At 42.2% G+C, this 144,179-nt stretch overlaps 5 protein-coding genes across 8 annotated transcripts in view; 2 read left to right on the top strand and 3 right to left on the bottom strand.

The window, feature by feature from the left end:
• Positions 1 to 46,031, bottom strand: part of LOC142829922 (rho guanine nucleotide exchange factor 28-like) — an 82,291-nt gene extending 36,260 nt beyond the window's left edge. Inside the window, exons 1-4 of the mRNA XM_075932260.1 lie at positions 45,868 to 46,031; positions 32,236 to 32,279; positions 8,578 to 8,725; positions 2,959 to 3,252 (exon numbers count right to left, since the gene is read on the bottom strand). Of these exons, the coding sequence (XP_075788375.1) occupies positions 2,959 to 3,252; positions 8,578 to 8,725; positions 32,236 to 32,268 (475 nt within the window). The 5' untranslated portion in view covers positions 32,269 to 32,279; positions 45,868 to 46,031. The remainder of the gene's footprint in view (positions 1 to 2,958; positions 3,253 to 8,577; positions 8,726 to 32,235; positions 32,280 to 45,867) is intronic.
• A 13,122-nt stretch (positions 46,032 to 59,153) lies between these two features.
• On the bottom strand, positions 59,154 to 76,596 carry UTP15 (UTP15 small subunit processome component). Its single transcript, XM_075932254.1, has 13 exons — positions 76,418 to 76,596; positions 74,399 to 74,596; positions 72,735 to 72,827; positions 72,465 to 72,649; positions 70,392 to 70,570; positions 69,095 to 69,220; positions 66,015 to 66,150; positions 64,199 to 64,283; positions 62,317 to 62,466; positions 61,878 to 61,979; positions 61,594 to 61,721; positions 60,341 to 60,399; positions 59,154 to 59,839 (listed from the first exon to the last, which is right to left on the bottom strand). The coding sequence occupies exons 2-13, from the start codon at positions 74,486 to 74,488 to the stop codon at positions 59,616 to 59,618; spliced, it is 1,557 nt and encodes a 518-aa protein (XP_075788369.1). The 5' UTR covers positions 74,489 to 74,596; positions 76,418 to 76,596; the 3' UTR covers positions 59,154 to 59,615.
• Positions 76,597 to 76,664: 68 nt separating this feature from the next.
• On the top strand, positions 76,665 to 96,843 carry ANKRA2 (ankyrin repeat family A member 2). Of its 4 annotated transcripts, none has more exons than XM_006124287.4 (9): positions 76,667 to 76,818; positions 79,416 to 79,820; positions 81,858 to 82,016; positions 84,455 to 84,520; positions 88,389 to 88,486; positions 89,869 to 89,994; positions 91,555 to 91,621; positions 91,734 to 91,814; positions 94,237 to 96,843. In XM_006124287.4, exons 2-9 carry the CDS (start codon positions 79,532 to 79,534, stop codon positions 94,290 to 94,292), a joined length of 942 nt encoding a protein of 313 aa, XP_006124349.1. In that variant the 5' UTR covers positions 76,667 to 76,818; positions 79,416 to 79,531; the 3' UTR covers positions 94,293 to 96,843. The 4 variants fall into 4 exon arrangements, with proteins under 4 accessions (XP_025041053.1, XP_006124349.1, XP_075788372.1 ...); XM_075932257.1 differs by lacking the exon at positions 76,667 to 76,818 and adding an exon at positions 76,982 to 77,003; XM_075932256.1 differs by lacking the exon at positions 76,667 to 76,818 and adding an exon at positions 77,038 to 77,059.
• Positions 96,844 to 111,884: 15,041 nt separating this feature from the next.
• Positions 111,885 to 121,439, bottom strand: BTF3 (basic transcription factor 3). Its single transcript, XM_075932253.1, has 6 exons — positions 121,060 to 121,439; positions 120,537 to 120,605; positions 116,402 to 116,515; positions 115,996 to 116,197; positions 113,000 to 113,056; positions 111,885 to 112,281 (listed from the first exon to the last, which is right to left on the bottom strand). The coding sequence occupies exons 2-6, from the start codon at positions 120,603 to 120,605 to the stop codon at positions 112,235 to 112,237; spliced, it is 489 nt and encodes a 162-aa protein (XP_075788368.1). The 5' UTR covers positions 121,060 to 121,439; the 3' UTR covers positions 111,885 to 112,234.
• Positions 121,440 to 139,564: 18,125 nt separating this feature from the next.
• Positions 139,565 to 142,600, top strand: FOXD1 (forkhead box D1). The gene has a single exon (XM_075932252.1). It carries the CDS (start codon positions 140,195 to 140,197, stop codon positions 141,377 to 141,379), a length of 1,185 nt encoding a protein of 394 aa, XP_075788367.1. The 5' UTR covers positions 139,565 to 140,194; the 3' UTR covers positions 141,380 to 142,600.
• Positions 142,601 to 144,179: the final 1,579 nt, after the last annotated feature.

The raw sequence follows: 144,179 nt of genomic DNA, 5'->3' as shown, positions 1-144,179 counted from the left end.
GAATCACTGATGATTTTAACTACCATGACACAGGCATGAGGAGAGAGGTGGTTTCATGGGTAGGTAAGTAGCACATTAAGGCTGTGTCTACATTGGCGCTTTTGTGCAAAAACTTGCTGCCTGTCTACACTGGCCATGAGTTCTTGTGCAAATACACTGACGTTCTAATGTATGAAATCAGTGCTTCTTGCGCAAGAACTATGATGCTCCCACTCAGGAAGAAGCCCTCTTGTGCAGCTGTTCTTGCGCAAGAGGCCAGTGTAGACAGGCAACATGAATTTCTTGCGCAAGAAAGCCCTATGGTTAAAATGGCCATCAGAGCTTTCTTGCGCAAGAGAGCATCTACACTGGCAAGGATGCTCTTGCGCAAAAGCACATCTCTTGCACAAAAGCACACGTCAGTGTAGACGCTCTCTTCTGGAAGAGTTTTTGCACAAGAACTCTTCCGCAAAAGCGTTCTTGCGCAAGATCATGCCAATGTAGACGTAGCCTAGTAGTGGTTTCATGGGTAGGTAAGTAGCACTGTCCCCACTGCCTTGAAATGCACCCAGAAGCAAACAGTAAATCAGTACAGAACTTTTAAATATGGCTGTTATGTGCTTAGAGAACAGTTCACCTTGCACAGGTAAGAAGTATCCTGCAACATGCAGAAGCTTCCATGTGGTCTTCAAGGGAGAAGGGCTAACTATTGACCATTAGTTCCTGCCTCAGACAGAATCACAAGTTACAGGAAGAATATCTAAAACAGTCAACGCAGCCCTGTTCTACAACAGGATATTACAGTGTCTACTAGTACTTTAGACAAGAGCCTCCTTAGGACTCCAAAGTGGAATGCACTGAAGTAATGAGAAGACGACTCCCATTGACTTCTGCAGCCTGGGATAAAGCCATTGATTAGAAACTGTACTCAACCACAATGTAGTCTAGTGATGTGAAGCAATGTTTACTACACATGAGAAGGAAACAAAAGAACATAGTTCTTATTGCCTAAGCCAGCAACTCCTCCTACACATGTGCACTAATTCAGTGCACCACATAAGCCACTACTTTTATGGGGGTATTAAAAAAAACAAAAAAACAAAAAAAATCAACTCTTTGGTTATATACCTAACATCTCATTCTCTAGGGGAAAATAATCCTATGAATGAAACTCATTTTTTGAAACAGACTTCCAATTTCTGAAAAAAATCTTTTTAAAAAAAAAGCAACACAAGCACCCTAGAGCAGTATGAAATACACTAGTATCTACAGACATAGTAGAATTAGAAAAATCTTGAAACTATTCTCACCCAAAGAGTACAACAAACAGAACCAGGTAAAACTCTCATGATCTTTTCCCAAATGTCTTTTTCAGCTTAAGGTCACATAGGGTTGCTTGTTCTCAAATTTTGAACAAATTTCAAGTACTCAAAACTTAGCTAAGTTTCAAATAGTTCACAAGCAAAGCTATAAATTGACTGGGTCTGAAGTAGAGATGTAAAGGAGTAGACAATTAGTCAACTACCTGATAAGCCTAGGCTTATTGGGTAATCAAGTAGACTACTCACACACACACACCCTTACTGCCTCTGTATCAGAGGCAGCAAGAGGGGTTGGGGAAGCAGGAGCCAGTGCTGGGGGGAGCCGGCTTGAAAGCTGGCTCCCTCCAGCACAGTACCTCCCATCTCGGGGTACTGCTGCCTCAATCAGAGACAGCAATGTGTGGGGTGGGAGAGGGGAACAGGAGGCTGCTCCAGCAGCAGCCCGTCTGTGGGAGATTCCAGCAGGGAGTTGGGACTACAGATTGTATTGATTACATGATTACCCAATTACCTGCCTCTTAACATCCTTAGTCTGAAGAAAAAGTTCACACTGCAGAAAACTGAAACCTAATTGTGTGTGAAACCTGAAGCCAACATTTCACCTGATTTCAATACAAAAGATTTAGTACTACTGCTCAAATACAGTACCATGGCTATTTTTCATTCTGCATCCTCTCAGCGCACAACCAGTTAGTAAAATATCCCACTCATGCTTCCCTAGCAGAACATATTGATACATTAATGACGAGCCCGTCTTGTACAGCTGAGGCGGGGAAACTCCAGCCTGGATGCCACACATAATTTAGCAGGGCTAGCTGCTGATGGGCCATCACACACTTTGTTTATCTGAGTATCCGCAGGCACAGAGCCCTACAGCTCCCAGTGACTGCAGTTCGTCGTTCCTGGCCAATGGGAGATGCGGGAAGCAGTGGCCAGGCCTGCACCACTTCTCGTGGCTTTCCTTGGCCAGGAATGGCAAACAGTGGCCACTGGGAGCTGCAGGGCTCCATACTTGTGGACACTCAGCTAAACAAACAGTCTGGCTAACCTCGATGAGCTGAGTGTGGCCCGCAAGCTGGAGGTTCCCCACCCGTGTTGTACAGGGTGGCTTGAAAGTTATGGAATACATATTTTTCAAGGGGTTAACGCAATCCTAAATGAGGCCTCACCGTTGATGGTACTGGGGTTAATAATAATCAGTCACTAGTTAGAATTCCTGTAATGCAACATTCTTGTGTCCCTTTCATGACAATTTTTTTCATATCTTCTTTTGTTCGTGTAAAACTTTTTAAAAAGTTTTCATCAGTTTGGAATCAAGATGGAGACACTTTGTTATTATAATCTTTGAGGTTTTGTGAGGCGCCAAATTTGTCATCAATTGTAGACAGGCATTATTCATCAAAAGGACTAAATTCACAGTGAGAGTCAAGGTACAAAAGGTTCTTTGAGAGACTGAATTACAACAATTATTAATGATTTGTGATGCTACAGGAACAAACTGAAGCCTTGATTTCCCTTCTCTGAAACAAGTTTCCCATCACAGCAGTAAAATAAGCCACAGAGATGTAGAAATTGCTATGAAAGTTCCCACTCTCTAGTTTGAATTGTACAGGTATAGGCAAATTACAGTTAAAAGCATTTCAATGAAAAATCCTACCATCTTCAGAACAACTTCCAAGGATGTTCCATGTAGGTGGCAGTTCTTCATGAGCTATGGCCAGCATCACATCATGATCCAGTGATTGCAAATCTTCTACAGTTAGCCCAAACTTACTAAGCAGTGTCTGGTGACTAGTAGAAGTGACACAGTCAAAGTGGCTAATCAGAAAATGAGATAACTTGCAAGCCAGATTCTGCCTGTAAGTGACAGAAGAGCAGCCTAGGGTCACAGGTGAACATCCCTTCATGTACATGAACACAGAGACTGAAACTGTTTCTTGGCATCCATGGCCTGAAATATAAAGTAGATAAATCATTAACATGTTAACTTCTTCCAGAATATATATTGCTCTTTCTTCATCTCTTTATAAACTTAAAAAATACCTAGTTGCTTTATTTTACTTCCCTCCATTTAAATCCAGTTGTTAAAGGGAAACCTATCAATCACTTTTGATCTTAAATTTAAACCTGACTATACAGTTAATAAATATCCTCCCAGTTATTCTCATGTATTTGGGCGGGGGAGATGGGGTTAAATTATCTACCTCTCATAACCGTTGTTCTTCACATGATTGCTCATGTCCATTCCAATAGGTGTGTGTATCCACTGCATGCACAACTGCTGGAGAATTTTTCTTTAGCGGTACCCATCAGGTTGGCTGTACATTCCCCAAGCATGGCACCTAATGTGTCGACTATCCAATAAGCTTTTGCTTGTTGACTAGCCAATTAGTCGCTTACATCCCTAGTTTAAAAGGGCTTCTTCTGAGGTGCAGGGGTGTAGATCCTAGGGATTTTAGGGTTGCCCCAAAGTCCTTCAGGCTGTGCAGATGGGAGTTCATACTCTCTGCAAACACTCCTGAGCAGTTGTAGTAGTCGGGTCCTCTGGAGAAATGCCTGAGACCTGCAACCATGAGATGCACCTCAAGGTGGGGGACCAGCCTCTCCCAGTTTTCTTTTGTAATGAGATATCAGGAAAGCGAGAATAGAGTGGCATGCTCACCCCTGCCTGGTCCTGCAGGGAATGGTGCCAGTGTTCTTTTGTGGTATCTCTCCTCAGCAGCAACGGATCCCATACCAGATACCGAGGTCAGTGCACTGCTCACCACTGGAGCTGGTGCAAACTTTGGGGGCGGAGGTCTGCCTTCATTAGCAAGCACTTCCGGAGATGATCATGTTATTTCCTTGTCCTAGGCAAGAAGTTCTTACAAACAGGGCACTTTTCAATTTGATGGCCCTCTCTAAGGCACTTGAGGCATGAAAAGTGCTGATTGCCCTTGGGCATAGGCTTCCCATAGCTCTTGCAGGATTTTAAATCTCTGATACTACAGCATGCCCCCGTGTGGATCTGTAAATAGGGGGGGGGTACCCAAAGTAACTAACTACTACATTGATTAACTGAATGACGTGCAACTAACAATGGATACCAGTAACAGTGCTTACCAAGCCAGAGTTTAAGGAAGCTCCAACAGTAAGAAGGAACTGAGAGGGCAGCAAGTCAGCAATGTCTTATCCACTGCACCATGAAAGTGCCGCGCTGGAGTCGGGGGTCTGACAACCTCTATGGGCCCCAGGGTGAGGTGGGAAGGTCAGCTCCACTCTCCCAGAAGGGGCAGGGCCTCCAGAAAAAGGGCCAGAGCCAGGGCATCCAGCCCTCCATGCTGCTGTGAGCGCATCACGTCACCAGCCCTTAGAGCCAACCAGAGAGTGCAGCACTCTGGCAGTGATTTAAAGGGCTCGGGACTTTGGCTGCTACTGCTGCTACTGTGGCAGTCACCATGCCCCAGGCCCCTTTGAATCACTGGGTTCCAAGGTAACTCACCCCTTGCTCCTCCTGTCAATGGACCTACTGTGGGCTCCACAGCCAATCTGAAGGGTACCACTAAGGGAAAATTCTGCAATGACTGTGCACAAGGCGTGCACACACACCTATTGGAATGCACATGGGCAATCACTCGAAGAAGAACCAGACATACCAGTACTGAATACTTTAAAATGGTCTGTTTAAAACCACATCAGATTGCAGTAAGTGTTAAATGCTCCTATACAAAAGCATGAGGCAGGATAGGACATTTCAGCACCTACATAATTTAAATAAGTGAGAGATGTGAACAGCTAATTTAAATGATCTTTGTCCTAGAACTCCCCGGACTGTCTTGGTTCTACTCTGCAGAGTTCTCAACAATCAACAGCAGGACTGAGGATGGGGAGAAGGGCAGGTGGTCATTGGCTAGCTGCATCTAAGCCTGGTTGCAGTTTGAATAGATCCCAGCATGCAGATTTTGGGGGCATGCACAGCCAGATACCACCAACCCCATATCCAGAGCACATCTGTTAGGTCACAGAATGTGTGTGTTTGGGGGTTGGAGAGAGACAGAATTAGGAGCAGTGAATGGACAGGGCATCAGATGTCATCAGCAGTATAGCAGCTGTTCAAATGTAAATTAAAGATGCAACAATCATCTGGACTTGACCATTACAACCTTCAGCATAGGACCAATATAGATCACAGACACAACTCTTTCCATACTTTCCTTCTGCCCCCTAACAAGGTAAGCCCATTTGTGACTGTTGCCACCAATCACAGAAGCAGTTTCTTAAGTAGAAAGCACGAAAAATGAGGACAGCAAAGAAAGGGATTCCTGAGGGACATGGAGTGGGAGCACTGGACATTTTTAACATGAATTTTATATCCACTGACCTCCCTGGAAGCTTTCCACAAATGTACATTGCTATTTATAAAACCACAGTTTTGACAAAATTGCAATTTCACATTTTTATTTATGGCTGGAATTTTCACAGGTTATCAATCACACTGTTAAGAGCCCACTCTCCTAGGCACATAACTCCCTCAGGCTCCTTTGAAAACCCCCAGGGTTAGTTTCCATGGTAGTCATTTATGTGAGCTGGCAAACTGATAGAAATACCTCTACAAGACTTGCACACTGCTCTTCTACATCTCACATGAGTGAATGCTGAAACCTACTGATAGTATTTTAAAGGATAGATAATGTAGGTATACACCTAATTTCTGCATACTAGTACCACAGTTGTTCATACAGATCAGATAAATACACAAAAATGGGCAAGCACATGGGGAACAGAGATAGCAATGGCCTTTAAACAAAAATGATACAAAGTACTTTTATTTGGCAATTTGCTAAGTAAAATTTTGTTACAATATATAGACTATTCTACTTTCAATCTTTGTTTTAATCTCCCATTGTTGACTGTAGTCTATGACCTTATGTTTTTATTTGCTACTAGAGCTGTCAGTTGACATGCATTAATGTCTGAGATCAATGCAGTCCAGGATTAACGCATTACATTTGTTAACGCATTAATCGCAGGCGTTAATGCTGCATTGCCCCTTTGAAGTGCTGCTGAGGCAGTGCAACACGGAGCCTGGGATCAGCTGGAGACTCCCCAGCTGACCTGGGGCTCCACTGCTCCTTTGAAATACACGTTTCAAAGAAGTAGCTGCCTTACAGCTGAGCTGCAGAACAACTGTGCTAAGGCTGCCCCTTTAAAATACCACTTCTTCACACATTTCAAAGGGGCAGCCCTGGAGCCCCCAGGTTTTCCCTGGTTACTCCCCAACCCCTCCCTGACCCTTTTTTCTTTTTTTGCTTGACAAATTTGTGTGTGTGTGTGTGTGTGTGTGTGTGTGTGTGTGTGTGTGTGTGTGTGTGTGTGTGTGTGTGTGTGTGTGTGGTTGGTTGGTTGGTTGGTTGGTTGGCGTTTTTGAGAAACCTTCTGGCAACCCTACGGGCGAGCCGAACAGTTACCCGCGGCCACCAATTGCTTAGGACCAGCTCTGTTCATGGGTGACATAATATAATTCCAGAAGTCAAATGAACATGGGTGCAGTGTGAACAGCTGTTTTAGGGAAACTAATCACCAGACCCTCACCCCTTCCGTGCTCACTGGACTCCAGCCCCCATTGTGACCACTGGTTCCTGCCCTAAGCTAGTGCCCCCCCTTGTTTTCCTTTAGAATACCAGGTGGCCAGACAGTGTAACCCCAGAGCACTGGTATAATGGCAAAAACAGCAGCCAGCAAGTTTTCCTACAACCAGAACTCCAGGGCTGGAGCACCCGGGGCTGGAAAATTAGTCAGCTGCAGTTTTTACCATTATGCTGGGCAGTGCAGCCTTGGGATGTGAGTGTAACCGTTTACATGGAGAACTGATGAGCCTGGGCTCATTGGTTAATGTGCACAGTTATATGCAGTCCCTCCCTTCCCCTCCTGCACTACTGCCTCTGTATCAGCAGAACTGGGGTGGGAGGCAAGAGCTGGTACATGGTAAGCCGCTTCCTCACCCCACACTGCTGCATAGTTTTTAAGCCAACTGCTCCCCATGCATACTGGCTCCAGCCTGCTCCCCAGTACAGGAGGCAGCAGCAGGAACGGAGGCGGGGACTGCATGTAAGCGTGCACATTAATCAATGAGCGCAGGCACATTGGTTAACTATGTAAACGGTGACACTTTCACATCCCTAGTCTGCACCGCCCCATGTATCAGAAGTAGTGGATGGGGGGAGAACAGGCAGCAGCCGACTGCCCCCCTCCTCTTGTAAATGTGTAACCACTGAACTTTTCAGTGGTTACACGTTTACTTTAATAAACGTATTTTAACATCCCTAGTGCAGCCCCAGCCTTCTGGTGACACTTTCACATCCCTAGTGCAGCCCGGAGTACTAGGCTGTCAGCAAACAGAGCCCCAGCCCTCCCGTGAAGCACCAGGAGGCTGGCAGCCATGGAAGAGCCAACCACCTGCAGAGGGAGAAGCAGGAAGGAGAATGGGGGCAGAATGTGAGTGGGCCTCCCCTTGCCTCCACTAGCCGCTGCCCATGCAAATAAGTATGGGGATTTCTCACCACACCAGGAACAAAAGATTTATTTGCTCCCTAACAAGGGTGTTTCCCATTCCTTTTTATTTCTTCCCCCTACAATCCAAAGGAACAACACAGAAAGGTCAAGGCCATAAAAAGAAGCATTTAAAATGCAGAGGCAGGTCTAGACCCTTAACCTGAACCCTGCCTCCTTGGATCTACCTCTCGCAGTACAATATCTTCACATCATTTGTCAAACAATAGAGTGCAGGCTAGAATTGTCCACAAAATCCCACAGAACAGCACACATATAACCCAGACCTGGACAAATCGGGAAAATCCCCAGAGCAAGCCAAGACTGAATAATTGGAAGCTCTTAACCACACTACATCCTGGGATGGTTCACAGATTGACACAGTGGGATTCTGCAGGCTTCCCAAGTCCAGGATGTCCAGGTGCAAAAGACCAGGGCTAAGATTTGGCTTGTTTTGTAGAAGTCACAAAGGCTTAATCATCAAGCCACATCTGAAGACCACATGCATTGCCCTGCTCCCCCACTGCAAACAATATACTGTATAACATTGCAAAAGGCACAAGAGGTGGCAAAAGGCACAAATTAACCACTCAAACTCATCCCCAAAGTCCACCCCACTGCACCATGTGTCCCATTAGAAAAACTTAATAAGACAACACAACTATTTTGAAAAATCAGGTTTCCATTCACATCAAAAAAGGAAAGTGGGAGTAGAAAGAGAAAAAATTGAAACAACCACCATGCTCACCTGGAATGATGGACTGCAGAGCATTATTATTAATTCGCTCAGCAAATGTTATATGTCTCTGAGTTGATCCATCGTAAACAAAGTAAAATTCAGCATCTTCTGGGAGGTAAATATCTTTGTCAAACTTTGCTTGTATAGTCATCTGTCCCTGAAAAAGGAATATAACTTTGTACATATACATACCCAGCAGTATTCTAACAGCCAATAAACCCAGTAATATATATTTCAGATTGTAAAAGTTTACTGGTTATTTTTCAATTCTGCAATAGTAGTACAAATAAAAATCTGCTTTTATCCATCCTTGTTCAGATGGCAATACTATATTAATTAAACTGTAATGGATAGGATTAATTTTTACAACTATTTAAAAAACTCCTGTAGTCTCAATTCATAACTTTAGAAGAATATCAAACTTTTAACCAAGCACAAATAGGTGTGTCAAAATAAGTAGGCCAATCAACCAGTGTATTTTAACATATGAGAACATCTATTAAAATATTAAATCTCTGCATTCTGAAATACATTTTATGCTAACTTACATCAAAAATTTCTTCAAATGAAATAACGTTATTGCTGACACTTGATTGATGACAAAAGTATATATATATATATGCGCAACAATAGTACAATATAAAAAAATAATAGGTCCCAGAGATAGCTGCCCTTTTATTTTATTTTTTAAATAATCAATAGAAAACAACATGCCAAGAAAAATCCACCATACAATAGCTTAAAAAAAACACAGGAAAAGGATCTAAAAGGAGCAAACAATAACAAAATGTCTGAAATGTCTGAGAGGAAATTTAGATGAAGTTGCATTTCCTAAAAGAGAAGAACAGCTTGCTTTGCAAGGACTGCTGGTTGCTATGGTTACTTTTAATAAGCCACTGACAGAAATGTCCTAACATGACGCTAAATGCATGTTTTATGGAAAACAGATTGAATTAAAACATCAAAATCTTTCATACTTCAAAAGGATATCCAATCTGTATCTACTGAAATCAGGTTCCCGAGTGAGTGAACTAGAAGAGAACTTTCATGAGAGTTCGATTATGACCATTTACACTGACATACAATATAAATGTAATATTTTTATTGTTTCCCTTAACTCAGATTTCCTCTGGTGGTTTGTAATCATCACTGAAGCACAGTATTAGAAGTGCCTACATAAACATCGGTCCCCCTGCGCTGACCACTTCTCTTGGTTTTCACTTTAATTTATTTCTGTGCCTCAGTTCCAAAGCAGAATCCAAGTGGTGCCTCTTACATAAGGGCTCCCACCGTACCACACCTCTGACCAAGTCATTGGTGTGGGCTGTCACCAACTCCTCACTCAGACTCGCCTGAATCCTGAGTTTTGTTTCCTTTCTCTCTGGAAATGGCTTATGATGGTTATGAGTTCACAAGTGTCTTAAATAAACCCAGGTGTATGGAATTTAAATAAAACTAAAGCACATAGTGTCAGACTAAATGTGAGCAAAATTTGAAGTCTAGCACACTAAGGCCTGCTCTACACTATAAAGCTAGATTAGGTGAAGGCACCTTGCATCAGCTTGGCTATGACGGGTCTACACTTACATTTAATGTTTTGAAATGCCTTTTCCTGACTGTCCAGCCAGGGGAGCACACTCTTCCTTTGCTGTGTACAAGTGCTCAGGCCTAACTGACCACACCATTGCACAGTCCATGCATGCTCGAGCCTGGAGCAGACAGAGAGATTGTCTCTCATGGGCCTGAGCCAGTGCAGGCAAAGCTAAGGATCAGCTGTCGAAACATGGACACCCATAAGCAGATTGCATGGGGGATGCAGGAAAAAGGTTATGGCAGGAGTCAGCAGCAGAACCAAGTGAAAGCCAAGGAACTGCAGCAGGCACATCAGAAGGCCAGGGAGGCCAACAGTCGAGGCCACAGCTCCATTCCCTGCTAAGATGCAAACCTGCTGCTTTTACAAAATGCTCCATGCCACACGTGGGGGAGACCCACAACCACCTTCAATGCCGCTCTGAATACTTCTGAGTAGCCTGAGTCTCAGGTCCCTGGCATGAATAGCAAGGATCAGGAGGAGGTAGACGAGGAAGAGGTGAGGATGAGGGATTGGTGCCAGAGGGGGTCCAGCTGCAAAACAAGCCAGTAAACATTTAAGATTCTGCCTCAGTCCAGTTGGTTATGCACAGATGAGCCCAATACAGGGGAAGGAATCTGGAGTAAGTGTGCCAATTTACTTATTTTAGTGATGGTGTCCTCAACAGGACACGGCCATCAACTTTTCATTAATGTACTCCTCCTAAAAGAGGTAGCAATACAACAAAGAGAACTAGTGTTATCTGCTTTTCATTCCCATATACTGTTAGGCAAAGGGAATTATGCAAAACACAGGGATGTCCCTGGAGTCCTCCTGAGAGACCATTATGAAACTTTCACAGAGGTGCTCTGCAATCCTCTTCCAAAGGTTTCAAGGGATGACAGCCTTATTTCTGCCTCCGCAGCAGGACACTTTCCTGTGCCAGCCAGCGACAGCTTTGGAAGTATTCAGTGACACTGCCCTATATTTATAGTTTCATGCAACCAAGCAATGTTCTCCTCATTTCTCTCATATCGGCAAGCCCTATTCAACATGGCAGGTGCTGTCAGTTGGTGCCCTGCTTGAGACCTACAGATTCAATTAGAGGCAATGCATGGAGGGAAACAGAGGGGGGTCATGTCCCCAGAAACACTGTGGGTGGGAGGAACAAGGGGCCAGAGCCTCTGGGTGGCCCAGGAGATTAGCAGGGTGACCTGGCACCTACAGCAAGATTTACCACCACCACCACCACCCTCCCAGTCACTAGTAGTGATGGGGAAAGCAGCTCCACTCCCCTGGCTCCCTGCCACGTTGCTTGGGGAGGGGACGGAATCATCCCCTTCTCCTTCCCTCCGCACTCACTGGTAGGAAGCGGAGCAACATGCCTGGGAGCAGGTTGAGCAGAGGATCACATCACTCCACTTCCCCCCACTGATGCCGGTGAGTGCAGGTGGACCCTTGCTGTCGGCACCAGGCCACCACTAGTCCACCAGGGCCACATCACTCGGGGGAGGCAGCTTGGGAGAAGAGGCAGGGCAGGAGTGGAGCAGAGGTGGGGAAGAGGTGCAGAGTAGGGGCAGGGTCTGCAGTGTTGTTCCAGCCCTCTCCCCAGGCTAGAAGTGGCACAGGGAGGAGCGGCCCCCATGTTCTTCCTCACCAGTCGTCCCTGGATTCAATCTCAGACTTACTCCCTTTGCAGCCCATGGAGAACTGCAGTATAGCATCTCTCTACATGTCCCCCTCCAATATTCTACAGGACACCCCGGCCTCTACCACACTCCAGGTCATTAAGGACAACCACAGCTTCTCATACACTGACTTGTGAGAGCTATGGTTGATGCATGTGTAGCTAAAATGGACCTAAAGATTCCTGCCCCTTCTCTAACCTCTGTGATAAATGTATTAGGATTTTAATATCTGTGTTTTTAACTTTCACAGAAGTGGGTTTGTTTTGTTTTGAAGTATTGTCATTACTCAATCATCATAGAATACTAGGACTGGAAGGGTCCTCGAGAGGTCATTGAGTCCAGTCCCCTGCCCCCATGGCAGGACCAAATACTGTCTAGACCATCCCTGATAGACATTTATCTAACCTACTTTTAAATATCTCCAGAGATGGGGATTCCACAACCTCCCTGGGCAATTTATTCCAGTGTTTAACTACCCTGACAGTTAGGAACTTTTTCCTAACGTCCAACCTAAACCTTCCTTGCTGCAGTTTAAGCCCATTGCTTCTTGTTCTATCCTCAGAGGCCAACATGAACAAGTTTTCTCCCTCCTCCTTATGACACCCTTTTAGATACCTGAAAACGGCTATCAAGTCCCCCCTCAGTCTTCTCTTTGCTAAATTAAACAAACACAATTCTTTCAGCCTTCCTTCATAGGTCATGTTCTCTAGACCTTTAATCATTTTTGTTGCTCTTCTCTGGACCCTCTCCAATTTTCTCTTTAAAAAAATAACTTCATTAGTTCCCAGCATATGCTGCAGAATGCCTGCTGGCAGTGAAAGCCTACTGACAACTCATAGGATAAGAGATGCATGCTATGATATAATCATAAATGAACAGCAAACACCATAAAATTAATAGATGCTTTGAGAGTGTTATATTCGTAGACGTGCATCAAGCACCATATAATTTCTAGCAGGCCTCCAAATGAGAGGAGCCAGATAGAGCATAGTACACCACAATGCATTACTGTGGCTCACTGTTAAAGTGCTCTTTCAAAGCCCCCTATCTGTGATGGGTCATTGTACAGCTGTTTAAACTCAGCAGACAGCTGCTCAACCTTGCCCTCTACCCCATGGCAACTTCATCCGCTTTACATCACAGATATTATGCAGGACACGGCAGGCAACTGTAATCATTGGACTACTTTTCTCACGGAGATATAATGTTGTTAGTAAACATCAGCATCTCTTCAATCTACTAGAAGCCAATTCAGATGCCATTCTGCACCTGCTAAGCCTATATACAAATCTTCCCTTGATGTTGTCAAAGGGATGTTGTCTGGCTTTGTGAGCCACAGTACTAGAGATAGGCTGGGTTCCCATAGGATAACTATTGACATTTTAGGATCACCAATGGTAATTCACCAATCAGGACAGAAAGGCCCTGGCTGTCTTTCTGAACAGTCTTGAGTTCTTAAAAATTCAGGCGGCATGCACTTTTATAAAGCAATCAATACTGATATCAGTGAAGCATCCCCGATGACCGCTTGCAACTGCATAACCATATAAAAACAGCCCTTTCTATTGGTGTACTCTATGGCAAAGTTGTCTGGTGGCAAAATAGGGTTGCACATCATGTCCAGGGATCGATAAATACACTCGCCCACATAGATTTTACCAGCTGGTGAGTGCAGGGGCAGACTGGCCCAGTGGGCCATTGTGACAGGCTGGCCGAAGCCCGCACTATGGGCAGCACAGTCCCATCCAATCCACCAGCCAGTGGAGGAGCAGAGCGCCGCTGGAAAGGGGGAAGTGAGGCAATTCTCAGCGCCTGGCTGCCTGCGTGCAGCTCTGGCACAAGGAAGTGGGGCACAAGGCAGAGGGCAGGATGCCAGCAGACACCAGGATGCTGGCGTGATGTGGCATCCTGACATCATGGCAAGTGACCACTGGATTCAAAAAGGCTCCAGCAACCCTGCAAAGTGGAAGGCAGAAGCCACGTAGGGCAGGGGCAGAGGCTTGGGCTGTGCGGAAGGGAAGGGAAGGGAAGGGAAGGGAAGGGAAGGGAAGGGAAGAAGATATGGGGAAGGAGCTTGTGTTGAGGGGAGGAGGTCAGGAGGGCTACGTCTACACTGGCCCCAAATTCCGGAAAAGGGATGCAAATCAGGTAAGCCAGGATAGGGAAATCCGCAGGGGATTTAAATATCCCCCGCGGATTTAAATAAACATGTCCGCCGCTTTTTTTCCCGGCTTGGGGAAAAGCCGGAAAAAAAGCGTCTAGACTGGCGCGATCCTCCGGAATAAAGCCCTTTTCCGGAGGATCTCTTATTCCTACCAATAATTTTGAATTGGTTCTTGCAATCCCAGAGCAGTCTGCTCCCTAGGAAATAATCGTATCCCGGATATTCCCTATTACGATCTGAAAAATTAGCATGCCCCTTCCGGAAAAGGGGCCAATGTAGACGAGCCCACTCAGTCTGAAGACCCAAAAAGCTTTTGGTTCAATTCAGGATTGAGTCTGAAATTCAGTTTTCCTTACTTTATGAGAAGTTGGGGGAATTTAAGACAAAGTGAGGCTCAGACCTTTTAACATTCTAGTGATCTCTTGTCAATCCCGACATAGTTGCTCTTCTCCAGCTCTAGCAGGTTTCGCTTATTCTCCCTTCCCTTTGCTCATGGGCAGTGCCCTTTTGAGCAGGAGAAGGCCCAGCTGTTCCCGTACAGTGCTGAGTCTTTCTGCTGACTGCTTTGATCAGTGTGTAGAGCAGGGGTAGGCAATAATTTTTGCCTAGGGGCTACTTCAAAATGTTTTTGAAGTAGCTCTGGGCCACCTCGGAAAGGGCAGGGCCTAAACGGGAAGGGACAGGGCTACCCCACCCCCAGACTATGATTGGTCTGGGGGTGGGGAAACCCCTTTGCCCCCCTTCCAACTAGGCACCCATGCCCTGGAAGAGGCTTGGCACACTCCCCCATCCCCAGGCCAATCAAGGCTTTGGGGCGGGTGAGTGTGGGAAGCCTCCTCCTGCCCTACGAGGAACATGTGGGATCTGATTGGCCTGGGGGCAGGGGAGTGCGCAAAGCCTCCTCCGCTCTCTCTCGCCCTCTGAGCAGCGCACTGTGCTTCAAAGCGCCATGTGCTCCTGGAGGGCAGGAGGAGGGTGGTGCTTTGAAGTGCCACACGCTCCTCAAAGGGCAGGGGTAGAGTGGAGAAGACTTTGGGCGCTTCCCTGCCCCCAGGTCCTAATTGGCCTGGGGGCAGAGGAACAGCAGGGCCTCCCTGGGCCAGATTCACCTGCTTGGATGTGGCCAGATGTGGCCCGTGTAGGCCCTTTTGCCCACCCCTGTGTAGAGGGAGCTGACGAATGAACAGCTCATTAAGCACCCTGAGGGATGAACGGCTGCTCTTACGTTGTTGGTGGCAGATGTTTGGAGTTCCCTGGTTTGAAAATTCAGAAGCTTTCACCAAACCAGAGGCTCAGAACTTGGTGTTCTAGGGAACCTGCCTTAATCCACTGCTGGCAAGAACCAGTTTGCCCATCCCTGCGGTAAATCACCATCCAGTTCCTCACAGAGACTAAATAAATCTATATGTGTGAAAAACCTGTTTTTCTATTAGATTAAAAGAAAGAAAATGCCTGGCTCTATAAATCCTGTTAGACGCATAAACCCTTCTAATCTCTTCTTTGGCTCCAGTGCCACGGCAGCATTTTCACTAATATGAGGTGTGCTCTGTTTAAGCCCCAGATTCAGGAAATGTGTGTCACAATTGCTTAGTCATGGATTTAATATGTTTAGAATTTGGCACATATCTGCATAAATGCTCAGAATTTTAACCCCGCTCACACTCTGTCCATTCCTTTTGGTGTCCTAAAACTCTTTGGGCGTTTATGTACTTGGATGCACAAATTATGAAGCTCTTTCTTTGGTGCTGTGTGAAAATCTCTTTGCCTCTGTATTTTCTGCCATGCGTTTGTCTGGAGGCAAGCTCTGTTTTCAATTACAAGGAAGGGAAGTCAATAGAATTGCTCCTGATTTATATTAGTACTATTAGTGCATTATAATCAGAATTCTGTCAATTATGTACATATATTTAAAACTGTAACTCTTGCTTCTCAGGTGGAGAAACTATATTAATAGTTTGCAGTAATATTTTAATTGGATTTAAACAATGCAGTCCTGTTTAACTCTTGGTGATGCTCTTTGTTATTTTAGAGAGACCATGCTTAAAATCATAGAGTGAAATCTTGGTACCTTAAGTCGAGGGCAAATCTCCCATTCACTTTGAAGAAGGCCAGGATTTCACCCATCTTCTCTAAATGTTATGGCTTCTTTTATTAAGCATATTTGAATGACAGCAGGTGATCTGTGTCTTAATCTGTATCTGTTCGAGCTGATGCAAAGGGGCTTAGAAAAGTTCTAAAGGAGATGGCCTTGTTGATTCCTGCCTGTGCTACTGTGGGAATTTGCCTCCATCTACTGTGTATCCAAATGGTTTGTAAGCTAAGAGTCTGCTTGAATTCCAGGTGACACTGGTGGTCAACACAGCCTTTTCTTATTTGCATCTTGTTAGGCATTTGCAAAGCTTTCTATAAATCCAAACAGTATCACTGTGATCAGTGACTCTGTGGCTTCTATATTGGATTACTGCAACATTGTACTCTGTATGGAGACTAGCTTGAGGACTGTCTAGAAGTTGCTATAGCTTGTGCAGAATGTGACAGCGCTTGGGCTTGCTTGCAGGAAACCTGTCTAAAACTGCCGTCTGAAAGCTCCCTGACTTCTGTGTTTCTAGTTCTGATTTTGTTGTATGAAATTCCATATGCTTGGAGCCCTGCCAGTCTGAGAGACCTCCTCTCTCACCATGTGGTCCCAGGGCAGCTGAAGCGCTCAGGTTAAAGTCCCTGGATGGAGACATATGAAGGATGATGGCAAGATATTTTCTGTGGGTGCGTCAGGAGTTTGTTTCCCTCTTAGGTCTGCCAGGCCTAACTTTGCAGTATTAAGGTATGATGCAAGCCCCTTTTCCGAGGCATTTGGCTAATAGACTGAGGAACAGGAGGGCAGAGGCCTGAGTTTATTTGATGGATGCTGGGGGTGGAATAGGTATGTTAGATATGTTGATTAAATGTGTTTATATATATGAACACATGAATAGTGAAGATCTACTGGTACCATTTAATCAGGAAACAACGTAGATGTGCTTGGCAGGGTAAAAGGAAAGAGAGAGAATTTGAATCAAGAGACAAATGGACTTGTGAAAGTAGTGTGAAGAGGGTATGTGATCAATTTACTAAGCACCATGCAAGTTCTTTGGAATCTGGCCAAGAGAAGTTCTGTGCTGTCCACAATATCAAAGCTGCTTTGTATTCAGGCTACTTGGCTAGTTTTTCAGTAGAAGAGAGTTCTGTGTGGCTTTTTTAAATTTAAGGTTTTGGTACTTAGCAAGAACATTAGTAGTTTTAGATCACTTCTGTATCTTAAAAATGTACCCCTGGGGAAGAATAAATATCTCCATAAGAAAAACTGTTCAGCTATAGTGTTTAAAACAGACCTTAAAATATTCTTGGTTTTCAAGATAGACATCTGCCTACAAGTTTAAGGTTCACAGCATGGGATCTTTCCTCTCAGCTTTCCTCTCTATCAGAATAGAGAGAAGTGGAAGTTCTGAAACCATTGAAAACTTGGTGCAGCCTCAAAGGAGTATTGGTTCAACAGAAGTAAAAGAGGCTATAATAATTGTGCAAAATAATTTTCAAAATAATAATTGTAATGCACAATGACAAATATAGAACATATCTTGAGAGTGAAAATATCAGATAAAATATTTTATACTCTTTTAATTACAGTTTTAATTAAGTGAAGATTAACTTTTTAAACTTCTTTTCTTTAGGTCTCCAAACCCTACATGCACATTACCCCCCATAAGCAATAACAACTTGTTTTACAGATTGTATTTTAAAATAAGTCAGTCATTTGAAGTATCAGTTTCATGTACTGTATGTGCAATATAACTTTTCTGTTCTTTTCACTGTTGTGTAGTGATTTGTTAGGACTGAATTGCATCCTTTAAATATTAAAAAACCTGGCTTCACTCACTTTGAACTGTAAAGCTCATAGGTTGAGGCATGATATGCTGTAGTTCAACCAGGAGTAATGGACTAGATGCAGAAATCACTAGTGAAGTGCCTTCATAAGGCTCAAGAAGGGGGTTACGAATGGCAGCTTATAAATAGTGTGGTGGCAACTGTTCTCAAATCGTTTTCTTTCCAGATTCTAACAGATAAGAAGCACCGGCAGTATTCAAAACATCCCCTGCAAACAGTTGGAAAGGAAATTTTGGGGTGTGAATTTGTTGTGTAATTTTCACCTTTGTAGTTTTGCCACATGTTTGCCTGGATGATTGGGTAAGTGGGGAAATGGTGCCAAGAGATAAGTACTTCAGCGCTCATAAGCATAACTATAATCCAGCCATGGCAGAAGAAAGATGGTAGGCAATGGAAGTGTTTAATTAGTCTGCAAATGTATTCACTTAAAGTAAATGTGAGTACATATTAGGGATGTAAAAGATTAAACTGTTAACTGGTTACCTGGTAAGGAAACAGCTGAACCAGGTTAAGGAGGGGGACAGCCCAACCAGCAACCAGATGGAATGGTATTTATACCCTATAGTCCCAAGAAACTCTTTCATTTGCTTTGGGATGGCAGCATCTGCCTTCTGACCTTTTAAATTAGCATGCTTACCAAGGAACTGGAGGCCCCAGCCAGCAAGAACAGCCTGTCCGCCCATGGTGGCTCAGCCAGCAGGACCCTGGCCATGGCAGGGCAAAACAGCCCCTGTCACCTGGAGTGGGGATGGTCTGGAGCAGCCCCTACTGGCTAGGATGGGGCAGGATCAGAGCAGCCACCACCAGCTGGGGCAGGGCGGGGCTGGGCTGGGCTGAACTCCTGCTGTATTATGACTAATGTTTAACCAGCTAAATGATTTGTTTAACTATTTTAGTGGGTTTTTACATCCTTAGTACCTGGCTATAAATTGAATGGTGTGAGTCATCATCATTTCCTTAAGCATTTCCATGTAATCCCCAGCCTGGTCCCAGCTATGCCATTGCTGTGACTCCAAATCATAGAATCATAGAACACTAGAATTGGAAGGGACCTCGAGAGGTAATTGAGTCCAGTCTCCTGCCCTCACAGCAGGACCCATTAGACCATCCCTGACAGATGTCTAACCTGCTTTTAAATATCTCCAGGGATGGAAATTCAACAACCTCCCTAGGCAGTTAGGAAGTTTTTCCTCATGTCCAACCTAAACCTCCCTTGCTGCAATTTAAGCCCATTGCTTCTTGTCCTGTCCTCAGAGGCCAAGGGGAACAGTTTTTCTCCCTCCTCCTTATACCACCCTTTTAGATACGTGAAAACTGCTATCATGTCCCCTCTCAGTCTTCTCTTTTCTAAACTAAACAAGCCCAGTTATTTCAGTCTTCCCTCATAGGTTATGTTTACTAGACCTTTAATCATTCTTGTTGCTCTTCTCTGGACCTTCTCCACATCTTTCTTGAAATGTGGTCAGCACAGAGTAGAGCGGAAGAATGACTTCTCGTGTCTTGCTCACAGCCCTCTTATTAACGCATCCCAGAATCATGTTTGCTTTTTTTTTTTTTTTTTGCAACATCACACTGTTGATTCATGTTTAACTTGTTGTCCACTATGAGTCCTAAATCCCTTTCAGCAGTACTCCTTCCTAGACAATCACTTCCTATTCTGTATGTTTGAAACTGATTGTTCCTTCCGAAGTGGAGTACTTTGCATTTGTCCTTCTTAAACTTCATCCTGTTTACCTCAGACAATTTCTCTAGTTTATCCAGATCATTTTGAATTTTGATCCTATCCTCCAAAGCACTTGCAACCCCTCCCAGCTTGGTATCATCTGTAAACTTAATAATCGTACTCTCTATGCCTTCATCTAAATCAGCTGTTCTCAAACTTTTTGGGCTCCGGAGTCCTTACATGCGTAAAAATTTATGCGGAGCCCCAGCGGTCCACTGATTGTATGTGTTGTACCTATCGATGCTTCCAGTTTGTCAACCTCGCAGAGCCATGGGGATGTCTCTTGGAGCCCTGGGGCTCTGCGGAGCATAGCTTGAGAAACACTGATCTAAATCATTGATGAAGATATTGAACAGAACTGGCCCCAAAACAGATCCTTGCGGAACCCCACTTGTTATGCCCTTCCAGCAGGATTGTGAACCATTAATAAGTACTCTCTGAGAACAGTTATCCAGCCAGTTATGCACCCACCTTATAATAGTCCCTTTCAGGTTATATTTCCCTAGTTTATTGATGATAAGGTCATGCAAGACCATGTCAAATGCCTTACTAAAGTCTAGGTCAGGGCTATACAACACATGGCCTGTGGGCTGCATGTGGCCCGCGGCGCAGTTTGCTTTTATGCGGGGCTCAACACGCAGCCTGCGGGTGGGGTTCTTTGAACATGGCCTCCACTGGGATCTTGTTCCACAATGGCGAGTCAATATATAATGGCCTTCTGTTGATATGCATTTTAGTAGTTAAATTCCTGGACTTTCATTCCAAAATGAGGTTTACCAACATCGGAAAAAGCCCTCCGTTATTTTTATTTTCTTTTGAAATAACTCAATTGCTGTGTGGATGCTAATATTGCTTTTCCAGAATAATGGCCGTTATTCAAGAATAACAGTGCAGTGTAGATGCACCCAAAGTGTAACTAACATAGCTTTAACTTTACTACAAAATCATCAAAGCTAAGATGGAAAAATTAAGCATGTCTATAGCACAGAAAATGCACCTTATAAAATATAGACTACAGTAAGGCCCGTAGATCACATAGGCTAATGCAGGACAGCAGTCCAGATAAAAGAAGGTTTATTCAGTCCTTGATGAGACCAAGGAGTTGTCTTGTAGACAAGAAGTGTGAAAGTGTGCTGTGCAAAAGAGAAGCATGACAAAAGGTACAATAGCAAGAGTAGATGTGACCAGAGGAGCAGGTTGAGAGCAGCACGGAGAGACATGGTGAATAGAAGGAAATGAACTGAAATGTAGAAGGGACATAATTATGTAACTTTGAAGAGGAGTAAAAGGTGCTTGTATGAAGCAGTAAGAGAAAAAACAAGGGAAGGGATTCAAGGTGGTGAGTAGTGATAACATGGCTGGAGCAGTGGGAGATTCAAATTATATTAGCATTATTTTGATTAGACTCAGGTGGGAAGAGGACAGGGATGGTGTGACTGGAAAAATAAATATTTACTGTAATCAAGAGACAAAACTGGTAAGATAGACATTGATTTTTACCAAAAGGAATAAAGAATAAAAATAGATTTTTGTGTTATTTAAGCAGGAAAATAGAATCTGGATGTAAAGGGAGGAAAGAGATGTTTGAGACTTGTATGTGAAGTATCTGGATCCAATACACACCAAAAAAATCACCAGAAAATCTGAGGCTCCAGTTCCTCCTCTAAAATCTCACTTTCCCTACCATCAAGCATTTTCTGTAGAATCACATAGTGAAGTCATCATACAGGCAATCCCCAAATTACATGGATCCGACTTACAACAGATCCCTACTTACAAACGGGGTGAGGCAACCCCGCACTAGCTGCTTCCCCCCAGCAGACCAGGGAGACGCGAAGCTAGCGCCCCCCCCCCCCCCCCCAGCAGACCAGGAAGACGCAGAGCGGCTTTTCTCAGCAGACACCTCAGCTTGAGAATAAAGGACTGAGGGAAGTGAGGTGTGGGAGAATAAAACTGAGCCCTGGAGAAATGTTTGGCTAGAGTTTCCCCTACAATATGTACCAGTTCCGACTTACATACAAATTCAACTTAAGAACAAACCTACAGTCCCTATCTTGTACGTAACCCGGGGACTGCCTGTATTACAGGATTTTCCAAATGAACAATGTAGCTAATAAGATGAATGCTTATGAAATCTTTTCTTAGAATGTTAAGCAGATTCTTCCTCTTTAAGATATAAGCCAGGAACGATCAGTATCTTATTATACATCCTTCAGCTGTCCACTGCTCTCTCTGTCTTTTTCCCCCTTCCTTTTTTTGTTTGGCTTAGTTGTCATTAAAATTCTGAGTATCAATCCTGTGAATCAAATAATGCTGCTTAATATTCCCTATATCTTCCTTTTATCTTTATGAATCTAAGGCTATGTCTACAGTGGTGGCTTCTTGCGCAAGAAAATCTTGCGCAAGTGTTCTTGTGCAAGAACTCTTGCACAAGAAAACGTCCACACTGCCATGTGGATGATGTGCTTTGCGCAAGAGCATCCATGGCAGTGTGGACGCTCTCTTGCGCAAGAAAGCTATGATGGCCATTTTAGCCATAGGGCTTTCTTGCACAAGAAATCCCTGCCGAGCGTCCACACTGTCCTCTTGCGCAAGAGCTCTTGCACAAGAGGGCTTACACCTGTTAAAAAAGAGAATAGTTCTTGCGCAAGAAGCCCTCTTACCACGCCGTACTGTAAATTTCCTTGCTCAAGGGCAGGCAGGCAGTGTGGACACTCTGTGGATTCTTGCGCAAGAATGGCCATTCTTGCGCAAGAAGCTGCGAGTGTAGATATAGCCTAAGTGTTTTAAAAGAAAAGAACTACGTTGAGCACGGGATGCAATAAAAAGTGCATTTTAAAATTAGAGTAGAGAGATGGGAAGTGGTGTTATGCAGTCTCCCTTGTTCCAGTCTGCTGCTGCAAAGTGAGTAGAACTGGTCTGCTGGCCGCACCTAAGAGTAATCCCCTGGTGTGCATAGAATTTACCCAGGGAAAAGAGGACAGGTGAACGGGACACAGCTGAAGCTTCCCTGTATTCCTGTGATTCCCCTAGATCAGCCCTTAGAAGACACAGGAATTCAGGTGTAACTTAGAGCACACTGTGGGATGCTTTGCATTATGCCAGGGACTAGTTTGGTCTCTATCCCCCCATCCAGAGAAGTGAGTCAGAGATTTGGGGCTCATGACTAAAACAGGAATGTTCACACTAAACATCAGCAGTTTGCTGAATATAAACAAAGGAGTAGAAGCCAAAGGAAAGTAGGAGCCCTGATAAGTGAACAGATTGAGGTATCTGTTAGCATGAGAAATAGACATGTCTGTTTATAAGGCATGTGTACACAACAAACTTTTGCTGACACAGGTTACTTTGGTATAAGCTGCTGTAGTTAGTAGATGGCTTGTCTGCTCCTTGCATTGGCACTTCACGTATTCACTAGGAGAGCTTGTTTTAGTGCACGGTGTGGTGCCTCATGGGTAAGTTTGAAAAGTTCTGGGGCAGAAATGAATCATGCAGGGGTTACTGGGATTGCAGACTCAAGTTTCAATCATGCTACTTTCTCCATCCAGTACTGTCAACCTATCTCATGTTTTTCATTCTGGTTTTGAAAATCTCACAAACCTGAGTGGGTCTTGTTGCTGTCCACTGTCTCTGACAGAGGCATGGAGTCTGCACAGCTCTGCACTATTGCCATGAATACTTCAAGAACATGACATGTGATCCTCAGTTATTTGCAGAACCACAGGGATATGATTCATACTTTGAAGTAGGAATAAGAGATCCTCCGGAAAAGGGCTTTTTTCTGGAGGATCGGGCCGGATCGGGGCCAGTGTAGACGCTCTTTTCCGGCTTTTCTAAAAGCCGGAAAAAAGCGGCGGACATTTTTATTTAAATGCCGCGGGGATATTTAAATCCCCCGCGGATTTCCCTATTACGACCTGTCAAATTAGCATGCCCCTTCCGGAAAAGGGGCCAATGTAGACGTAGCCAGTGGGTTATACTGTAATCTTCCTTTCCTCCTTCCTTTCTCTTTGCTTCACCCTCCTTTGGTTGAAAGAAATGGAATGCAAAAGTGATGGTCACTTTGTTGTTCTTGAGTAGGGTTGCTATCTGTCCAGGTGTTCCCAGAATTGCCCCTTTCTGAGATAGGTGTCCCAAGAAAGCTGTAAAATGCTCAGTATATATTGCCAACTGTCTAGCTCTATGGGATCATCCTGGATGTCCTTTTTGGGGAGGAGGGGGGAGTGGACTACAGATGTAACAACCCTTGAGTGTGCAATGCAAGTTGACTGCCAAAGGGTTGCTACCGCTGGACTTAGTCCCGATCAACTTCACGTGCGAACACTTCTATTCAAAAACAAGAATACCTTGTTCCTATCTATCATAACCTAATGCCATACATATGGAAGAAGAGTCACCACAAACAGAGTTAATCAGGAATGGTTCCACATATACACAGATCCTTACTCTGAAAATTAAACATTTGGTTCCCATTCATATTTGCTGGAATATTTGCCCACTGCCTGGACAAATCTAGCCTTCACTGTCTAAGAAGACAATTACACTTCTATTGATATGTCCCAAGTATGAGACCTAAAACTACCCAAAAAAGTCTTTACTAAACCACATAAAGGAGGACTGTTCTTTTAGGTATAGCTTGAGGCATTATATAGAAGCTTCGAAGATTTTAAGAAAAGTATCCTCTCAACCTTACATGAACCTCTAATGGTGATAAGACACCCTGTAAACTCACTGTGGTAGGCTGTAAGGAAGATATAGCTCTATACATGGGAGTAGAACATACTCATTGTGCCAGATACACAGATCACAACAACCTGAGGAGAATCCCTAAAAGCTTAATTCAAGGGAAACTTTCACCCTTCCTGTAAGCTGCAATCAGCCTTAGAATTCATCATAGTCACCCACACACTAACCACCTCATTCCATGACTGATTTGTATGAAGACTCACTGAAATATTTATTATTAATGAATATGTATTTTACATATTTAAAGCCAACAACGAAAGCATCTTTGTAGCTTCAACTGCTAAAATAAACCTGGTTTACTGACTGCATTAAGCTTACTTTATTATTTAATCAGGAACACCTCGTTTTATTACTAATATTAATTTGCGTGTGTTACAATAGCTTACAAAGGCCCTAGCCAAGATTAGAACCCCACTGTGCTTGCCACTGTGTACATATGCATAGAAATCAAGGCCAGTACTCACCATTAGTACAGTCCCACCTGATTTCCTGCCTAATACAGGTCACATGATTTCTCCAAATAATTCCTTCATAAACATAGTATGGGACTGTCCCTGCTGAAATCTCTGACTTTTAAGTTGAGCATTACAATACTTTCCCCGCATTTTAATGAATCATTTAGGTAAATATTTTAAAGCAAATCTCTTAAAATATTATTTACCTCAATAATTGTTTTTGGTCAGATGAGAATGGGTTAAAATGTTAAAATATTTTCTCTGAGTCATCACAAAGACCTTTGTAATGAAACTTAGCTGTTACCATCAACAATACTGTACTGAACAAAACATAAGCCATCAGAAGGAGACAAATAACTTGGACAAGGAGTGGCAGTAAGTAACAAAGGTCGGTTAACATAAACCAGCCTTATTGTCTGCTCAATAACTAATAATTAAAAACAAGAACAAAAATAGAAACATGGCATACATCTTCAGGATCATTTATAATGGTTAGCATGATCTCCTTTTCTGCTAGAGTCTAGTAAACAACTGCTGGTGATTTGTTCCAAAAGCATGTGACTACCTCTTTGAATGGAATGTAACTGGATACAATGCTAAGCAGGTACTAAAACAACAACTACATATGAAAAGGAAGAGTATTAAATTAAACACAGATCAGCAAGCCAGAAAGTAAAAGACAAAAGCTCAACACTTTGTATAGTCATTGATTTAGGAGCAAAGTATGACTAGTAATACCTTAAATAAAATTTAAGAGGCTTTTTTTCCCATTTCTATTGCTTTAAAGAGGAAATAAACACAACTGTCAATTTGTTAATGCATGTGATTAATGCAAAACAAATTAACTAGATTAAAAATAGTGATGATTAAGCACGGTTTTAATTGCACTGATTATAATAAAATACCAATTTGAATGTATTATAAATATTTTATTTGTTTCTACATTTTTAGATATATTGATTTCAATTACACCAGAGAATACAAAGTATATGGTGTTGACTTTATATTACTTTTAAGTGAGCACTATATATTTTGTAGTCTGTGTTGTAATAGAAATCAATACATTTGAAAATATAGAAAAAAATCCAGAAATATTTATAATAAATTCAGATTGGTATTATATTATAAAGAGTGCAATTAAACCTACAATTAAGCATTACTATTTTTAAATCTCATAGTTGTGATTATTTCTTTAATCAGTTGACAGACCTAATAACTAAATTTCTCCACAACCAAATTACATTTATAAGCATTATTGTCTACATATACAAATACCCTGGAAACAGAGGATGCACTTTGGTATACTAGGGTTAAAAAAAAAAAAATAGTACAAATTTACTCATATGCAATTATAGAAATTCAAATAATAATATACAAATGGACATTTGAGTGTTGGAAGGCTAGTCTAAACTGGTAACGCTCAACTGAAGTCAATAGAATTACACTTATCTAACAATAAAATTCTGGGAGTTTATGTTGTGAACATGTGCACAAGACACTAAGAAGCCTGCTTCAGATCTGCAGAAAAAATCCCCAGAGCAAGAGTGTTGTTTTCAACCGTAAGGCTTAAAACATTTAAAACAACACATGAGCTGTACACAGCAAGCACTGGATTGAATAAATGCTTTTTCAAAACAAAGAAGCTTTGCATGAAATGTACATGAAGAATTTCCACATAAACTGTTTTTTTGCAAAAACACAAAACAAGTGAAAAATTTGATAACTGGCAGTTGAGGCTGCTTAGAGCTATTCTCACAGTTCATGTCAAAACAGTGAGAGAAAGGCGAGAGGAGGATCTTTGCAATTCACAGAACATAACGTATAGGGTTTCTCTACCTTGATATAAGAATTATCTTGCATTTGCTGCAGGAAGCTCATAAAATATCCTTTGATATGGAATCTCACCATGTTCATCAGTTTGGTTTTGATTTATTTACTTTAAAAAAAATGCTGCAATAGCTGTTGCTTCCTCTATGCCTTGTCAGTTGCTTAACACTATGTCCAGAGGCCTTTTGAATAATATATATTTGCACAAGTGAAGCATGCATTTATGTGCCCTGAGATAATGGAGATCCGCTCTTTAAGCGTGACATGACTCATCATACAAATAGTGAATGTAAGGAGTTATATGACTTTTATGTTTAATAAGCAAGATCAGATTGGCAGCAGTAGTGCACCTAGTTCTTATACAAGAAAACCACAAACCTTATTTATTCTCAAAATGTATTCTAAAATCATCTTCTTTGACAAAGTCCTTTCATTCACTGATTCTACAGATATGTGGAGAGAAACTATTATATTCCCACGGTAGGTATATTAGATCAAGCTGCACCTCTTGCTTGCTGAGCCCACCACCCAGTCTTGAGGTGCTGACACAGGCTCACATAAGTAGAGGGTAGCCATAAGCATGGGAAGTAGGGATGTGGGGAAAGCCGCAGTACTCCCAAGGTTGTATCCAACTTCCCCAGGCCTAGGGGCCAGCCCCACTGCTGACTCACCTCCAGTTTGGCCAGTCCTGGACCCTGGCCTCAAGGCAGCCTCCTGTAGGGACTCCTGGCCCCATCTGCTATGCCATAGTCTACCAGTCTCCACCAGCCCTTTGAGTCCCATCGCCTACCAGCCCCACCCGTACCCACCAGCCCTGGAGACTCCCCTGATGCCCAGGGTCCTGCTGCCAGTGCTCAGCAGTTGCCCCCAGCTGTGATTACAGCCTAGGGGTAGTGAGAGGCTAGGGTTGTTAACTCTCCCAGACTGGATGCGATTGCTGCAAATGGCATCTGAGTGGCCCAGTCTGGGAGAGTCTGCAACCAAAGGGGCACTAAACAGTCTTGGGCCAAAGGGTTCAGACTGGGGGAGGGGCTCCGGGCTTAGCCTAGGGTGGGGGATTAGGGTTCAGGAGGGGGTTCTGGGTGCAAGGTCGGGGAAGGAGTTTGAGTGCAGATGGACCCGTGTCTGAGGCAGGAGGTTGAGTGTCGGAGGAGGTTCAGGATGGGACAGGGGTTCAGGAAGCAGCTCTGGCTGGGAACCATTTAATGGAGATGGCTTCTGGGTGGTGGATTCTTCTTTTCTGACTAAATGTACTTTAAATAACGATGACACTGAATAATGTTAAATAGGCAGGCCAACACCGGAAGTCTGGGAGTTAAATATCAACAAAGTGCTTCTAATAATTTGAAAAGTTTAGACACTCTAACAAACATCCTCTCATAATGCATGAGACAGTAAGCTCAGGGGACTGATGGGAAAGGTCAGAATCCAAGAGAAACTTGAAACCAATGACCCAAACTTGTTCAATCCAGCACAATAAGAGATAGGGTCATATAAAGCAACAATACAGTATTTCAGAAAAGAATATTTTGAGGGCCCAAGGAATCTAGTGAGTAGGTGCAGTGGGAGTTGAGAAGGGAGGAAAACAGACAGAAGCTTTTCCTCCTGATGTATCTCAAAGATCTACTAGGTTTTAGGACATGCCTCGGTCTCCTCTATTGTCCTCCAAATACCATCCCCCTAAGTGCAGCATCTGTCAGGCTCTCAGTGCAGTGTACTTCACAGACTTCTGGGACCTCTAAACTTTGACTTTTACATAAAACCACTTGCTTCTTTATATGCTAGCAATTATTTTCAATTATGGATTACAATAGTAGAGTTCCCTTAATTTAAAAGCTTTTAACATCTCGCAAGTGTTTCATCAAATGCTCATTTTCTCCAAGTCATTTTACATTCTTTGAATTAAAAATTAATACATTTTAAGAGAATGAAACAAAAATGTTATAAGTTCAATTTATCTGAACTAAAACTACCTCGACTCACATGAGACAAAATTATTGGAGAAGTGGACTACACAGAATAACATTAATAAAACAACATAATCAGGTGATACTGGACTGAGTAATCCTGAACATTTGAGTGGTTTACAGATGAAAATTTTGTAATTGAACAATAATGCTTTACTCTTCAGATCCTATTAGCTGAAAATCATGTACTTTGAAGCCTTTAATTTTCTCTTTCATTATAATTTATTTATGAAACCATGACATTTATGGATGTAGTAATTATATTGTGTAACTCCTTTTTCTTCCCTGGGTTACTTGGGAGCAGGTCACACTCACATGTGTGCCTGAACATCTGATGGTTTTAACATAAAAGGAGATCCTGAGTACCCCAGTTTTCATTGTGAGATTCTCTAACAGACTGAGTGGAGAACACATTGAGCTAAATCATTTTACTTCTGCTGGAAACAATGTCTTACAATGTAATACTGAATTTTTCAAGTTGCATAAGCTCAGTATATATGCATCACCCTTTTCACTGTTATTCCACACTTCCTGAAAAAGAGACATGCTTAATTCCAATATTTTTCTTATTAACTAAAACTTGGACTCACATCATGATACATCATCTTTAGAGACCAAAATTCAGGCTATTTCAAACAAACTCAAAAAGCCACAATACTCCTTAATGAATATGGACAAAAGAACCACTTTCACATCTAATTCAAATACTGACTGGGTTGTGTTTTCCATGAAAGCCATGCAAATAAGGCAGGAGTTGTTCAAATAGAAGGACTTTTCAAGACACATGTGCACAATAATTGGACCTGGCAAAAAGAAAATGTACTTACTCAAAGGCTCCTTCACACAGGATAGAACAGACTCTTCAGTTGTTTTCCCAGTTAAATTGAGAATTACCCAAGCAAGGAAAATACCATGATTGGCAAGACCCTTAGAAGAGAAGCCTATGAAGGTGGGGGGGGGGGGGGAGGAAGAGGGAGGTTAGCACACAAATAGACTCCACCTGGATAGCTGCATCAACCTCCTAGTAAGCATCATTAGTTTTATGAGGGACTCCCCAGGAACCACAGTTTATAGGAACCATCTACTTCTCCCATGGGCCCAAGGGGGCTTGTAAGGCACCCCACGAGTCCCAGAATATTTGCATCCTCCATGTCAGTCTTAACAGCTATTCAGTCTTGAACACCAGCTTCTGAGACACATATAAAACTCATCAGGACACTAGCTGCTTCTGACTCTCTCTCCGCTGATCCTAGGAAGTTCAAAACCCACCATCTCCCAGATTTTGTGGGGATCAATAGTGCCCTCCCAAACCACCACCACCATCCTGATAAGCCTAAGAGGAATAGTTGGCAACTGTACAACTGCAAACCAAACTATGCCCATGAGACCTCCAATAAGAACATAAGAACAGCCACACTGGGTCAGATCAAAGGGCCATCTAGCCAAGTATCCTGTCTTCCAACAGTAACCCAAAGGCAATGAACGGAACAGGGAATCATCAAGTGATCCATGCCCAGCTGCCCATTCCCAGCTTCTAGGAAACAGGGGTTAGGGACATCATCACTGCCCAATAGTCAAAATAGACTTATCTGGGGCTAACAAATTTACTAAAGTTTTTTGGGGTTGAGGATGAGCTTCAGTGAGCTTCCCAAATCTCATATTCAGCAATGGGCTTTCACCGAGACTACAGCTTGGGGAGATTAACCCAGCAAGCATGGACAGTTGATGAAGGTAGGGCTGGTGGAGGCAAGTTCCCAGCCCCACCTCGAGTCCTGCCCCTTCTGCTGAGACCCTGCTCCCTCCCACAGGGAGGCAGGGCACCCCTCTGCGCATGCTCCCCCCCAAACACAATGAGGGAGGGGAGTGGGTGGGCACGAGCTTACTCCAGCACACTGAAGAGGGAGCGTGGTAAGGCTCCAGCCGTAGAACACCAGGGGAAGGAGAAGGGCATGTGACACAGCCCCAGCCCCATAACACCAGAGGAGGAAGGAAGCCGTGCCACGTGGCTCCAGACTTCCCAGCACAGAGGGAGGACGATGCACAGCTCTAACCTCCCCACCCGGAGCATGGGGAGGGAGGGTGGGCACTGGGTGCAGCAACATTCCGCCCCTAGATCGCAGAGAGCAGACATTCCGGGGCAGAGTTGGGTGAAACCATGCCAGGAGGTTTGGAAAGGCAAAGCTGCCTAGGCTACCGGATGCCCATGCCAGAAAGCCTATAAGGGCTTGCAGGGGGAATGATAAGGCCTCCCAAGACTCACTACAGGTTCTCCTCTCCTGTAAACCTCAGTAGCTCTCCAACAAAAGTGGGAAAATTAACCCTGCGGACTGGATGTGGCCTGCAGGCCTGAGTCACTGGAGGGCCCCCACCTCCATGTTTACCTGCGCCTCTGCAGGTATCAGAGGATCGCAGCTCTCATTGGCCGCAAATTGCCCTACGTGACCAATGCAAGTGGTGGGAAGTGACATCCCGGTTTCCGACGCTGCCTGCTGTTCGCATTGCCATGAATGGCGATTCGCAACCAACAAGAGCTGTGATCCTCCGATACCTGCAAAGGCGAAGGTAAACATAACAGTGGTGGCCTGCCTGTAGGCTGCCATTTTTGTTTTATTGCCCACCCCTGCTCTACAAGAAAGAGGAAGTACCCTTTACCTTCCCAAATCTTGCTCTCTACAGCCCCTTAGACTGAACAGGGAGCTTGGAAAAGGAACTGTTATATGAATGTTCTGAGGTCTGCAGAGAGGGAGAACTCCCAGAGAGTGTTAAAAAGCTCATTATTCTGTCTAGAAAGTCTTTTGTCAGATATCTTCTTTTTCTTCCATCAGGTTACAAATTTTTGAGGTCAACATTTGCAAGGAAAAGAAAAAGAAATGTTATTGCTGATCAACAGAACTCAGAACCTCCGCAGTTCTTTGACAAGCAAACCCCAAGCTTGTGATAGCAGAAGTTCTATAGCACCATTATAAATCTCAACATTATTAACTTTTTAAATTAAAAGGTTAATCCTCTAACTTTTCATCCTAAAATACCAGATTCCAGATGAGTCCAGTAAACTAAATTTTATTCACTGTATTATTTTGTTTCTAAGTCAGATGGCTTATGAACTCTGTTCAGTTCCTCTACTTTGAAGGTGTCATCGTACAAAAATTTCTTATCCAATCATTCCATATTGTGTTGAAGAAAACCACATATATAGACTACCAATTTTGAAGCTGAGTACATGTTTGTATCTGATGAGGAAGGAAAATGTGCAGGGGAAGGAAAATGGCAAGTATAGGTTTATAACAGAAACACAGTTCCAACTTTAAGCTATTTAGTAACTGATTTCCCTTCTTAAGTAGTATCTGCTTTTAAGTACTGAAATTAAGAAAATCTAAAATAATTATCATGAAGGAAAAATCATTTTGAACTAACTTCAGCCACATAAGCCATAATATTCAAAGAGCAGTATCCCCAGAAACTCCTCAATTAGACAGCAACATTCAATGTCCTAAAAGTCTCAGTCAACTAGGGAACAGCTTTCTGTTTAATTTATTCTGCCTTGAATAAGCTGTTATCCAAAAGAAAGAGCCTCTTAGGGCAAAAGCCTAATGTTGTAGAACTTACATAAAGAGGTACTTGAGTGCAGCTCAGCTCCATTGTTACAGCATCTACAAACAAAATAAACCAGAGTAATTATCACACACTCAATCACAGGGCACTGTTACAATTTGGGTTCTTATAGCAGGCCAATCACCATGGTGTCTGAGTATCTTCAAGAATGAGGACTTTACAAGACTAAATTTATCAAATGTGCATTCTTCTCCATTTTCTTACCTCAAGGTGAAAATAAATGTGTGTAATATTGGAGGAGGGATTGTTTCTTGTTCATATGCTGTGTGAGTTTTTTTTTTTTTTTCAAACACTGTACAGTAAACTAAACAAAACAGGTCAGTGAACATTTCTGAGTCCAGCCACCACGATGTGTACTGAAACTTATTGAGCATATCAAAAGAGGCAGAGCAGGGAATTTGATCCAGGGGTAAAGTTGAACCTATCCTTGTGTTTAACACCAAAAATAAAGTGTCTGGTTTGGGGCTTTGTTTAACTCCTTCATATAAGAATCCAACATGATCCAGTCTATCACTGACTGCCTAAAAAAGTACCTACAGCAACAAGTAACTGTTTAGAGTAATTAAATGCATGTTAAGATGATAAATTTCAATTATTACTATTTTAATGTCAACACTAATTTACAGTATTATAGTTCATTTCTTCCTCCAATGCATCCAGGGACCATTCCCTAAAAAAACCCACATTTTTTACAAAAATGAGGAAAAACAAACTGTAAACAACTCGATGCCTTTAGAAAGCCAAGGTGGATGAATGTACTACATACAAATTCTTTCCTTCAATTCACCTAAACTGAAAAAGAAAGCTTGGCCTAAAACAGGCTGTCTCAACTCAGATGTGTCTTTGCTGTTAAAACTGAACCCTTTCCAGTAATAATATGATTATGTATTGCACAGCCTGCTCACACACAAGTACAGCCTGCTATGAGTCAGATATAATTGGAATGTTTTCCCTTCTACATATTGCTGAATTTACTTGCAGAGTTTCCACCATGAACACAAAACTCCTTTAGCAAATGGTTTATTTATATACATTTATATATAGCCCATCTTTTCATATACACAGAAGCAAAACTAGGCACATGCTGCTATGTTTTGATTCTCTCTCAACTTTGACAAAAAGGCAATATCCTTGGCAAGAACACCAAGCACAAATGTCAAACCAAGGCCAATCTTTCACACTATATAAGCTTTGTAGATCCCTTCCTATATCATAACCATTCTGCAACCAAGGTCTAGAGCAGCAGGTCAGGCGTTGCCTGCTAAATCCTTCTAAACAGAAGTCAAATGAAGTCAGTATTTAGTCAATAGGTAGATTCAGATATAAGCTCTTGTTTTGTTTTGTTAGGGGGAGGGGAAAAGGAGGAAGTTGGTTTCAAGGTGCCTTGTTCTAACTGCCAAGAATAGATAAAGTTCTTAAGTTATTCTGCAACCAGCCCCCAATCTGACCCTAAATAAAACAACTATCTGAAGCACTATAAGATTGTTGCTTGAGAAATTATCAAAGTCAGAATTTCTAATGTCAGAAAGGATGAAGGACATTACTTCCTATCTTGGATATTTCATCAAGCCACAATTATTGCCATCAGCATATTGTACTTCTAAACAAGTCAGCAAGAATGGCATCATTTGGTTTCATGCATGAGAGTGAAATAAAAGGCATGTCACATCTGCTTTTGAGCTGCAACATGTTAGCTAGCAGAATCTTCATAGTGTTTCTCTTCTATTTTCTAATGAATCTATTAATCTCTAATTGTCTGTGCACATAAAGGAGTCCATAGACCATTAGACTTAAATCCACACAACCTCTTTTAAAACATGAATGCTGACCCTCACATAAATTGTAGTAAGATCTCAATAAAATAAAACTTGCTTCGAACTATGGTCACACAATAGCTATAATTCCAAAAGATATAGACCAACCCCCCTCTTGTTGTGCATGAGTGCACAGATAGATGGGAAAGGCAGGACTCCAAACAATGCCCCTCTCCCTTATGAAAGGGGAGGCATAAATTTAGTCCCTAAAATCTGATTGTGCAAATGGTCAAACTTGTACAACTCTTCATTTATTAGGAAATGAAGTTCATACCATGTATACAGCCCACACAATAAATAAAATTCATTAAAACCATGGACCTAGCACACACATTCCATCCTGCTTCATTTACATGGTATTTAGAGCATAGGCATGTCAGGATCAGGGTAGTCTTTTCATGTCCACGCGAAAAGTATCGAGCATAATGTTGAGGCCATAGAGACAACACACAATATAATAAATATGAAGGCAACTCGAATAGCAATTTCCTCTAAGAAATTATGTTTATTTAGCCAACCTTTCAATTATTAGGATTAAATGGGTAATGTTTCTTTGTATTGCATTTCAAAATGCAAATCACAATTAACATACTAGAAAACTATTACATTTCCAATTAGGCCTTGAATTGGTCTAAAATCTTGTTTACATGAGATGTACACCCACATGGAGATTAAACAAACACACAATTTTTTACTGAGTTTCCAGTGTGTCATTGAGTTCTAAGAACAGATTAGTGGAACTCAAGAACATCTACATTTTAAATTTATTTACAGTGAAGATATCTGTTTCTCAAGCAGGCAGTTCTATTAACGTTTTTATATTATTCTAATAAATAAATACCCATAACCGACAAACTGTCTAGCATTATGAAAACATTAAACATTGTGGAGAATGCTAGCTGTACTAGTTTAAATAGTAGTGACTGTCTATAAACAAATCTTCTGATAATTACCAATTTATAATGGTGTTTCTTGGAAACAAAGGGGCACTAAATTGATTCTCTTTTCACTTCCTGCTTAGGAACTTGTTAACGTCATCATATATAATAATAATATTCTGAGCCAACAGTTCTGCTTTGCTGGTTCTTTCACATTTGTTTTGATGTCAATTATAATTTAGAAGAAGTTCCACACAAATGACACAAGTCTTCCTCCAGTACTCAGTCTAAATCGTTCAGCTGCTGGGAATCACTGAAATTCACTCAAGACAAATGCAAATAACTATATTTAGGAAGGTGGGGAAAAAAAAATCAAATGAACGTCTACAAAATTGGAAATATCTAGCAAAGCAAGCAGTAATACCAAAAAGGATCTGGGGAATATAGTGGATCACAAATTAACTATAAGCCAATGATGTGATGCTGAAAAAAAAAAGTTATTCTGGGATGTACTAGCAGAAATGCCATTTGTAAGACATGGGAGGCAATTATTCCATTCCACTCATCACTGGCAAAGTCTCAGCTGAAGTTATGTCTCTAGTTTCGGTCACCTCATTGTAAGAAAGATATGAGCATATTAAATAGGGTTCAAAGGAAAGCAACAACAACAACAGATAAAAGTTTGGAAAAAATAACCTATGTGGAATGGTTGAAAGAATTACGCAAAGTACAGGCAGTCCCCGGGGTTACATGGATCCGACTTACATCAGATCCCTACTTACAAACGGGGTGAGGCAACCCCGCACTAGCTGCTTCCCCCCAGCAGACCAGGGAGACGCGAAGCTAGCGCCCCCCCCCCCCCCCCCCAGCAGACCAGGGAGATGCAGAGCGGCTTTTCTCAGCAGACACCTCAGCTTGAGAATAAAGGACTGAGGGTAGTGAGGTGTGGGAGAATAAAACTGAGCTCTGGAGAAATGTTTGGCTAGAGTTTCCCCTACAATATGTACCAGTTCTGACTTACAGACAAATTCAACTTAAGAACAAACCTACAGTCCCTATCTTGTACGTAACAAGGGAACTGCCTGTATACAGAAGAGAGAAGACTGAGAAGGAACATGATCTAAATTTCCTGTAAGCTATGCAGCTGCCTATTTAGCACCATGCAGGTCCTCAAGGAACCGGCCTAAGGAAGGGACCTGCCGCAGCTGAAAGAGGACTGCCTCAACCCCAATCTAACCCAGCCTCCAACCTGCCATGGCTGGGGAAGGGATGGCCTGACCTTGGTGCGTCTATCCCAAGCCTGAATCCAGCTGTGGCCAAGACAGCCTGAACTTGCTGGGTTGGCCCTAGGGTCGCCAGATGGTTTCAACAAAAATACCAGACACACTTGACAACACAATCTACATTACATCTTATTTAGAAAATGCTGAACATTTATATTTTCTCAATTTGTTTCCTGAACAGAAAGCTCAAATACTGGACTGTCTGGTTAAAAACCCGACACCTGGCAACCCTACCCCTAGCCTAGCTCAAATGCAACCATGGCTGCAGTGGCCCTGCCCCCGCTGCTGCAGGCTGGGCAGCCTGGTCCAACCTGGGCCCAGCCATAGTGTCAGGATCTGTATAGGTGGCCTACTCCCAGCTCCAAGCTGGAACCTGCTGGGGTGGGCAGTGAGCACTTATCTTGCAGCCTCATTCCCAAAGCTGCCACAGCAGGAAGAGGTGCCTTTCTCCCTTCCCTTCCCTTCCCTTCCCCCCCACCCATGCGCTGCTGTGAAGAGAGCAAGCTGGGACGGTCCTCTCTCCTCACAGTAGCCCCAGAGCACTCTCCTTTACCCCAGACCCCTCAACCTGGCTCCACACCTCCAGCCAGATCTCTCACATCTTTTCACCCCAAAACCTGTGTCCCAGGCTTGAGCCCCCTCCCACACTTAGAACCCCTTGGTCCTACCCTCACCACATGAACTTTGTTATGTGCAGCAATATAAAGGTGATGTGTCTCACATTGCCTCCCTATTGGTGTACATAACAAAATTCATTCCACTCAAACACCCCCAGAGCCAGGCCCTCCTAGTGCCCCCCCCATCCCAATGCACTCACTTCTGCCTCAGACCCAGACCCCCCTAGCAACTCCCATCCCAATGCACTCACCCCTTCCCGAGCCAAGCATCCCCAGCACCCCGCCCCAATCAAATCCTCCCCTTCTCCCCGCCCCCGCCGAGCCAGGCACCGGAGGAATGGGACAGCCAGGTAAGTTAATCTTAAATTCGCTGCCCTTGCCACCCAGCCCGACTGCCTCGGCTCACGTTGTGTAGAGTGACCAGCTCCCTGTTCTCTGCTGGTCACGTGAGCCAGAGCAGCATGCACTCCGCTCCCCCCCCCCCCCCAGCCCAGCACCCTCCCTAGCATGGCACCAGGCAACTGCCTGCTGCTGCCCCTCTTCTCTACAACTCTGCCGTGCTCCTCACTCTCCCACCAGATGCAGAAGAGGAATATTGTCCCCGCCAGGCTTCCATCCAAGGGAAACAGGAAATACCGGATATTTCACATGTCCAGTATTTTCTGGGGTTTTTTTAAACCGAACGAAGCCCGCAAGAATACTGGACTGTCCGGGTAAATACCAGACACCTGGCAACCCTATATATTGGGGATGGTACATCCCTCTTCTGGTTGCAGCAGGACCCTCGGTCTCTGGATAATTCAGGAAGCAGCAAACTCTTCAGTGCCACAAATTGCATTCAACTGCACTGAAAGGCACTAGGGCAGTGTTTCCCAAATGGTGTTCCGCACAACCCCAGGGTTCTGCGAAGTGAAAATAGGGGTTCCGTGAAAAAAATTACAACATTTTATGATTAAAAAAATAATTATGTAATGTGTTTTTCAATATGTGCAATTAAACTAAATATTGATCTTATGACCTTATTTAGCATTTGTTTATTATTATCTTTGCTTATTTGTGGTCTACTTTTTCAGCTCCATATATTAGACTTATTAGGGGTTCCGCAAAATTATTTCGAGTTTAAAAGGGTTCTGTGGCCAAACAAAATTGGGAAACATTACACTAGGGAGTAGCTGCACTGAGCACAAGGGCAAGCCATATGCACAGTTTCTCAGAATACACACATCCCTTCACCTAGCAGTTACATCAGATCCCTTATGTCAGGGGGTCAATCTGGGAGAAAGAAATGGGAAGGATCTGAACCTAAACCTGCCCCATAGACACAGTTTCCAGTGTCAGCCTTCTCCTACTGAAGTCAAAGTCCCATTAAACTTCAATAGTGGCAGGATCAGATCATTCTTCATTATATGCAAATTTGAGACAGTTCAGTAATGACAAAAGTTTTTACATGATTATGTACCATAACTGGGAGAAGTCAAAAGCACGTTTGTCTAGTCTAGTTGAATGTTTACACTTTATCCAAGAAAATTTGTACCAAGTACATCAATTTAAACTATCTTACCGCTGAAACAAATGGAAAATCTGTGAATCTCAGAATTGTTGTAGGTAAATTCTACCACAAGGTGCCATTTATCAGTGATTATCTCCAAAATTAAAATAGAATTTACTGAATAAGAGTTTTGAAAGTGTCTAGTTTGCCAATTTTCCCACTGGACATTGAATTTCTTATGTGCTTTAACCTACTTGAAATGGTTAAGAAGATGTATTACTTTTTATCATAAGTCTCTGAGGGGTAACTTGTTAGTCTGTAACTTTAAAAACAACAAACAGTCCTGTGGCACCTTAGAGACGAACAAACACATATAACTAATATATTTGTTCGTCTCTAAGGTGCCACAGCACTATCCATTACTTTTATCATAGTTAGGATATATTTTCACAATGTGTAACTATTTATTTTTACAAGACTCTTAAATTATATTCCAGTTTCTTTTAAAAACATACACCACTGCTTCTAGTTGTTAAATGTGGTTTTCCCAAGTACCAGAGGTACCTTTAATAAAAGTACATGAGAAGGAAATCTATCACTAGAAAATGTAAATGGAAGTGTGTCATGCTGGGAACATGTTAATGGAAAAGGTTTCTGTTATCAACCCCTTTTCAGTTTGTACATACTAGAGAAATTAGATAATGGAAAGTACACAAGAGAAATTCCAGTAATAAAGCCTTTATTGTGCTTGACAAGGTGATCAGACGGCCAATTTACTTTATTAATGATGTTTTTCAAGGAGGCTTTTCAGTGACTACTACTTTGATTGCAGCAGCACTTGCTCTGAGTTAAATGCTTTCTAAACAGAGAAGGGCATATATCAGAAGTTAAATAAATGAAGAAAATAAGCAGAGGAGTTAGGCGCCCATCCTGCACTGGAACCCAAAAGAAGCAAACTGCTGCACCATTAAAGTTGGGGTGCCGCACAATAAGCAGTCTGCCTGAATGAGATTGATAATGCAGAATTGTGGCAGACGTTTAGTGTTTTATACTATATTCTAAAAGGCCAAAAGAGATCAATTGAAGTCATATTTCTATTATATTTTAAACTGTATATAGAATACAGCAAGTTGTGTGTGAAAACACATTTGTATATTCCTTTCTGCATACTGGTCTGACACCTCCGTACCACATGGACTTATTGTCATCTCATAATTTGTAGTGTAAATTACTAAAATTAAAATTCTAACCTCTGAAAATAAACTTGCAGTTAAAAGTCATGAGTGGATTGGAATTTATATTTCATTTCCATGATTGTAGTGCCTCAGACTTTAAATTTCTGTTTGTAAAACACTTTGAGGAATACAAATCCTGTTATTAGTTTAGAGGCCAGCACCCCAAATTTTATTTTTGTTAGATTGAGAGCAGCATGAAACAAAAGGAGTCTTTATATTTTAACAATAGTGGCCCATGCGTAAAGGTCATTAGCAGGCAAGAAAATACTTCCACTGCACTACTGCAGTCACAATAAAACATGCTTTTGTCCTCTTAAAAGGTCTTGTATGTTGTAAAAGCACAATGGTATATGATTTTTCTATCACTCACTCAGTTATCAAGTTACACACTGATGCTGCTAACAGTTTTATAAAGACTGAAAATTATTTTGTAGCATAGTGTGTGTGTGTGTGTGTGTGTGTGTGTGTGTGTGTGAGTGAGTGAGAGTGAGAGATACACTTACTGATCTTTATACAAATTATGAAATTTCTACAGCCATGCTTATAAAAATGAGAGATTTCCAATAAAATACAGTTGTCCCAAGCTGCTTTATTGCAACATATGTGGCAACTCAAAATATACTATATACCAAAAGGCACTATTGTTGTTTCCTGACTGCAGGACACACTGCACAGAGATCAGATCTTATTCAGTACAGAATGTTCTTTTATGCACAGCTGCTTGCCCTGAACCAAAACTAAAGAACTTAAAATAATACAAGAACAGAAAAATTAGCCCGTTGAAGCAAGCATATGACAATTTAATTCCAAAATGCATGGATTTGTACTTCTAACACCAAGGTTTCTTAAATCAGTCTTAATTCTAATTCTGATGAAGATGCATATTAGGAAGTGGAGAGGGATGAGGGGAACATAGCTACCAGCCAGCCTCACAGTTTCCTTCATTTACTTCAGGGGTGGAGAACCTTTTTGGATCAGAGGCCACTAACACAGCGAGAAAAAAAAAATCGGACAGGGGCCACACACACAGTGAAAAACAAAAAAGAAAAACTAAACCCCATCGACGTGACCCCTGACTGAGAAAAAGAAAGACACTCCCCATATTCCCTTCCCACACAAGAGCCTAGTGGGGCGCAGGCTAGCAGATTTCATGTGCTCCATCCCGCCCCATAGTGGGATGGTGGAGCTGGAATACTAGCACAGGCTCCCCAATGCTGGGGGGGAGCCCTGAGTCCTGGGATCCAGGCAAGCCAGCATTAGGTTCCCCACCTCCAATTCACTTCATTCTAATATTATGCAAACTGAGAAATAAAACAATCCATTACCTATACATATAAAATGAAGCAGCTTGCATAGGTCTTGATCACTTCACTATGTACTAGTCAGCTCTTGAAAACAAGCAAGCTGGAGAAATTCAGCTAAAACTTGTTTTACAACACACTTCTCATCTTATTTTGGATTAAAATAAAAGATCACTTATCTTCCTGAAGATATATCATCCAATACACTATTCAGTTAACATGATAATGTTTTCATTAGTTAAAGCCACCACTATTTTGTGTTGCATTGCAGAGAAAAATGTTTAAAGACCCAAAATAAGTGTGTGTGTTTGAAAATTTAAAGCTAAAGTTAAACCAGACTTATTTTAAAGAAGTATACATGTATAGTTAAGGTCACAAATTAAATTTTGTTCCTGTAGCATTGCCAGACTCCAATTATACTGTTCTTACTCATTTAGTACTAATTTTGGAAGCTGTGTTACTTTTTTCTAACACGTTTAGAAGGCACCAGCTTATCATTATATTTTAAATAATTATAACCCATTGTATTGGGGTACTAGTTTTGTACCACTTAAAACCAATCTTTCTTTCTCTATCATTTTTCATAAAGCTCAGAGTCATAGCTAGAAGGCATCATAAAAACTCTTATCAAAACAAAAACAGGACTATGTAGCACTTTAAAGACTAACAAAGATGGTTTATTACGTGATGAGCTTTCATGGGCCAGACCCACTTCCTCAGATCAAATAGTGGAAGAAAATTGGCACAACCATATATACCAAAGAATACAATCCAAAAAATGAACACATATGAAAAGGACAAATCAAATTTCAGAACAGAAGGGGGATGAGGAGGGGAGGTAAATATCTGTGAGCTAATGATATTAGAGGTGATAATTGGGGAAGCTATCTTTGTAATGGGTAAGATAATTAATGTCTTTGTTTAGACCTAGGTGATTAGTGTCGAAGTGTTATTGGACCTAACCAATTGAATTATAAGATCAAGAACACATATTCCTGCTCATTCAGAAATATAATTTATGCTATCATGTGCCGAAAGTGTCTGTCTGCTATGTACATTGGACAAACGTCTCAGTCACTTCGCCAAAGAATCAATGCCTACAAAACAGATATTAGACAGGATCACAAAGAAAAAACAGTTTCTTGCCATTTCAACCAGAAAGGGCATTGTCTCAAGGACTTGATTACCTGCATCCTGCTTCAAAGGCCTTTTAAGACTACACTTGAAAGAGAATCCTCTGAACTGTCATTCATGCTTAAATACGACACTTTCACGTCTAAGTTTGACTAAAGACTCTAATTATCTTACCCATTACAAAGATAGCTTCCCCAATTATCACCTCTAATATCATTAGCTCACAGACATTTACCTCCCCTCCTCATCCCCCTTCTGTTCTGAAATTTGATTTGTCCTTTTCATGTGTTCATTTTTTGGATTGTATTCTTTGGTATATATGGTTGTGCCAATTTTCTTCCACTATTTGATCTGAGGAAGTGGGTCTGGCCCACAAAAGCTCATCACCTAATAAACCATCTTGTTAGTCTTTAAAGTGCTACATAGTCCTGTTTTTTGCTTCAGCTACACCAGACTAACATAGCTACATTTCTATCACTCTCTTATCAAAACAGACTTTGATAATATGACCTTTTTCCTTAATTTTGTCTCAGACACCTGCATCACCTAAGCAAGCAACAAGAATTGTGAGACCTTTTTGTTAATATAAAAGTGAGTCACGTTAGTTTATAGCTGGAATAAGAAATCATCTTTTATGGTGTGTAAAAATATTCAGGTTCTAGAAATGTGGTAAAGGTTCTCTCAACTACCTTGGCACAGCAAACGTTAATATAACTTTCACAGTGAGTACAAGTGTCTGAGGGATTCAAATTTAATCCTAGAGCCATACCTTGCTCTTGCTCCATAGAGGTGGTCTGAATGTCAAAAGGCCAAGGCTCTGAATGCCTGTGTGCAGAGTCCAAGCCCTTCAAGTTACTCTTCTGACTATTGGTGTTGGATCCACTTCTCCAGCTAAGTACTGCTCTACAACCTCTTTTGAGTCTTATACATGAAAATATCACAGTCCTCATCACATTTGACTACAACTACAAAGCATCTATACAGGTTGCAGTAGATCACACAGATAGCACTACAGAAGCAGTATGGCTTGTTGGAAAATGGAAATGTGTCAGAGAGTGAAGAGGTGTGGGGAAGCAAGTAGTTCAGAGATGACAATTTTATTCATTATATTATTATTATGAAGATTTAATATTTAGTGTGCCAGGCAGAAGAGAGATTCTGAGGATATATCAGAAGAGTCAATGGGGAAATTCCTGCATTTTTAAGGACTTCAGATGTACCACTGTATGTACACTGTGTACTGCATGGAGCTCTGCTCTGTACTGCTGCCTGCAAGATTTCCCACCACCCATCAAGCACAGCTATGTATGGGCCCCTGGAGGCTATTCAATGCATTGTTCTGGAGTGGCTCAACTACCTGAGGGAACAAGAATTCTTTCCTTGAGCCTTCAACCCTTATATCTGTGCAACGTATAGCTCAGATGTAAACTGGACATTTTGCAGAAGGCTTGTCTGATGTTACTTTTATATTTTACCTTGCACCAGGTGACACAGCAATTGTCTCCACAGTCTTGCTTGTGTGAGTAAAAGTAACAAAAGGATGGCTGTGATCTGGTGATTTAGGAAGCTCACATCTCTATAGTAAGAACAATAAATCTTTCTGGACCAATAAAATACTAGCCCCTTTGTACAAGGCATGTACAAGCATATAGTCAGTAAGAGAATATGCTTCAAAGAGTCAACAGTATCATTATCCCATTTTAGAGGTTGGAAATTGGGATACAGAGGTAGTAAGTGACTGACCCAAGACCATACAGAAAGTCTGTGGAAAAGTTGGGAATGGAAGACAGATCTCTGAATCACAGCCCAATGCCTTAGCCATAGACCATCCTTCATACTTTAAAAACTGTTCCTTGGATTAAAAGAAAGTTAAACCATTCTGTACAGCATAACTTTCTGAAATTTCACTTGCACCCAATGCTAAAGTCTCCACAGAAAAAGCTCCCAATGAAGATATAAGATTTTTGGCTAAATTATTAATGCATTTTTAAACTCAGTAGGAGAGCACGGTTGCATATAAACTAATTGAAGGCTTCAAAACCTTAGCAGAAATGTTTGAGTTAAAGACTGAGAAACCCAGCTGAATTTCCTAATCTCTTTTTTTTAAAAACATACCAAACCCTAGGATCTCCTCATCAATTTCATTATTTTTATCAAGTACACAAAAACTGCCCTGGAAGAAAATCAAAACAAACATTTTTAGTATAAACATTTAGGAAAATGTTTTTGGCTCGCTAATGTATGCGGTTTTGTGGAGACAAAAATAACTCTTTGTCTACGTGGGAAACTGACACATGGTACTTTAACATTTCTCCACTGGCAATCCCTTGTATACTACACCAAGCTGAATTAAGTGTCTCATGCTCACTTTAAGGCTTTGGCACAACTCCCCCATCCTACATGGCAGATGTCTCCTTCCACATTTTCCCTCTCTTTCCCTCCACTGGTAACACCAGATTTGATGCTCTGTTCCTACATGCATTTTCATCTATGATCCTATTCCACGCAGTCCTCTGTACCAGTCTTTATGGAAATTTCTCTTATTTATGCAAAGCATACCAGAAGAGAACTTATAATATTTATGAAAAAATACAGAAGGCTCTCAGTTATCCCTCCTCTCCACTCTAGATTTACTAGGACATCTTATCTTTCACATCTCTGCATATTAGAATGCAAATTAATTGGGGAATGGAGTGTCTTCACTTTTGTCATTGTAAGTGCTCAGTACATCATCAGCAATAAATCAATAAAATAAGTTCCTATTTTCTTTCATCTTTCCGGTTTGCTTTTGTTGCTGCTGCTGTTCAGCTGAAACCATGCTCTGCTCAAGTTCAAGAAGTGCCAATATAATCATCTCGAATTCAGCTGTAATGTAAGTGACTCAATGAAAGCCCTTCTTTTCTTTGGCATTCTGCTACACTGTTGTTAATTGAGATACTATCAAAACAAGCATGAGTGCTGGTGCTTATCTCAAACTTTCTGGAAAATTAGCTGGAACCTAACTCCTATTCCCTTCCTATCCTGGGTCAGTACAGATGGGATCATTCTGAGACTCTACTTGTTGGCTTTGAGCCAGCACTTGGTTCACCTCACTGAGGACAGCACCAATCAGACCAGCACACTTTCCTTAGACCACCCTGGGAGCGTAAAGTAATAAGTTTGCTAGATACTAGAAATTATGGTCTTAATAAAGACACTGGATTTATGGCAGTAATAATCAGAAACCTAGAAACCCACTAGCCCTCTTTTTTGTCCTGAGCGTACAGCATTGTTAATGCATCATCTTTTAACGGAGTACCGTGATAGACAACAGGGTGACCACCCACAGACCAAATCCAGACCACCAGCTACTTTTGAATATTTTTATTTACTTATTTTTAATTATTTTCTCTGGAGCCTGGACTTGACCAGTGGATCTGCACATAAATAACTGACCGCCCCTGGTTTAACAGAAGCTCTGTTTGCACATACACAACCTGTCTGGAGCTTGGAGGCTGGGACCCGTCGCGCCAGAGCTCGGCTCTCTCAGAAACAGAAGTTCGCCCCGTACAAGTTCTCACCACTTCCCCCACGCCGCCGCCGCCGCCTGTGCCTCTAATACTCTAGGACCCGTAAGGCTGCCATGCGCTATCTAGGGCACCGCCACCTGGCAGACGAGCAGCCCCGGCAGAAACCGCCCTCGGCAGGGAGGTGCCGGGCTCCTCAGCAGAGCTGGCCCGCCTCCAGGGGTGCGATTTTCTGACACGCATCCCAACTACACACACACTCCGCGCTGCTAGTGGCGGTCAGTTCTGCCTCTGCCGGGCTGCGGGCACTGCTTAGCCCCGAGCCACGCACCCGGCCCCGGCCCCGCGCCCGCCAGGCTGCACCTTTACCTGGGGAGCGCAGCTCAGCCTGCTCTGGCTGCACCTGCGAGAGCCAGGCTGCAGTCGGACTCGCTGGTGGAGAAGGCGCCGCCCCCCCTGCCGGCTGCGAGGGGAGGAGCCCGGCGCTGCACAGCCTCGCTGACCTGCAGCTGCGTGTGAGCGCCGCCGCCTTTTCCCCGCGCTCCTAGCGGGGGGGGGGGGGGGGGGGGGGGGGCGGCGGAGACATGTGCTCGGCCCTCCGCCGCAGCCCAGGCTCCTTGCCCTTGCCAGGCTCCGGGGAGATTTTGCCGCCGCCCAGCTGCAGGGGACGGAAGCACCGGGAAAGGGCTAGGCCGCCTCCCCAGCTTTCCTTTGCGGAGCATGGCTGGCCCCAGCCCTTCGAAACGGGCCCGGGTGTCTAGCATTGTTATTCAGCAGTCCGTTTCGTGGCACACACACACTTTGGAGGTTTTCGGGCATCACCAGTTTCCAGGAACTGACGCTTTCAAAGAACACCGAATAGCATGTAGGGTTGCCAGATGGTTTCAACAAAAATACCGGACACACTTGCCATTACATCACTATCTGCATTACATCTTATTTAGAAAATACCGGACATTTCTATTTTCTCAATTTGTTTCCCAAACAGAAAGCTCAAATACTGGTCTCAGGGCCGGCTGGAACCATTCTGGCACCCTGGGCCTGGGCACGCGGCGCCACCCCCGGGGCAAACAGCACATGCACTGCCCAGACCGGCCACTGCTGCTGGCGCGCAGCCCGGGCCTGGGCGTGCAGGGCCCCACGGCCATGGGGGAGAAGGGCGCTGTTGGCCAACGCCACAGGGATGGGGGGGCGGGCGCTGCAGGAGCCAGGCACACAGCACCTGATGGCAGCTATGAGGGTTGCCACACACCCCTTACAGCTGCCATCAGGCACCCCCCATCGGTTGGTGCCCTGGGCAGCTACCCAGCTCGCCCACCGCTTAGTCCGGCCCTGACTGGACTGTCCAATTCAAAACTGTATACCTGGCAACCCTAAGCATGACGCTAGCTATAAGGTTACAGGGGACAGCCCAATTCCACTTTCCCTTCTTGGGAGGCAGGAATTGTGTGTTAAGAAGGGTTAGTTCCAGCCCTACTGTGCTAGCATACAAAAGCTACATTGCTACAGACATCGTTGTAAACACATAGTCAGATGAACTCAGCTCCTGCAACAACGTTTAGGCACCTAAAATTGCACTGCTTTCAATAGAAGTCCACTCAAAATACTTCTGAAGTCTGGGACCACAGACTCAGTATCAGCCCTGAACTACTTACAACTTCAATTCCATCAACATCAAGAGAAAGCTCAATGGACTTCAGTGTCCCTAATATTCAGTGTTGTATCCGTATTGGCCCCGGGATATAAGAGAGACAAGAATGGTAAGGTAGTCTCTCATTTCAAAAGCTTCTCTCCGCCCGCCCCCAACAGACATTGGTCCAATAAAAAGGTATCGCTATGTTTGTAATTCATGCTCTAAAGTGGTAACATTGCCCTCTGCTGGATGAATTCACAAAGCCTGATGAACTGTAATCTGTATGAGCTGAGGTGGATACTAGCTACATGATTGATCTCGCTCTCAAAGTGCTGAATTTTATACTCCACCAGCATTGTTTGAATAGCTATAGTGTACAGCAGAGAGAAATGTTCATTCTTAGAATGCCATACATTTGCAACACTATTACTAATCATATAGTTTATTCTCTTAATACAGGTAGCACTACACAGACACTAATCCTTATTCCCCTACTTCCAGTGAGGTGTACAAATAATTCTTATCCCTACCTCACAGGCAAGGCAGTAGCAAAGACAGAAGCAGAATTCAGGAATTCTTGACTCAAGTTTATTCCTCCATGTGGTACTGAAAAAAATGCCTTCCGTGTATCTCACTCACACACACACACACACACACACACACACACACACACACACCTGGCATTTTCCTCATATGACAACAGGTCACACACACACACACACACACACACACACACACACACACACACCTGGCATTTTCCTCATATGACAACAGGTGCAATTCCGGTGAAACTTTTGTTAACAGTGACCTAGTAATCCTGGCCCTCCATCCTTATAGCCAATGAAATCTCAATCTCTAATGTACATTATGCATCTGCTTGTTAGAACTTCAAGGAAAATAATCCCTTGCATGTCCACCAATAACAGTTTTCTAGGGTTATTTTAGCCTCATCCCCAAATAAAACCGCCCGGTGCACTGTCATTGAATAGGCAGAATAATGAATTTCTTAGTTCAGTTATTGCTTTTACCCTTTTAATATATAATAAAATAATCCATTATCTTCTTGACTCAGGTTTGCCGATTTTTTTAGTTCTAGATTCTCCCTAAACATTTTTAAAATTAGCTGTTTTATTAAAATAATCAAATAGTTAGCACAAATATACATTTTACAGAATGCTTAAAGGGTTACTACAGATGTCCTGAGTTTTAGTCTTACTTCATAGATTCCTACTTGAATAGCCCATCCTGATGACTGCATAATCTCTTCCATCTGGGTGGAAGTCCTCCCTATAGACTTTCACAGACCCTGTTGTGTCTATCCATGATATTGCTTATTTCCCATTCAAACTGCTTGCATTATGTTTTGTGATTGCCTCTACCTATCTGACAAGGACAAAATCCTTGAAATGCTCTCCCAGCTCTCCTTCAGACTTGATTATTGGCTTTACCACAAATAGGATGACTTGGCAGTAGATCAAAGACCCCCTCTACACTAAAAAATTACTGTATTAGGGTGCCCACTGCTCACTTAATTCAGTTATTGCTGGGTTGTAGCATAGTTTGGTAAGAAAGTTAAACATGGCTTGCTCCCAGCTATATAGGCACAACCAAAATCACGTGTTAAATCTATGGCTACATCTAGACTACAGGCTTCTACTTTTTTCGGAAGAGATCTTCCGAAAAAACTTGTGAAAGAGTGTCCACACTGCAAAAGTGCATCAAAAAAAGCTATCTGCTTTTTCAGAAAAAAAGAGCATCCAGACTGCATGGACGCTCTCTCGCATGTAAGCTGTGATTGCTATGGACAGAATGGCCACCAGGGCACCTGTGCTTTTTCATCTTTCCTCTTCTTCCAACAGAACTCTCTTTTCCCCTTCCACACACACCTTTTTGCAAAAGAGGTCTTTCGCAAAAAGGCTTCTTCCTCATAGAATGAGGATTACCAATGCCGGAAAAAAACCTCTGTTCTTTTGATTTTTTTGTGGAAGAACACAATTGCAGTTTGGACGTTCCTCACGTTTTGTCGGAAAAATGACTTTTTTCCTACAAAACTCTGTAATGTAGACATACCCTATGAGGGCATTAGTCTGGGTATAATTTATATAGGTAGTGTAGATTGGACCAAAAGGTGTTTTGAACTGGGAAAGTGGTTCCTTATCAGGCAAATATTTACATTTTTATGTTGTTTTTAACAGTAAGCACAGATGGTAATGTGACAAGTTTACTTTACTAGAGATTTTATTACTGTGCACCGTGGCAGCCTCCCTTGAAAATTAAAAAAATATATATCTGGAAAGTTATTGTCTTCTTTGGCTCCTTGCCTAGGAGAATCACCTGTACCTAGACAACATTTCTTTCTCCCATGCCTGCAATGCTCCCCCATTCCTGTATACCAAGTGCCCCCTATCTTCATTCAAATCTTTCCTGAAACCCCACTTCTTCCACAAGTTTACAATTTTAATCCACTGCCTGAAAAGCAGTCTGTGTCCTACCAGGCTAAGAGGTTTCCAATCTATTGTGTCTGAGCTTCAAGTTCCTTTCAGACTGCCAGCCCCTTGCTGCAAGGATATGCAGCACCTGTCTGCATACATAAAACAAACAAAAACATTCTGCATAAGAAAGCAGCTACAGAATTAGGTTCAACATTATCAGTGTTAGAAACAAGACCCTGAGCCATACATTACTTTAATGATAGAAAAGCTGTGGCCAAGAATGTCAATACAATGGAGGAACACGGGGTCATTACCAGACACGTTAGATAATGGGAGACTCAAGCTTCTCATTTATGGTCTTCTCAATCGCTGTCCTCAGTGTAATTTTTGGCCTATAATTCACTTACCTGATCATCATTTTATTTTATTCAAAAATAAATAGTCTGCCATCCTATTTAAAGAAGCAGACCTATCACCCTGCTGCACAAAAGTACAGCTTAGGGAAGCAGCCCTGTCGCACATGGTTTGAATGGGATCATAAAAGAGATCAGAAGATGATGCAAGGCCAGGAAAATAAGGCCACAAGGAAAATAAACCTTCCTTCAGAATGTGTAGGTCATCATTTGTTCCTCTATTCTTTGTAGCTTAACACCAAGTTTGTCACCTCCTGTGTTCTCGGAGGCAAATGGCAAGAACACCCTATTGATGCCAGTGGGAGTAGGATATGATCTTTTAGATGTCAGAGCTGGAAAAAACAATAAATGATGGTGTAGATACAGAGCGAAAAGTGCACAAGAGTCAGAGCCAGGGAGACACACCACAATTAAATGGTTTTGCTGCAAGTCATTATTATAAAACAACTTATTTATATAGTACCTTTCATCCATACCAATCCTAACCAGACAGCATACAGAGGGATCGCTTCACCCACCATTTGCCAGCCACCTCTCATCTGCAAGTAATCCACCTGACACCTGCACACTTCATTAAAATTTATGAAGAAAGCGAAGAATTACTTATACAAATGAAGTTCTCTTTTTTTCCCCCATCCCCCACTTCGCAAAAAGTGCTACAGAAACTTTCTTGAAAATAAAGTATCAAAAACTTTCATTTACATCTCAACAGCACAGTTGTTTCTAGTATTAGGCTGGGACTTTGATTCATAAATGAAATACAGAAAGCATTACTTAAGCCCTGATCCTACAAACTCTTGAGTACTTGCAGAATTTATTCTTGTTAGCAGTGAAATCAACAGGCCTACAAATTGCCAGCCAAAGCATTGAACTCACAGTAGAAAAAAAGTCAGATTAATTTTAAAAATAGCACGGTTTAAAAATAATCTTTTACTTTGCCTTCAGTTTGAGCTCTCTCTCTCCACAACTATGAGAGCAAAAGTACTGTATCAGGTATAGCAAAAGGCCAAAGAAAACAATAGACGATCTGATAAGCTACAGTTTTAAGACTGGAATATCAGCTAAAATCACCTCTGCCTGTGGAAAATGGTGCTATTATTCAATACTAGCTCCTTATGCGCGTAGCTTTATGTAACTGAACAATTCCCTCCTCATTTCCCTCACCTCTGGCAGGCCATACTCACCATGGCTGGCACTATGAGTGACACCACACAAAAGTAGGATGTACATTCTGTTTAACCAGTTAACTGCTTAAACAGGAGCAGGTGGCAAGCTGCCCCAACCAGGCCAGAGCATCCCCTGCCCACTGTTCCAACTAGGAATGTAATAGTAAAACTGTTTAAACAGTTAACTGATAAGCATGAGCTTGTCGGTTATCGTAACAGTTACACACCAGCTCTTGGCCCCACTCCCCGGAATGCAACAGGAGGCAGGCTTAAAAGCAGGCTCTTAGCACACACTGGCTCCCGGAGAGCCAGCTGTTGCTCTGCACTGCGGGCTCTCCAGTATAAAGCTTATAATAGTGAGCCTGAAGTGGAGCTGCCTCCCTGGGAGTAGAGCTGGCAGCCAGTCCTGCTCCTGGGGAGTCGGCTACACAGTATAAGGTTTATACTGATGAGCCTGCAACATGTAACCACTAACATTTACAACGGTTACATGGTAACCTAATTAACTGCTTTTTATCCTCCCTAGCTCCAACCAGGCCAGGCCACCAGTATAATGTAACCAGTAAGCATCACCTGGCAAAGTTGATGCTTACGGGTTAACCAGTCACATTTCTATACAAAAGTGTTAAATTTGGGGGGAGCAAGAGAATGGAGCTCAATCTTAAGTTTAGGTTGTGGTTATACTAACAATGGTACCTCTGTGTTTTGTAGCAGCTGACAGTGCAACTTTGAAGGGTTCCCCCTCCATACTCATGGAAATCTTGAGCCAGATAAAAAGAAAGAAGACTCAGGAGGACATGTTCAGCACAATCCTGCAAGCCAGTGCTGCATCAGACTGAACAGAAGGCTTGGAGGATGAACAACAGATTCAGTGTGGAAGGAAAGAGCAGGCAGGAGAAAGATGTACAAGGACATTATGGGGATTCCTCGTACAGCAGAAACAGATGTTGAAGACTGTTGTGGACTTGCAAGTTAAACAGTTCTGGACTCATCTCCCTTTACAGCCCATGGAGAACTCTAGGAGAGCACCTCCCTCAACTTTCCAGGTGGCATCAGCACTGCACCCCTGCTTCTACCCCTCCATGCTGGGAGAACATTAAGAACAATCTCAGCTTCACATGCACTGACCTAAGAGGCCACAGTTGATGCATGCATAGGTAAAATAGATACAAATGTTCCTTCCCATTCTCTAAGTTTTGTTCCATAAATTAAGGGGGCTCAACCATGTAAAGCTGCACACTGGGATACCTAGTCAATAGCACACAAGCACTTCTTGTAAGTACATGGAGTGCCAAAGCAAGAAGCCAAATATCACTTGTGCACATGCATACATTAGCATAAAGCTGTTGCAGTCAGTGTATCTTGTATCAGAAAAAGTTAACATGTGTAGACATGCCAAGTATCTTGAAAAGGCTCCCAAACAAATGCTGATCAGATTTCTCTGTTTAGCACAGACTGCAGCTCAAGGGGATTTACTTAGAGCTTTTAGTATTATTGACTGAGTGATTTCCCCATTTTAAAATATATATTTATCACATGTAGACTCAAGATATTTGATAAATATACTGCTAACAACGTTCCTGGAATTAAGTTACTTCAGCTTTTCTTAAACTGTCTTCCATGGCACACTGGCAGTCAGAGGTGTGCTGCGGAGAGAACAGAAAAAATTATGCTTCCCCACCCCCTGCAGAGCCCGTAGACAGCTCCCACTGCAGCTGCCCCTCTCTCTCCTGCCACCCCTCCAGCCCACAGGATGGCCCTGTCTCAAGGGCCTTCTGTGCTGCACAGCCTCCTCCTCATCCACGTATGCAGGCGGCAACAGCTTTTACAGCAACTGCTGCTGCTGGGAGGAGGAGGGATGGCTGAGGAGCCGCTCCCGGACCTCGGTGTTTTAAAACTGCCACATGCGGGGAACCCAGCTCTCGGTCTGCTGACCCCCGCCTCGGGGTGCGCTTGGGCTCTGCTGCCCCTCATGTGCTGCTGCTCTCTCCCCTGTGCCCCTCTCCAGCCTGGTGTGGAAGTGGCAGAGTTTAATTTGGTGGGGACAGTCAGGTTTTCTGGGGGAAGAAACTGAGCTCCCCACCCCCGAGGAACGAGAGCATGCTCCCTGGAGGCTTTCCTTGCTGCAGCCGGGTAAGCATCCCCCCCTCATGCCCAGACCCCACATCCAAACCCCCCTCACTCCCCTCCCCCTGCCAAGACCCTGCACTCCCAGCTTGCTCTGACACCCTGCCCCAAGTCCCCTCCTGCACCCTACTTCCTGGTCCTGTGGGGGTTTTTTTATTTGTTTTGCTCAACAAATTTTCTCTGGGGGGCTAGTTTGTTTGGTTTTTTTGCTCGACAAAAAAATTCTTGGTGTTCCCCATAAAAAAAAAATTTGTTTGGTGTTCCTCAGTCTTAAAAAGTTTAAGAAACACTGAGTTACATTTAACTGCATGACAATTGAAGTAACTAAGGGTTACTTAATTTTTTCATGCTGTATGCATGTCTTTTTAGTGCATGTAGCAAAGATGAAAGCAAAGGTAATTCATATTGGTTACTTCTGTAATACAATACAGGCAGTGTGTGTCTCTAATTTAAAGAGCAATAGCCAAAGAAATTAAGGTGTCACATGGCAATATTTATGTGAATCAATGTAAGAGGTTTTTGACTCCATTTAACAGGCCAAGTTTAAAGGACAATGCTTTTTTTTCAGAATTTTCCATACGAAATATGCAGCTTCTCTGCTTTTTCATTGGTGCCTCTTATGAAATTTAGATTGAAACTTTTGATCTGCTGAGTGTTGATTCAATTCGCAAAAGTAAGTAAAGATAGTATGCAAAATGATTTTTTAAAGACTGTATAACAAAATATCACTGTGGTCCATTACTTCAAGTAACTTAATAGAGGATTGCTACAAAAGTAAGGAGGGTCTTCCCCCCCCCCCCCATGTGCATGAGATACAAGCCTCATTTGCTCCAAATGAGAACAACTTCCCACTAATCTTCACTTCAGAATTAAAAGACAACACAGAGTGCTCTGGAAACAACTTTCATTACAGGAAACCTATTAATTAAAAAGCACTGCCATTTTAGTCATCCTTGAACATTAAGACAATTGTTTGTACAACTTGTGATAGGTTTTTAAAATCCTACTCTTCTACAAAAATCCAGGAAATATTTTTTAATGGAAGTAGAAGAATATTTTTTACCTGCATTTCTAAAAAGCTCTTAAGGAAAGAGTTTTGAATAAGTTTCATTTTAAATTGATTTGTACCCACTTTTTAGGGACGGCACAATAAGAGAGTATCTTCACAAGAGACTGTCACCATATTTTAAATAGTCTTTTCATTATAAAAATGTATTACTATAGGGTTTAAAGTCTAGATGTCTTTTAGTAAGTGCATGTCTGGCTAATTTAATTATGTTGAAATATTGCATAAAAAGAGAATACAGCACAATACCCTGTCTGAATGATTGGAACACATAAATTCTCTCCTTATCCAATATCAGCAGGATGCGACTATAGGCCCAGGGATTCAGAGGCTCTGAACTTCCTGTCATTTATAGCAGAAGTTATTGTTGTAACTCCAGAAATAGTAGTTTACACAACACTGCAGAAAATAGTGAGTAGATACGCTATGGTATTATGACACACAGGTACGGTACTTACAACAAGGCGTAAGGCTACACTGTAGTTGGAGTTTGCTAGTGCAGCCAAATGTACATGTACTAGCTTTGATTAAGCTACTGCACTGAAACTAGCAGCATGGCTATGGCAATTCTAGACATCCAAGTACATACAATTCCTTTGAAGATTGTAGGTATGTATGTGTGTGGCAAGTACTACCTGGGACACTATGGTTACATATTGCTATTTTTAGGGTACTCACTCATGCGAAGCTATCTCTGTGCATCTATACAACCTGGAAATTAACCTCCAGTTGTAGTGTAGTTAATAGTTCTGATAATGTTTGTGAAACATTAAGAGCATTTTGATGCCCAGACAGCATTCTAGAGGTATGATCCCCAAATGATAATGGCCCCAAAGTAGGTATAACACGCCAAGATTCAGATTTGCCAGGCTGCCATTTGGTAAAGCTCAAAAGTCAGCAAACAAAACTGAGTGAGATTTTAAATCCACAGCATAAGTTTCATGGCATCATTAATAGCAGTATCATGTCCCCAGAAGAGCAGGAAGTAGAGGAAAGGCAGCCAGTGAAAAGGTTGGAATATGTAGCTCTCCACCATTAATGAGTGAAGAAGTAATATGGCTTCAGTGCTTCACTTCTCTGCTCTGCTCTGCCGCCCCACTGCTCTATTGATAGCAATTGACCTGCTTGATTTACCTCTGGGCTGATTTTGGGACTTCTCTCCGTCCACGCTGGCTTGCTACATAACACAAGATTAGAGTACATCAGAATGTGAATAACCTAATGAAGCTTCATGAAGTGGGGTCTCCCATTCACACACAGCCAATGGTGCCATTTGCTGGTCTAGAAATACAAACCTAGAGGCTAAGAGGCTCTAGTTTCTCATCTTTCAGCCACATCACTAAGCTTTCCCTGTGAATAAGCCTTTTGCCAGAGTGGAACCTCAGAATCTGTATCACACTTGTGAAAGCAAAGGATGCAAACTATTCTATCTTTTTTCTACTTGCTTGTACACTATACCCACAGTGGAGTGGGGGAGGATGGATAGCCCAGTGGTTTGAGAATTGGCCTGCTAAACCCAGGATTGTGAGCTCAAGCCTTGAGGGCAACATTTAGGGATCTATGGCAAAACCGGTCAGGGATGGTACTTGGTCCTGCTGTGAAGGCAGGGGACTGGAGTCGATGACCTTTCCCGGTCCCTTCCAGCTCTATGAGGTAGGTATACAGGCAGTCCCCGGGTTACATGGATCCGACTTACATCGGATCCCTACTTACAAACAGGGTGAGGCAACCCCGCACTAGCTGCTTCCCCCCAGCAGACCAGGGAGACGCGAAGCTAGCCCCCCAGCAGACCAGGGAGACGCAGAGCAGCTTTTCTCAGCAGACACCTCAGCTTGAGAATAAAGGACTGAGGGAAGTGAGGTGTGGGAGAATAAAACTGAGCTCTGGAGAAATGTTTGGCTAGAGTTTCCCCTACAATATGTACCAGTTCCGACTTACATACAGATTCAACTTAAGAACAAACCTACAGTCCCTATCTTGTACGTAACCCGGGGACTGCCTGTATCTCCATATATTTATTTGGAGAGCCCACAATCCGTTTGTGATTTCCAACCATTGGGATATTATCATTTTACTCCATTTCACTGGCAAAAGAAACAAGGGCTTAATACTTCTAATTATAAAAAGAATTCAATGTGAAGATTTCTCAAATTGTCTCCAGTGCTGCAATTGCACTCCTATAACATCCACATGGCAACATTAGAAATTGTTCACACGGAGAGGTAGCAGTAATGTATTTTTAGGTACTTTAATGAAGTTTAGCTCCCAAAAACAGGAGGAAACTCAACATAACAAGCTAGCTCTCTAGAACAGTGAATCCCAAGTCCCTGGACCGGCAGCAGGCCACGAACCCCTGGCTGATGGGCCATGACAGTGACCGAACCTGGGATAGGAAGCTGCACAGCAGGTTTCTTGCTAGGATGCAGTGGCAGAAATGATCACTGAGTCAGGCAGCAGGAAGTTTCCTTCGAGGCCCTGGAGCTCAGACTGCAGTCAGGAGAATGACCCTGTGGGAGATTCTCTCTCACTGCTCCCCGGGAGCCTTGTGGGGGGCGGGGCTAAGACACCTCCCACCTCTCCCCCCTAGAAGCGGTGCCTCACACTGCAGGGGAAAGGTTTGGCCCCAGGCTGCTCCCAGTGGAGCTAGTTGCGATCCCTGTCTGGGCCCAGGGAAATCGCAGCCAGCTCAGCATGGGGGAGAAAGGGGGGCTGGGAAGGGGCTAAAGAGAGGCTGTGGGGTAACAGGGATCTTTGAAGCTGGGGCAGTAGGGGGATGCAGGAAGCACTGAAGGGAGGTTGAGAGATTCAGGGGAGATTTTTGGGGCAGATGGGAGCAGGGGTGCAATAGAGGAAAATTCTGAGGCTGGGTCACAGGGAGGAAAGTGGGGTTTGGAAGGAGATGCTGGGGGGAGGGGGGGAGAGATTGGGAACAAGAGCAACCAGGCTGGGGAAGGGAGACACAGGGCAGGGCTTGTACAGAAGGTGAGGGGGAGATACAATGGCAGCTCCCCCCCCACCACATGGGGCAGAAAGGGGGGAGGGCAGAAGTGACTGGGTGGTAGCATTTAGGGGCACTAGTTCCTATGCTCCTGACAAAATTTCAGTTGCTAAATAGGGTGCCCCAAATGCCCCATCCACTGCGGGTGCCCCTCCCTGCACCCTTCCCTCTACAGGCACCAGTCGCCCCGGCGGAGGAGCTACCCTATTCAGCAGCCAGAGGGGAATTCTTTTTGTGAGTTTTTTTTCCCCGTGTTGTAGATATCTGCAAACTCTGATCTGTTACAGACGGGCAACGTGTTATTTGCCTATTCATTATTTGCATAATGAATATGCAAATATACAGATAAAATTATGCTGGTCTACCAAAAGTTTGTAAATGGGTTTGCCAGTCCACAGTATAAAAAAGGTTAGGAACTGCTATTCTAGAGGCCATCGGCAAGCGTTCCATGAACCAGCAGTAGTCCACAGATCAACCTTGGTTAAACTGCTCTAAATCAAGCAGCATGAGAAATCTAAGATTAAGATCTAGGTTAAAATAAAAACCATGAAGCTAATAGGGTAACATAACTTGAACTATACTTATAAAAATATTTGTTTTGGTTCTTTTGTTATGAGATTTAAAGTCTTTCAATTGTAGCCTTCCAAATAGCTGTCATATGGGAAAATACTAGTAGACTCTCATTTTAAGTAGCTTTAGTAATATAATTAAGGATAAGATAATCCGACACAATCAAAGGACAACAGTTGATATTCAGAGGTGCTGGTTCTGGAGAGTTTTAGAACACTTACTGGTAATAAAAGCTGTAATCATATTGTTTGATTAAAAAGTGTCCACTGAAGTGATGTCAGAATCCTCTTTGAGGAATGCTTGTCTCACTAAAGATCGGTGGGGGAAAAAAAAGAACAAACAAACAAGCCAATCCCATCATCTCCTTCCTCCTTCGCATCTCAAATGGCAAAGGAGAGGTAAGTTAGACGTTCACCACTTCCCCCACAAACACAGCACAATTTCTGGGTGGACAAAAAGGGACTCGGCAACCTCTCTTCGGGCATCCTTCCACATTATCCATGCTTGGGAGAACCAAAGATCTAAAATGAACAAGCTATTTGAAAGCAGCAACTAGAAGACACAACCCACCAAAAAGCCTTCCTAAATTAGATGGGTGCATATTTTGTTTAACAGCAGCATTGATGAAAGTGTATCAATTGTGCATTTCAAAGACATATCAACCTGGTAATATCAAAGTGACCTACCAAGGTCTATTTTTCTCCCCTCCTCCTCAAAATAAGAAAAGCACCATGCCTACGCCTTGAAATATAAATCTAAAAAGTCACACATAGGGTTATGGTTCTTATAGCAATTTAAGTTGCTCCACTGCATTCTAAAGTTTATGAATTACTAAATTGTTAGGCACAATACCAGTGAGCAGTACATGCACTTCAGGAGAACTAATAGTACTAGGAGAACTTTAGCTTCTTTTTAAATTTAATATTGATGCTGCAACCTTAACTGAGAATTTGCTCACTGATGAGTAACGTAATTTTTTAAATTAAGTTGCTTTAAGGAAAAAACAATTCAAAAATCATCTCTTTTTGCCTCGCATAGTTTTCTTATGAGCTGGCATTTACTTTTCAGAATTTAATACATTGAAAGGATTTCAGGAAAGATATTAAGCTCAAACTCTTCCAGGACCCCTAAAAATGCTTCACTATTATCCACTATTTTCTTGGGGGTGAGAACTGCTTTTCATTAAGATACCAAAGATTTGAACTGGTGAATGACAAGGGAAAGAAAAAAAGCCTACAATGTAGCCAACCTATGTTAATGTCATACTTTGTTTTATTCCTGTGGCCAAGTACCTGAGGTTCAAGAAATACCAGTTCTTACAGGACTGATGTATATTAAACAATCTTTTTTTTGAGGGGGGGAGGGCGAAAAGAGGAGCAATATAAAATAAAGTTCATAAGATATGTCTGGAGGAACAAAGTCTCACTTTGTATTGATCCACAAGATGTATTTTAGTAGTTAAATAGCTCTGGAATAAAACTTTAAAATCTTGGAACCAGAAAAGTTACATAGGAAGTTTGTCTTGAAAGGGTCCATTCTTTCTGTCATCAGCAGTCCAGTCTCTTCAAAATATACCCTGCAGGAGTTATTTCCATTTCCTGAAGCAAAGCAGTATTTTGAAAGCTACTACAGAAAAAAAAGTGTTCTGGGGAAAGCTTTGTAGATTGCAAATCCAAACAATCTTCCACAAATATAATTATGGAATTAGACAGTTAGTTACTCGTATCTTGTTCCAGGACCCTCAAAATACCATTAGTTTTGTTCTTCTCTAGCGAAGTGGCCTTCTTCATTGTCATGGTAGCAAACAGTGCATCCATCATTCCCAGAACTTCAAGTAGTTCCGTTTGGTAGTCAATCTCTTTTTCTATAATTTCTTGGAGTTTCAAGAACTGTTTATCAATAACTGCTGATTGTCCAACCACAGGGAGATAAATATCTGGAGAAAGCAAAGTTAAGTGAGTTTTATGTCACTTGGTTCTTATTTTATAAAAATTATATTTTAATTTCTAAATATACAGTTATTTATGATAAGTTTTGCTTTGTGGCAAAATGAAAACTTTCATGCGAGTAAGTCTGAAGAGAGATTCAATTTTGTTTAAATGTTTACTACTTGTGGTATTATTTACTGGGAGAAGCTGGGGATGCTAATCATAGCACACAACTACATTAAATAAAAGCACCAAGGGCATTTAAAGCCTTCAAATAGGAACTCTTGTATCGAGAGTTTAATTAAAGTGAAGCACATAGCCAGATGACTGATCTGGCTAGAAAAAAAAAATAGAGCTTGGAATTTTCTGATCTCTACATTCACTACTGGCTTTTTAATATATCAGTTTTAAATTCCTCATTTTGCCCATACACCCAATGTAGACCTTTACTCTTTAGAGGAGAGCATGCTTAGTTTGGAATACGAGTTTTCTTTTGGTACAGTACTTACCAATAATCATTTCTGCAACTTTTATCAACATAGGAGCAAATCTTGGCTCAACCACATATCTGCAAACAGAGCAATTCTTACAATTAAAATATTGGCCATTTACTCCCATATCACCAGTTTTCCTATACTTAAACTTGTGTGGTAAGTTGTACTTAACTAGACAACTTTTCATTCACATGAAGGGGTAAAAGCAGTCCTAGGGATTAGGGATGTTAAAGTTAGATTAATCAGTCAAATAGTCGATGGAATTTCCATTGACTATTCGATTAGTTGATAAGGGCGGTTCTGCTTTGAAATGTAGCAAGAGCCTACCCAGCTGCTGCTACATTTTAAAGGTGGAACTGCCATGCCGGGTTTCAATCTTTGAAATGTACAGGAGCTCCAGCAGGGGTTCTTTGTGCATTTCAAAGATTGAAACAACGCATGGAGCCTGGAGGTAGAAGGAGACTTTAAGTCCCCTGCTGACCCCAGCCTCCATGCAGCCACTTCTGCTTTGAAATGTACAAGAGTCCCCGCTGGTGCATTTCAAAGGTGGAACACTGCCGCTGCCCCCTCCCACACAGCTTGGGGGGAAACCAGCCTGTAAGCCGGCTCCCCCCAGCATCCCTTTTTCTCCCCTATCCCCACCCTGCTACCTCTTTCTGATAGAGGCAGCAAAGGGGAAGGGGGACAGCAAATAATTGACTAGTGTTTCGACTCTCCAATAATCTTTTGCTTATTGATTAGTTGCTTACATCCCTACTAGGGACAAGATAAACAAAAAGTTACATGTGGAAACCCATCAGTAGGGAAAGCACTGGGGCTTGGAAATGTGGCAATATTCTTTTTAAATAAAGAAAGCTAAAACAAGAGCTCCAGACAACAGGACTTATATTAAGGTGGAATGGGAAGATTAAAGGCAAATTAGTGAGATAATGCAGTTTCTTTAAACTTTCTCTCTTTAAAGAATGTATGAGACCTACCATAAAGGCAGAACACACCAAACCGGATCAACATGCATTTTATAAATGAAAATCACTGTCTAGTGACCATGTAGGCACACATCCATTAAGTAATTATGAACAACAGGGGTAAAATCTAGACTTGTGCCTGAACTGAGATCAGTGGCAAAATTTCTGTTGACTTCAATGGGGCCAGGGTTTCACTCCAACAGTCTTGACAGAGGTGTCTGCAGATAAGCATGGCAAGAGATGGCAACAACAAAAAAAATCTGTTTTATGAAATAGACTCATCAGCAGTATTTTAGGTGATACCTTATCAAGAAAGACATGAGAACACTCAATTGTGTTTCATCTCTTCCGGCAAGTGCATTTTTCAGTGTTCCTCTGCGATTTAGCTCCTGCATGACTGCAACTGTAATTTCAGGTGTCTTGTTCCGGGCCTAAGTGAATGTAAAGTGTTTAGTACCAGTGCTCATCTTAAATGAAATCTACCTAGGCATAAGCTATACCAAAAGTAGTAATATTTTCATCTCATGAAATACAAGTTTCAAATGAATGCACTGAGTATTGGTGCACAAAAGGAGTAATGGCCTTACCTGAAGTACTGTATCTAGAGCCTTGGAAACCTGGAAGCTTTTCAGTAGTTTGTCGTACTTTTTCAAATGACTTCTCACTGGTTTACTAACAAAGAAATCCTCCTAGAATTGAAAGGGTAGAACAAACATGTTTAATATTTTTTTTAAGTGTTTTGTTAGCATTAACACTACTTCTTCATTTCCTTCTATTGTTTTTCCAGATGATGCAATTTGCTATCCATGTGCCTTCTATTCTTATCAGAAATCTGGGCAAATTTTCAGGAAAAAAAGTGTATTTGGAAAAATCATATTTAAAATGCAGTTGTCAGTACAGCTAGTTATATTATTCCTTTAAAAACCTTCATACTTATTATATTAATGGAAAGATTTTTTTCTTAAAACTTATTTTGAAGAATTATACAGGATGCAGCTATCAAACTATCCCTCCTCTCCCCCATACCTGCTTTGGCATGTAGTTTCTTCCTTTTACAAAGGTTCTGTATGCTGGCCGTTTCTTTTTTGGAAGACGTTCTTTGCTCTCTTCATGTTTTCTGTGTCTAACATTTAGTACCCCGTTGGTCATACCTACAACTATAGTTTCATCTTCTGGCTAAAATGAATAAGAAATTGAATTAGTAACTAAAGTCTACAGATTATATAAACATTATTTATATATTTTGTATGAAACATCTGATAAAACCCCCAAAATACTATTGTTTACTGATACAACCAAAATGTTTTGATGCATTAGCTTTTAGTTCCATACTGGGCAACTGGCTGTTACAATTCTTTACAAAGTGAAAATGTCAGGGTGGATAAGGGTTTGGACAAACCATCCTGTAGCTCTTTCAGGGCCATTAAAATACCTAGACCTATTCATCTAAATATTAAGTTGTATTCAGAACAACACATTTGTAGCGAGCAGTATTCTGAATAATTTACATTCAGTTTTTAATATTGTTATACTAGTAATCCCTCATTGAAAGGCCACTGTTCACAACTCTTATTCATAATGCCTGCTTTATATTACAACTGTTTAATATATTTTAAGTTTAAACTCGTCCCAAGAATCTAAGTATATTATGTGTCCTATATTTTTAGTGTGTGTATACATATTCAGAGTAGTGTTCAAAAGCTAAAAGCCAAGTGCAGGCCAGGAGAGGGTGGCAGAGTGGAGCCAGAGTAGGAGGCAGCAAGGTTCACCCACTCCCCTCACTCACTGCAGCTGCAGACTACTGGGCCACTCCGGTTCCTGCCACCGCAGCGAGCGAGGGGTGTGGGTGAACCCTGCTGCCGCTCCACATCAGGCCCATCCATAGGACAGTTGAGGTGGCCAATGCAGGGCCCTGCAAAAGCACAGGGTCTAGGGGGCTGCCCCCAAACTTCCAATAGCTCCCAAGAGATGGCTAGAAGGGGCAAGACAAGCAAACCTCCTGAAGAGCCAGAGTGGGGGTAGGAAAGGGGGAAAGAGATAGTCAGCTGGTAGAAAGTCTGGCATTTTCACAGTGGCCCTCTGAACTACCACTGGGAGGCAAAGGGAGTGGTGTCTGACCAGCCTTCTCAACCCCACCAGACAGAGAATCTGGATCTGCCCTTGACTCTCAAGAAGAGAAGGTAAAAGACTGGCTTGCCAAGCAGCCCATTCCTTTCCTCCTCTGACAGGAGAGCAGCCACAATTAGCTTTGCCTGCAGTTAGAGGTGAGCTGTCAGGCAGCCAGAGAAACGCAAAGCCACATTCCCTGCCAAGAGGTTGTTTGTCCATAGCTCCTCACATAGAAACTAGTTTTCAGTTTCTCTGCCCTTAATCCTTTATCACAGGAGAAGGCTGTACAAACAGTGAGGAAAATATCAGTGAAATGTTTGACTTTGTCCATGTCCCTCAGACCAGACTGGTTCTAAAAGGCTCCTAGTTCAGGTGCCCTCATAGTCTAACACTTGCTGACTAGATGTCATGCTGGAGCTGTGCAAGGCTCCCCAGTCAAGGAAGAGTAGGACCATCTTTACAAATCAAAGCACAGCAACATTCCCTTCCCACTTATTCACTCCTTGGGGGAGCATGCTGCTCAAGACACTCCCAGCTCAGAGTACACAGCTAAGACCAGTGCTAACCCCAGCTGCATGACACCATGTTAAGCCAATGGATTTATGACAGTCTAATGTGTAATACGCAAAGCTTCTGGATAATAATTGTGTTATAGAATTCATTCAGTGATCCTCACACACATAGCATCCTTCTGAAATTTAGAGATTGCAATGAAAGCTAAAAAGTAAATTAGGAAATGGTGTATTTAAAAATGGTAAGTGGCTACATAAAGAATCTAAAAAAAAATTATTATACTTACAGCCAGAGCAAGACTAAGAATTGATGCCGCATAATTAAAGCTGTGGACTACTTTGTAGGAGGTTGTACTGTAAATCTTCACATGCCTACACAGAAGAGCAATTTATTTATAGACTTCATATTTCCATGTGTCAGCACAGATATTTTACAAGAATTTCACCTCTCTAACAAATGTTACAGACCCTTCTAAAGAGATGTCAACAAGTTTTACATAGTAATTTCTTCATTCCGCAATTGATTTTACTATTGCTAGTCTCTTCAGATAGCTAGCCTGCAGAAAGATTTAATATTCACAAATTCTCTCACTTGCTGTACCATAAGGTTGTGCAGGGGTTCTCAAACTGGGGGTTGACCTCTCCAGGGTCGCAGTATGGTTACACAGGGATCATGAGCTGTCAGCTATTTGGGACACTCAGTCCCAAACCCACATTTTTCATTTATAAGGGCAGGGAAATCACACTCAGACTTCTTGTGTGAAAGGGGTCACAAATACAAAAAGTTTGAACAATTATATCAATGTTTGCAAAAACCTCGTTCATTGCCCAGTCCTGGCCCCTCATTATATATTTATGTGGTCTATGTTATGCAGATTCTATAGAAACTAAACTTTTATTTAAAATAATATTTCAATGTCTAACTTTCAAATAACTTTTCAAACTTGAACTGAGTGTCAGGGTAATACTGCCTTCCCTACACAGCAAAGTAAAAAACAATGGCTAAATCATTTGAAACTCCTCTTTTTAACCTCTTTTTGCACTAGGTATCTCATTCTACCTGTTTGGCCCCCTCTTACTAGTGAGTTAAGAAGAGGAGAAAATGAAGAGAAAGTAGAGGAGATAGTTTCCTTTAGAGTTCTTCTACTGAATTGTTTCCCAATCCAAGGATCAAGAAGAGACAGGAAGGACCAGAGCAGCTACTTTTGGTGGCAGAGAACAAAGTGCTAATGTGAATGAAGAGTGAAGTGGAGGTTGCCATTTTTGGTGTAAGGTGCAAGGGATTATTTGCATTAGGACTCTGAACTAGACTGAAATTAGAGGCATCAGTAAACAAGTGTAGCAGTAAAGAGTTTTCATATTAAACTGGGCTAAGTTGGGGGTGGTAGTAGTGTGGGAATAGTTTAAGTTTGAAGTTTCAGGAAATGGAATAGCAATTTGGCAAAAAGTCACAAGTTAGCTCTCAGAATGCCTTAATTCCACTTAATTCAGGACTACTCAACTTTGGAAGCCCCGGGGGCCACAATGAGACTCACAGCACATGCTGAGGGCCGCAACGTATATGCAACTACACATACATGCAAATATATATGCAAACTTCTTCTTTCACACAATGCCCCAGTACCTCCTCCTTGGTGGCTAGAAATGCTGACACCCTGTACCTGTCTGTTCTAGCCAGTCTAGCCACTTGCATCTTTCAGTGCTCACCCCACCTGGGAGATGCCTCACCATTGTGGAGCATGTTCCCAGTGGAGGCCATGTTCAAAGGATCCCATTCTGAGGCCGCATGTTGAGCCCCACAAACTCAAACTGCACCGTGGGCTGCAAACAAATGGGTCTTGGGCCACATGTGGCCCACGGGCTGTGTGTTGAGTAGCCCTGACTTAATTCATAACTGCACTATTAAAAGTAGAACAAGACCCCAGAATGCATTTCAACTTTATTTACACCAGTAATTGAAGTATTCGTATGAAAAATATTGCCTTTATTTACTTTAGTCTGGTGTCTTGTAAGTCTCCTGCCTTGACCTATCACAGTCATGACTGCAATGTATTTAAAAACAACAAAAATCCCCAAGTTAGATGATAGGTGAAAGATACTAACCTGTCTAATGATCCTGAGAGCAGCCTTTGCCCAGAGCTACTGAGGCATAAACAAGTTACAGTTTTATGGTGATTTTTCAGAGAAACTAGTAATTGCCCTCCTCTTAGAATGTCCCAGACTTTAACATACCGACCTCCTATAAACAGAAAACACATGCAAAATAGTTTTGAGATGCACCATATTTAAGCTTCTTTGCATACATTTTTCAGTTAAGAACAGAGTCCTGGTTTCCTTTTAACACTAAGTTTGCTGCTTCCATTCTTGTCCATTTAAGATAATGGCATCTGCATTCCTATCAAACAAACTGAGTTTATAATTTATAGGACACATGGACTTCCTCTGGACCAACTGGAAGGGAAAATATTGCATCACTCAGATGATTGATGCCCACAACTGTTACAACCTGTGTTATGGAGGGAAGTTACAAGCTTTACTCTTTAAGAATATTATGGAGTAGTGGTCACTAGCCAGTAGACCAGGATCTATTAGTAGATCTTAAAAACCTCTAACAGCGATCTTGGCTGGTTTTGACAGGAAGCTATCGAGGACACTGGCACTTCAATTGCCTCTCCACTCACTGTCATGCTGCTCCTGCCCTCTGCCTTGGAGCTGCACCCCTGGGATCCTTCTGCTTGCTATGAAGGGGTGGGAGGGAGAAGGGGGTGGGGGATCACTGATGTCAAGGTATCCCTCCTCCCCCCACTTTTGTACCCTATTTCCATACAGAGAGAAGGGGAGGGAAGGAGCTTGGCAATGCAAAGATCTGTCACTCACATACTATGTGTCTCTGTCATTCTCACAAACACCAACTGTCCTTCATGCTCATCTCCCAAACCAACACATACATGGGTGAGGAGGGGGGGTTGTTACTTCTTTTACTGCTTGCAAAGTGGGTTATTTTTGGTTTTTGACTGGTCTGTGAATTTCATAGTTTTCATTTCTCTCACAGAATTAAATTTAAGCATGGGTATTGTTATAAAATGCCTAACCTGTCATGGAAGGAGTCATTATCCCTATGGTAACTGCTGCTCCTGGAAGTGGCTGGCAAGTCCCTGCAGCCCCTGAGCAACGCAGAGCAGGGGTTCTCCACATGCTGTCCTTGCATGCAGACACCACACCTGCAGGTCCCATTGATCAGTAATGGGGAACCGTGGCCAGAGCCAGTAGAAGCTGTGGGCTCAGTACCTGTAGATATGGGGCAGCACATGGCACCCTGGAGCCATTGCTGTACATGCCAGCTGCTTTCAGGAGTGGTAAAGGGCCAGAGCAGGAGTAAGCCTGCTTAAACCCCACTGATCCACACCCAGAAGCCGATGTCAGTTAAACAGTGTCCAGCCAGAGCCTGCTTCCTGAACCCTTGTCTCAGCCCTGAGCCTCCTCCTGCAACCAAACTCCGTCCCAGAGCTTGTACCCTGAAACTCCTCCTGGACCCCAATTCTCCACCCTGGGCTAAGCCTCAAGCCCCTCCCACACTCCAAACTCCTTGGCCCAAGACCAGAGCCTGCACCCCATCCCCTACCCCAGCCTGGTGAAAGGCAGTGAGGATGGGGGACGAAAGGGGATGGAGCAAGACTGATGAGGCTTCAGAGAAGAGGTGGGGCGGGGCAGGGCAAGGGAGTCTGGGTTTGAGGTAGATCTTACATTGCACTTAAATTGAAAAAGTGATCTTATGATTAAAAGGTCAGGGACAACTGTTATCGAGGCTCAATTTGGAGTTGGGGGATCCTCTCTGTGTTGCAGCAGTGGGAAGGTGGGTCAAGGAAGAGGAGAGACCCTGAAGAAGAGTGTCAGCCCTTCAGGTCAGGTGTGTGAAAGGAAGGTATTGAGGCCTACCCAGAATGTGTCAAATGAGCACCAGTTTAATTGTATGTGTAAAGGAAAGGCAGCATTGTGAGATACAGGAGATGTAAAATAAAAAAATTTGATTGGATGACCAACAATAACCCCGCTTTTAGGGAAGTAAGTAACTCAGACAGCAGTATGCAACAAAGTGCTGATTACCCCAAATGGAGCAGACGAAAGTTTTTGTAAGGGCAGAATGAGACAACAAAAAAAATCTAACTTCAGCAATTGTCAGGCGAGTGGAGGAGTACCAAAATACCAAAACAGGGTATATAAGGTTGGATGGAACAGACCAAGAGCGGACGGGTTACAAATCCAAAAAGCTAGGTCTGATCAACCAGAGCTCCCTCCCTGGCGCTGAATCTCGCTGCCGCACATAAGCTCCGAAAGGGGAACAACATCGGTCGTAAGTTGCAACGAAAAATCCAAAAAAGGAAAAAGAAAAGAATATCTTCTGAATCTAAGCAATGCTTCTGTCTCTCTGAACGTGAGTATTATATATTTGTTAACTCCATAAATTGTTTAAAGGTAAATCAGGAGGGTATTTCTTGTTTTGTTTTTTTTAATTGTACTGTTTTTCTACTTTTTCTTTGTATATTATATTGTTTTAAAAGAATAAAAAATAGTGAATTGATTTAAATGGAAAATTAATTATAAAGTAAATAGAAAAAATAAAAAAATCTTTGTTTGACCCTAAAAAGAAGTATTCCTCTGTCTGTGGTTTCAAATCCTTTAAAGAACCAAACCCGGTTACCGAAAAGGTGCAGAAAAGTCACATCTTTTAAGAATGTTTTATGGGACATAAGATTAATTCATCCAATTTGTTCAATCTTACTCAATAAGGCACTACAGCAATGGGAATCAGTTTCCAGTTTCTAAAGGCTTCCTTTTTTGAAGTTTTGATTAAAAACAAGTGGGAATAGATTAGAGGTGAAGAATCTCTTCTGAGAACTCCCAGCTACCTACTCTCTGAATTCAGCTCTAGGGACAAACAGCAAATTCATTTCAGACAAAGTACTACTACAAAGTACTATTACTACAGTGGGATCTCTGAGAGAGCTAGTGCCAAGCCACTCATGGCGACAGGAGAAGTGAGAGTTCACTGCGTGATTAATTAATAACCCAGATGAAGTGTACAGCCTAGGTGTTTCCTCTCAGTAGTGACACATGATAACCCATTCTGTGGCTGCCAGTAAAGGGGGAGAAGAAATAAAAGAAATTTCAGTTTGTTCAAATACCTGCCGATACTAGAAGACCCCCTGAAGGGAAGAGAAGAACACTCTCCACAGGCTGGCCATGCTCTACAGTCATAACACTTTTTTCTCTCCGTGCATCAAATACTTTCACAGTGTGATCATATGAACCTGAAAAATACCCCCAAGATCAGTTTTAAGGACCCAGAACAATTCAAGAACAAAAACAAAAAAACCACCACCATCACCCATACACTCAGATCTAAGAAGAAATAAATGTTCAGTCCCAAGCCAAAAATCCATAGGAAATACTGACCAACAGAAAAGCACTTCTCTTCACAGTGTAAGTAGTTGTGTCTATAATGCATTTCAGAGAGTGCATCATCTGTTGGTTCAAGAACTCCTCTGAAATGGTAAGGACTTAGACCACCAAATTTGGTATACAACTTCCTCTAATTCTAACTTAAAGCAATGTAAGGGTTTGGCTCTGCCAGGAAAATGGGATATGTCTGAATGGTATAAGGTTCTCACTTTTAGTCGTCCACATCACTCAGATTAGTTTTCTCTACCTAGCTTGGCGTTCACAAGATTCTTGCTGCTGAAGTCATAAAAGTCACTAGAGCTAGAACATTGGCTTCTATACCATGTTAAAACCTCGAACGTCAGCTTTAAGTGTAATGATGCACTTACTATAGTCCAAGCGGTAATCTAAGAACCATAACTTTATTTTAGTAGTGCTCTGTGTAAGCGTTATTATCAATTATATTGTGCTCTAAGTGGGCATGGTACTTAATCTTCAGTGTTTTGAAAATATCAGGAAATTCAGTAGTAACCGATTGTTATAATTGTTAAACACATTTGTTCCATTTCTGAAACAACTTTTCAACTACACAAGTCCTGTTCACTGGCACCATTTTTTCCTAAAGTATTAGCAAAAGCGTTCAATTCTTTTGATGTATTAGCGATGTAAAATCCTGTTTAACCAGTTAACTGGTTAACTGGTTAACTGCTTAAACGTGGATGGGAGAGGTACCACAGGGTGCTCTAGGCTGGGCCTGCCATGCCACACCACAGGATGGCTGGGGGGGATGTCACAAGCCAGTAGACCACTGACAACCCTAATGGAAGGAGTTCTTATAAATATGTAAGTAAAGAAGCAAGATACAGTCTAATTATTTTAGCAGAATCATTGACCTTAAAGGACCAGAGTCCTGTTCCACTCACTATGAAACAAGGTTAAAAAAAAAAAAAAATCAAAAATCAAGAAACTGGCATGAGGCAAGTCCACTGTCCTATTGTAATAATAGACAATTCAAGACAGACAAGATTTTACAGAACAAACCTGTTACAAAAAGATCTGCATTCAGTTTACTTATACAGCCACATCTCACATAATCTGTATGCTCGCTGTACGACACAACTGCTGTTGCACTTGGGATATCCCACACCTTCGAAGTATAATCGTCAGCACCAGAGACTACACGGTATTTATCAGACAGAAAGTCCACTACATGTACTGCTCTAGAAACCAAAATCAACAATGTTCAAGATTACTACAAGTACCTCAAACTTTGAATGCAGAGTTGTTATAGGAAAATGCATTGCTTTACCCTGAATTGGTATAGGATAAGGTAGGCTATGAAATATCTGCTAGTAGAAGGTATAGTGCCACAGCTTTCAAGTCAGGTACTTCTTCAGTGGTTCAAATGTACTATTAAAAAGCACAGGCCCCCAAAAGGTGGGCAATATGGACTTTTTTCAATATCCCACCCCCTCAAAAGGACAATTACATATTCTTTTGTATATAAACAGAATAGGAATCTAATAATTCTATACAAGGGTTGTAAGGGATGGTCATGCTGTACACATTTACTTGTACTTCTTTACAACAACTTTTTCCTTTTTGAATTTCTAAACCAGGAGGGTGTTTTTATTCATTTTGGTGCCTACCCCTTGCCAATTTTGGCAAACTTCAGGATTTTTTTTTTTTTAAGTTTGAGAATGTTCTTTTGTTGAAGACTATGTGTCTCTTTACTAGGGATGTAAAATACTATTTAATTGGCTAGCCAGTTAAACACTGTTAGTGGGGGGACCACACCTGCCAGGCTGGAGTGCCTCCCCCTGCAAGACTGGAACAGCATGCTGCCCATGGCAAGCAGGGAACTGCTCCAGCCCCACTGGTTAACCTTAACAAGAAAACCAGTAAAACTTTCACATCCCTACTCTTTACATAAGTAGCTGATTTTGTATATTAGCCTGGGTCGGGGGAGGGAGAAGGGGGGGGAAAGAGGGGGGCAAGCCTAGTAGATTTTGTGTGTTCCAGTCCTACAGGAGGGCAGTAGGGGGCTTCCTCCCAGGCCTGAGGCTCCCCTCCCACTGCATTATAGACACTCCTGCCTTTTATGTGGCATCTGATTACCTAGATTGCAGAGGTTATTTTCTACAATACTCAATATAGTAATTTTGAAATTAAGAATTACTGCCATGATAATTCTGAATTTCTTATTAGGGACATGTGAAAGCTTTAAATTTTCAACAGCACCAAAAAAAAAAAAAAGTGGAAGTGCAATGTTAAGACATAAGAACTGCCATACTGGATCAGACCAATGATCCATCTAATCCTGTATCCTGTCTTCCAAGATTGTTCATTCCCTCTGGGGTGCTTGGGATTGGCCAAAACAGGTAATTATTGAGTGATCCATCCCCTCTCACGTAATAGAGGCTAGGGATACCATCCCTGCCTGTCTTAGTTAATAGCTATTTATGGACCGATCCTCCATCTAGTTCCTTTTAGAATCTTGTTATAGTCTGGACCTTTACAACATGCTCTGGCAAGGAGTTACACAGACTGATTGTATGGTATGCAAAGTAGACTCTCTTTTGTTTTAAACCTTCTACCTGTTAATTTCATTTGATGCCCCCCCTGACTTTATATGTTATAGAGAATAAGTAACAAAACTTCCTTATTTACTTTTTCTGCACCAGTCATGTTTTTAATAGACCTCTAACATATCTCCCCACCCTCACCCATCTCTTTTCCAAGATGAGATATCCTAATCTCTTTATATGGAAGCTGTTCCATACCCCCTAATAATTTTTGTTGTCCCTTTTCTGTATCTTTTCCAATTCCACTTTTTTGAGATGGTGTGACCACATTTGTATATTGTCTTCAATATGTGGGTGTACCATGGATTTATACAGAGGTAGTGATATTTTCTTATCTAATAATTTCCTAATGATTCCTAACATTCTGACTGCTACTCTACATTGAGTTGATGTTTTAAGAAAACTATCCACAATGACTCCAAGACTAGTCCACAAAATATACTATGCAAAGTATTCCATGGTATTTCAATCATAAAAATTTACACGAGAAGGCTTATAATACACAACGAATAAAAACATGTTGCCCTACTTAGTGTGACCATCAAATTGTCTCAATGCTGCTCTTCCAGTAATATCAAATAGCCGAACGACACCTTCTTCACTACCAGCAACCAGCAGCTTGCCATCATCTCGATACGTAGCACAATAAGCAGCATCTTTGAAGCGAGAGAAAGTTTTGATTGGCTCCTGAGAGTACCGACCATAAATATGGATCTAATAAAAATTACAAATTTCAAATTAGTAAATTCTTATTCAATACCAACTGAAAAGTGAAACTGGGCTTATTATGAAAACTTACCCTTGAAGAGGCTGTGACAGCATAATTATATGGAGGAACTGGAGAGAAGTCAATCTTATTCACTGCACCAAATTCTTTTATCTGAACAGGAGTCTAAATGAATTGAAGTAATTAAAAGACAGGTCATTTTTACCATAACAGTAGGCTTACAAAGACATGAAAGTTTGACCTAGATAGTCTACAATTATTTTCTAAGCTGAATTTCAAAAACATTAAAAAATTAGATCATAAAAAAAGAATGTCCCCCTCCCAGTTTTTTTAAATTTTTCTTTTTGTTTCTAATTTTATGTTTTATGCGTGTTCTTTCATTACTAGGGAATTAGCCAAAATGCAAAACGCGTTCATACTATTATATACTTTTAAAATATCCATGTGTACATAACTAAACTGGTATACATTTTGAAGATGATGTACTAAAACTTATTGTGATAATTGCCATTAAGATAAATGGAGGTGACTATATTTTATTTGAGTAAACTGCATACACAGGAAGAAGCAATTAATAAATTCAAGTTAGTCTGGAGTCTTGAAGTTTTGACTTTACACTCAAAATGGATACATGAGTTTAAAATAGGTGTACAGTAAAACTCCAATGGTCCGCCATCTGATAGTCCGGCACTCCTGATGGTCCGGCACCATCAGGAACCCGGAAGTGCTTCGGGCAGCCGGACCATTGGAGCTGCTCTGCCCCCAGCTTCCCTGATTCAGCCGCTGCTAAAAGTGACTAGCGGCTGAATCGGGGAAGCCGGGGGCAGAGCAGCTGGAGTGCTGCTAGGTAGGTCCTGTAGCGCTGCCCCTCGGGGTTGCGGGACCAACCGAGCAGCCCCCCAGCTGTCCCCAATTCAGCCGTTGCTGATACTGATCAGCGGCTGACTCCAGGAAGCCCGAGGCAGAGCTGCTCTGCCCTGGCTTCCTGGAATCAGCCCCTGACCAGTTTCAGCAGCAGCTGAATCCGGACACCTGGGGCAGCGCAGCTGTGGGGCTGCCGGGTTGGTCCCACAGCACCGAGGAGCGGCACTACTGGACCAACCCCACAGCGCCCCAACTGCTCTGTCCCAGGTGTCCCCAAGAGTAGCTGGGGTGCTGCCGGGTGGGTCTCACCACGCCAAGGGTCAGCACTACCGGACCAACCAGGCAGCACTCCAGCTGCTCTGCTGCAGGCGTCCCCGATTCAGCCGCAGCAGCTGAATCAGGGACGCTTGAGGAAGAGCCGGACTATCGGAAGGGGGAGCTATGAGGGATCTGGGGTGGCATCCCCCCCCACTCCAGACCCCTCATAGCCCGCCCTTCCTGACAGTCTGGCATATCTGATAATCCGGCACCCCCTGGGTCCTAAAAGTGCCGGATTATTGGAAGTTTACTGTATTAAGAAACATGTAATTCAGTAATCATGTAGTCAACAAAAATTTTACTGACTACATGATTAATCAATAAGAGTTAGCACCATAAGTACTGAGTCCCAACTTGTGCCAGGTCCTGGGAACCACTCCTGCTACAGCTCTGGAAGTAGCCTGGCTCAGTCCCAAGAGCTACCCCCACAGTGGCTCTGCATTAAAAGTATTTTAATAGCAGGGTAGGTAAAAATCAAGACAAAACATTTCAGCAAGAACTACTACACAAACACATAAGTTATTTTTTCTATATAGTTAATTATGCACTCTCACCTTGTAATTCTTCCAATACAAAGTATCTTGCGTGATTTTCTCACCAAGCTTGGGAAATGACTGAACCACTACAGGTTTATAACTGGCCATTATTTCATATAGTTAGATTCCCAAAAGCAGCAACTGCAGCCCCTGCCGTTATGCTCTCAATAAAGCAAAACTGTGGTATGGGGGGGAGGGGGGGGTAGATAAGTGGGACTGAAAAACAAGAGTTTACAGTAAGTTTTGAATATGAACTATAAAAGCACAACAAAGATGAATGCATTTGAAAAATAATTCAAAGTACAAATAACGATTTTTCCATTAATGCCCTAAAATATCTTATCCAGCCTCCTGATTTTTAGTTTTGGGGGCAGGACTGAATGCAGGGAAGGTAAGGCCAAAGCATACAATGGGTTAATACATAATACAGGACTATGTAGCACTTTAAAGACTAACAAGATGGTTTATTAGATGATGAGCTTTCGTGGGCCAGACCCACTTCCTCAGATCAAATAGTGAAAGAAAATAGTCACAACCATATATACCAAAGGATACAATTAAAAAAAATGAATACATATGAAAAGGACAAATCACATTTCAGAACAGAAGGAGGATGTGGGAGGGAAGGTAAATGTCTGTGAGCGAATGGTATTAGAGGTGGGGAAAGGTAAATGTCTGGGAGCTATTAGAGGTGATAATTGGGGAAGCTATCTTTGTAATGGGTAAGACAGTTAGTGTCTTTGTTGAGACCGATGCATAGAGTGTCGAATTTTAGCATGAATGACAGTTCAAAGGATTCCCTTTCAAGTGCAGATTTAAAAGGCTTCCGAAGCAGGATGCAGGTAATTAAGTCGTTGAGACAGTGTCCTTTCTGGTTGAAATGGCAAGAAACTGTTTTTTTCTTTGTGATTCTGTCTAATATCTGTTTTGTGGGCATTGATCCTTTGGCGAAGTGTCTGAGACGTTTGTCCAATGTACAAAGCAGACGGACATTTTCGGCACATGATAGCATAAATTATATTTCTGGATGTGCAGGAATATGTATTCTTGATCTTATAACTCACTTGGTTAGGTCCAATAATGGTATCAGCAGAGTGAAAATGTGGACAAAGCTGGCAACGGGGTTTGTTGCAAGGGAAGGTACCAGGGTTGGTATTAGTGTGGTATGTCCTTTCCCCACCTCTAATACCATTAGCTCACAGACATTTACCTTCTCCGCCCTCCCCCACATCTCCCTTCTGTTCTGAAATATGATTTGTCCTTTGCATATGTGTTCATTTTTTAAATTGTATCCTGTGGTATATATGGTTGTGACTATTTTCTTCCTCTATTTGATCTGAGGAAGTGGGTCTGGCCCACGAACGCTCATCACCTAATAAACCATCTTGTTAGTCTTTAAAGTGCTACATAGTCCTGTATTTTGTTTCAGCTACACCAGACTAACACGGCTACATCTCTATTCTAATGGGTTAATACAGCAGCCTTACATCTGAGAGTTAAAGCTAGGTCAGATCACCCGTGACCCCACGTTAGCTTCCATCCACGCTCATCACAACACACGCGCCAGTATCACTGAGGTCTACTCAAGAGATAGCCTTGAGCTGAAAAACATAATCTAATTCACCAGTCGGCACCTGCACAACGCAGCCACTGTGACAGCCCCTCCCTGGCGATGGCGCCCAAGATCCGCCCCCCGCCCAACACCGAGACAGCCCCTCCCCTCCGCACAGCGGAGCCCCAGCTTGGCCAATAGTTGCGGAGTTGCCGGCGCTGAGCGGAGAAGACAGGAGGCTCCTAGGACAGCGGCAGCCCCATGGCTGGGCAGGAGGCCCCACCCAGCCACCCGGGCCCGACTCGCGCGCTGGCGCCGCGTTCTTCGGAGCGGGCTCTAAGCGGAGGGGCTCGTTACCCCGCGTGCGGGGCGGAACGAGCCAGCAGCTCCCGGCCTCAGGCGGCGGGCAGGAGAGACGGGGCCCGGCTGCTCTCCAGACCGAGCGGCTGGGGGCAGGCGCTGCTCTCTCCCGTCTCGGTCCCTACCTGTGAGCCCGAGCCTCTGTCCCGGCGGGATAACACAGGGGGCCGTTCCAGAGGAAGGAGCACGGTGCTGCCTCAGCAGGCAGAAGTCACGTTGCCGTAGGTCCCTCGCCGGCTGCCATAGAGCATCGCGTTGTTCCTGTCGCCCAAAAACTGCGTCACCGCATCACACCCACGTCTCTGACTCACGCGACCCTTTGAGAGACCCAATGAGAAAAGGCAAAAGGGCTCCCACCTGCCCAATCGTATTGAGCGTTATTGGCGCCGTACTTGGGAACGCCCTTCCGGGCGAGAAGTCGGGAGGAAAAAAACCTTCATTGTTTTCTGTGATCAGAGGGGGAAATGACGTCATTGAGTATAAGAACGTCGGCGATGAGAGCGATGCCCTAGGTCGGGAGCCACAGGTGAGAGGGTCCGACGCCGGAGACTTAGAGCAATTAGCGCTTCCGCCCCGCCCCTGCTCCGCCCCTTGAATAACGGCACCACCCGGCTCGCGGGCGGCTGTTACATTGAGCGTGTGACCGTGCGCACAGCTAACTGCTGCGTCTGGGCTCCTGGGATAACCGTCGCGGCTACTCGCAGGCTCCTGGTGCGCCTGGGCCCCTCACCCCCTTTGCTGCTGCCGCCGCCTCTGTATAGGGAACAGTACGTGTGGGGCGCCAATTTTAAAAACCCTCTTTCTTGCAAAGTGGCTCCGGCTGCCGCACCGCCTGTAACTGCTGAAATGTTCAGCATATGCATAATTACTTAAACGCATTGCACCCAGGGCGTTACCATGAATGTATGTCTGTGGGGCAGGGGGATACCTTATTTTATGCGAACGCTGGAAGGCTGTGACTTCTCCAAAATTACCCTGAACTGGGATTAAAATTTAGGACTCCTAACTGCAATTCCTGTCCATCTCCTTTAAACTATTCTTCCTCCTTATAGGATCCATATAAACTTGGGGTTTATAATTTAGATAGGGTGGAAGACAAAGATTGGAGTTCTGAGCTCTGGTGCTGTTTTATAGTGGTCTGGATTTTGTCCACACAGGATAGTGATCTGAATTAGCTCTGACTGAATTGCAATTTACACACATTTCTTTTGGAGCAAGTTAGCTGGAAAAGGTTTGCATAGTTACAATGACAGTCCTGGCTTGACAGAGTCCTGGCTGTGGTGATTTAGTTAGGATTGGTCCTGCTTTGGGCAGAGGGTTGGACTCTATTTCCTGAAATCTCTTCCAACCCTGTGATTCTGTAATGGGCAGCTTGTTTTACGTAAGCAATAGTAACCCTAAGATCTTAGAATCATAAAATCCTAGACTGGGAAGACCTCAGGAGGTCATGGAGTCCAGCCCCCTGCCCAAAGCAGGACCAGCTCCAACTAAATCATCCCAGCCAGGGATTTTGTCAAACTGAGACTTAAAAACCTCCAAGGATGGAGATTCTAGCACCTCCCTAAGTAACCCATTCCAGTACTTCACCACCCTCCAAGTGAAATAGTTTTTCCTAATATCCAACCTAGACCTTCCCCACTGTAACTTGAGACCATTGCCCCCTGTTCTGCCATCCAGTCACTACTGAGAACAGGCTCTCTCCTCTTTGGAGCCTCCCCTCAGGAAGTTGAAGGCTGCTATCAAATCCCCCCTCACTCTTCTCTTCTGCAGACTAAATAACCCTTGACACTGCAAAGTGGCATACAGTACTATAAAAAGACAAATGTTTCTTGCTAACTTACTAATTGGAGCCTGGCTATGGTAATTTAGGCTCTGATGTGGAAACAATCCTCTTAGATGGTAAAGTCACTTAATTCACATGGGGCGATGAATCAGCATGCTTATTGAAATCCAGAAGCTATATTTAACAAGACTGGTTCTGGTCCTGATATCGCATACAAAAATATTTTTATTTACAAGTCATTAAGAATTATAATGGTGTTAAAACAGTCATAAGTAGATCAGAATCTGGCCCAATAATTGTGTTGCAGTTTCACTATAAACCAGCAGGCTACACTCAGGGTCAGTTTTCTATCTGAGATACCCTTAGTTGTCTTATGGAAGGGAGAAAAGAACAATTTTTTTCTATCGAAGAAACAAATTATTTCCTTCTGTGTGTAGTCTTGGGCCCAAAGCCTACAATTCTTACTAAGGCAGAGCTCTACAATATATGGCCTTATGAAGAGATGCTTTTCTCTAGCAGCGGGGTGGCAGGGGATTCCCGAGAGTGGTGCCGGAGTGCATTGGCTGCCCGCCCTTCCCCCAGGGACATTCAAATAGTCGTATAACCCACAAAGGCTGCGTCTAGACTGGCATGATTTTGCGCAAATACTTTTAACGGAAAAGTTTTTCTATTAAAAGTATTTGTGCAAGAGAGCATCTATACTGGCATGTGCCTTTGCGCAAAAGATTTGCTTTTGTGCAAAAGCATCCGTGCCAGTGTAGACGTTCTCTTGCGCAAGAAAGCTCCGACGGCCATTTTAGCCATCGGGCTTTCTTGCGCAAGAAATTAACGTTGCTGTCTACACTGGCCCTCTTGCGCAAGAATACTTGCGCAAGAGGGCTTATCCCTGAGCGGGAGCATCAGAGTATTTGCGCAAGAACCACTGATTTTGTACATTACAATGTCAGTGTTCTTGCGCAAATACAGCCAGTGTAGACAGGCAGGAAGATTTTGCGCAAAATCATGCCAGTCTAGAAACAGCCAAAGATTTTATGTGGTAACTTGACTATTCAATTACCCGATATCTAACATCCCTAATTTATTTGCACCAAGCTGGCTGTAAGCATAGTAATTAAAAGGTCAAATCCTGAAATCCTTATTTAGGTACTACTATTGTTGGCTTCAATTTGAACAAAAACTAAATAAAATCTAATACTAATTTTATGATTTGGCCTGATATTCGTATTCATAGTAATATAAATGCAGCTAGTTTAAATGTAATAGTAATAATATGTTTTTTATTTCATTGTGAAGTTGTGACAGTGTATTCAAACTTTAAAACAATTTGTGTTCAATTGCAGATTATTCTGAAGTCCAGATCTCTTCAGAGACTGCTTGGCTGGTTGGAAATTATGCTAGCAAACCACTGCCAACTGGAAACCATGAAGCAACATTTTACATAGTTGAGATTGAAATCATGGCATCTTCAACAAATCTAGATGTTGGGGCACAGATAATCGTGGAAGAGTGCACCAGCAGTTACAGTCTGTCTCACATGCCAGACATTAAAGTAGAGCACCAGCTTGATTCCACCACAGAAGAAGGCCCTGCTCAAAGTGTTGCCATGGGAATGAAATTTATTTTGCCTAATAGATTTGATATGAATGTCTGTTCTCGATTTGTGAAGTCGTTGAATGAAGAAGATAGTAAAAATATTCAAGACCAGGTTAACTCTGACCTTGAGGTGGCGTCTGTCTTATTTAAAGGTTGAACTTTATGGTACAAATTGTGTGTGGAGTATCTTCCCCTTTCCCCTTCACGTTTCAATATTTTCTTCTTATCCTAACATTCTTAGAGTAGTTTTAAAACTACAAACCGAAGTTCAGGATGATTCCACTGTCTTCTATTTGCAAAAAAATCTATAGGCTAATATGATTAATTAGTGCCTGTCTCTGTATTTCTTCTGCACTTAAAACTCCCATTAAAGTGTGAAATTTTTGGGTGCAGGAGCATGCACAAAGCATGCAAGCTAACATGTAAAAATGAACGTGCTTAAACTCTTGATGTTTTAATCAATAATAATTTTCTATAATTTATTCCCTAAAATTTCTATTATACATCCAGTTCAAAAGTGGTTTAATTCAAAACTCATTTTCTGCCTTAGTGTACATACATATATATATCTTTTAGACTTTTTTTTTTAAAGCAACGGGACTAAAGAAAATTCATAAATGAATGTACTTAGACCATGAGTCTGCATTAAAATACATGTCTGTGTTGTCATGAGAATATAATCCTTTTTTGATGGCATAGTCCCCAATCCTACCGTATTGCACACAGAAGAATTCTTGTGCCTACACAGAGCCCCACTAAAAGAATTGCAGGATCGGTTGTTTGTATTAATACACTTCCAGGTTAAATTTAGAATTTTATCTCTTCCCTAATGTTAATAAAATAACAAGTTTGTCACTGACTGACAGTTGCTTCTTTTGATCTTGTTTTATCAGTATGATGTTGCTAGGCCTGCATCATTGCAATAATTGCCTTAGTGAGTCATATTCACTTATTTGTGAAGGTGGTTAGTGATTTTGGGTCCAGTTCTGTGAACTGTTCCATGTGGGCAGACCCTAACACTTATGTACAGCTTCATTGAAATTGAGGGGAGCTCTGTGCTAATATTCAGCTGCTCACACAGAACTACTTGCAGAACTAAGGCTTATGCCTCTTACTTTTTATGTATCTATGCTTTTAAACTAAAGTTTCACATTTCTGTACTATATGAAAACCATCAGTGATTAATCTTGTCATGGAGTTGAATCTAATCCATTTCCCATAATATATACAAGCTTTGACCCATACAGGTTTCCTTTTTTTTCTCCCTCTTGTCTATAGCTGCATTTCAACCATCAGCTTAGGACATTTACTTTTGTAACCACAGCTACAGCTATTTAATCTACAAATAAAATGTAATTTTGCTTGAATTATATTTACTCAAGGGTTTCACACCTTTTTTTAAGTGAGTTCTCTTCCTGAATTTGCACTCAGATATGTAAATGTGCAGTTCTTCACAGTATGACTCCAGAGTTACTGGACATGTTAATTAACCTCAAATCATTTAATTACTACTATATACTAGTGCCAAATCAATTCAGCCAGTAAAGGAACTTAATTCTAGCTATGACTTCCTACATTTCAAGTGTTAGGGTTTGTGTTTTGTGGCTTCTAATCTAAGTTCTCAGAAGTAATACCTCCACTCTTGAGAACAAGAATCCAAAGTAAAATGTATATATATTATTTCAAATTACTGTACCTGTACTCATCTAAGAAATCTAGGAAAATAAGCCTGTGCACAGTGCAGATAAAACACAGCATAGAATGACCTTTAAGACTAGCTTCCCCACTCTATCACAGCTAGACATCAATTAATTTGGGAGATCTCCATTTCTCTAGTTTAGTAATCGTAAGACATTGTTCACAATGCAATTCTAGTTTTGCTAAAGCAATTGTGAAACTATATCGAAAAGGAAACCTAGTACATGTGTAGACACATAGTAGAAAATTTGCATTATAGTTTTTGGATTCATCCGTAGAGCATCATTGATTTAGGGCTGCATTTGGTCCTTTCGCTTTATTCCTTGGTACATATAATGAATAGTGAAGATACATTCCATCACTTTTATTTCATGGAAGTTTTTAATCTTTCTATAACATCAACATATCTTAATTCGATTTAAAATCTGTAACTTTTCTTTCAGCATTCTTACAGTTAGTAAAACCGTTTCTCTTTTCCTTGTTGAATTTAGCTGAATGCAACATCCATACTTCCCCTTCTCCTGGAATTCAAGTAAGACATGTCTACACTCCATCAACAACTAAACATTTCTCACCAATAAAACAGTCAACTACTTTAACTAACAAACATAGGGGAAATGAGATCTCTACAACACCTCTCCTTGTAAATTGTAAGTAATCTTCCATGATATAGTAAATGTTGGGAATTGTAATTTAATAACTGCTTTCAGATGCTTAGATTTTTTTTTCATTAGGACCTTATAAATTGAGGACTGAAGAGACCATTAGATCATCTAGTGCTGCATGGCAGGGGCCAAGTTTTATTTATTCACTCTGTATTGAAGCCAATGGCTTGTGCCTAAGCCAAGCACATCTTTTAGAAAAGTATCCAAGTCTTCAGCTGAAGACCTTTCTGATTCTAGTCTTTTAAATGAAATTACTTGATATTTTAAAAACATTATTAATCTGTTATAGTGTAGGCACAGCAAGTAGAATTTACTAATTAACTGATAAGTGCCAACAATGTTCTGGGCATTATACAATAAATATTAACACAGTCCCTGCTCTGCAGCAATGATAATCAAAGACCCAGCAAGAAGACATACTGACAGGAAGTTGTAAAATTAATTAAAAAAAACTTAAACTGATAACCTGTAGTAAGATGAAGGCCTAAAACAAAAGCCCATGTAGCACAGGCCTGGTTTGAGGCCTGAGGTCTATATACCAATAGATAAAACATGTCTAACATAAAGCAAAGCTAAGCTGTGAGCAAGAGGCAGAGTCCTGCTAACAGAACTTGGCATGAACAGGACTGAGAGTGCAAAACACTAATTTATAATAGGCCCAGGTTGGAACAGTAATTGGTACGGGTCATAAGTTGAAAGCACATGGTTCTACCAGCTCATCAAAAAAGACCTTTGTACCCACATCCCACAGATACTGACCCAGGTTCAGGAAAGGGTCTAAAATGACAGCATGGTGGATAGAGGTGATCTAATCAAATCATGAGGTACAGGGCGATGGGTGGCATCTAAGAAGTGTCAGTGTGGTAACCTGAGTAACTTGTTTGTACCTGTATATAAAGTGGTGTCTTGGTGGGATACTCTTTGTCCAGCTGGAGGGCAGTGGAAGTTTCCCTCTGGTTGTGCTGAGGCCATTGTACGTACATGTGTGTAGTGATTTGGTAGAGACTATTGACAACTATTACTGTACTTTGCTTAACAATAAACCTGTCCAGGCACCTTCAATCCTTATCTGATTTGTGGTCTTTGGGGGCCCTCTTGAGGCCTTCTGTGGACACTGGGCCCACATGATTGAGCACTCATGCAAATAGCCTTCTGGTTAGCATCATCAGTGGGGCCAGAGACCTGTGAGGACACCTTGGCAGTAAATCCTCACCCCTCAGGAATAACTGCATAACCTACTAGAGTGTTCACCTTATAAATGGCCACAGTTTGAAATCTTAAACATATATCTCTCTGAAACTCAGCAAGTTCAATGGCCCATTCCTATTCAGCAAGTGAAAGAGAGCTATAGCAGGTAATGCCCTTTTCTGAATAAAAGGTGTATCCTTTCTGAGAAATAAAATTATAACACTGAATAGGAATGGAACGGTGGACATTTATTTAATGGATAGCCATTGGCAAACAACATAAAGTGTTATCAATTTGTATGTATAACTATGTCCCTTCCCAAAACAGAATGATTGTCCCCTCAGTCTCCATGTCCATGGCAAGCTTGACATAGGCAGACTTCTGTGCCTGTACAAACCCCTTTGTATCAAGGATCAAGACCTTAAATGTTTGGTCATTATTAGATTATTAAAGTAATCTGCTGTAATAAATGTTTCTACCCCAAAATGTGTGGGTGTGGGGGAGGGAAGGTTAATGGACATATTTTCCTCTCCAGGAGAAAAGTAGGTCATATTGCATATGCTTACTAAAGACTTGATCCGTGGGAGTCATGCTATTGACTTCAACAGGCAGCCACCTAGGTTTGTACTGAACACAATGTAACTCTGTCACAGCCTGTTTTGAATATTTTAATGCTACAATAGGTTTGAAAAGTGCTTGCAGCTTTTTTAAGTCTTAAGACAAATTCCCTTTGTCTGACCACAATCAGCAGGGCTCTACAAAAATTCAGTGCTGATGAAGAAACCCAAGATAAGTTTAAGAGTTTAACAGAAAGGAAGGAACATTGGAGGAAATATTGGTTAATATTTTCAAAACGGAAAAGAACATGTCGTCGATGTATCAGTGATTTGGGAAGGAGGGGGTTAGTTTCTCTTTTTATCATCTGATAAATGTTTCTGAAGGCAATATAATCTTGGTTACAAAGTGGTATTAAATTATAAGACAGGTGGCAAAAATCTATCAGAGATATTGACTACATAACAAAGTTTGTAGTTCAGCATCTGTGGAAAATATTTTGCCTGTCTTAATATGATAAGAGAGTTGGTAGACCATTGTCATATTGAATCACTTTTAAGAATACTGTAAAGCTGCTTCAGAAGTTAAGCTGAAACCAATATCAGTACGTTCATTTATCACTGGCTTGAGCAGGAGCAGGCCTTATGTGCACTCAGTACATCTTTGTGCTCTTTTTGCAGCTCTGTCAGTTCACCAGCTGGCTGCTCAAGGAGAAATGCTTTATTTGGCTACACGTATTGAACAAGGTGAGGGTCTGAGGGACTTTTAATCTTTTCTTTGCAAGATTTTTAACCTTGTTCCATTGGATTATATGCTCCAACATGCATCAACTGACTAGAAAACCCTCCACAGGTCTATCAGCAGCCTCATGAACTCATGATATCCATTCTTTAGGGACATTGATTTTATATTTGTACTTTTAAAGCTGTATGTTCTCTTGTCACTGCAATTTGGTGTAGAAACTAGCATTATTAATGGGAATTGCTTGTAAAGCCTTTCTGTACTGAAGTGGTAGGGATGGAGTGAATCACAAAGACTGTGTAAAGGTAAACTGTGAAAGTGAGATATACAAAAGTAGGGATATGTGATTATGCAAATTAGTTCTGAGATGATTTAGTATTCTTTATTGCATTTATAGTTGGAAACAAATTCCCCTTAAAATGAGTATATTTATACTTATAATTTATCAGTTGATTATACAGCATTATATTATATTATAGTTGCAGTCAATTGTTTGCTGTTTATCACTCCAATTCTGAGGTATGCAGTATCTGCAGTGAAACTATATGCTGTCATTCTATAATAGATATTATTGTCTGTAAAATAAACTGCTGCTAAAGCATCCATTGTACTGTATATCACAGTAATATAATAACAAGTTGAAACTCTGAAAACCAGTATTCTCCAGTCCAGCAACATCTGTGGTCCAGCAGGACCATGAATGCTCCTGGACTAGAGAGCGTGGGAGCCTAATGGTAGAAGATCCAGCAGCCCAGCTGAGGGAAGCGGGACCAGAATCCCAAAAAAGTGCTGGGCACGGGCTAGAGAACCCCAGCAACCCGCAACAGCATGGGGCCAGAGGAAGAAACTTGGCCACCCATGACAGCGCGTGGATGGACAACTCTGACAACTCATGGCAAAGCAGAGCCAGGGAAATCTGGCTGCCCATGCCAGCACAGGACCAGGGAATCATGGCAGCGCGAGCCAAGGGCTGGAGAATCCCAACTGCCCATGGCAGCATGGGGCCAGAGAACCGCAGCAGCGGAGAGCTGGGGAAACCTGGCCACCTGCAGTAGCATAGGTCCAGGAGCTGGAGAACCCCGGATGCACATGACAACCTGGGACTGAGGAGGGGCCAGCAGCAGTAGGGTGGACAGCTTGTTGGAGTGAGGAGATGGTGAGGGGGAGATTGGGAGCCAGAGTCAGGGGGCTGGCTAGTTCGTAGACGGTGGCAGGGGATGGTCCAGAAAAGTCCCTCGTTCGGGACTCATCAGTTCTGCTACCCGGAAGGCTGAGGTAAACAATTGTTGTAGGCAATTAATCAAAGCCTAATGCTGCCTCCCCCACAGAAGCCAGATTCGACCTGGTACACGTATCTATCACCACTGGAAAGATTAGTCACTAATTAGGTCAGACACGAATTTAGGGCCAAACCATATATTTTGGAAAATAATAACACGCATTAACAGCAAGAACAACAGTAAACTGTCCCACCCTAATCCTGAAGAAAGGGAGGATAGAAAAGGTCCCGTATACAAAAGGATTATACTTTACACTAAAACACTGAAGGCGGCGATGGACGCCTTTGACCTCGTGGCTAATTTAAAGCCGTGAGGGAGAACAGCAGGGATATCCCTCGGGGTCCTGATCAGTTCCGGTTCCTGAGTAGTTCCTCGAGGTAGATCCTCGCCTCTCCATGTGGTGGAACCCTCTGGATTCCTTGGCACCAGTCCTTCGGCTAGGTGAGGTTCCGCAGGTGTAGAAATGGTGGTATAGTCCCAGAGTCCAAGGACACCAGTCCCAAAATCCTTAGAGAGGAGACTTCTCTCACCCTCAGGAGGGCACAACTAGTGTTGGGCCTGAGCGGCCTTGACCAGACCACGTGCGGATGGCGCTCCTCACGGGTAACGGACGAAGACGCGGTGAGACATCAACATGACAACACACAGCAACAATGGGTAGAGGAGAGCCAACCCGAGCTATTCCTAGGGGAGGGTTTTTAAAGACATTAAGGCGGGAAACTGGGTTAGCGAGTGGGGAGCAACAGTATAGGGTGGTGTCCATAGGGAAAAGGATGCCGGGTGCATAACCTGGCTGCGCACGCATCGCATTAGTGAGGGGTGCACAGGTTTAGAGCCGTGTGCATAGGCTAGAGGTTGGAGTGCAAAGCTTCCCTCTGTGTGGTTTTGGCGAGGAGAAACTGCTGAGGTGAAAAGGACTAGCAGGCTCCATTTTGGATCTCTATCCTGGGTAACAGTTCCTAATGTTGCTTGACCAGGGAGATCCAACCTGTACTTAAAATAAGTTATGATGGAAGACTCACTGACTGGTTCGACCGATTATAGAAGCATTTACATTAATTTCTCTGGTATGAATCTGTCCATTGAAGGCAGTCACTGCAAGTCATTACTGTCTGACATCTGTTTATTGGCCTAGGTTGGTATTATACTTGAATATACACATTTGAAATTTGCTTTCTGTGAAATTTACTTTCATGCAAGTAAAACTATCTGAACTTTTTAGGAAGCACAGGATTGGGAACCCAGAGGACTACAGGGTTTTTTGTTTGTTTGTTTTTTTAAAGTGGTCCTTTTTCAAAAAAAACTTCCCCTGCATCTAGACAACTGCTGCATTCTTTTGAAAGTAAGTTCTTAGTGTCGAAAGAGCACTTTCAAAAAAAGGCATTCTTGAATGTAAATAGGGCTTTTTCAAAGAGAGCATCCAGACTGCCTAGGTGCTCTCTTTCAAAAAAGCGGCTTCCTTTTCCAAAAGAAGTGATTGCAGTCTAGATGCTATCTTTCGAAGGAGGTCTTTTCGATAGATTCTTTTGAAAAAGCCTCTTTCAGAAGAGGCTTGTAGTCTAGACATACCCAGAGAAAGCAAATTCATTTTTAAGTTTGAGCATATATTTATTTAGATTTAAGTAATGTTACAATGTTATGTATATAAGAACTTTAGGCACTCTGACACCTAATTTATCTTCCAACAATGTAAGTATACTTAGCAGCATTGAAAAAACAAACATCTATCAAGAACAAGTTTTCTTAACTCATCCAGCCAATGAATCAGCTATAAAAACACACTTACCACTTCCTTCAATCCTGGGGGCACAATTAACCCTCTCTACAAAATGCCAGTCAAATGCATGAATGTGCCAAATCTTTATTGTGGTCCTCTAGATTTACACATATTATTTAAGAAAACAACAAATAGTCCTGTAGCACCTTAGAGACTAATAAAAAATATAGATGGTGGCATGAACTTTCGTGGCACAACCTACCTCTGCAGATGAATGGAGTTAAGGGGTCCAGGGTTCAGAAGCCCCTTAACTCCATTCATCTGGAGAAGTGGGTTGTGCCCATAAAAGCTACCATCTACGTTTTTTGTTAGTATCTAAGGTGCTATAGTACTATTTTTTATTTTTTAAGCTTTTTCAGTTAAAGACTAACTTGGCTACCCTCTGAAACCTATATTATTTATTTGAGATATTAGAGTTGCTCGCTGTCTTGGAAAATTTTTAGACTGCCTAATAAATATTAATATGGAACATTTGTTTATTTTTGGGGTATCTGCTGGGCTATCTCCAAACATAGACACAAGCCAATATTATGGGCAAATAGCCTTAGTATAAAAACAAAGCTTTATTTGTAGAAATGTGAAAGTCATTAGAAGTTAAGTATTCCTTGTCCCTTCCCCCACTTTAGCATAGAAAAATGTATTTCTGTCACTGTCAGGGTTAGATTTTGTACATAAAATGTCAGCCCAGAGTGGACTTGATGGTAGAATTATAAACACAGCTGTTCATAACAGAAATGTTGACACAACCTTTACTCTAACAGCACTTACGGTACAGCAGCAAAAATGATCATTGAACTGTATTTTTCTTTTAAACAGAAAATGTAATCAACCATAAAGATGAAGAAGGTTTTACCCCTCTGATGTGGGCCGCAGCTCATGGGCAGATAGCAGTGGTGGAATTTTTGCTTCAGAATGTAAGGAGAAAATCTCAAAGTCCTTAGTTTGTTTTATAAGTTTGCAGATGCTACTACATTTCTAAAAGCAATAACATTAATTGCCCCACAAAGGGGAAATAAAGAACCAGCAAGATGGGGCGTACTGTCTTTTGGAGCATTGCCTTATGTCTATGCATATTGTCACTGGTTTCCTGGGCTCCAGCATTTCCTGCAAGCGCCTTTCTCTCACCAGCTCTTCTGTGACTCAGCCCTGCAACCAGCTCAAATCCCTGTTCAGGTAACTGAAAGGTCCAAATTAAAATCCAAACAAACCTGAGTAATGCTTTTTCTACATTCCGCTACAGAAGTCTTCTACTTCTACTTACAAATCTTCTCTCAGTGTCATAGGTGCCAACTTCCGCTCTATCTAGAGGAGTGCTGGACCCTTGCTTTACCATATGCCCCATCCCTGCCCCGCTTCTTCGCTTGTCCCCTCTCCACTCCTTCCCCCAAGTTCCTCCTCTGCTCTCCCAGAACTTCCTGAACTCCCATGAAACAGCTGGTCACAACATTCTGGAAGTAATGGGAGGGCAGCAGAGGAACTGGTCAGCATGGCCACCAACAGGTGAGAGGTACTGGGAGGAGGGTGATGGAGCATGTGAAGCTTGTCTGCTGGTGAATGCTCAGCATCCACTAATTTTTCCCTGTGGGTGCTCCAGCCCCATAGTACACGTGAAGTCTGTGCTCAGGGCTATCTCCACACGAGTCTACTCTACTCCCTATGGTTACGTCGACACTACAAGTTTTTTCAGCAGAAAATATGCTAATGAGGGACTTGTTAGCATAAGTCGTGATATCATTAGCCTATTTTCTGCCGTTTGTTTTTACGCAAGGGGTTTTTGCACAAAAAGAAGCAGTGTGGACATTTCCTTTTTGCACAAAACCCTTATGCCTGTTCCGGAGAGGCATAAGAATCTTGTGCAAAACGGGTTTTGTGAAAAAAGGAAACATCCACATGTCCACACTGCTTCTTTTTGCGCAAAAACCCCTTGTGCAAAAACAAACGGCAGAAAATATGCTAATGATTTCGCGGCTTATGCTAACAAGTCTCTCATGAACATATTTTCTACCAAAAAAACTTGTAGGGTAGAAGTAGCCTATAGGTCTCTTCAAGACTATCCCCTCTCCTATCGCTAGAAGTTTCTATCTACAGGAGAGTTTTGCTTCCTCTGGAGTTTCTCTCTAGATTTGCATCTGGGGTCTTTCATGGTAACTAGCTCCAGTGCATCCAGCTGGGATCACTAATTGCCATTTTGTGGCTAGATCAGGGCAAGGCTGATCCCAGCTTGCCCTAAAGGGCCCCCCAGCCTATGACAGTAAGCTTTTTAAATAGGACTGTTACCACTTTTTTTTTCTTTCAGGGTGCAGACCCTCAAATTTTGGGGAAAGGGCGAGAAAGCGCTTTGTCATTGGCCTGTAGTAAGGGATACACAGATATTGTCAAAATGCTGCTTGACTGCGGAGTTGATGTGAATGAGTATGACTGGGTAAGTCTGTCACTGGAATGTCCATAATCGTAGTGAGCATTGGTCAGAAATGTGTTCCAAAAGCTAGAACTGACATGGATTTGAAAATCATATTAAGTCTTAAGAAATGTAAACTTTGAAAACCAGGACACAGCATACTAATGTATTGTCCATGCAAGGACTCTTGTACAGGACTAAGTTTGTTCAGGCCTCCATAGCCAACTGTAGTGTCTTGGTTGGATGGATAGGGGAGTATATTCTAAACTGAACAGGAGAGCTAGATGAGATTGTTCCTGAGCTCACCTGTTGACTGGGAATCAGAGTGTGTTTGGGGCTTCTGGGGAAGTGAAATGTTCGTTTTCCCTCAAACTAATAGGGTGTTCCTTACCCAGGACTTCTAGCCCCAGAAGAACTTTAATCTATAATAAGTACTGCTATAGCAATTTCTTATACAGAAAATTATATCATCATCTCTGTAGTCAAGAGAGAATATCTCAGGGACGAGGGTAACATCTTAAGTAACCTTTAAAATGTGTTTGCTTTCAGAAGACAAAAACTGGCCTTTGACCCTTGTGAATTTTGCCTTTCAAAGGTGATATTGCTGATTAAACTGCACTGTCAGAAACATAAGCCTGTATCACAAAATGTCAGAAAAAAGGTCTAAGCTAAAGTATTCACTTGCTCAATTTTCCATTTTTTATCATGAATGTCAAAGTTGTTAATTTTTTTATGATCTGATGAAATTACTATTGAATTATTTACATTCCACCATAAGGATTTATTTTGAACAAAGTTAGCAGTGAAAATATAAATAAGGGAGCTGAAATGTATTTCAGGTTAATAGCCACATTTGAAAAGGTTTTAGCTTTCAGATTTTGAGTGTATAAGACAGTTTTCTAAAGCACCTGGAATTTTTGTACGAGTGCTTCAGAAGATTTTGTACAAGTTAAATATTGTCTATATTAGTGCAATAAAAATGTCTGTTACCACTTGATGTAATATAAATAATCATCAGTGTACTCAATACCAAGCAACAGCATTAAAAACAGTGACCCAGAATTGAGGTGTGGTTTGGTTAATGTACGCCACATTGGGCATAAAAGTGGCATAACCAGCTCTGGAGTGATCACCTGTTGTGCAAGAATAGATGTGCTAATTCCTGCCTTTTGATCTGTTGGCATCTGCTATAATTTAGGACAGCCGTCAGGGAAGCACAAATACTTTGGACCAGTTTCTGCCTTGAAGAGTCTACAAACTTCAGGTTCTGCAGTCTGACTCACGGAGGCAGATTTGCCCTTGCAAAGCTCCTTTCACTAGAACTCCTCATAGGAATAGGGATCTGTAGACACAGCCTACTTCCAGGATTGTGACTGAAAAGTAGATCCATAGAAGATGGGGGACACAGTTGGAAAAGAGCTGGTGACCTTTTCATTGCATTTTATGACTATTGTGATCTGAAGTACTCACATATGTTGTACTTCTTCTTTTATAAGGGAATTCCAGATACAGCTGACCAGGTTTTTAACTAGATACGTGAACTCCAGCTATTAAAGTTTATATGTCTTTTTTCTTCTTTTGCAGAATGGAGGGACACCTCTGCTATATGCAGTACATGGAAACCATGTGAAATGTGTAAAAATTCTCTTAGGTAAGACATTAAGGATAACATTAAGAAATGAAACCCCAAAGAAGTTTATTACTGATAATTATGAACTACTAGTTGTCAGCATAATTTAAATTTTTTCCTCTATTTTATGAAGAAAATGGGGCTGATCCAACTATTGAGACAGATTCTGGCTACAATTCCATGGATTTGGCTGTGGCTTTAGGCCATCGGAGTGGTAAGTGTTCAGAGACCTTTAGGTTTGGCTGTTTTTATTGTTTATTTATGTAACTCCAGTAACAGTGCTTTACCAATGTAAGAAGACAAAAGTTCCTGTTCTAAAGTGGTTTGAGATTGCTAAATCTGTTAGGTTGTTCTTTTCAGTTGGTTATAGGCTAGTTAAAATATTTTCTAAATTATGCACGTGTTAATTGAACAGATTCACATTATTTTATTTGATTAATTTGTGCTTCCAAAATCCATTAAAAAGTTAGCTCTAGCAGCATGGGCAATTACAATATGTAATTTAGCAGACAGGCCTGGATTGTACACAGAACCAATAATAGGTAAGGAGTCTTTCACCTCTAGTTCATGAGCCCAGGTCAATAGTGAAAGAAAGTCACTGATCTTGAGCCATGTCTTTAAGGCACAGTTGGGAGTGTATCTAATTTATAAAATTCTCTGTAGAGCAGGGATGGGAAGTCTGTTGTGGGTAAGGGGCTTCTGACCCACAGAAAAATCATTGGACTCAGGCTAGTAGGTTTTGTGCACTCCAGCCTCACGGGGAAACAGTGTTGAGGTGCTAGCATGGGCTCCCCCAATACTAAAGGGGGGCCCTGAGTCTCAGGAGCTGGATCCAGGCAAGCCTTAAGTTCCTCACTCCTGATGTAGAGACAACTGTACCAGAAGGAGGATTTATTCTAAAAGAGGGCATGCAGTGACACTACCATCCGCAGGATTTGGCCATAGCAAGATATTATTAAATTCTGTCTTAGAATACACGGAAGACCTTTCTGCTGAGACTGTCCAGTAGATGATATGAATTAGCTGCCCTCTTACTTCAGGGAGACTTTCAATCTGGGTCCAGCTTTCTCATGGGCATAGTTGTTTGTGTTTTGGGTACTTGGGCCAGGCCTCTGCTATCATGTACATTAAATAGTCACAGTATTCTTGGACTTACTTCTGTGAACTATTTGAAGTTCTTTTTCTTCTAAAAAGATAAACCTTTTCAGGGGAGTGGGCATTTCTGCCAGGGTTCTGCATGGTAGGTTGGCAAATTTGGCTCTCTGCTTTCAGAGCCTCTTTGGGTTATACAGAGTCAAAAAGGTGCCTCTTCAGGGGTGACCCTGGCTTCTGAACCATGTGAAAACTTTTTTTTTTAAGCCATGAACTGAATAAAAAATGATAAATCAACCCATGCATGTAACTGCTGCAAGCCCCTGGGCTTACGATGGAATTGACTCAGGGAACAAATAAGGGGTTCAGTGTGTAAATTCTGAACACTGAAGAAAATCACATATTTCCAACAGTGTGGGTTTTTTTTTCTTTTTAAAGCCTCTAGTACTAACACACTCTCCACTTAGGGCACGTTTTCACAGGAGGGCTAATGCCGAAATAAGCTACACAACTAGAGATACATCAATTGTGTAGCTTAAGTCCAAATAGTTTATTTTGGCTTTTGGAGCTGTCTACACAGCAGGAAGTCTGAAAAAGCACTCTTCCTCGTAAAATGAGGGTTATAAGAGTCAGAGTAAGAAGTCCTTCAACTCAACATTATTTCAACATGATGTCGAAATAACTGCTTGTTGTGTAGATGAGGACTGTTATTTTGGAATAATGTTATTTATTCCAAAATAAGGCTGCTGTGGAGATGTAGCCATACAGTTTAGAATCACCCATATCCTACCTAACCTATTTTAGCTACATTTCCAAACTAGGCCACAAACCATGGCTTCCCCCCATTCTCACTCCACGTATTGGCCCTCTGTTCAATGTTCATTCAGTATATTCATTGTTTTGAACTATATGATGCTTTAATTGTCATAGATAATTGAAAGGAAAGGGTACAGAGAAGAGCGACAAGAATGATTAAAGGTCTAGAGAACATGACCTATGAAGCCAGGCTTCATGAACTGGGCTTATTTAGTTTGGAAAAAAGAAGATTAAGGGGGGACATGATAGCGGTTTTCAAATACCTAAAAGGGTGTCACAAGGAGGAAGGAGAAAATTTGTTCCTCTTGGTTACTGAGGACAGGACAAGGAGTAATGGGATTAAAGTGCAGCAGGGGAGGTTTGGATTGGACATTAGGAAAAAATTCCTAACTGTCAGGGTGGTCAAATATTGGAATAAATTGCCAAGGGAGGTGGTGGAATCTCCCTCTCTGGAGATATTTAAGAACAGGTTAGATAGACATCTGTCAGGGATGGTGTAGACGGAGCTTGGTCCTGCCTTGAGGGCAGGGGGCTGGACTCGATGACCTCTCGAGGTCCCTTTCAGTCCTATTATTCTATGATTCTATAATACAAACGTGTAGTGCATTAATTAGTTCATGTCCTGTACAATCATCCAATCAAAGAAGTCTGTATCTGGCAGTAAAATACAACAGTAGAGATTTGGAAATCATTGAACATTAATTAACTAGGTTGTTTCTCCACTTTAGTTCAACAGGTTATTGAGTCTCATTTATTGCAGCTCCTTCAAAATATCAAGGAATAAGGGCCTCCTGTTAATAGAAAATTGTTCTATGCCTGAAGATTTGGACTATGTTTTAGCCCCACAATCAATGATAAAGGCCTGTTAACTTTAACTTTACCTCATTGAAAATATTTGCTGATTTTCATATACTTTCTTTATGTTGTTCACTAATGTTCATAGAAGTCTGTGATAATTGATCCTTTTGTAAATGTATTTTATGTAAATTTTAAAAAATGTAATCAGTGTGTTGCATGTAAACCTTTAATAAAATATAGCTGTGTAAATGTTAACATTAAGTGCAGTAATTGACTTTTTACAGAGTATTCCACTAGGTTATGTCAATGATACGGTGTCCATATTTGTTTTAGATTTTTAAGCATGTACCACAGAAAACAAATTTCATTGTGCACTTTTATATCTTGTAAACAGTAATTTGTAGTTGTTTACAAATTATTATGCAGATGAATTAAAATACTTTGTCAATTTCTGGATTTGGTTAAAATGTAGGTGTTGGGGGGGACGGGACAAATTAATTAGACATTGGGAGCTCAATTTCTGCTCAGTAGTCTGATTTAAGTCTTTAAAACCTTTGGGGCTGATTCTCTGCTGTTCTTCTTTTTTTGCCAGTCAGGTGGTACAGAGACCTCATCCCCTTAGTTTGAAATTCCCCTGACATGGGGGAGAGCCTAGCAGTTTTAGACCTGGCACATATGGTTCCTCTTCAAAGTGCATGGCACAGTGGATGTCAGTGATCTGGAGGAGGGGAGAGAAAGAGTGCCCAGACTGCACTGTACCTCAGCTCTTTCCGACTGACATGGTCCTTGAGGATCTCCTTGCCAGCTGGTGCAGGTTTGCAGAGCCCTGCAAATTCATGGATATCCACTTTATATCCACAGGTATCTGCGTCCACAGATGTGGATGCGGATGCCGATATCCGCAGATGTGAATGCAGATATCCGCAGCTTATTTTTACAGATATGAATGCAGCTATGAATAGACATTTTGTATCCATACAGGGTTCTACAGGTTAGAGCAGTCGTTAGCCTGATTTAACATGCACTGAAGAAAGACAGAGAATCAGGGAGGGATAAACTGCCTCCCTGGTAGGCTCCCCACTGTTTTACCAAGTCTAATCTCAAAAAAAGGCAAAGAATGTGATTATCTTTGCACAAACAACAAATCAGCTTCTGAAACAGAATCTTAGAAAGTTTCAGATTCTTAGTACTGTTTTTTCACCACAAGTAGTTTACACTGTGCCATTTGAGAATCGTTCTAAATTTTGGTTACTAAGAAATCCAGTTAAAAAACTGTGTGCGAGTTCTCTTTTGGAGAGTCAGAACTTTAGAGTGAACCATAAAGGGGGAGTTTTGAAGATTGTCATTGATCTTGCATGGCAAAATCCTAGCTTGGGCTGATTCAGCATTAGTATTATTTGAAACACTTCATCTTTAACTTCCCTTTTTCTTATGTGGGTGAGGTTACACTAGGCTATAATTACTTTACATACTTTAACTTATGTAGCATTTATATCTCCCTTGCATCGTATCATGCCTCTAGTTAAGTTATATATATGCAAGTGAAACGAACAGTAAACCTGAAATGGAGGGAGGTAAATTGTTCTATTATTTTAGAATTATATTAACATGTTTTTTAAAATCTCTATTGTTTATAATGTGCGTAAACTCAATTTTTTAAAACAAAGAAAAAGCCTGAAAGGGATGCTAATTATTGTAAAGTTGCAATATTGAAAATATTTAGATTTAATAGCCTTGGGGAGAAATTAACTGGTGTTTAATGTTGTTTTTAATTGTTTTCAGATTGGTGATACAATGTATATATGATGCAAACCATTTTTTATTGAAATGTAATTGTTTATGATCTGACATACTTTATTTTAAATATTTTTCGTGTGTTTATATATATGTGTGTGTGTATATATATATAGAGAGAGAGAGTTTATAAATATGCATCAATAACAAAATTATCCTTTTTTCCTGCGGTTTTATATAATAGGAAGGAGGTCATGTAAAGTACAGGCAGTCCCCGGGTTACATGGATCCGACTTACATCGGATCCCTACTTACAAACGGGGTAAGGCAACCCCGCACTAGCTGCTTCCCCCCAGCAGACCAGGGAGACGTGAAGCTAGCGCCCCTTCTGCCCCAGCAGACCAGGGAGACGCGGAGCGGCTTTTCTCAGCAGACACCTCAGCTTGAGAATAAAGGACTGAGGGAAGTGAGGTGTGAAAGAATAAAACTGAGCTCTGCAGAAATGTTTGGCTAGAGTTTCCCCTACAATATGTACCAGTTCCGACTTGCATACAAATTCAACTTAAGAACAAACCTACAGTCCCTATCTTGTACGTAACCTGGGGACTGCCTGTATACACATTCAATAGCTGTTTCACATTTTGTTTTAACCTTCAGTTAATATTCAATAAATTGAATCAATATATATTAATGTATTGCTATCCTCTAGTTTTAAAATGTGATTTCACCTATTTTGGATTTTCAGATTGGGTGGATGAAATACAGAATAAATGGAATGAAACAAATTGGAAAAACTAATCAAATATAGAGTTGTCTTCATCTTTTTGCTGTAGAATTTCAAACCATTTTGTGGGTTCTACAGTGATGAGTGTCATAAAATGCCTATAAATAAAAACGAAAATGTTTCATCTTTAGAAAGTTACCTATTTTCTGAAGTCAGGACCACTTTCTGTACCTTGACCTTTTGCTGTTAGAGCACTGCAATTGGAATTGAAGTTCACTCAGCAGCCATTGTGGTGGCACTGTAGGGAATAGATAACTGTGTTTCATGAACTATGATTCTAGCATCCCGTGGGAGGTTCAGTTAAGAGCAGGAGAACTGGAACTGGAGAGTGTAAGTGAAGGGAAAAAATGATTCCACCATTTATTGTACTGTCTTGAGTAAAAAAAAGCGCAGACATCTGTTACCATTCTGTATTCAACAGGGTGGCCATAGTCCACATGTAAGTACACTATTCAGTATAAAAATAAAATAGTAGTACAAATATAAATAGGTTTGTTTTGTGCCTTTAAAGTAGGAAAATTATAACAAACTGAGAAACCCTGATACAATTGCTGACACTCCAAAAGTCAGGCCATCACACTGCTCTGAGGAACTAAATTACTTCTTTAGCCTTCATCTTCTGGGTTATATGGTTCTAATAGTGCTACTGCTTACCTGGGAGCCAAATCCTGGGTTTGACTATAGAAATGTCTTATGATTCGGCCATGAAGAATCTCCTTAATTTTGATTAGAGCTCTTCAGCTGACTCCCCAAGTCACGTGACCTCCCTTCTTCGCTCTCTTCATATGGGAAATGAGAATAATGCTTCCCTACCTAACTAACAAGGATGCCAAGTGCTCTGAAAATGAAGGAGCTCTTCTTTCCAATGTAAATTTGCAAAAAATCCAGTGAAGTTAATGGAATAGAACTAGTGTTAGACAGTAGCAAATCAAGCTCAAAATGTACTGTGAAGTGCTGCAAATTATTAACTAGGAATTTTTTGACAATCTTTATCTTTTAATTTAAAAATGTCAATTCATCAAAATTGAAACATTTCATGGGAAATGATTTGGCACTGATGAATTTCCTATTTCAAAATATATTGGATTTTCTTTTTAAACTGTCAATGTTCCATTTTGGCATTTTTTAAAGAAAAAGTTCCATTTTTGTTTGAAATTTGTTTATTATAATTAATAACAATGTAAAATGTTAAAAGGTCAAATTCTTAATGAAATGCAGAAGTTACTGAAACAATGTTTTGACTGGCTCATTGCAAAAAAAGTTTGGTGTGCAAACACTTTCAAGATTTTAACATTTCATCCTGTTGTGAGAAAGGGTTTTGTTTTATTCTATATCTCAGATTCTCCTGGGACAAGAAAATAATTTCCCAGCACAGTTTTACAAAGTGTTATATTCAGTGTTGTCACTCTGCATTTGAGGGGGTTGGTCAAATGTGTTATTTTTCAACATAAACATTCATTTTCAGCAGAAATTCAAAAAAAACATATTTTCAGAAAATACAAAATTGTTGTTCAGCAACATTATGCTACAGTCTCTTCTATATGCTGATGATTGCCATCATGCACTGGTTAGATGATGATTCCCATCATGCACTACAGTCTCAATTCTTGAGAAAGGAAGCGGTCCACACTGGGAGTCCATAGCTCTGGAGTATCAAGGTAGATATAGTCTGACCATGATGTCCAACCCATAGAGGAGAACAGTTGCCTCATATCCCCAAACTACAATTCCCATGACGTCCTGGTTCTACATTTCTAAATTGAAATATTTTGGTAGTCTACCGAAATATTGGGACATTTTGTTTTTCTGACTGAAAGATGAAAACTTTCCTTGGACAGTAGACAGTTTGCAAAACATGTTTAGTCAACAATCCAGTTTTCTGATGAGACAGTTTCAACAGAAACTTTTTGACCCGCTCTTCTCTGCATAACCATCCATATGTTACCACCAAAGCAGTTCTTCCATCATGGATGTATTGCAATGTGCCTCACAAAGGACAAGACTTCTTACAATTTTATGTGGTGCAGTTACTAATAGGTTACTGCTCTGGAAATTTTTCTCTTGCTCATTCATGCTTCCATGTTGCAATGTATTGTGATCTACCTTGTGGAGGCCACATCATAAATGCGATTTTAGTTCTAATTAGTGACTCAGGCTGTGTAACACAGATTGTAATACATTGAAACTGCTGCTTTGTTAGTGACAGGCTGAGATTCCTTGACAGTGGGAGACAGCCTTGAGCTATCTTAAAGACAGGCTAATGAAAACCAAATTAAAACAGGAAGCTCTGTTCTTGTAATGTACAGCAGTGAAGACTGCACTGGTTTCATCAACTAAAAATTGAAAAGTAACCCTTCTGTTTTCCATTTCATTTAAAAAACTAATTATCTAGATAGGGCTGGCAACTTATTTGGCTTGTGGTCATGATTAGAAAAGGGGCAGCAATGGTGAGAGAAGGCAGACCTGATGGAAAGATAACTGACGAGATTACAGACCCATTGGCCATTATCTCTGAAAACTCGTGGCAATCACGGGAGGTCCAAGATGATTGGAAAAGGCAAATTGTAGTGCCCATCTTTAAAAAGAGAAGGAGAATCCAGGGAACTACAGACATAAGAATGGCCATCCTGGGTCAAACCAAAGGTCTCTCTAGCCCAGTATTCTGTCTGCCAACAGTGGCCAATGCCAGATGCCCCAGAGGGAGTAAACACAACAGGTAATCATCACGTGATCCCTCTCCTGTCATCCATTTTCAGACAAACAGAGGATAGGGACACCATTTCTACCCATCCTGGCTAATAGCCATTGATGGACCTAACCTCCATGAATTTATCTAGCTCTTTTTTGAACTCTGTTAAATCCTAGTCTTCACAACATCCTATGGCAAGGAGTTCCACAGGTTGGTTGTGATGCGTCAAGAAAAACTTCCTTTGTCTGTTTTAAACCTGCTACCTATTAATTTCATTTGGTGACCCCTAGTTCTTATATTATGGGAACAAGTCAAGAACTTTTCCTTATTTACTTTTTCCACACCAGTCATGATTTTTAGACCACCTCATATCCCCCCTTAGTCTCCTCTTTTCTAAGATGAAAAGTCCCAAGTATTTTTAATCTCTCTTCATATGGGACTTGTTCCAAACCCCTAATCATTTTTTGTTGTCCTTTTCCAATGCCAATTTATCTCTTTTGAGATAAGGCAACCATTTCTGTATGTTGTCAGCCTCATCTCAGTCCCTGGAAAAATCACGGAGGGGAGTCAAGGAATCAATTTTGAAGCACTTGGAAGAGAGGAAAGTGATTAGGAACAGTCAACCTGGATCCCTCAGGGGCAAGTCATGCCTGACCAACCTGATTGATCAGGTAACTGGCTCTGTGGGCATGGGGAAGGTGGTGGATGTGATATACTTGGATTTTAGCAAAGCTTTCGATACAGTCTCACACAGCTAGCTTTCTTGCCAGCAAATTAAAGAAGCATGAATTGGATAAATAGACTGTAAGATGGATAGAAATCTGGCTAGATCATTGGACTCAGTAGGTAGTGATCAATGGCTCAATGTCTGGTTGGCGGTCAGTATCAAGTAGACTGCCCCAAAGGTTGATTCTGGGCCAGATTTGTTCAACATCTTAATTAATTACCTGGATGAGGGGAAGGAGTGCTCCCTCAGCAAGTTTGATGACATTAAGCTATGGGGAAAACTAAGTACCATGGAGGGTAGGGATATAGTCAATAGTGACCTAGAAAAATTGCAATATTGGGCCAAAAGAAATCTGATGAGGTTCAACAAGGACAAATGTAGAGTCCTACACTTGGGATGGTAGAATCCTAAGCAATGCTACAGACTGGGGACTGACTGGCTACTCTCAGTGCTGCAGAAAAGGACCTGGGGATTACAGTGGATGAGAAGCTGGATATGAGTCAACAGTGTGGCCTTGTAGCCAAGAAGGCTAACGACATATTGGGGTACATTAATAGGAGCATTGCCAGCAGATCTAGGAAAGTTACTATTTCCCTTTATTCGGCACTGGTGAGGCCACCTATGGAGTATTGCATCCAGTTCTGCCTCCCACCCCTTACAGAAAGGATGTGGATGAATTGGAGTCCAGCCAAAGGCAATCAAAATTATTAGGGGACTGGAGCACATGAGGAGAGGTTGAGTTTGGGCTTATTTAGTCTACAGAAGAGAAGGGTGAGGGAGGATTTGATAGCAGCCTTCAACTACCTGAAAGGGGGTTCCAAGATGATGGAGAGAGGCTGTTTTCTGTGGTGACAGCTGATAAAATGAGGCACAATGGTCTCAAGTTGCAGTGGGGGAGGTCTATGTTGGATATTAGGAAAAACTGTTTCACTAGGAGGGTGGTGAAGCACTGGAATAGGTTACCCAGGAGGTCACGGCATCTCCATTCCTAGAGGTTTTTAAGTCCCAGCTTGACGAAGCCCTGGCTGGAATAATTTAGTTGGGATTGGTACTGTTTTTTAGCGGGGGATTGGACTCGATGACCTTCTGAGGTCTCTTGTGACCCTATTATTCTATGATTCTATATAAAAAAACTAAGACTAGCTGCAAGCAAAACACTTTAAATATTTACACATATTAAAAATAAGGTCTGTTCATTTAATAGTCCCCATAAGAGCATATTAATAGATACACAATTTACATCACAAAAGCTTTCAATCCTCTGAAGAGAGTTTTATACGAAAGATAAAATTTAAGAATTTGTTTTTCTAAAATCCATATGCATCTCTCTCATAGTGATCAGCAGGCCTAAGGAAACCATGCACTCTTTTAGTATATGTGAATGCTTGTGCTTGGTCCAGTCCAGCATCCTGGCTCTGATCTGAGGTAGTAACAGATGCTTCAGAAGGAGATGCAAGAAGGCCTTTAATGGGAAATTTCTTCTCAGCCATTCTCTCTTTTTGATCTTGCCTTAATGTTTGGGTTCCAAACATGCAGTGTTTTAGTATGGACAAGTTTTCACAAAACAAACAGGGCATGAAGGAGAGTGCTGTAGCAGGATGTATTGCATTAACACTGAATGCCTGAAAAATTTAAATGGCTAAAGTGCCTGGGCTTGATTTCTACAGCAATTAAAACTTTTAGTCTTCTGAATTTTTTATTTTACTGGTCAATTTTTTAATGAATGTAATATAAAGGCACCAAATTGTCTTATCAAAACAATTTGCAGGTACGACATAATAGTTGAATGTTTATATCATTCCAGCAAATTTTTCTTAAATAATTCTACTATAGTTTGCAAATTTCTGCTGTTAATAAAAGTCCATTATTACTTTTCTATGTCTTGTCTGCAACTCAGCTGCAATTTCTTGAAGATCATCCCATGATTCAGGTAGGGTCTTATTTACATACCCATCATTGCTCAGATCCTAGTTGTGTGTGTTTGTTCATTTAAATCATTGTTCTGGGATGAAGCTGAGGATGAGGGGGTCAGTATGCAGGCTGCCCCAGGAAGAGGACTGCTCCCGCCCTCTCTCTCTGCAGCAGTTTGGGGCCCGGTGAGAAGCACCTCTCTATGGCTACCGCAGCTGCAGCAGACACAGTTAGGGGAGGGAGGCATATTTCCCACTAGGGGACAGACAGACACACAAACAGACCAATTATCTGAAATATACGGTAGGTAGCTGTCCCTTTCTCCACTCCTGCTTCCACCTGGCTCAGTGGGGTTACACCTGTCCAAGTTCCCAACTCTGGCCCTGTGGTCGTTCTGCAATATAACTCCCTCCTATCAGACCCCTCTCTTTCCCTTTTATGAGAAACAATCAAATACCAGGCACATCTCATTGTCCTGGTGCAACCAAACCCAGACTTTGCTTTGTTATAATAAGAGGAAACTGCATACCAAGTTTGATTATCCTAGCTCTTACCCTTTAAGAGGTGCTCTTCAACAAATGGACTCTCAAACAGACAGACACGCATTTCTACAATATATAGTAAGAAGATTTTCTTCAAGGTAGTCCTGCCCACGTGCTTGCTGCGTGGTAGTTTTGATGGGGATGTGGCTGAGCAGGAAGGGGCAGAAGCCAGTGTTCACTGCTCTGAAGCCTCCTCCTTCTTCAACCTTATGTGGATTTTCCATGTTTTTTATTCTATCAGCATTCTGTACTGTTATTCTTTCCCCCAAATCAAGGCTGGATTTGGTATGGGCTGCTGGGAGCCAATGGGAGTATTACAGCACACTATCAGACTTCCCCATTGTCCTGAGATCCATGGTGGGAGAGCACAACCCTTGGCCATAGCAGTGGAGGTAGGATGATACAAAGAAAAACTCGTCTCTGGCTATTCTGTGGTGTCTCATGTAGAGCTGATCTAGTGTTCTGCCCATAGCTAATTCAAACCATTTGTCTACAAATGTTATCTAGGTATGAAGAAACACTCTGATTACTAATTTCTAGAGGGGACTAAAACCAGCCATTAAATAGTAATACAAGAGTAGTTTGGTATCCACGCAAGGAATCCTAAGAGCCAGCTTCAAAAACTGTCCATTTATCCTTTATTCTTGACCCGTTTTCATTATATTTCTTATGTTTCTGTCTGCAAATAAAGTGGCCCATCTCAAGCACACTCCACACAGTAAACATGCCTTGAGCAACAATCTCATTGTCCATCATTAATGAGGTGCCCTTTTTATAGCCCTGACAAACGCATACTAATTTTAGATTCCCATAGAGAACGTGCCCCTCTTTTCTTCTGCCTCATCATTTAATAACCTTTATATGATTTTGAGGCAAGCTTTGAGTCCTAAACTGACTGATAACCTTTACAGAAAGCAATAAACTAGAGAGAAAAATATTTTATTGCTCTTAATTTTACTTTAAGATTGCTTTAATTTTTGGACAAGCATGTTGGAAGTAGTATATCACCAGTGAAAGATGCAGTCAAATAGAGTTTATCCACCATTCTAGATAAGCTACTCCTCCTCTACAGTTCACATTTAATGCTATATATAAACTGCAAAATGAACCATATGTGACTTCATAGTCTTATGACTCACTAAAGAAAATGTTTTTCATTATTCTTATGACAGGGGGAATGGAAACAAGAAAAGGCTCATTGTGTGAGGACTGCTCCAATCCTTCACTCCTACATCAGAAAGATGGTTGTTAGCATTCCAGCACAGTTACCCTGACCATTGTAGACAGGATTTTTTCTTCCAAACAATGGTATAAAACCATGGCGTGTAGACATAGCGTGGCAATGGGCAGATATTCATTAGTATTGTTATAGCAGTTCCGCTTGCATGCACCTCCTGCTGTGCAACACATATGCTTTCAGGAAGTACACTGCAATGTCTGGCAATGAATGTATCAACCGGGTGAATTAAGAATCCAGTCACTTGGAACACTAAAGATCAAAGATATTGTTAGGGGTTATTCCCAGGGAACGTCTGAATAGATCTCTCAATTGAGGTTGATTTGTCACCAAATTAAGCTAGCAGTTCTTTAGGCATACTGGACTGTAGGGCACATCTGTTTTTAGCAAGCAAGCACTGATGAAGTCAACCATGCACACTAGAGAATTAAACTATCTGGGGAGAGTAGCAAAACTAGATGGAAAGGCGGCACTAGTCTGAAACACAAAATAGCCACAGTAGCAAGAGGGCCAGGAAGGTGAATTGCAGCATTAATCCACACACAGATATGTATGTTTTGTGAATTTCCTGGTGAAGGAGGCTAAGTAATCCCAGGTACCTCAAAGGAATTCTGGACTGTTAAAAAAAAAAGCAGCACCGCACCGTTTGTATTGGTAGTAGGTTCCTTGGACTCAATTGTTATGTGGAACAGCTGCATTAAAGCATAGCAAATATAGCTGGATGACAGATCTTTCTATAGCCAGCATGATTTTATGCTGTTAGCATTTTTATTTCACTGATACTAAATGTGGCCTTAGGCTGGAATTCTCTTCCAACACTCCCATCATCTTAAGAAGTGGGCTGTGCCTATAAAAGCTCATGATACCATCTATATATTTTGTGAGATTTTAAGGTGTTACTAGACTATTTGTTGTTTTTTAAGATTTTCCTGTTCCAGACTAACTCAGCTACCCCTCCTTTGAAATCCAGTTATTTTTTTCCACACATCCTGGAATAATATATTACAATAATATAAAGAATCAACCTTTCCAGAGAATCATCTACAGGCAGTCCCCGAGTTACACGGATCCGACTTATGTCGGATCCGCAGTTACGAACGGGGTTTTTCTCGCCCCGGAGGATGGGAGCGGCAGGATGCCCAGATGCACCACGGTCCCGCCGCCCGCGTCCTCTGGGGCGAGAAAAGCTGCTCCGCATCTCCCTGGTCTGCTGGGGAGAGGGGGGAAGACCCCCCCAGCAGACCAGGGAGACGGGGAACAAAGCCTCAGAGGACGCCGGTAGCACCCCAGCTACTCTGCCCCAGGCGTCCCCAAGTCAGCCGCTGCTGAAACTGACCAGCGCTGACTACAGGAAGCTGGAGGCAGAGTTGCTCTGCCCCTGGCTTCCTGGAATCAGCCGCTGATCAGTTTCAGCAGCAGCTGACTTGGGGACTCCTGGGGTTCTTAAGTTGAATCTGTATGTAAGTCGGAACTGGTGTCCAGATTCAGCCTGTTGAAACTGATCAGCGGCTGATTCCAGGAAGCCCGTGGCAAAGCAACTCTGCCTCGGGCTTCCTGTAGTCAGCCGCTGGTCAGTTTCAGCAGCGACTGAATCTGGACGCCAGTTCCGACTTGCATACAGATTCAACTTAAGAACAAATCTACAGTCCCTATCTTGTACGTAACCCGGGGACTGCCTGTATGTCTTATAGTCCCTTTAGCATGTTTAATGTGCTGGCAGTTACACTGATCCTGGGGCCTCTAGGATGCTCTAAACTACACTGGCAGGAAATCTGTTGAAGACTATTCCTCTGGCTAGGGATTACTGAAGCAGAACATGCTCCAGTATATAGGCAGCTTTCCAGCTCCTGAATGCTGTTTGAGCAGTGTGCAAATTAGCCCTCAGAGTTACTGACGGTCATTTTAATAATATCTCCTACACTTTGTTTGCCCCTCGTCCTAGGAACAAAACACCCAATCAAAAGCTGGAACTAACATACTAGGTGCTCTATCACTCTGGTATTAGGTTTTGTCCAGCTCTCTCTTACCTAACCTGTTTTTTGGTTTTGTCCCAATCCTGCACTTATACTCCTATATAACTTTACTGGGTTGGGACCCTCGATTGTAGTTATGGGGAGCCGTGACTCTTCCTCACCAGGCTGTGTTTGGTCTGGCTTTATTAGGAACAGCCACAATTCAGTAATGTAGAATCCTGATTTTGGCTGAGTGACTTGGCTGGCTGAAGCCAAGCAACTTTAGAAGCCAGTTTGACTGCCACAGAACTTAGTGTGGTTCTACTCTCAAAAACGTTCTGTAAAAATTATACCAACTTCCTTTTGGTATTCAGAGCCATATCTGCCCATTTTAGTGGCTAAAATGAGTTCTCCCTGTTTTTACTCCTGTTCACTCTGCAAAGATACCACCAGTGAGAGAGAAGCTGGATTCTATTCTAGTTTACATGTTATCAAACTAATTTTGTATTATGTTGCAGTTTCCTCCAGGGGTTACGACAACTGCAGCAGTAATGTGATCATATTGCTTCTTAGATGTAGCTGAGTCTGATTTTGCCTGCAGAACTTTTATTACTGGTCATAATGCATGAGAAACAAAGACCACAGCTTAACTCTTAGATCTCAATTGAATCTTCAGGACAGAAAGTCAAAATATCTTTATACTTGTAAATACAGTAATTCCTCATTTAACAATATAGATGTTTCAGAAAATGATTGTGTTAAGTGAAAACGTGTTATGCAGGGTCAACTTTCCCATTAAAAATAATGGAAAAGGTGGGGGTTGCGTTTCAAGCAGCGGTGTCTGTTTGGACTGGGCCATAAGGTTAGGGGAAAAAGGGGACTGGGTTACAGCAGGGAGGGGGAGGTGTTTGGTTCTGGGGAAGGGGAGGAGAGAGGAAGGGGATTGGGTTGGGAGTATGCCCCTGTGACAGGTCTGCTGGGACCCACACTGCATCCAGCAAGGGGGGGGGGGAATAGCTGGGGAATGGCACGAGTGGCGTATCCTCCACTGTTTTGCAGGGAGGTGGGGGAAGCCCCTCACAGCTGCCGGCAACAGGTCGGCTGGGGAAATCGTGTTATTCCGGGGACAGTTGTGTAATCCAAAAACGTTACCTAAAAAAAAATTGTGCTATCACAAAAACGTGTTAAGCAGGCACATGTTAAATGAGAAATTACTGTAGAGCACAGTTGCTATGGAAGTCAGACAAAAATTGATCCCCATGCCATCTTCATCCCCTGTGGCTTTAAGCACCCGAGTTTTGCAGCTTACCATCCCCCAGGTGGACCCCCAAATCCTGAATGGTCAGTGGTCCTTCCACAGAAGCCTGCGGTGCACCTCCACTCCCTCTGGCAGTCACCCCTGATTGATCTCTTTTGTATCCTGGTTCTAACTGGAGCATGCTCAGCAGAGCCTAGGAATCCTCATGGCCTCCTCAGCCTCTCTAGAATATGATCAACCTCTGTTGAACCACTGCAGGGGTAATACACCCTGTCACATGCAGCAAGACCAAACTCACAAACTTTATTAATATTTTAACATTGCTATTCATTTAAAATGCAGAACTGCTGTATCCAATTTTATTTTCCCAACTTAATTTAATATTAAGCATGGAACCAGCAGACATTGCAGTCACATGACGGGTGCATAGCAGCAGAAGAAATGCATTTTCTAGTGTGTTTGGAAAGGAGTCAATGTAAGGCAGAGGTTGCCGTTGTGAGTACATCTAGATTACATCCTCTCTCTCCAAAAAGGGATGTAAATTAGACACTTTGAAATTGCAAATGAAGCCGGGATTTAAATTCCCCACACTTCATTTGCATAATGGCAGCCACAGGGTTCCCCCTCTCCCCCCCCCCCCCCCCCGAAAATAAAGCCCTTTTTGCAAAAGATCCTGTACTCCTGAAAAAAACGAGTACAGGATCTTTCAAAAAGGGTTTTATTTTTGAACAATCCCCATCTAAACAGCCGTTTTCTTTTGAAAAGCCCCTTAAAAAAAAGCCACACACCACACAACCACCATTATACAACTGAAACATGGAAAATTTAAATCCCAGCTTCATTTGCAATTTCAAAGTGTCTAATTTACATCCCTTTTTCAAGAAAGGGATGTAGTTTAGAGACAGCCTCAGTGTCATCTGACACCTTGTGCAGCACATCAAACCTCTGGTTTGAGTAGGAATAACTCAGGTGTAGCATAAGCATAATACAGATTATGACTGGATACCACAGGCCAATGTAATCATCTTACATAGTTTTAAACTAATCCGGACCATTTTGATCTTGTTTTTGGTGCATTCAAGATGGTACTGACTGAAGTGATGAACATATACATTAAAGAAGATCAGTTCATGACTTCCAGAAACTGGAAATACTTGGGACAAACTCTTAAATGTTTAGGGCCGTGGTGTCCAACCAGTTCTGAACTACCCGCACTCAACTGGCCAAAAGGTCACATGTGGCTATTGTACGGGACACCACGGGTTTAGGGCAAAACATCCATTTGTTAACTTCAAAAGGCAGAGAACTCACAGACTGAGTACCTACAGAAAAAAAGTTAGAATTTGCTAGACTCAAATACCATGAACCTCAACAAGCATGAACCTTTCACCTCAATCAGTTGACTAATTTAGAAGACTTATGAAATGTACATATTTCCTGATAAGTGCAGGGTGCTCTGAACTCCAGTAGATCCCATTAAGAATATTAGATCTGACCAGTAAATTATGGTTTTTCCACTTTTTACCACCTTGGAAATCTCTGCTTAGGGACATTCTTTCCAGCATCCTATACCAAGTCTTGATTTTGAATAGCACATTCCATTATCCATCTTCATTCCACCTCTTTTCTGACATGCTTTAAAAGACACTACAACAGACCATTTTTACTGAAATACCCCATATTTTACAATTGTGACAAAGCTCCTATGAAAACTTGGTGGATCCTATGCTTCCTGGAGAATTTGCTTGCCTCCAAAGCATCCACAATTTCAGGCACAACTACAACTTTAGTTTGCTATTTGCTGAGCTCTTTTCATCATCAACCAGCATATGGTAAAACGTAAAATAAACCAGTCCTTCCTCCCCGCCCCCCAAGTGAAAATGAGAAGGTGGGTGTTGGGAGGGTGGGGGAGAAGAACCAGGCTCACCCTCTATTCCAGGTTCCAGCCCAGGGCCCTGTAATAGTAGCTGGCTGTGTGAGTCCCCAACACCTGCTATAAGACTGCTCCAAGACCCTTCCTTCTCTCCAGTTCGTCTTCCTAGCGTTCATTTGTCATCTCCTTTCCTCTGTTTTCTACGTCACACATGCACACCCTAACTGCAGGCAAAGCTTCTTTTATAGCCATTCTGAACTGGTTTTCTTAATTACCTCCAGGTGTCCTAATTAGCCTAAGATGGCCTGACTCTGCAGGCCTGGTCAATTAGCCCCAGGTGTTCCACTGCCCCAATTGCCTCTGCTGGTTCTAAACCAGCCCCTCCCTGTTACTCTGGGAACAAAGATCTCCCCTCCACTACTTTTTTATAGCCTTCTACTCTGATCCTGTCACACTATTGACAAAAACTGAAGCATGGAAATGTGACACTGCTGATATTCCAATCTAATGCTTTATAGTACATGTGCACTGTGAAACAGAATTCCTCCAAAATAAACTGCAATGATTAGTGTTTGAATTCTTAAACTAGACATACAAAACTTCCATCCTGATGAACTGTGACAGTTAGGAAATAATTGTGCAACTTATAGCAAGTTTCTCCACTAAGTCATGGCATGACTTACATGCTTAACAAGCTACACAAAATCATTTTTTAATGGAAGAAAAGACTGGTTTCCTACAGCAGTTTCAAAGTCATATTTGAGATCACTGCTGATTCCCTCTGCCTCTTCTCCCCCCCTACCCTCTCTCCTTATATTTTGGTTCTGGACATCCAACACTCAGGTCAACTGAAGAATTGGGCTGTACTCACAAAAGCTCATGATACCATCTACATATTTTGTTAGTCTTTAAAGTGCTATCAGACTATTTGTTTAAGTTTATGCTGAAGTATAGTTTTACTCAGTTACTCTAAACATACCCCTCTGAAACTATTATAAATATAGCTTATTTTAGAAGAAATAACTGCAACTGTAGAAATACAGAGAAAAGAGTCTTTTTAGCTTCCAGATGTACATTTTCTCAACCTCAAATACAAGCTAAAGCTCTTTTTCCTCCATTACCACAAATAGCACGGGCTCACCAATCCAAACTTCAGTTTTCAACTCCACTCACTTTAGAAGGTTAGCACAAGTAAGCACAGAAGCAAGCAAGCACAAGTAAGCTTGGAACTTAAAGAGCCCTTTTGATATATAGTACTAGTAAAGTGACCCAGTATTGCTCAGGTCCTTATGGAGGGGCTTGGGTTTATAGGGACATAGGACAAAAGACTGAGGATGTCGGGGGTGCAGGAGTCAGACTTGAGGGTAAGAAGGGGTTCAGGACAGGAGGTTAGGGCTGGCTTCTTCCTGGGACTGGCTCAGGATGGTGGGGGCCATGCTGGCAGGCAGCTGCTCCCCAAAGCTGGGGGGCTTGCTGCCTCCCCACCCCGTGGTCACTGGTGAATATAAAAAAACAAAAACAAAAAACTGTCCCTGCTATCACATCTCTCCCGTTCCATTTAATGAGAAACACATCTCATTCCATGAACAGCCTATCGCCCTGGCACAATCAAAACCTGAGTTTAAGTTATAAGAAGAAGCTGCATACCAAATTCAGTGTCCTAGCTCTTATCACATAGGACAAGTTCTTGGAAAGACAGATGCACTAACTGTTATATATAGTAGATAAGTAATCTATTTTAGTCTCAGTCCATTACAACAAATGCTGCTCAAATGAACACAAACTTGCCATTAAAACAAGCAATCTGTTAACTGTTTAAAAAAAAAAAAAAAAAGACAATATTACTACAAACTCACTTTAAGAGAAAGCTATTAGCTTTCCCCTTTCCAAACTCCACAGCACAGCCTAGGTTCCTGATAGTAAGTATAGTGCTTGGTTAAGTGAAAATTGCTATATTTGGACAATTGCAGAAATTAAATGAGAATAAAATTGCTATAATCCACCTGATGGGACTGCTCTATGTATCCGTTTAATTCTGAACATAAGACTTAACATTAATATCCAGTTTCCTCTCAACTGCCATTCTTTATTCTATCTTATATTTTTATTACAGAACAATAATAAGGTTCTGTCAATTTGAGCACTAAAGCAATACCAGATTTTAGAAAAAAATTAAATTCAGTTGGGGCAAAATAAACACTCCTGACACCCAACAGGTATTGTACTGGGCTTCAGCAGTCAGGAGGCTTCACTGCTTAATCGTGAGCATTTCAGACCTAAGGCCATCAATTCTAGAACTAAAATTTTAAGTAGCATTACTCTGTGGCTGTGTCTACACTGACGCGATCTTGCGCCAGAGCAGCTGCTCTTGCGCAAAAACTTGCTGCCTCTCTATACTGGCCATGTGTTCTTGTGCAATAAACTGACATTCTACTGTATAAAATCAGGGCTTCTTACGCAAGAACTATGATGCTCCTGGCTCAGGAATAAGCACTCTTGCGCAACTATTCTTGCACAAGAGGCCAATGTAGACAGGCAACATGAATGTCTTGCGCAAGAAAGCCCTCTGATTAAAATGGCCATCAGAGCTTTCTTGTGCAAGAGAGCATCTACACTGGCATGGATGCTCTTGCGCAAAAGCATATGCCAGTGTAGATGCTCTCTTCTGGAAGAGTTTTTGCACAAGAACTCTTCCGCAAAAGAGTTCTTGTGCAAGAAGTTGCCAGTGAAGAAGTAGCCTGACACACAGCAACTGGAAGAGGATTTGCAAAGAAGCAAGATCTTCTAGAAATAAGATTATTCAAGATTTAGCCAAACTATTCAATAATTAAAATATCTGGTTGTTTTTTTTTAATAAAAGCCACACTGAAGTCTATTTTACATCTTTTATTATATGCCAAAATCCACTAAAGCCAGGTATTTGCTTGTATACAAGTCACTCAAAAAATTAACTGTGTAGGCAGAGACGGTGTTAGCAATTTGATTTTCACTTAATTTTTAGGTTTGTTCAGTTCAACCAGGTTGCAAAGATAATGTTGTGTACAAGCAATAACTGAAAAGAGCTGCAAAGTTCAAGGAGTTTCAAATATTACAGATTTTAGACCTCATGAGATCAGTAAACATAATACAAAAAATTACAAATAAAAGCAGTTACAATATAAAATAGCAGCTCCATGTAGCTTTTTCAAGTTTTAAATTTTATTCAGAAAGTGACATTTAGTTCAGTTTGCCTCATTCTTCGAAGCTTCATCAAAATTCTCAACAAGATCTAGAAAGAAAGAAAAGTACACACTGAAACCAAAGCATCAATAAAGCATCTTTTTCACATTGTCAAATATATCAAGTCAGACAAGATTTTACTTTAAAGTCAATTATTTTAATTGTGAGAGGTTATACCGTTAGCATTTACAAAGAAACAATTTCTGCATGAAAATATGTCTCACAAAACTCTGGGGTAGATGAACTACTACCATCATATGAATGCTGTCTTCAACAGCCAATGCTGGACTTAGCAGTTAAGTGTGTTATACCATACAAGTATGGTATGACATGAAGAAGGAAAGGAAGGAGAAGTTTCTTCTGTACACTTGTGGTATGTTTTAGGCCAATTCTTTGATCACATATACTGACAGTATGTAAAGTTAAAAACTTGCAGATACAATTATTTCTACAAAAGCAAAAATGTACTGGACTAAGCCAAAAGCCTTATTAGTCTCATACACTGACAACTGCTAATTCCAAATACTTCAGAAGAAGGTGTAAGAAATTTCATAGTTCTCTACCACAGAATAGCTTCCCCAAAGGGAAATTTAATAGTTAGTGGTTGACTAATCCCCTTACCAGTTTTTCTTTCCCAAATTCTCATTGTCACACACTTAAATCCTTTTTTTAAAATCATACTAAATTCTTGGCTTCAATTCTACATTATGTATGTATTTTATGGGGCAGTAGACCTTTTCATCAGTTTCTACTTTCTTTGTTCTTACCTGGAACTTCATCATCATCCTCCTCTCCAGTAGCAAGTGGTGCTTTTCCATCCACAGCTGTAATTACATAAACTTGTAATTTAAAATAGACCTATTATTTGTAAAAATCTCAAAATTAAGCGATTATTTTTGGAATAAAGCCCAAACTGCGGTTTTAACGTTCACTTGAAATACATAGTAAGCAAGGGGAAGTGTGTCTGATGCAAGTTTATCACGTAATTGTGAAATAACACCCCAGCAAGTATATATTCTTTTGGCTACTTCATATCTCTTCACAAGAGGACACATGCTACAACAATTTTACTGGTCAACTTATTACAACAATATAAGCTTCTTTCAGTTAAGGATATGCAGCCAGACGCACAGGATTCCCCTTAATTTTAATCAACATTACAAATTAAGCAGCTTGTGTGAATAATAATTTTGATCTACAAATGCAAAAACTGGGCTTTTACCCAGAATAAAATACTATCTTGAGCTATTGATAATGCATTTGTTCTATCCCAGACTCTAAATTACAGAATGCCAATTGTGCTTATATATGGAGACCATAAAAAGAGAATTTTTTAATAGTTTTCTTAACTCAAATTTCTGAACACTTTAATGAGCCCACTCTTCACCTGGAAAGTCTGGAAGAGTGGGATGACTTCACAGCAGGTCTCAAAAAAAATAAAATAAAATAAAATAAAAATCACTAAATCCTCCCTTTGGGAAACCAAGGTAGGAAGTGAATTCAAGCCCCAAGCAAATATCAAGAACATCCTGCATCAGAAGCCTTCTGCTATTTAAACCAGAAAGGAAACTGTTCATTCAAATATCCCACCTCAAGAGGGGGGAGGGGAAGAGAGACGGGGACAACACATTCTGGGTTTGATCGTTCAAAATCAAAATCTTAAATCAGTATTGAGAACAAGCTACTAGGGAGTCAAAACTTGACAGCTTACATTCATACTAGGGATGTAACAGTGTAGTCAATTAACTGATCAATCAAACAAAAGCTGATCGGTTAATGTTATAGACAAACACACATTCTCCCCCCCCCCCCCACCCACCCACCCACCCGTAAATCTTTTAGCAGGCTGGCCAACAGCCCGAATCAGTCCTGGCTCGCACCAGGTCTGGAACCTACCCCCACTGCAGCTCTGCATTTAAAGTGTATTCAGAGACAGGCAGACAGGCAGCCCAGCTCAGTTCTGCCTTGTACCAAGTCCAGGAGCTCAGCCCTCCCTCCCTGGACAGGGGCTGCTGCCAACCCACAATGCTGCCTCTGTATCAGAGACAGCAGCATGGGGCAACAGGCAGCCAGTTTGCGAGGGCTCCTCTCTCAGACTGGCTCCCCTCCCAGACCAGCTCTCTCCTGGCACCCCACGCTGCTGCCTCTGATACAGAGCCAGCAGCACTGAGTGGCACGGGGCTCCTTGGGCCAGCAGCCAGTGCTCTCCGGCCTCATTCATCCACCACTGGGGACTATAGAACAAATGAGTAACTGATAAGAATTAATGAGCATAATCGATTATTCAATTAACCATTATTTAACATCCCTAATACATACACCAGGGGCTCCTTGCATCTTTTAATTCCCAGTCACAAGCTCTGTGCCACCTTCCCCCATCACCTATTTTTCCAAGGAGTCCCTGCAATTCACCCTAATCTTCCCCCTGCCAAGAATTGCTGTGCCCTCATCCCACACCAAAATCCTGAATTCTGGCAGCTCTGTGCCCCCTTGTACACCTCTCCCCCTATGGCAGGGGTTCTTTGTAGCCTCCATTCCAGGATCCCCTATTCTCCTTCTCCATGCAGAGGCCCTGTGTATACTTCTCTTCTTCCCTTCTCCACCTGCACATATTCCAGCCTCCCCATTCTGCCCCCTTTACAGGTGTGGGGAGATGGTTCCTGGGGAGGCTTTTAAGCTGGCTCACTGCAAACACAGAAGCAACAACAGGGAAGGGGAGGGAAAAATCCGGTTTGTGCAGGGAGGCGGCTTGAAACAGAGGCAGCAGTAGGACCATGTACGTTAACCCATAAGCCCAGGCTGATCAGTTAACCATCATACCAGGTCCCTCATTCTTTGCCCCATGGCTAGGGCTCTGTGCATGCCTCCATTCCCACTTTGCCCCCATCATTTTAATTCTGTCTGGGACAGAAGTCATTTAGGGTGTCAACATGTTCAACTCTAATGGGAGGATAATGAGAAAAGAAACCCTTTAGTTGGAAAGTGGTTGGTGGCGCCCACTAACAGTGGACCCGCTCCAGCTCCAAATATTGCTGGAGCATGGGCACCAGGAGCCCACACATCTCACCGCCCATGCCTCTGCTCTGCTGGCTAGCTCTTTTTCAGAGGGGGCGGGGGAAGTGCCAGCTCCTCGGGGAACCCCTAGTTTTGCTCCGCAGAACCCCAAGGTTCCACAGAGCACCAATTGGGAAACACTGCTATATGCCATCAGAGGGGATCCAGTAACCTCCTCATCCACATCAGAATTTACAGCAGAAAACAGCAGGGAATCACTACCCTCCTCCAACCATAGATCAGACAACCGTAACTCGCCAACCAAAAAAGGGAGAAGAGAGCCCAGTTGGAGCAGACTTGATAATCTTAGGCCAAGTCACTCCAAATACGGAGCCAGCCCGAGCTCTCCCACACCCCCTCCAGCCTGGGGGGAGGGAAGGAGGACAGGGATGAGGCTGTGGTGCAGCAGCCCCATCTCCCCCTGGAGCACTGGGGAGGCCATGGTGGAAGCCCTGGCTTCCAAGCACTGGGCAAAGGGGAAGAGATAGAGTGATGTCCTGCATCCTGCCTGTCATCCCGCAGGAAACTTTTTTAAATCTAGAGAGATCATAGGAAACAGATGTACAAATAGGATCAGCAAATTAAGTAACTCTTGATTACATTTATTAGCATATGGGAGGAACAGTAAAACATTTACTCTTGAAGTTTAATGCTGTGATTCAAATAAACAGTGTAAATCTATTAAAAACATAGTGAGGTTACTACTTACGTTGCTTGGGTAGAGCCTCTGCCAATCTCCTCAAGCTAGTCAGACTGTCAGCTCCAAGCTGGTTTAAGATGCTGGGAAGCATTTCTGTCAGCTGCTTTGTCTCAGCATGGCCTGTGATAGTGAAAGTATTAGCAGCCAGAGATGCCTGAACTTTAGGATTGTTGAAATGGATGACTGTTCCCTGGTTGGTAAACATATTTACCTGCAAGAAAAAGTTAAATCATATTGAAACAGTTAAGTTTTAAACAACAATTTCATTTCAATAGAAAACTTAAATAAGTAAACCTCTTGTTCAAGTGCAAGTCTTACTTGCAACATTCTAACAGTTGCAGAGTATTTTTAGAAGTAGATATAAAAAAAAAAATCTCAAAGACTAGTTTTAGGTTTTTTTCCATAAAACAGTTACCTCTTCAATACCAGAGATGTTGTTGACTCCCAATTTCTTCAAAGAAAACTGAAGTTTCTTGTCATCTGCTGTAGCTGTTCTGTGGACAACCTTCTTCTTTCTGCGGGCAGTACCCTTTTTAGAAAAAAAATGCATGTTACACACATACTTGTACTAGATCAGTTTTCAAATTAATTTCACACATCACTCACAGGAGGGATGACAGTGTCAAAAAATAGGAATTTGTAAATTTGATATCTATCTTGACAGTTAAGTCAACATCAGGGGCTGAAGATTTCAAAACAAAACAAAAATCCCATCTTTGCACACTTTAAAGATCTGCCATGTGTACTCTATGGAAAGTCTATCAAATCCTCTTTCCAAGAGGACCATTTCTAGAAAGGAGATTAAGAAACCTAGAAAGTTTACCAAATTATATCAAAATTCTGACATTTTTATAATTTAAAATTAAGGGATAGACACTCGAAGAAGATATATTTTAAATAAAGGAGAGTATAAGAAAGATTTCCTCCAGTTATCAGAAATCAAAAAGTATTCATCAGAAAGAAATGCAGAAATCCCAAGAACAGTAAGAGATGATACAGCACTACACAGGAATATGTCACTCAGACACAGAGAAACTTGCCCCGAGCAGATGATGCCTATGTCTAACAGAGATTAAGATCTGTCTTCTGTTTCGGTAAATAATATATTTTACATGTCAACAACAGTACTATGGAACTGAATTCTAGGTTGCACCCATTTACTAAGAAGTCACCAGCAGAGGAGTTCTTTTGTTGAGGGGCCAACTTTTCCCAAACAAGGACTCTAGCTTTGTGCTTTGTTCTTTGACAGGGGCAAGACAGCAGTTCTCTACATCAGCAGCAGTGCCACTTTTTGGCTTCTAATACAATCACAAAGCATCAGCTGCCCTTGAAGAAGAGTGCAACAGCTGCTGGCTTTATTCACCTTGTTCCTTGTCCTCCTAGGCTACATCTACACTGCAAGGTTTCTGTGCAAAAACCTGCAGAGCGTCCACACCTCAATGCCCTTTTGCGCAAATACATCGGCAGTAAACAGCAGAACAGAGGCCTTTTTCCGGTGTAGGTAAACCTCCTTGTCCAAAAAAGGACTGGTGCTCTGATGGCCATTCTGTGAATTGCTATCAGAACTTTCTCGCGCAAGAGTATCCATGCAGTGTGGACGCTCTCTTGCGCAAAAGCGATGAGCTTTGAGGCATGGACGTGCTCTTGCGAAAGAATTTTTGTGCAAAAACTTCTTGTGCAAAAGGCTTCTTGCACAAGAAGCCTGCAGTGTAGACGCTGCCTCTATCCAAATAAAAAACAGGGATGTGAAAGGTGCACTGGTGGGGACTGGAGCTACTCCCCACCTGCCATTGGCAGGGGGCTACTCCAACTTCGCAAGGATTCTGCCACAGACAGGGGTTGCGAGCCAGCAGCTAGCCCCAGTGTGGGGCTGGGAGCCTTGCAGACTGGGAACTGCTCCAGCTGGGCTGAAGCAGTCTCCTGCCTGGATCCTGCTTGGTCAGTTAACTGGTTAAATGTTAGGTAACTGATTAACTGGGTTTTTACATGTCTAGCAAAAACTCCAGCTTCTTTTTAAATTGTTTATGGAGAAAGGTCTCCCCAGGATGGAAAAGCTGGTATAGAAAGAACAGTAGTATCCCCATTAAGATGGAACTCTAGGAAGGAATCTCATCCTGAAACTCTTTTCCTGCCTAGAGTCTGAACCCAGCTCACTTCAGCAATTTGAAAGTCACACCAGAAGAGTGACCTTTCATGTAAGGAGTAACTAAAAAAAAAAGCTTTTATCAGCCTGGCAGGACTACATTATTATTTTCAAAACAGAGCTTTTTAATAGCTTTAGAAAGTCATGCCTTGCATGAACTGGACCAAAAAAGGGTCTGCAGAGACATCTACCAACTTACCAATTCACAACAGGTTACAACGTGTCAAATTCATTTGGAGTGACTTAGTCCATAACAAAGTAGGGATGTTAAATTTAGATAAACTGGCTAATCGAATAGTCAATGCAATTTGTATCAACTATTTGATTAGTCGATAAGAGCTGTTGCTACATTTTAAAGGTGAAAGCACTGCAGGGAACATTGGGCCAGCTGGAGACTCAAGCAGTCCCGTTGGCCCTGTGCTTCCTGTAGCCTTTCAAAGTGGCAGTTCTGCATGGAGCTTGGGAGTTCCCAGCTGACCCCAGGCTCCACATGGCGCTGCCACTTTGAAGCACCTTCTTCCCCCCTTCTCCCTCACTTGTTGCCTCTTTTTGATAGAGGCAGCGGTGGGAGGAGGGAGGGAAGGAGTGACAAGTGACTAGCTGACTAATCATTCACATCCCTATCAAAAAGAAAAAACTGTACATATTTGATTGAGTTGTCTGCCATCTGAGTCTCATACTTTATTTCCATTAAGTGGATAGCAGCTGCTTTCATCTTTACAAATTTGAAGATTACAAATCTGACACTAAATCCAACTTGAACATGCTGAGACATGCACAATACATAGGGCTCCACCTATGTATTAAAGATGAGTGGCTGCTACAGACTGTCTGGAACACTGAGAAATGCATCTGAGCAACCCTGCCATAACATAAAATGTAAAAAATTAAGTGTCTTTGCTAAATGGCAAACTACATCCTAGGCAAAAAATGTAAGTTATAATAGGGTCATCCAGTGGCACAATAAACCTGAAACTTCAACCAAATAAATTGAAAGAAATTTTACTAAAGCTAGAAATGGAACAATTCACTGAAAGCGGTCTTACAAAACAGCCTTGAAAATGTTCTAGTCAAGGTACATTCTATTCATGATTAGCTAAACTAATTTTTCCCTAGGACTAAAATAGTACTTTTACCAAGTGAGTGAAGTAGAAATTTGCAATAAAGTACTTTAGACAGTATTAGACACCATCAAATCCCAATCTATTTTAAAAAACAGCAAATTCAAGCACTACCTCCTGCCCCAATTCTCCCATGCCAATTTGAGACTGTGAACTGTAGCATTTCTAACATTAATTAATCTTTCATTGTTTTCAATTATATTCACAAAGCAGCTACAAGTCTTACAAATGCAGTCAGTTTTCTTAACACTACAGTGCACAAACTGTAATCTGGAGAAAACTAGGTGTGCACGTGTACGTGACTAGAATAACGTCTACAGCCAGCTCTGCCACATCAGGTTTATCCGGACCAAGCATGTAACCAGAAACACAAGTCTCATTAACATGACACAACCATTTGTGTGCTTTATAAACCAGATGTAATTGTTATGTTACTTAAATGATTCATGCAGAAAAATCCCATTTATTTCATTATAATCTGTATATCTACACAGTCCACTATCTGAATGTTTTATTTCATGATCCTGCACCAAATGTTATAATACCCTTCCTTCAAAAGGAAGACAAAATTTGTCTTTAAAGAAAGCTCTACAGATGTGTTCCCTCAAAGGTGAGTGTATTACATAGCCTTCAACAGCTTCCCTCCATCACTTCTAGGATTTATACTGCACATGTACAATATCACAGTCAAGGTAATATGCAGTTTTCCTGAAAACCGCCCTTAAAATGTATTGAAATGATTTTTTTAAAAGCTTACATAGTTAATAGTTGTAGATTTAGGTTACAAACAGACCTATTTCAAAAACTAATTGCAAGTTTGTTTTTAATTCAGCCAGCATGAATCCAGAAATGTTTTCCTGTGCATCACTAACATCAAAACAAGGCACTTGTTCCAGTATCTGTGGTATCTTTTATGAAAGCACCTAAACTGAATGTATATTTCACTTTTTAAAATCCCAAGGTTGTCTAAATTATGAGCTACACAAACTTTTAGTGAGAGTTGATCAGGCTTACTTTTGCCAGAGGTCTCCAAAAATCAATTAGATGAATTTCCATTCTATTTTTACTGCTGACCTAGAAGCAGATACTCACACACAATATACATACACAAGTAAAACAGGCTAGATTTCCAAGGCAAGAGATTGCAGGAAAATATATAACTAACAGATTACTGCATTAGTTAGAGAACATCCATACTTTGCCAAGATAAAACAGTACAGTTAGACAGATCTGAAGAGCCAAGCGTGCTGCTTTGTGCCCATTCGCATGGAGTAGCTGTGCTTTACCTTTCCACCAATGCGCACTTGAGCCTGGAGTTTGGCTAGTTTTTCTTGATTCATGATCGTTTCTTTCATCTAAAAAGAAAGGACAGTAAGGCCACCTCGCACACCGCTCCGCTCGCTGGGGGGGCGGGGGGGGGGCTCCGCGCGGCAGAGTCTGCAATGCGGCCAGGCCCCCGCTCTCTCAAGAGCTAGGAGAGGTCTCCCTTGCCCCCACCTACCATTCCGGCCGCACCCCGGCGAGGGGGCTTGGGACAGAGGCCGAACCAGGGAACGGAGACAGGGGCTCGAGATCTCTCCTTGGGGACGGGACTATTTACTCGGCGCCCAGTAACTCCCACCACCGCCGCTCCCAGCCCTTCCCCGGCAACAGGGCCAGGCCTCGCCTCCCCCCCGCGTATCGCTCCTCAACTACAGAGCCCTGAGCGGCCTAACCCGTCGGCGTCTTCTCCCCCCTCAACAACTCACAGGCCCGAGTCCAGCGGCGCGGGCCGAGACAACCCCTAACCGCCCCCAGGCCCCTTTGTACCTTCCCGGACGGAAGCGGCGCTGTCCTAGCAGGGGACAGGGCGAGGAGCCGCGGCGGGGAGCGCGGAACCGAGCGCACACACGCGGAGGGGCGCAAGATGGCGGCCGGAAGGAAGGAAGAAAGAGTAGGGGGCGGGGGCGACGAGGCCGACACCCAACGTCCGACGCGCGCGCTCCCTTCGTGCCCCAGGCAAGGAACGCGGCGCGCGCTCCCCGCGCTAGGGAGGGCGGCGGTGCGTGAGGCCGCCGGGCAGAACCGAGCCGCTGTGGAGCTTTCTGCGCTGGCCCGCGCCCTGGTGTGGGAGAGGCGCCGCGGTGCTGCCTTGGCGCTGAACAGCGGTTTCCTTTTGGTGCGCGTGGAGGGTTCCTGAATCCCGTTCTCCTGTCGCTAGACGCAGCTGCGCGCTGCCCGTTGGCTGGTGTGATGGGCTTGCCTGGTCACCAACCAGTAGATCTCAGGGGCTCTAAGAGTAGCTCTGGAGCCCTCTCTGAACTGCGCACCTGCACAGTACATGTACATTAGAGTTCCTCATGTAATGTAGGCGGGGCTTCAAGGAAGGGGCGGGGCGGTAGATCTTCGCCTGTTCTGAGACTTAAAAAGTGATCTTGGGTGTAAAAAGGTTGGAGACCACTGGGCTAAAGCCTTGTGCCTGTCTTCAGCGTTCCCCCTTCCTGTTGGTGACTCAACCCCGCAAAGCGCACTCTGGCCTGGGTGCCTGTTGGAAGCGTCTGAAGAAGTGGGCTGTGCCCACGAAAGCTCTTGATACCATCGACATGTTTTGTTAGTCTCTAAGGTGCCACCAGACTATTCCTTGTTTTTTGTTGTTGGACGTGTGGCTGGCACAACTGGTGTTCCAAGGCTGCTGGGTCCCACCTGCCCCAGGCCAGGATCTGGCTTTACATGTGTGTCACTTTAGTAATACCATTAGGAAAAAATCTACATGCATAGGAACCTGCAGAATCTGGAAACCCTGCGTGGGCAATGGTAAACAAAATGCCTTGTAGGCCACACATAGAGCCTGATGGGCTAAATGTAGCCCGACTGGCTTTGCTTACCACTGTTCTTTAATTAACTCTCAAAAGAAAAAATGATAAAAGATCAAAATGACCTATCACCTGTGAGTAAATGCTTTTCACAAAATAATCACTATCTGACCTCTCATTCCTCATCCTCAAAGGAAACTTGCACAACACCTTTGAAAAGTGAGCTTGGAAACTGCAGAAAGCTATACATCAAGACTGTGTCTAGACTGGCAAGTTTTTCCACAAAAGCAGGTGGTTTTGCGGAAAAGCTTGCCAGCTGTCTACACTGGCCGCTTGAATTTCTGCAAGAACACTGACGATCTCGTGTAAGAAATCAGTGCTTCTTGCGGAAATAATATGCTGCTCCCGTTCGGGAAAAAGTTCCTTTTGCACAAAAGGGCCAGTGTAGACAGCTCAGATTTGTTTTGCACAAAAAAGCCCCAATCACGAAAATGGCGATCAGGGCTTTTTTGCGCAGAAGCGCATCTAGATTGGCACAGACACTTTTCCACAAAAAGTGGTTTTGTGGAAAAGCGTCCATGCCAATCTAGACGCTCTTTTCCACAAATGCTTTTAATGGAACACTTTTCCGTTAAAAGCATTTGCGGAAAATCATGCCAGTCTAGATGTAGCCCAAGGGTGGGCAATAATTTTGGAAGGTGGGCCTTTTCACAAATTTCAGAAGTGGCTGTGGGCAGACCCAGAATGTGCGGGGCCTTGGGTGGGGGTTATGAAAGGGATGGGGTTGAGAACTACCCTGCTGGATACAGTAGCCTTATTTTCTGAACCAGCTGGAGATAGCGAGACTGATTTAATTTAAATTATGGAACATATTAAGCGTTTTCAGTTTCTCATATTATTTATCAAACTTCATTTTAAATAAGGTAAAATATTATGTCCAACACAAGAGGTTTCAATGTTTTCTTTATTTATGGCAGGCTTGGGGAACCCTTTTTGGGACAGGATTACTGACCCACAAAAAAATCAGTTGGGGACCACACAAGTGAGAAGCAAAAATATTCCAACCCCCCCCACGCTCACTGATGTGGCCCCAACAGACTCCTCATGCCTCTGGTGCCCCAGCCTCACAGGCTGACAGGAAGGGGAGAGGGGGAACTGAGGTTCAGGGCTTCCCATAGACCAGTGATAGAAATGTAGCCGTGTTAGTCTGGGGTAGCTGAAGCAAAATGCAGGACAATGTAGCACTTTAAAGACTAACAAGATGGTTCATTAGATGATGAGCTTTCGTGGGCCAGACCCACTTCCTCAGATCAAATAGTGGAAGAAAGTAGTCACAACCATATATACCAAAGGATACAATTAAAAAAATGAACAAATATGAAAAGGACAAATCACATCCTGTTCTGCAATGTGATTTGTCCTTTTCATATTTGTTCATTTTTTTAATTGTATCCTTTGGTATATATGGTTGTGACTACTTTCTTCCACTATTTGATCTGAGGAAGTGGGTCTGGCCCACAAAAGCTCATCATCTAATAAACCATCTTGTTAGTCTTTAAAGTGCTACATTGTCCTGCATTTCCCATAGACCAGATTTACATTTCTGGGGTTCTAGAGTTAGTGGATTTTATGGACCTCCTTAGCTCTGGGGTAGAAACAAAAATGTGGGGTACAGTGCATGAGACAGGGCTGCCAGCAAGTAAGATAGGAATGGCATGCAGAATCTGGGAGGGAGCTGGAGTGCAGAAGCAGGTTGGGAGTAGGATGTCTGGCCAGGTGAAGAGAGCAGGAACAAGGGAAGGTGCACTGTGTGGCCTGGAGAAAGGGTGCAAGAACAAGGGAGGGTGTCGGAGCAAGCTGGGGATGCCGGGTCTTGGGGGAGGGAGGAGGAAAGTGAGGAGCTTGCAGGGGGGTCTGGACATGAAGTGGAACCTTACCTGGCTTTGTGCCCCCTTGCAGCAACAGCTGCAGCCATGCTGTCCCAGCCGCCCCAGAAGGAGACCCCGCTGCTGTGGTAGCCATATCGTCCACAGGGCTGGCCCTGGAGGCTGAAGGCGCCACTGCTGCAGCCACGCATCCCTAGGCCAGTCCTGGAGGCACCGCAGCCATGCGGTCTGGAGCCGGCCCCAGAGGTGCCACTGCCACAGCCACACGGCCCCAGGCCATCCTAGAGGCTGGAGGTGTGGCTGCCAGGACCACGCAGCTTGGGGCCGGCCCCGGAGGCCAGAGGCAGTGCTGCCACAGGTATGCAGCCCTGGGCTAGCCCTGGAGGCCGGAGGTGCTACTGCCGCAGCCATGCAGTCTGGAGCTGGCTCTGGAGGTGCCGCTGCCACAGCCATGCAGCCCTATGCCAGCCCCAGAGACCAGAGGTGCCGCTGCTGCAGCCACACAGCTCACCCAGGAGGCAGCGCCAGCAGCAGCAGCGCCTCCGGCCTCCAGGGCTGGCCCTGGACCGCATGGCCCGCTGATGAGCCTCAGCCCCAGCGCTGCCTCCACCCACTATAGCCTAACCTGCTGCAGGAGGAGGGAGCTCTCTCCAGCAGCTGCGCAGGGGAGGAAGGGCAGGGCTGAGTTCCTTTCGCCATGGCAAAGTCTTAGGTGAGCCAAATCTGGCCTGCTGAGAGGCTTTTGCCTACCTCTGCTATACACAATGGAGTTGGCAGAGACACTGGCTTTATGCCTACAATCCTCCATTGTCTTATGCCTTCAAAGATATTAATTGGCCACGTCATTGTCCTACAACATGTATTCCATATGGTTAACAATCTTCCCTACCTTGTATTCAGGGACTATAACACAAATGTGTCACTAGAATCTGGGCTGATGTTTTGTAAAAATCACTGCAAATTTTGCACTATATACATTAGTAATGTTACAACATTAACTTGTCCTGTAACTTTGATATCTTTTTTGATGATGCAGATAAAACCATGTGAGGTTCTGATTCTGCAAAGATTTAGACCAGTTTTACACTATAAACCTACATCAGTATAATGTCACTCAATGGTGTGAAAGATCTACTCCCCTGAGCAATGCAGTTATACCAGCCTAACTCCTGGTGTAGACAGCACGATGTCCACAAGAGGGCGTCTTCCCTTAATATAGCTACTGCCTCTCATGGAGGTGGATTAGTTAGGTTGATGGGAGTAGCTCTCTGGTCAGCCTAGAAGTGTCTTCACTAAAGCAGCACAGCAGCACTGATGCTGTTTCTGTTTTTTGTGGAGCTGTGCTTAGCAATGTCCTTTACTTTACTCACTGTGAGGGAGCGAGTGGGACAACTTACATGATTAACTGGGACTCATATGAGTTGATTCTATAGGACTATTCATCATGCATAAAAATAAGCATTTTGCAGAATCCAGGCTGATGTTTTATAAAATTCGCTGGATTTTTTGCACTATATACATTAGTTATATTACAACATTAACTTGACCTGTAACTTTGATACCTTTTTAATGATTGTTTACCAGGAATTTCATGAATAAATCAGTTTTTATATTTGTTGTTAAAATAAACCATGTTTTAAAAGGACACTATAAAAATTTAGCCCCAAATGTAGATTTTTGTTTGAAAAAATAATATGAATATAAAATTATATAATCCATTTTTTAAAATGAGAATTTGTTTTTGTTTTACATTTAAGCATTTTCCTCTAGTATTTCAACAACAAAATTGTTGCTCAGGGCAAGTCTATACTTAAAAAGCTGCAGCAGTTCAGCCACTGTAGCGTTTAATGAAGATGCGACTGTCACTACACTGACACCTCCATGAGAGGAAGTAGCTACATCACAGGAGAAGCCCTCCTATCTTTATAGTGTGGTCTACACTGGGGGTTAGGTCAATGTAACTACATCATTCATGTGTGGGGATTTTTCATACCTTCAAGCAACATAGTAATACTGCTGTATAGTTTAGGTAGGCCTGGCCTTAGTGAACATTGAGCTAATGAATGAGAACTCTGAAAAGTACAACTAACTAGTAGCCTGAACTGGCATATATAATGCACATAAACCTGAGAGTAATTTTAATCATATGAATAGTCCCATTGAAATAAATGAAGCTATTCAGGGTACAAGCACTACACTTTATAAATAGCATTAACAGGACAGAGGTCTTAGATTTTTTTTTAAATGTTAGTAATAATTAATGGTATTAATAATATAGATAAGGATTTTTCCAAGTATGTAATACTATTTATTTTGACAATGTCCCTTTACTGGATATTATTTTGAAATCAGGGCACCTGGGATCAAAACCAAGAATGCTGTCATTAATGAGATTTTTATACCAAATGTGATTTTACATTAAATCCTGAAGGAACTCCACCTACTGGTGGTACAATTTAATTGTAAATTATACTTAACAAAAACTTACTCTATTCAAAGCTCTAAAGACATATCAACCTGACAACTGAAAACACCCATAAATTCCCTTCCTTCCGCATCAAGTAGGGCCCATACACATAATGCAAAAAGAGCATTAATAAATTCCAGTATATTGACTATGATCCATATGAAAATGAATTCTATGGGCTTACTGTGTTACAGATATTTATTTGATCGGGGTGGCCACATATATGAACTTACGTGCAAATCCTACTACCACAGCTGGGTCACAGATTAGCTGTTTGGTAGCTGAGCAAGGGCAAAGAACAGAGAGACAATTGGGGCCTTGGGTGGGGAGCAGAATGGGGGCAAGAAGAGGCAGAGCAAGGGTGGGCTCTTGGAAAGTCTGGAGTGGGGCTGGAGCACCTTCAGGGAAAAATTAAAGTCAGAGCCTGTGTATAGTATGTACACAAATGTGTATTTTACAGATGTGGTTTTCAAATTTTGTATTGGTCACCTCTTTCACACAGCAAGCCTTTGAGTGTGACATAAGAACAGCCAATATCCTGTCTTTCAACAGTGGCCAGTACCAAGTGCCCCAGAGGGAGTGAATAGAACAGATAATCATCAAGTGATTCCTCTCCTGTCACCCATTCCCAGGCTCTGACAAGCAGAAGCTAGGGACACCATTCCTGCCCATCCGGGCTGATAGCCATTGATGGATCTATGCTCCATGAATTTATCTAGTTCTTTCTTGAACCCTTTTAAAGTCCTGGTCTTCACAGCATCCTCTGGCAAAGATTTCCACAGGTTTACTGTGCGTTGTCTGAAGAAATATTTCCTTTGGATGGTTTTTAATCTGCTACCTATTAATTTCATTTGGTGACCTCTAGTTCTTATGTTATGGGAACAAGTAAATAACTTTTCCTTAGTTCACTTTATCCACACAATTCATGATTTCATAGTCCTCTATTGTAGCCCCCCTTAGTCTCCCCTTTTCTAAGGTGAAAAGTCCTAGCCTTTTTAATCTATCTTTATATGGCATCCATTCCAGACCCTTATTCATTTTTGTTGCCCTTTTCTGAACTTTTTCCAATCCCAAGATATCTTTTTTGAGATAAGGCAACCAAATCTGTACATAATATTCAAGATGTGGGCATACCATGGATTTATACAGAGGCAGCAAGATATTCTCTGTCTTATTCTCTAGCCCTTTTTTAAATTATTCCTATCCTTCTGTTTGCTTTTTTGACTGCTGCTGCATATTGAATATATGTTTTCAGAGAACTATACACAATGACTCTAAGATCTCTCTCTTCAGTGGTAATAGCTAATTTAGTCCCCATCATTTTGTACATATAGTTGGGATTATGTTTTCCAATATGCATTACTTACTATTTATCAATATTAAAATTAATTTGCCATTTTGTTGACCAAACAGTTTTGTGAGATCCTTTTAAAGCTCTTCAGTCTACTTTGGTCTGAGCTCTCTTGACCAGTTTATTGTCATCTGCTATCACTGTGGGGACCCAGACCCTTGAGGAGAGGAGCAGGCTACTCCAGAGGGTAGAGAGCCTGCAAAAGGAAAGAGACACCCAAAGTGCCCAGTTGAGGGAGATGCTGGGGTATTGGGGTAACCCCCATGTGGGAGGTACTTCAGGGGGAGGATGTGTAGTGGGGCCACAGCCCCACTCTGGCCAGCAAGGGGTTAAAGCAGGTTGGAGGGAGCTCTGGCTGATCAGGGAGAGGCTTTTATGAAGCCAAGCAGAGAGCAGCTTGCCCGGACAGTCTTGTATATAAGGAGCTGACCAGCTGAGAGAGGCAGTTGGGTCCTGACCAGAGAAAGTGCAGGAACAGTTCCCTGAGAAGCACTGTAAAGCAGTACTGGGTAGGCTAAGGGAAGCTGGAGACAAAGGCTCTATCCTGATACCTACCAGGCTGCAGGCTTGTGACAAGGCCCAGCTAGATGTGGGGATCACAGGGGAAGTGGCCCAGGGAAGAGGAGGCAGTAAAGGGGAGTAGAGGAGGGCTGGACAAGTCTGCTGCCAGAGGGTTCCTAGGTCAGGAACCAGGCCTGGATCCCTCCTACCTTTTTACACCTTACCTTTCCACCAAGGCATGGCCCATACAGACTGTGGCTTACCCCTGGAACAAGGCTTGAGGGTCACAGCTGGTCACAATGGCAGAGGAATCTAAGGACTGCTGATACAACTTCTGGAAGGGGGCACGAAAGACCACTGTAGTGAGCACTACCAGAGGGGTCTGTATGTAATGTGAGCTTGGAGTGTGGATGGGAGAGACACCAGCCAGAAGGAGGCATCCTGCTGATGATCAAACTATTCCCTACTAGCAGGAGGCGCCACAGCATTGAGTCCTGCTTTGTGACACCCCTTCATACTGTTTCAAGGGTTCTTTTGCAACATGATTTCATGTGACATTTTTCAGATGAAAAATAAAATGACTTTTTAAAAATAATTTAAATTGGACAAGTTGGACATACTTGTTACAAAACCTGTAGAGAAAACATAGCAATATTTATTACTAGTCCTCCTGAATGTATGGGATATGTTACCTATCTAGCTCAGTTTATCTAATGCATCCATCACCATGATATCTAGGTATTGACTCAACTTTGTGAATTAAGGACCCAATCCTGTACCTAATTGAATTAGTAGGAGTTTATTCATTGTCCACAGCTGGAGCAAGATCAGGCCATATAACAAATCCTGACAACAAAACTTAGTTTTTCTACATATGGCACTGTGCTTTACTCTAACAATGTTGTCTTTTTACATCTTTTTTTCTTTTGATGGTGGAAGTGCTAAATACAGCTCTGGAGCTATGTCTAGACTATGGGGTTTTCCGGGATACCAGAGGTATCCTGGAAAAACACTGCCAAATCCAGAGAATACGTCTGCTTTTCCACTTTTTTGTTTTTTGTTTTTTGTGGAAGAGCAGACATAGTCTTTTGGAAGCCCTGTCTTCCTCCTTCCACGAGGAAGAAGGGCTCTTCCAAAAGAGAGTTTTTTTCCAAAATTTGGCCCAGTGTAGACGGGCCAAATTTCAGAAAAGCCTCTTCTGAAAAAACTATTGGAAAAAGGTACGCAAATTGCAGAGTGCAATTTGCATACCTTTTTCCGATAAAGCCCCGTAGTGTAGACATAGGCTTGGTGGGAGAGATCTCTTTCCCTTTAGCAGCATTACACTAACCATGGAGTATATTAAAGAGACTTTTCCTACACTGGTAGATAGAGAAATTTTTGTTTAGGGTGAGCCTTATTTCTATTCTTAAGTTTGTCTTTTCTGGTATGAAACCCCATCCCCACTTCATACAGTTTTGTATGAAGCAAGACCTACTTAGAAGCACTGAGACCTGACCTTGTGGGAGTCTGAATACAACTGGCCATTTCTGTCAAGGATTTGAGTGGAAGAAAACTAATGAATACAGGTATGCTTTAGGCTCATTTACCCCTCAAGAGGCATATGCAGTGACATTGCGTAAGTGCCTCCTTAAGCACACACTGGCAAAGATCCAAGCCTCCTTTTCCTTGACTTGAATGCAGTGTTGTAATAAAGTTGCTAGGACTGTTTTCTAGGGAAGATAGATTTAGCACAGCATATGCCCACTTTACACATTTTGGATGCAAGATTTTTGTCTTTAGCTAAGCATAAAAGTGAGCATATTTTTATATAGCTGGCATTGAAGTCAGACTGAAATTTTTCTTTTAATTTTAATTGGAGGAAAGGAAGGAAGAGATGTAAAAAGAATCAGTAATGTTTGCTTTAGATTTTTAAGTGTGAAGCCAAATGTGAATGTGACGATTTTTATCTTCTGGAAGAAGAAAAAATAGCTGCAATCTGGAAGCATTTTAATTCTTATAAATTATAATTACCTCCTTTTTCTTTCTTCCCATCTTAGGCTGTGTCTACATTGGTGTGATCTTGCGCAAAAGCAGCCGCTTTTGCACCAAAACTTGCTGCCTGTCTACACTGGCTGCGAGTTCTTGCACAAGTAAACTAACGTTCTAATGTATGAAATCAGTGCATCTTGTGCAAGAACTATGATGCTCCTGCTCAGGAATAAGCCTTCTTGTGCAACTGTTCTTGCGCAAGAGGCCAGTGTAGACAGGCAACATGAATTTCTTGTGCAAGAAAGCCCTATGGTTAAAATGGCCATCAGAGCTTTCTTGCTCAAGAGAGCATATACACTGGCACGGATGCTCTTGTGCAAAGACACATGCCAGTGTAGACGCTCTCTTCTGGAAGAGTTTTTTTCACAAGAACTCTTCCGCAAAAGAGTTCTTGCGCAAAATCATGCCAGTGTAGATGTAGCCTTATTGTTTGAGATTCATCAAGAACTCTGCCATTTCTTCTCTTTTATTTTCTCCATCAGATCAACCGTTCCATCAGGACAGTTGCAGTCTCCAGGAGCCCACCAAAAATGAGGCTATGTCTAGACTGCAGAGTTTTATCAGAAAAGGATATGTAAATTGTGAACTGCAATTTGTGTATCTTTTTTCCCCCTTTTATTTTCAGAAGAGGCTTTTCTGAAATTTGGCCCATCTACACGGGGCCAAATTTCGGAAAAACCTCTTTTGACACATCCCTTATTTCTCTCACCAAGAGGACTACAGGGATGCTGAAAGAACATGCCCACTTTTTCGGAAACTGTTCTGAAAAACCAGACGCGTTCCCTGGACGCAGTAGAGCTTTTCCAAGATACCTCCGGTATCCCAGAAAAACTCTGCAATCTAGACATAGCCTGAGTGACCTAGAATTGGTTACTTGAATGATACAGAAGTGTGACTCTTTCCAGGGTCTGAGTATGTTGTCTTCATGTGGATTGCTGTTCCCCGTAGCCTTTGTATACACCTTCCTACCCAGAACTTGCTGTCTCAGTACTCTTAACGCTCTGTGATTCCTATGCATTGCCTGCTCTGATCCAGGATCTCCAATGCTACATTGTAGCAATCTCTTCTTTCCAGTGGCTGAGGTTGCTGTGTCTAGAGTCCTCCCTCCTCACAAGGAGGAAACATTGCCTTCAAAGCACCTTTCCTTATCAAGGAATTGTGCACAACATCTATGCACTGCAATATCTTTCCCACCCCTACTGACCTGCTTTGCCAGTTTTGGTTTTGTTTTCCTGCCTCTGGTCAGGTGATTTGGGATTCCCTATCCTGCTACTTTCCAAAACCTGAACAATCTTTTAAAGATGCAGACTGATATTCCTAAAGTTCCCGGGAATTTGTACATCCAAATTCCTCAGACAGATTTGAAAATCTCAGTCATACTGTTTCTTGTCTGTGACTGACAAGAGATTGTTTCTTGGGGGATGCATATTCTCTGTCTTTGTCTCTATCGTTTCTTTTTTTTACTGTTCTCCCTAGTCTCTGATCTTTTTCTTTTCCATCAGAAGTTTGTCATCTTTTTTGTTAGTTCCTTTTTTGTTACTACCCTTCCATTGCCAGTCTTCATTTGTGCCCCCATCAAATGTAGATGTAGTTGTTTTCATTTAGCAGAACAAAGTCTCAAGCTCCCACTTGGACCATGGCTTTACCCTTGACTAGGTAGTCTATGTGGAGCCAGTGTAATGAATTAAGCATCAGAGTCATGTGCTCTCAGTGACTGGTATTGCTGAGGAGATTGGATGCTGTCTTCTGACCTAGCTGAAGCTTTTAAACTGCAGAGTACTCGTGTGCAGCTATACCAAGTTCCAATGGTTTAGCCTGTAGGACAGGCGTGGGAAACCTTTTTCTTATAGGGGCCACTGACCCTTAGAAAAAAAATCAGTTGCAGCCCATACCCATCCTGGTGGTTCAGTGTGAGCCTAAAAAGAAGGGGTTCAGGATATGGGTGGGACATGGAGGTGTAAATGACTACGGCCAAGTCATCATCTGATAACATGGGGCACAGTTTTGTAGCCAAAATTTGTTGCCAGGGAGGCATATTTTGTAACTGCAGATGTTTGAGAAGCCAGAAGAATTGAAGAATGCAAAAGAATCCCCATGATATGAACTAAGTTGATATTCTGAGACCAGATTCCTCTGAGAAAATATTATCGTTCAGCATGGGATGTTTGGTTTCTAAATTTCACCAGTGATGTAAAACCACATCTGGGTCATATTTTCCTTACATTGTTTTTCTTCTCTCTCCCCTCCCCCATCATGGTTGCAACTAAGTTAATGTGATGATTGCTGGCCCCCACAGGGGTATTAACAAGGGGTTAAACTTTGAACCAGGGGGGCTAAATGCACCAGTCTCTGCTGTCTGAGCTAATGGTATTAGCTATTGCTGTAGCAGGCTCATGGAGCACTAACTGGCCTCGCCACCACTAGTTGGGGATAGGGGGTTACAATGAAATCATCTTTCCAAATCACCCAGTGGTCTGAACTCCAACAAAGACTAAACATATGATAGGTACTCTGATTGTGTGAAGCTCAGCCATGTTCCTGTTTCACAGCAATTACATTCAGTATGCTAGTGTTCCAATTCATGAACGTGCCCTGAGTGGTCAGTGTGAAGGGACACTTGCACTTTGTACCATCATTAATAATGAGTTTTAATGGGCTTTGTCTTGTTTTGAGTGAGGTAAATCCAGGCACACATGGAAGAGTCTGTTTAATTAGTAGTGGCTCAAACGGGTGCCTGCACACACTCAAGTTGCAGTCTGCTACTATTCCAGTCTATTCTGAGAATTCCAGCTGAATGTGGTTAGTTTTTAACAGTGTGATTGAGAACCACTCCTTTAATGCAAATTTGATTTATCATCCCCGTTTTGTGTCTGTAGTTATTTCCTATGACCCCCTTATGAAGCCTCCCTGAGAGTCACAACCTGTATTTTGCCTCACAGTTCAGGAAAGCTGCAAGTTCATGTGACTAACTTAGTTGTGAAGTGATCATGCACATCTCTTAAGGTGCACAGAGCACTATCTCATTCACTGTATTGTTTAAAATACACATTGAATAAAGCATGATTCTGTTCCTTCCAATATTTCTTTCATTTGGTGTATTCCATTCACTTGCCTTACCCAAGAAAAGTATTCTAAAAACTTAGGATATGTTCTGTGTCTTTCTTCACCATCATTTACTGCATCTAAAGCTTCCTTTCCACTCCTAACCTTTTATTTCTTCTCAATCTGCTGTCTTCTTCCTTCAGAGTCAAGACCTACAGCTCACCTCTGCCACTTTCTGAGCAGTGAATAGGAAGTTCTGCAAACATGTAGACACATATGTGAACTGTATTTGAGAATGCAAACCCAATTCTATGCTGAGCAGCCTTTGAATGAATTTACAGATGTGATTCCCAACTTTTACTGATTCAGATAATATGCTTTATTTTGAGAAAATCGTCATTAATGAATAAAAGTATGCATGTTCCTTGCTTCTTGAGAAAATGGGGAAGAGGCATCCTAATTCTTCCAAATCAGAAATAAATAATTCCTACAGATTGTTTTCCAATTTTCCTCTGAAATAATATATTCATTGGTACTGCCGAGCAAGAGCAAACTCTGGCTTCATCCTAAATGTCTGGCTAGCATGTGCTCACATTCCCTGACTTCAGTGCCAATACAAAAGTAAGGTTGAAAGGGTGCCTACCTATGTGTTGAACTAGAAATCACATAAGGGAAGTTATCCTGTAGATCTTTAGTTGTGAGCTATTTTATAAGGCTCCCCATCATTATAACACTGAAGTCACATAGAAAAACCTAGGTGGATGAGATACCAGGCCAGATGGGAATCTGCTCAATTCTTACAGGAAGCATATCTGATTTTACAGGTGCTCCAATTCAAAGTATTGGTATTAACTTAGAATGTCTCAGATGCCAAGTCTTCAATCTTCCTTCCCACAAGTGGAGAACAGCTAAAGAATTATTTTTTCATCACCAGATTTTAATCCCGGGGAATAGATACAGGGGACTTCCTTGGCTTTGGAACTTGCTTATCCGCAGCTTGCTGGAGGCTTTGAACAGCACGGGACTGGGAAAAAAGGATGAGTTAGGATGAATCATAATCAACGGAACTACTTGCATAAGTCAATTTAGAAGGATTTGACCCTGTGTATATAGTCAAGGTATGAGTGATGGAGTGTATGATAAGTATTTTATCAAGTGAAAATAAGTAGATGCATGTTTGTTGAGACTTAAAAAAACGGAGTAAATTCACACATTGTTCTAATCACATTGTCCTCCGGGGGGCAACAGAGCTGCACACTTTTAATCCAAACTTCCTTTCCACTCCAGTTCTGGTATTTCAAACATTCCATGTCTGATAGTTTTAAAAAGGGCTCTGTTTCTTTTTAGGCAGGGTCTTCTGGTAAGTGCTTGCCAGTGAACCCAGACTAGAATACTTGCTGTGGTGATCATGAATTCCCATGGATATTCCTGCTATTGATTCTGGCAATTTTACTCTAGTTTGCATAAATAGAGGGACAAAGGATGAACAGAGTCCTAGTTATTGCGGATCATTACGATGAGTATTTTGCAAGTATAACTGTGTGGGACATTGTTGGGTGGATTTTGTCATTTCTATTCTTTTGTGCTGTGTTTTGAAACTATCTTGGCCGTGTCCAGGACTTGGGAGAGGTGACCTAAAAGGAATTAAAATACCATACACCGCATTTACTACTTTGCTGCTTCCCTAGTGCTTCACACACTTTGCGTGTTGTTTTGCTGCTGCTATCCAGGTTAAATAGAGATTTTGCACATGTCCCATTCTGAGCTCTCACACTTTGTCTGTAGTGGCCCCCTTCATTTATGCATTGCATCCTACCTACTTGATAGGCACTATCAGTGGCAAAATCCTGGAGACCTAAGGAAACTAATTGGGAACTGCATAAAATTGACTGATAGAAACAAGAGAACAAGTCTCAGTTGGAACAGCAATCGAGGGACTATTTCCGTTGGAAAGGTTTGCAGGCCGGTAGCTATAGTTTCTCTCCAAACATAATTGGTGTTGAAATTAAAAGGTCAATTCCTCACACTCAATGTAGACCAGCAACAGATACCTCCAAGCAAAGTATTTATGTTATTGTAAGAGCTCATAGATTATTTGTAATGTATGCAAGAAATCTGAAAATGCACCGGGACAAATTTGAGACCACGATCATTGAAGTCAGTGGGGATCAAAGAACATAGGACAGAATCTGGCCCAGTTTGGGGTTGGAGATGGGATATGAGTGGAAATCCTAGTAGTTTCCTGTTGTTTAGAAGATGTGTATAAAATGACTAACCTATCCACAATGCAGCGGCTTCGGTTTGGTAGACAATATCAGGGTTAGCAAATAATGGACAGACTTCCTCCTCAGAAATGGTCTGTTCATTGCAAAGGATGTTCAGTGTTATCAGTGGTCATCAAAATTCCTTAGTCAGGGCAAATAATTGTCCCCTTTTGCATTGTCAGTTAAACCTTTGCTAACACCAACTCTTCCCGATTGTGCAACCTGCTTAGAAAACGAGCTTCCTACTCTGTGTAATGTTTTGCAAGGCTCTCTCCTATTCACTTTCCTGTATCAGTTGAAATAGCCATGTTGAATAAAAATGCCTAAAGTTGTTTGCCGTGAATGCTGAAGACTGTGTCTTTTTCCGTCAGTACCTACATCCTTTCCTTTCCTTTTTCTTTTTGTGCATTTTCGAGAGGAATGTTTCCATTTAAATAAATGCACACATAAATACACGGGGACACATTTTACATGAATATAGACTAGAAAATAAGAATGCAATGAATAAATTTATTTTTAAAGTGACAGCAATTAGCCAGAATTTGGGGGAATTCTTGTTAAAAATCGATAACATTATATAGCCCTATATTGTTTTAGCAGAATTATTTTATTTTATATACTCTGCTGTCTAGAATGAAGTACACAAATATGTAGAATCATCGCCATTAACTTTTAATGTCCTGTAAATGTTAAATAACAATACACTATAACTGTTTTAGGAATTATATTAGTATGCTGCCTATTATTAATGTATTCAGTTTCTAAAACTTGCTTCAGTATTAAGAACTTGTACAAAAAGCATTGTCAAGAGAAGAATGAAGTGATGGGAGCCTTCTACACCTAGAAATAAGCAGTCGACAAGTGTACAAGAATAGACACTTCAAAGGCAATCAGAATTAACCCTGAAAATAAGCTCAAGGATGTAAACAATCTAGTCTGGTAGTTTATTTCCATAACAGTTCTGCCTATTTTCTCCAATTGGTTGCTTTTATTTGAGGAGACTTAGAATCATATACATTTCTGCATTCTTCCTTTTAATTTTGCTTGTTAGCATTCTCACTAAACTTTTTAATGCACATTGCACTTAAGGACAAAAGACAGTACTCGTGCCGTGGATCTGGAAGTCAAACTCCCTACTGATTTCAAAATCGATAGCACAATATGGCCCAAAGAATTCTATTTAGCGGCTCAGGCACTAGCAGTCTGGTTCCTACAGTTGGAGCTGGCGCTAGTTACCACGTCTCAAAGCTCAGCTTTCTGGGGTGGAGAGCTAGGACTGTCAGCCTAGCACACTATACTGAACAAACTCGGAAAGCAAATCTGGCTGATGGGAGCCGAGAGCTCACAAATACCCCGGTTGCGGCATGCCAGCACCTTTGCCGGTAGGTGGCATCCCTTGTCCGCAGAGATCTTCCGCCAAAGAAAGCACACTGCAGAGGGAGCGCTGCAGAGAAGCAGCAGGATTCGGATGAGAAACCTAAACTTTGAGTTTCGATGTCTTGTCTGAAAAGAGCAAAACAGCAAATCTCTGGGTGGGCTGTCGGTTGTTTAGTAAAGAGCCTCCTGTCTGGGAGGCCCGAGGGTTCCTAACGCCGAACTCTGCCGCTCATATGACATATTCAAAATATGAACTTTGCTTTCTCTTTCTTTACCTGCCGTTTGATTTCCTGTACGAGCGAAACACAGGAGAACTGTCCAGAAAACTGCAGCCAGAGCCTACTTCCAAGGTTATTTCTCTGTTGAGCAATGTCTGGCGTTGTTTGTCATACATGTTTAGCACAGTCCTTACAAGTTTCAAGGAAAGGAGTCAAATACCCTTTTAAAGTAAAAAGAAAAAGGTCACCATCACTCAGAGGGACTGCAATAAAACCTTATCTTAATTGTCTGTATAGCAGAGGCTGACTCACTGCCTCTCAGTAAATCCCCCTCTCCTTTCCTCAAGAGACAGAAGATGACTTACAATATTTTCAAAATGTATAGAGAAGAAAAATGTTTACCACCTGAGACTAGAGAACTCAGGCGATGTGAAGTATTTGAGTTTTCATGGGCGTGTTTATGTAAAGTCGTGGAAATAGAATGTCACTGTTCGAACATTGTTTTGTCCAAGTGTTACACACGTAAGATACAGAGTTGAAACATGCACGGGTTTTGGCAGATAAGACAAAGGCAGGTATGATAGACCACGAATGTGACACTCCATTTTCTTATTTAGTTCTTTTTGGACGATTAGAAGCATTCTGGGATGTAATGAAAGCAGGATGAGAGGTATTAGAAGACCAGGAGAACTGAAAAAAACCTATCAAGAGCCCAGACCAACCAAAAACCAATAGTAAAGACTTTCCCAAGTAGGAAAACTTTATGATAATTTTATAACTTGCCTCAGTACCCCAAACGTATTTAAACCATTTCCCCATATAAACGAAAATTACTCGTTTTACTATAGTTTGACTCAGCTCGAGTTACTTTCTTATTTCTACAGAGGTACAAAAATGACAAAAACCTATTAGCCAAATCGTAGCTAAAGATTGAATTACTCTTCCGCTTTAGTAACTTTTTGTGGTATGTTTCTCTGCCTTCTCAGTAACGAACACAAAGTAAATAGGATTATTTGGAAATAGTAACAAGGATTATGTTCACAAATCCATGCAACTGAGTTTGAAACCGTGTTGCTTGCAACTTTTGATTTAGAAAATATATTGAAAATGCATTTGAATAAAATGTTGTATTTTATTGTCTTTGAAATATGCATTATAGCGAGTATTTATATTTTCTTTTCAAAATAACTGTAATATGAATAAAAATATAACTTTTATACACTTTCCTTATTTTAAAACAGATTATAATTTAAAGTTAATTCGGCAGAACTCTGTACAATAATGTATATTCCATATGATTCTTTTTAATGTCAAAGTGCTTAGAAGTGCGGTTATCATAATCTTTCTCTTCTAACGTCAGGAGTGACCCACTGAATGTGTGCTTCCTCCAATACATTATTTTTGTTATCATATAATGTATCATCTGCCATTGAAAAAAATCAGGATTGTATTAGGAAACATAATTTCGTGTCACTTTCTTATTACTTTTGCTCCACAGCTTAAAGGCGAAGAGATTGGTAAAATATGTTGTTTTACTTCTTCCTGCAAAAAGGGACTTTTCTGTTTCTCAGTTTCCTACAGCAAAAAGGGCTGCCCTTTTTAAAGTGTTCTTAAAATCAAATGTGAAATGAATGGGTGCGTTTTTAGTTCGGTTGACAGCTAGTTAAATGACAAATACCCTGAAGAGAAAAAAGAGCTTGCTAAAGTTTCTGCCCTAAGAAGCATTTTCATTGGAGGTTTAGAGCACCATCTCATCTTGATAGTTAGGGAATGCTGCGTCTACAAAAATTCTATGCAGACCCTGCAAATGCTCCTTCCCTTGACTCGAAGACCTGCTTTAATTTTCAATGGCTCATTGTTATATATAAAAATATTTTTTATCAGACTTGTTCTCCTTTTCTCTCATCTTAAATTAGTCATTGGATTAAAATCAAGTTGTCTTCCGAAGAAATTCGTCTGCAAAAATGACTGTATGCTGCTGAAATCAGACACCTTTGCATTTTCTCCTTCTGTGTTGTAAAACCGTAGGGGGAAAGGAGAGAAACGGTGTCCTCTGGCGGCCTCAAAATCCTAATGAATGACACAGAAAAAGGCAGATTTCCCTGCCACCGGTCGGATTTTTGCAGGATAAGGTTCCTGCAGTTGGGATGGCGTCGCTACCTCTTTGAGAAAATTTCCCCCTTCTCCTGAAAGGTTCGAGCGGCAAAGGACACCAAGGCCCTGGGCGGTCTGTTTCTGAACTGCCTTGCGATTTGGGTTTCGAATATGTCTCCCAGCGACTATTCACAGTAGCCCCAGCAGCCTAAGTGCCGTTTGGTACTGCGGCACATGGAGAGCGCGGGGCGGGGGCGGAGCGGCAAGGGGCGGGCACACTGTGTAGTGGGAGAGGCAGGCAGGAAGGACCGAGCGCTTCAGTTTCCCAGCCCTGACCTTTAGCAATGGTGCCGGCTATTCGAGTTTCTTGGAAGGTTCAGCTGGGAGTGGAAGGGGGGGGGGGGTTGTCCTGCTTCCCCCCGCCCCGGACTTTGCCTGCTCGGGGCCGGCTTGATTTCTCCGGGAGGAAGGCGCGGAGATGTTTCCCCAGTGGTGGCGCTGACGTTTGGAGCCATGTGATGGGCCCCCCTTTCGCTATAAGGAGAGAGGAGAGGCCGCCCCCTTTTGGACTCAGCTCCAGCCTTTGCAAGATCTTTCCCAAGACTCTTCCCTTCTCTCCACCCCCGAGACGAGTCGCGCTCCCTCCGTCCCGGCTCCATTAATGTCCGAGGGCTGCGAGCGCGGAAAGAGAGGAACCAACTCCGCGGCGCAGCGGAGGGGGAGACACTTCCCGCTGCCCGCTCGGGCGCCGCCTGCTCGGCGGAGGCTGCTGCGGGGTGCGCGGCTTGCTCGCCCCGGGGCGGCAGATCCTGGCTCGGTCCGGGCGGGCTCGCCGCCGGGAGCAAACCAGGGTGACTCCAGATTGCCCGGCAGCCGCGGCCCCCCCGCCCCGCCGCCCCCGATGAGCAGCCCCGCCAAGCCATGACTCTGAGCTCGGAGATGTGCGATGCCTCGGGACTGGCCGAGGAGACCGACATCGATGTGGTCGGGGAGGGCGAGGAGGAAGACGAGGAGCCCCGGCAGCGCGGGCGCCCCTATGCCCAGGAGGAGGAAGAGGAGGAGGAGGACGACGATGAGGAGGTGGGGGAGCTCCCCGACGACATCTCGCTGCCCCGCTCCCCGGCGTGCGGCGGCGCGGGGAGCTCCCCTTGCGCCTCGCAGCGCCCCTACAAGGCGGCGGGGGCGGCGGGCGGCGGCGGGGCGGGCGGCAAGAACAGCCTGGTGAAGCCGCCCTACTCGTACATCGCGCTCATCACCATGGCCATCCTGCAGAGCCCCAAGAAGCGCCTGACGCTCAGCGAGATCTGCGAGTTCATCAGCGGCCGCTTCCCCTACTACCGGGAGAAGTTCCCCGCCTGGCAGAACAGCATCCGCCACAACCTCTCGCTCAACGACTGCTTCGTCAAGATCCCCCGCGAGCCCGGCAACCCGGGCAAGGGCAACTACTGGACCCTGGACCCCGAGTCCGCCGACATGTTCGACAACGGCAGCTTCCTGCGCCGGAGGAAGCGCTTCAAGCGGCAGCCGCTGCCGGCGCCCGAGCTGCTGCTGCGCGGGGTGGATCCCGGCACCTTCCTGCCGCAGCAGCCGCCGCAGCAGCAGCCGGCGCCCTACGGCTACGGACCCGGCTACAGCTGTGGCTACGGCATTCAGCTCCAGCCTTACCACCCACACTCCGCCGCCCTCTTTGCTTTCCACCACCACTCCCCGCAGGCCCGGCAGCCGCCCCCGGGCGCCGCCGGCACCGGGCTGCCCCCTGCTGCCGCGCCCGCAGCCCCGCCAGCCTCCTTGCTGCCTGCGGCCGAGCTGGCCCGGACCTTCAGCTACCCCCACCAGCTCAGCCCGTCCCTGACTTCTTCGCTGCACGCTGCCAAGTCCAGCGGCTCGCCTCTGGCCCGCTCTCCCTTCTCCATTGAGAGCATCATCGGGGGCAGCTTTGGCCCTGGCAGCAGCTGTGCGTCCCAGTCTGCCGTGGTCCCAGTCCTAGCCAGGTCTCTGGTTACTTCTTCCTCTGTTTCTTCTGCCGCCGCGGCCTTAGGGGCACTGCACCAAGGGACAGCCTTGTCCAATGTCGAAAACTTTACTGCTAGGATTTCAAATTGTTAACGATGTAAAGCCTTTCAGAAGGTAGGATTCGGGGTATATACTTTTTTTCCCACCTTCACGAATTCAGGCAGACCTTTTTTACAACTAATTTTTGTCCTGCCACTTCGTTGTTCGGTACCTATATTTATGCAAAGCCAATTCTATATGCTGCATAGGCAGAAACTTTTGTTGTTGAAAAGCTAGATCTTAGTCCTTTAAAACAAATCTCTAAACCACTGAAGTTCAGAGATTCTCAGGTCCAGGGATTCAAAAACAATAATGTACAAGAAGAATAAAAGGTCGTGAGGGAGGACAATAAAGCAATACTTTTTCATTTTAGTACACTTGTCTCATGTACTTTTATAAAAGGAAATTAACATGTTTACACAAAAGAAAGTCAAGATTATCATTTCTTATTTTAACCTGTGTTTTGTATTATAATGGAGTTTTTATTTTGTATTTCATGCTTATTCTTTACAAGGAATGTTGTTGAAATTACTAGCAAGTATTATTGTACTATTCTAATGTAAATTTTTTACACATTTACAAAAATAAATTTTTTAATTTTCAAAAAAAAGTCCCACCCATACAATTGGCTTTGGACATACTGCTCCTTAGCACTTTCCCCCCACTGGATAGAGTGGACGTTTTTATTTGCGATTAGTAGAATAACATAGAAGATTATACAACAATAGCCATAATACATTACAGCAAATAATTATTTATAAACGGATTTGGAGAAACAGAAAAACAGAATAGGATTTTCACAGTCTAGCTATTGTCAACAATAACAGGTAATAAACCGTAAAAATATAGAGTATGCACTAAATAGGAAATAAAAATAATTTATTTGGTGTTGGAAGATATCCATTTCCTGCAAATTACAGCCCCCAAACTATTTGTTTTTGGTCAATAAATGCAGACTATTTTAATACTTTTGGACGTGTTTTAAATCATAACTACATCGTCTTAATTTTCAAAGGGTATGATGGAAAGGAAAAATAAATTCTATATAAACAGCTTTTATGTAGAATTTTCCTCATACTTTTAACTGGATATGAAAAATATGAGCACTTTTAGCTACTTCTCAACATATATAGTACATAAATGTACATTTAAATGTACAATATATGTATGTCCTATCCATGTATTACATATTCTAATAATTTTAAACTGAATATATAAATATACAAAATATGTTCAAATAGTTACTATTATAGCTGATTTAGAATACTTTTTTTTTTTTAAAAAAAAGGGGCCTATGACCAAATAGAATATTATGCGGTACAAACACATGGATTCCAAATCAGAGAGTTTGGTTTTAAAGGTATCCCCTGTAATTTATTTAGAGCATATCTTGATAGATTAAGGAATGAAGTATCCTGATTTCTTTAAAAAAAACACGTTTTTAAAAAAGCTATCTAGTTATATAGTTTCACATTTCAAAGGGGTTTTTTTTCTGTTTACAGAAGGATATTGGTCTGTGCTCTCGTGAATAGCTAAATAATGATTTTATATTTTGTGTGTAAGAGTGTAGTGTTAAAATAACTTTTTAAAAGCGGCACCACTGAAAGTCCGACCTCTGCTGAGCTTCATTTGCAACATATAGATGGAGAGCCGCTTTGGGTCTCTTGAGTTTCTTAGAGGACAAAACTATGTTCAGTCACATTTAATCTCTATAATAAGGAAAATATACAAAAGGCATCATATATTTGTTCATGCAAGAAGACTGGAAATATTTTACAGACATTATTTTTCACAAATGACCTATTATGTCTTCATAAAAGTTCTTGTAGAAGAAATGGATTTACATTTTTTCAGAACCATTTAAAGTCAACTACTGCAAAAGGATTTGTTGATGGAGTGGCATACTGCATTAGAAGAAAGCATGTGTTAAATTTGACAAACACTATACTAATAGAGTTTAAATTAGCAAGCCAGTGTCCTTAAAATCCTAGTTTAGTTGTGAATGAAACGGTTCGTAGTAACCCTCTGAAAATACAGGCCAACATTTTCAAGCCTGGGTGACCAGTAAGCTCCCAATGGGAACTGCAAGTTCTCGGCACATTTGAAAATCATACTACTTTTATTTTGGTGCCTTAGCATGGATTTAGTAACCTATCAATAAATAACCAATTTTGAAAATATTATCCATTGTTAAGATTTAAAATTATTCAGTGAAAGTTTGTAGTGGGGAAACACGTTGATATTTATTAATACTAGAATTCTCAAATACATAGAAATATTTATGCTCTGTTTCTTGTTAGCAAGAATGTGCATTTAAATGGCAGGACATGTAAATCTCTTCCCTTAACCCGGGCAATAGGGAAAGTAGCTTCAAGCTGACCACTTCCCATTAGCAGTTTCTTTTAGTTTCCTAAAAACCTTGGAAGAATGCCATGTTACATGTCCATAAGGCTGGCTCCAGACACTGCAGGGGTGAGAGTCTCTGCGTGTTATTTTCCCTTTGGGTTCCTTTCACTTTTAAAAGTATACTACAATGAAAGCTCCAGCCACATGCTCTTTGCATATTTTTCCTCCAATCTGGGCAGAGGCCTCCATTTGGAAATTGAAAGAGACGATAATGAATCGCCGGCAGCTAGAGTGGAAATTACTTTCCATCACTAATTTGGGGACAAATGTGGATGTTTGGTCTGACTCCACCGGCAAGACCTAACATCTTCAGCTGTTGTGTCTGTGCTTCTCCAAACAGCCCTGGGCTCTGCAGAGCCCTCCGGGCCCAGCGCCCCTTGTGCCCGCTGCACTGAGCAGCTAATGTCCAGGCTGCTCCGCCAGAGCAGGTGCTGTAACAAAGGCCTCT

Source organism: Pelodiscus sinensis, chromosome 6, assembly GCF_049634645.1.
Source record: "Pelodiscus sinensis isolate JC-2024 chromosome 6, ASM4963464v1, whole genome shotgun sequence".
Lineage (NCBI taxonomy): Eukaryota > Metazoa > Chordata > Testudines > Trionychidae > Pelodiscus > Pelodiscus sinensis.
This window is presented reverse-complemented; position numbering and strand designations above follow the sequence as displayed.

Excerpts from the sequence above, each read along its gene's own strand:
- FOXD1 (XM_075932252.1), top strand. The coding sequence starts at position 140,195 with ATGACTCTGAGCTCGGAGATGTGCGATGCCTCGGGACTGGCCGAGGAG.
- UTP15 (XM_075932254.1), bottom strand. The coding sequence starts at position 74,488 with ATGGCCAGTTATAAACCTGTAGTGGTTCAGTCATTTCCCAAGCTTGGT. Across the intron at positions 70,571-72,464 it reads CAATTTGATGGTCACACTAA|AGCAGTACATGTAGTGGACT; the intron begins GTAGGGCAACAT and ends TTTGGTTTCTAG. Across the intron at positions 66,151-69,094 it reads GGGTCTTCTAGTATCGGCAG|GAGGTCGGTATGTTAAAGTC; the intron begins GTATTTGAACAA and ends TTCTGTTTATAG.
- ANKRA2 (XM_006124287.4), top strand. The coding sequence starts at position 79,532 with ATGGCATCTTCAACAAATCTAGATGTTGGGGCACAGATAATCGTGGAA. Across the intron at positions 84,521-88,388 it reads GGCTACACGTATTGAACAAG|AAAATGTAATCAACCATAAA; the intron begins GTGAGGGTCTGA and ends TCTTTTAAACAG. Across the intron at positions 91,622-91,733 it reads ATGTGTAAAAATTCTCTTAG|AAAATGGGGCTGATCCAACT; the intron begins GTAAGACATTAA and ends TATTTTATGAAG.
- BTF3 (XM_075932253.1), bottom strand. The coding sequence starts at position 120,605 with ATGAAAGAAACGATCATGAATCAAGAAAAACTAGCCAAACTCCAGGCT. Across the intron at positions 116,198-116,401 it reads ACATCTCTGGTATTGAAGAG|GTAAATATGTTTACCAACCA; the intron begins GTAACTGTTTTA and ends TTTTTCTTGCAG. Across the intron at positions 112,282-112,999 it reads GGATGATGATGAAGTTCCAG|ATCTTGTTGAGAATTTTGAT; the intron begins GTAAGAACAAAG and ends CTTTCTTTCTAG.